The sequence below is a fragment of the Bufo gargarizans genome, chromosome 3 (genome assembly GCF_014858855.1).
Source record: "Bufo gargarizans isolate SCDJY-AF-19 chromosome 3, ASM1485885v1, whole genome shotgun sequence".
Lineage (NCBI taxonomy): Eukaryota > Metazoa > Chordata > Amphibia > Anura > Bufonidae > Bufo > Bufo gargarizans.
Genome location: NC_058082.1, coordinates 81,418,630 through 81,562,808, shown reverse-complemented (window position 1 = coordinate 81,562,808; position 144,179 = coordinate 81,418,630). Strand labels below are relative to the sequence as shown.

At 43.1% G+C, this 144,179-nt stretch overlaps 1 protein-coding gene across 1 annotated transcript; it reads right to left on the bottom strand.

Annotated features, from left to right (window-relative positions):
- Positions 1–44,314: 44,314 nt before the first annotated feature.
- Positions 44,315–119,023, bottom strand: FLT1 (fms related receptor tyrosine kinase 1). The gene is made up of 13 exons (XM_044284641.1): positions 118,689–119,023; positions 95,342–95,438; positions 94,329–94,549; positions 88,343–88,467; positions 78,972–79,137; positions 78,484–78,620; positions 76,519–76,693; positions 75,265–75,382; positions 70,410–70,579; positions 70,157–70,310; positions 59,017–59,134; positions 53,892–54,000; positions 44,315–50,416 (listed from the first exon to the last, which is right to left on the bottom strand). The coding sequence occupies exons 1-13, from the start codon at positions 118,747–118,749 to the stop codon at positions 50,019–50,021; spliced, it is 2,049 nt and encodes a 682-aa protein (XP_044140576.1). The 5' UTR covers positions 118,750–119,023; the 3' UTR covers positions 44,315–50,018.
- Between the last annotated feature and the right edge of the window lie 25,156 nt (positions 119,024–144,179).

Below are 144,179 nucleotides of genomic sequence, written 5' to 3'. Positions count from 1 at the left end.
AAAAAAACTATCTTTTTGTGTTCCCATTTTCTGAATGCCATATTTTTTTTATTTTTCTTCCGATCGTCTTGTGCAGGGACTCGTTTTTTGCAGGAAGAGTTGATGTTTTTATTGGCACTATTTTGGGGTACATATGATTTTTTGATTATTCATTGTTATACTTTATGGGGCAAGGTGGCAAAAAAATTGGTTGTTTTAGCACAGTTTTTTATTTATTTTTACAGCATTGACCTGAGGGGTTAGGTCATGTGACATTTTTATAGAGCAGATTGTTATGGACGTGGCAATATCTAATATGTATACTTTTTCTTATTTATTTAAGTTTTACACAATAATAGCATTTTTGAAACAAAAAAAAATATGTTTTAGTGTCTCCATAGTCTCAGAGCCAGAGCTTTTCTATATTTTGACCTATTGTATTGTTTAGGATCTCATTTTTTGCGTGATGAGATGACAGTTTGATTGGTACTATTTTGGGGGGCATACACCTTTTTGATCGCTTGGTATTGCACTTTATGTGATGTTAGGTGGCAAAAATGGCTTTTTTGGCACAGTTAATTATTTTTTTTTTACAATGTTCACCTAAGGGGTTAGGTCATGTGATATTGGTTTAGAGCAGGTTGTTATGGACGCATAAATACCTAATATGTCTACTTTTTTATTTAAAATAATAGCATTTTTTAAACCCAAAAATGATGTTTTAATGTCTCCATGTTCTGAGAGCTATAGTTTTTTATTTTTTTTACGATTTTCTTATGTTAGGGGCTCATTTTTTGCGGGATGAGGTTACAGATTTATTGGTACTATTTTGTGGGACATATGCCTTTTTGATCACTTGGTGCTACACTGTTTGTGATTTGTGTTTATCGGACAGAGTGGATCATGTGATATATTTATAGAGCCGGCCGTCATGGATGCGGAAATACCAAATATGTCTATTTTTTTTATTTTTCATTTTACACTTTGTGTCCCCTATAAGGCCATACAAAACCTCTGGGGGACATTTAACTAAACTTTTTTTTTTTCACTATTGATTTCTCCTGTAACTGGGGCTGACATAGTAGCCCCAGTTACAGGCAAAGTACACCCCACAGAGAGGCTGTACAGCAGTATACTGCACTGTACAGCCTCAGTGCAGGGCTGATCGAGGTCTGTGGAAGACCCGACAGGTCCTGCACTCTCCCGGCCCCGGCAGTCACATGATCACTGGGCTGGGACATAGTGCTTCCTCATCTGTATACACAGCACTCATCAAGCGCTGTGTTTACAGCGATCTAGAAGGCAGGGACAACTGGGAGCTGTCCCTGCCTTCTCTCTGGGGTGCCCTGCTGTCACTGACAGCAGGCTCCCTCGCTCTGAAGCTGCACGATTAGCGTGCAGCTGTGATCTCTGAACGTTTATAGTCTATGGGCGGTCATGAAGTGGTTAATATCCAAGTCATGTCTCAAGGCCTATTTAAAGGGTCGAACAATGACTTGTAGGATAGCTGCTTGTTAAGAGCTCATTTTTATTCCTTTCTTCAGTTAAGCCAGTACTCTCTGCTCTGCACTGATGAGGGGCAATCATTTAAAAACAGCTGTCTGCAGATGAGGTACTGGCTTATTTAATATCCGAGTAATATCTCAAGGCCTATTTAAAGGGTCAAACATGACTTATAGGATAGCTAACTTACATTTGGTGCCATTAGAGGCATAAGATGCACTTACCCCCCCCCCCCCCACCCCCCATAGTGGGGGGGAAATGTCACTGCGTCTTATGGGGCAAATACTAATGAGTGCTTCCATACTAATGAATGCAGTGCTCCCCGGGCTCTGTACCCACCGCTGGCTGTGCTGTGACTGCGCACAACGTGAGGACGCTCTGTGACCTCCCACTGTGCGTGTCGGTTGACAGCACACCAACGACAGGAATAAGAGAGAGAACTAGATCCTGGGATCCCGTGGCGTCCAGAGCAGGAGAGGTAAGTTGTTTTTTTTTTTATTTGCTTTGAAGCTGGGGGCTGATCTGAGGCATGATGGAGGGGCTGGTCTGAGGTATGGGGATCTCATCTGAGGTATGAATGGGGTTCATTCACATTAGGGTCTGAGCTGAGGTCTGATTGTGGGTCTGTTCTGAAGACTTACTGGGTTCTTATTAACATTGGGGTCTGATCTGAGGTCTGATTGAGGGTCTTATTAACATTGGGGGGTCTGATTGGGGCTGTGAGCCGAGGTCTGATTAATATTGGGGGTCTGATTGGTGGTCTGATCTGAGGTCTAATTAAAAATATTTTTTTCTTATTATCCTCCTGTAAAACTTAGGTGCGTCCTATGGGCAGCTGCGTTTTATAAGGCCAAAAATACTGTATTTTTTCTGAGAGCGAAAAATACATATTTTTGCTGGGTTCTACCATTGTCACTGGTGTTCTTGGTAGATGTTTTGTAATTCCTGGGCAAATAATTAAGATACATCTAGCCAAACTGTCTCAAAGTGTGGAAAGGTGCACCAGCAATGTTCTCTCTCACTGGGGCAAAGTCTGTATCACTTTTAAACATGCAAAATACCTTGCTGACTGATTGCTGTTGGTCCCAGCAGTGTTTAGTACGTTTATTTCCCGTACTTAGGTCCCACATATAGTTCTAAAGTTATGCTTATGCCTCTTTAGATGCGACAGACTTCATGGTCTTTTTCATCAAGTTCTCTAAAATAGAACATGTGCACTTGTGACCTAATTTATGCAGAAGCTCTTATGCTCTTCACATCCTAATGATCACAACCTTTCCTACATGTAGCTGGTCTGTGTTCACCCAATCCTTTTTTAGCCCTTCTCATCCCACCCTTAAGAAAGACACCAAATGACTCAAAATTCTTCCATGCAAACATTTTTCTCCAGAAATTCTGTGGTATTTCATAGGAGTGAACAAAATTAATTCTCCCTAAGGAGTATACATAAAAAAAATTCCTAACTCTTCAAATCATCTTCACTGTGAGCTGGACCCATAATATGCCTCGGCTGAGATGAAAGACAACTGTTTATGTTGGTGAAGACATTGACCACAAATATAAGAGCGGCAACACAATGTAAGGACTGCTCCCAACAACGTAGTCCAAACATTCTTCTATCTATTCAAAGCCCACAGTTCAGTGGGAAGATCAAATAATGATTCCCACAAAGAGGAAGACAACAAGATGAACCCAGATGACATAATGGGAAACACACTCAGGATGAATTGGACATAGCAAGCCTACGAGACGCTGGCCACTGCCAGGGGTCAAGACCAGAGCCTTGTGTGGTCGTTCTATTTAATTGTGAATGTGATCAAACATGAAATTTTAATGAAACCTCCTAGGCAGAGGAATTCAACAGTGACCACATCATATACGACTTTCACTTGCAAAGTGAGGGGAATGTTTATTTTAAAAAAAAATTCACTTTAATACAGAACTCGGAATTCTGGGTTAAAGTTAGAAAAGCATTGCCCCGTAAATATTGTTTTCTCTGCAAAGTTATTTTAGCCCAGCACCCATTCCTTATGCACCATAAAAATAATGCATTGTTTTATCTATGGCATAGTAAAGACAACCCAGAGGGGAAATAGACAAGCAGACAGTTTCCTTCCTGGCTTAATTCTAAATGATTTCTTTTTCAGATCTTATAGGAGAGCTGTGTGATTGCATCATGCACCAGGCTGGCAAGTAGTTGGCAAGGCGCACACACATAAAAGACAACTTCAGAAAAGTTGGGCAATGTATAAACAAGCTAGTTAATAATGGGAGGCATAAAGGATGCTTTCTTATATTTCCATGTAACATATCACACTTAGAAACAATGGTGCAAGAAAGTCATTCATCTACAATTTAAGTCAGTAGAGCCACTAGTTACGATGGGTTTCCTCCATAGAACAAAACTTCAGAGGAATCCTGGATGTATCTGGAGAATGTTGTCCAAGTATAGAATGATATTAGTTTATGCATAGAGTATTGTGGATAAAGGGTTTCTTTATATTTTGGATTGTAAAAAAAATTGATTATTATTTTTCTTCATTACAGTATGTAAAGGGTTTCCTCAATAAGGCTTGAGGAGGTTTCACAGGGTAGCACAATAAAATGGGATTCTCTCTACTGTTGTATGCCCTCAAATAATAGCAAACCTATCAATCCTGTCTGGTGCTAATGTTTAGTTGCCAATCCATATTATCTTAAAGACATTGTTGGACTTTTTGGGCACACCAGAGAAAATAATTCTGAGGAACCTGGTTGAATTTGATGGTGTCTATATTTAACAAGTAACTATGCAACCATGGAAACTTCAATGCACACTTTTAATTGCATTCTTATAATTAAATTATGATTATATCAGTGAATATATAGGTTATTTGTCAATCCTCCCATAAGAAATAGACACTGGTAAATGATATAGACCATGTCCAAGAAATAGGCCATGGCTCCAAAGTCATTTCTAAAGTAGGTTGTCTTCTGCTGGACCTTTGAGAATTAATATTGTATTAGAGCATGGTTCAACTGAACGGTCTTCTGGTGGTTCTGTCCAACTTTGCTCTTATAGAGCTCAGTGCATGTCCCTTTCCCTATCCAGAATCAATAACCTGCTGTGTGAGGAATAGTTTGACTTTGGGTCTGAGGCAACCTCCAGTCAACAGTGTTATGACATGGCTAGCTACTTAAATGGGAGGTACATCTGACGAATTTCACATAAGATACCATTCTTCCCCCAAAAAAAATTCAGGAGGCAGTCCAGGACAATTTGCTAAACCTGTCAACCCCAGTTTTCCTTTTAATATAGATCAGTGATGGCTAAACCTCTGGCATTCCAGCTGTGGTGAAACTACAACTCCCAGCATGCTCCATTCATTTCTACAGGGTTCTGAGAATAGCCAAGCAAGTGTGCATCTTGGGAGTTGTAGTTTTACCACAGCTGGAGTGCCAGAGGTTAGCCATCACAGATATAGAAGATTGCAGATGATTGTGAAATTTTTTACTTTACATAAATGTTTTAAAAAAAAGAAATTCCCTTCTGTTCAAGTAATTTTTACAGACTGAAACCATATAAAAAAATTTAAGTATAAAAGTTTCAATAAAGGATTTAAAAAGGTTTTTATTGAAACCTACCTGAACGGTTAAAATCTACATTATTGTGAAAATTATGTTAAGTTCATATAATTCAAAAGCTGAAGCATTTTTTTATGTTATAGAATTTTTTACCATGTGGTCCCAGTGTTTGAACTCCCACCAATCATCATACTCGACCATCAATACAAAAATGAGCGTTTTGTGTTGTTGAAAAACACGTTAAATAAATGGAAATAAATTGAGTTCCTATTCTGTGCAGTAATCATGGAGAGGGAGTCATATTCGTTCAGCTCCAGAGGAATTCAGCAGAGATAACCCTGATAAAGTAATTGCATTCTATAAGTTATAAAAGCAGTGGTCATGAAAACAAGACTACTGTATATTAGTAATTTTATCACTGAGATATCTGAATTTGCCCCTGGGAGGAAGATGATAATCATAAGGTCAGGACATCAATGCGTATTCCTGGAAAGAGTTAGATTTTTTTTTCATACACAGAAAAACAGACAACCACTATTTACTTAAAGGGGTTGGCTGGCCTAGAACCGAGAACTGGAATGGTTGTAACTTTTGGCCAATTAAGAAAAAGAAAAAAACTCACCTGTTTGCTGTCCCACTTTTCCCATGCAGCTGCCTCAGTGTCGGCCACTTTCGGTCCCCATCGGGCCAGAAGTGGCTTGGTCCTGTGACTGCTGCAGACAGTCACTGGTCTAACTAGTCATAGGCTAAAACAGCATGTCACAAGCAGTCATGTGGCATTCCAGCACATGACTACTGACTGATGTAAGTAGCAGTAATCAATCAAAAAACCCCTTTAAAGAGCAGTGGGAGTCTGTCTTGCTTCATGGTCACCTACTTATTAACTTGGGGCAGTTGTTATACAACTGCCTTGTATCTGAATCTGTGTTTGGTTATCATCTAGCCTAGCCTTGCTGATTGGGATGGAGTCCTTTGGTTGAGCCTGTTTATATCAGTCTATAATGGATCCAGCGGCTACCCGCCAAATATGCCAGGATTCGGACGTACAAAAACCCCTGCACACAATGGTTTTTATCCAGCCGAATCCTGGTATGTTTGCCGAGTAGTGGCCATGTGAGATGGGAAAACAGCTCTCATTGTCTGAACATTGTGTTTGTTTAAATGAAGTTAAATGATCTGGACATTTTGCTGTTTGGCCACAAGATGCTGCTGTTTCCTAGGCACAGCTGACTGACTATATACATATTTCCATATTCATAAGACGTGTGGTTTTCTCAGAGCATGAAGAAGCAGCAGCAATCTTATAATTGAGCTGAGAGCTGAGGAACGGTGTGTGAGCAGAAAAAGTGATGGATCCAGGATAAAGAGGACCCCCTCAGTAAGCACAGCTACAGCTGAGTGAAGCTGATCATTGTACAAGATCCAAATCCTGTCCAGGGAAAGGAGAATTGTTTCAAGGAAGGCTGACAAGAGCTAAGGAACAAGCTGCATACCCTGTGGGACCTCATGTTTGCTGGAGAGACTGGTTGTTCGGTTCAGAGACATAAGTGGATAAAGAGCAGACCCGGGTTGCAAAGATCGTGCACCCATCTCACTGCAGTTTGGCACCTATAGACTTAGACCAGGCCTGTAGTTAGATAGGGTCTCTTCTTTGTGTCAGGCCTAAAGAGTTGCTACTGGTACTACAAGGACTACATTACTAAAAGGGACATTACACATTTGAGAGCTGATAAATACCCCCATGAACTCTATCCAGTTCAGGGTTTTGCGCAGAAGAAATAATCAGGCATGGGCTACCGGACTAGTTATGGGAGGGGGAATAATATAGAGCACGGTAAGATTGTGAACTGCTGTGTTGCACCGCAGGCCAGCCTGTACTAAGCACCCAACCAATTGTTCGTGTTTGTTTCAGGGTAATAATAGGTACGGCAAGGCAGTTTTCATTATGCCTGCCAGGAGGTAAATTACCATTAAATTTTCACTGGCATCCATCATGGGGCGCTGTGCTGTGCAACACAGGGGTCTCAGCCTGGGCTGGGTGTATGTAAACTTATTTTATGTTCTCAGCATTTGTGGTTGTGTTTATTATCACGTTAGTAAAATTCAGTTTTTGCAAAAGCTGTGGTCAGAGTTGCTTTCCTCATTCGTTACTTCGCTGTATCCTGGGGAGCCCACCCCGGTACACGTCTTACAGCCGGGCAATCCAGAGAACACTGTCAGGCTGTTCCCTAACATATCAGTCTGCTGGAGCTAATAACGCTAATTCTCTTTTCATGACCCTCACAGGGTCTTGCTGCCCAGTAAAGAGGACCAGCTAACCAGAGCAGGGATCCCTCTCTCCAATAGTCCCATTGCAGCTTCATGAACTGCCTCTATGCTAAGTATGCCCATGTTTTGTGTGCTGAAAGCATACATTGCGTGTGCACCATCTATGAGGCAAGGTGAAATCTTTGCCTCAAACAGCCCCTTTCCCTTATTGTAGGCAGATGTAATGTCCATTTGTGCTATTTTCCCATCTCCAAGTTGGAAATTATTAGGGATAGGCTATGCCATTCACCCTTAGGCTTAAGGAAACAGAAAGGCCGGAAGCCCTCCATGGTATGTGTGCTCACACAGAGCAGTATCTAGTCCAGTCCAAAATGTAATTGTTTTGTTTTCGACCAAACGTTATATTGTAATGATGTTAACAGCTTGATTTCGGTGCACTAATCTTTATCAGGAAGCAGTTAATAGTTTTCTCTTTGTAAACAGTCATTACTTTACTAACATGAGTAACGGGCAGAGATTAAGGGGACTTGAATCTCTGAAGAACTTTGTGTCAGAGCCAAGTATCTGATGATTAAATGTGCATGTGCCAAATGAATGTATACAGTGCAATTAACACTGATGGTGGGTACGTGTCCTTTGAAATGCATCCCAGACTAGGTGCCAAGTGTACTTGCTATACGTAATAATCATTTATTATTTTAGCTATGCTATTGTATATATGCACAATGCAGTACAGAGTTGTATTTTTTTCTAATGGTCTGATATTAAAAAGAAGACATGTAGAATTTTTTTTTTTTTTTTTTTGCATGCCATATTCCAGATGTATTCTCCTATAGAAACACTGGCATTGCCCTTAAGATGGATGGTTCTCTGTGCATTACATTTTATGCATGTCTTCTACTTAGAGTGCCTAAATAATATGTAGGGTGGGAGTTACTCGAGAGGTTCCCAGTCTCCTCCTGTGTTGACTTAGTTTTGCTCGCTAGAACAGAATCACTACTCAGAGGTTCACTCCAGTGCATCAAGCAGCCCTCTACACAGCCCTCTACAGACCACAATTACATCTTCCTGCCTCCCTCCACCTCCACAGAAATGTAGGCCTTTGTGGACTCTAAGTACGCTCATAATTAGTGAAATAGTCTCAGGCCCAGTTATCACATAGGCCAACAGCATCTCCATAAGCACTGTATGATGCCCATAGACACACTCTATTGGCAGCAAACCCTGACTTTTTGTCTGCACCTCCATACTCTTCACAGCATGATGGCATGGCGCATTAACGTCACAGGGCACATTTTCCCATTAGGACCACGGTCTTCCTCATCCTACTCGCCACAAGTACCTTCATCCCTTGACGATGACAACCAAGAAGCATATCATGGCAGTGCTGTGGGGCATCACACCCAACCATCCGGACCACCTGCAAAACAAGAACATCCAAATAACATATATACATAAATACAGTCACATATACATAAAGGAAATTCAAATAGATAGATAGTTCACTTAAAGAAAGAGGTTGTAAACAATTGTACCCTGTCCAAATAACAATGTCATTGTTTAAATGACAAAAATTCTTTACTATAAATTACAGCTAATATTCACAATATTATTTTTATGGAAATGATATTAATATTAATCCTATGTGAGTAGTTTTACCATTATTTGTAGTGGCAGTCAGGCTATGGAGCCCTCAGCGAATGGAGGGGAGATGGTCAAGTTCCTTAATGGGTTTTGAAGACACTTTGGCATTTACCACAAAATAATTTTGTTTTGTCTTATTATTTTTCTTAATGTGTTGAATCATTGGAAAATTTACTATTTAAAAGCGTTGTCCGGGATTTTGCTATTGATAGCCTATCCTCAGGATAGGCCATCAATACTTAACCAGCATGGGTTTGACACCCCACACCCATATCATCCAGCTGTTTTGGAGTACATCTGGTGCCGGAACTACACGGCTCTGTCCATTGTGCAGTAGACAGAGCTGACAACTGCAAGGCTGCTCCCATTCACTTCAATGGAAGCGGTGCTGCAGAAACCAGCTGTGTCCACTGCACAATATGGGACAGCACGGTGGCTCAGTGCCTTGCAGCACTAAGATCCTAGGTTCAAATCCATCCAAAGGCAACATCCTCAATGGACTTTGTATGGTCTTCATGTGTTTGCGTTGGCTTCCTTCGGGTATTTCAGTTTCCTCCCACACTTCAAAGACATACTGTTAGGGAATTTAGATTGTGAGCTCAACTGGGGACAGCAAGTGATGATAATGTCTGTTGGCAAGTAAAATAAATAAATCACATTTTGAATTTGAAAAATGACACACCAAGGGGAACTCTCTGCATACTATGATAGCGTCTCACTGTAGTGAATAGTGAGAAGTTATCAATTTAGTCCTAAGAAAAAGGCTCCAACATTGTTATCTCATGAGGAATGTAAATATTTACTAAGGCAGACATGACAATGGTATTGGTTAGACCGCTCGGGTCTCACCAACCCCCCACCTTATTAAATAACGATCAGACAATGGTTCGGATTTAATCGGCCACAGCAGCCGTTTTATTAAATAACAAATAAATAGTGATGGACGAACATTGGACGGGACGGTTCGCGACCGCGAATGCGCGTTCACGCTTAAATGTTCACGATTCGTGTGTTCGCAGCGGGCCCCATAGACTTGAATGGCAGGCAAACCTGAAAAACCTTCAGGTCATATTTGCAGTTACCAAATAATTACTAGAAGTGCACAAATAGTCCCACAACATGGACATACCAGATGTATTACTCAAATTTGCGATCTCCATAATTTTTATTTTTTTTTATGCGAAATTTCGGCAATGTAATTTTCACGTATGCGCAAAATAGGCGCGGCCTACTACATCCCAAAAATCCAAACTGATGGATGTGTCATGGGTCAAAGTTCTTCACAATGTAAAAGAATATGGCGGACCGAATATCGCCATATGTTCGCATGTTCACCAAATCGCGAACTCGCAAAGTTTGCCGCGAAACGACCGCCGGGCGAACCGCAAGGCCATCTCTACAAATAAATAACAGTTAAATATCCAACATAAATAACTTAATCCGCCAAAACTTTAGTAAATGACAAGGGAGGTCCTAGAAGTCCCGATAACACCACTACACCCAAATAAACTGCCAACTCCATCTTGCCCCCAGCCGATGAACGTCTGCTCGGAGGCACCAACTGATGGACGCCTAATTCCTCCACTCCAGATAAACCATGAGAGTCCAGCCCCCCCCGTGGGGCCCTCCCATTCTTAACTACCACCATATTCACCAACTTTGAGGACCTCCCCACCGCCAACAACGCGCAACTTGACCCACTTAAGTTTGCGAATCTCTCCACATTCTCAGAGCTGTTTTGATTCCTCCCTGAATCCCTGGGGGCCACAAATCAATCCCTACTGGATTGAGGTGTACCCTGTCCGCTCGCCAAAATTCGCCCTCTCCTGCCTCCAATTCCGAATGCCGAACCGCAACCGCCCCATTTACTGACACAAATGTACCCACCGCCCGATTCACCTTCATCCGAGCTTTATTAAGTCGCTCGACCGACCTGGCCCCTCTCCAGCACCGTCTCGGCACTATATCTGACCACACAATGATCATCTTTGGGAATAGCGCCCATATCCTAAGCAAATCAAATTTAACGTCCCAAATTAACTCCCGGAATGGCCGAGTTCCCAAATCATTACCCTCAACATGTAACACTAAAATCTCTGGGGGACGATCCAACCTCACAAAGCGGTGTACCTCCCGCAACACCCCGCCCATAACATACCTCTGATGCCCAGTCCTACAACACCACCACATCCCGCCTGAAACCCAGTTGTCGCCCGTTCGGTCTTACGTCCGCCCTTATTGCCCCCTAGAACTCAAAGGAATGTCCTAGGATCCAAACCAATGTCACTTGTAAACCTAAAACCAGCAAAAGAAACACAAAACATTAACCATTAAACTGATCGTCGCTCACAATCTACCCAATCTCACATATGACCGAAATCGAATTGATTCCCAACGACCTATTCTTTTTATCATATCCTTACTCAAACCTAAACGCGCCGCTTCCGTCGCTGCCCCAATCCTAAATGAATGCCCCGTATAACCCTTGTCACTAATCCCCAAAATCTTCAAGCAAGAAATTGGAACCTCAACAGAAACGATCCGTCCTCATGTCTAAAAAGAGGAGCATCGCCCTTCCCTATCGCCCCTCTATAACCCTCCAAACAACAGGACAATAAACACAATCTGGGACTTCAAACAAAGTCAATTACCTGCCCTTGCCCTCCTGATCTGTCTTTGACTTCTTTATGCGCACCACCACCCTATCTGCATATACGTCAACGTCTTCAAGCCTCAACCCCCCAGCTCTGTCAATGCTACTACTCACTAACTCTCCCAATCTAAAAGCAACAAAAAACACAAGCGAAAACGCCATCTTAAACAATCCAACCTCCCATGACTATCTACAAATCAGTCCTAACTTTTCACCAATCTCCAATAATAACTTGAAAGAGACTGTCCTTCTCTGATCCTCCACCCCCTTGCCCCTTCGCCAACTTTTTAAAACTTGCCTGACCAGAAAAGTTTTCGTATAATCTGGAAAACTGCGCAACTTAAAACCAAACATCAAACCAGCCACACACCTATTCAACTGAGATACCAGACACCCTTCTTCTCTGAGGTGACCCAACAGTAGCAATAAAGCCATCTCCCAGTCCTCCACCCTCACCCCTAGTTGCACACACCACCGTTTCCAAGTCTCCCATGCTTTACCAGCTAGATAAAATGATGTGGTGCAGCTACGCCTGAAGTAGCAGAGGCCAAACATCTACAAAAAATGCACCCCATCGGCATAATCCTGCAAGCAAAATTGAGTTTACCCAATAAGTACTGTAAATCTCGCAACCTAATCTTTGCCCGTCTCCTTGCCCTACGCACTTCCTGCCGCAAATTCAATAGCTTATCCTCCGGCAACCGACATTCCATTCTGACTGTGTCAATCACAATCCCTAAAAAACACAACTCAGTCACCGGTCCTACCGTCTCTCCGCTGCCAGAGGGACCCCAATCAGTTTAAAAACTGACTGTACCGTATGTAACAAAAATGAGCAAACCCTTGAACCTGCAGGCCCAAGACACAAAAAATCATCTAAATAATGAATAATGGACGAACAACCTGACACGTCGACCATGTGGCAGGCGCAGCACTATAAAGTGACTTTTGTGCTGGGGCATTGGAAAAATTTTGATATCTCTAACTTTTTTAGTCCAACCAGATTGTCTTTTACTCTGTAATTCTTTTAGCTCCGTTCTATGGAAATAGTAGGTTTAAAGAGCACACTAAATGCTTGAAATAACTTCTTTATTAACTTTAACTTTTCTTAATATATAACACTGCCGCCTCCACAGCAGATAGTCCATGTACATAACACGTGTTGAAAAGATATCACAAAATGGCAGTATGCATAAGATGGTGGTTCAACTGTTCAACTTGTGATTAAACATAAAATGGTGGATATATTTCTCTCTTGAGTATCTGTACTCTCACTTGAAGTTATTTAAGCACTTTATGATCTCTCTGAGATGTATATCTGAGGTCTAACTAATAGTTCTACTTGCTGAATTTGTTTGCAATTTGTAGTTCGCAATTTGTTTGCAATATAGAATTTGAATTTGGATTGTGAACTTTGTAGTTTGCAATTGGTGGAACTGTAAGTAAACATACATATAACCAGTTCAGTATACAGTTCTAATCACTATATTAACAGTAGGAACATTATATAACTGTTTTAAATACCTATTTTGGCCACAAAACACCGCTCTTAGTGGAGTGTGTATCTGTTCAGCTCTTCTCTCTGGTGAATAATGATTCCAGCAGCTCCTGCTAGGGGAATTTCCCACACAAGCTGTGTGTGAGGCTGGCTGTAATTGGTCAAACCTCCTGGGCTGTGTGAGGCTGGCTAGGATTGGTCAAGACCCCTGCCCAGCAACAACAGTTTAACTTTATGCTTTCTGCTGTTTCTGCTGTGTCATTGAGCTTACCTCAAATCCATATAATGAATATTAAAGGCATATTATCTTTTCTGCTTCTGTGAACACAATATATAACAGTTATATGACATCCAAACATGAAGTCACTGTAAATAACTCAGCTTTTATCTTTAACACACAAACATAGGAACTGTATTAAGGTTATTGGCAGGTCTAGCTGTATAAACATATAAGCTATATTAGCAACCTAGGACAGTTCTTAGCTGGCCAGCTACACTCCCACCAAAATTACCCATAATTCTATGTTCTCAGTAGTAGGACTTAGACATGAATTTGAGGAATTTTCTATCATGTTGTCAACTTCCATGTGTCTTTTATCACTCTCAAGTAAAACAAACTAACTTTTGTATAGGATGTTCTAACTTGAGAGAAATAGGGAGAAGTTTTCCTTTTTTTGTCAAGTTTTGAGTCTCCTATTTGTAATAACACTCTTCTTACTAGTTTGTCTTCATCCTTTTGAACTTCTAGAACTCTGGCCAATTTCCATTGACTTCTAGGTAAATCTTCTTTCACTAAGGCCTCTTTCACACTTGCGTTGTCCGGATCCGGCGTGTACTCCACTTGCCGGAATTACACGCCAGATCCGGAAAAACGCAAGTGTACTGAAAGCATTTGAAGATGGATCCGTCTTCAAAATGCTTTGAGTGTACTATGGCACCCAGGATGCTATTAAAGTCCTGGTTGCCATAGTAGGAGCGGGGAGCGGGGGAGCGGTATACTTACAGTCCGCGCGGCTCCCGGGGCGCTCCAGAGTGACGTCAGAGCACCCCATGCGCATGGATGACGTGCCATGCGATCACGTGATCCATGCGCATGGGGCGCCCTGACGTCACTCTGGAGCGCCCCGGGAGCCGCACGGACGGTAAGTATACTGCTCCCCTGCTCCCCGCTACACTTTACCATGGCTGCCAGGACTTTAGCGTCCCGGCAGCCATGGTAACCATTGAGAAATAGCTAAACGTTGCATCCGGCAATGCGCCGAAACGACGTTTAGCTTAAGGCCGGATCAGGATCAATGCCTTTCAATGGGCATTAATTCCGGATCCGGCCTTGCGGCAAGTCTTCAGGATTTTTGGCCGGAGCAAAAAGCGCAGCATGCTGCGGTATTTTCTCCGGCCAAAAAACTTTCCGTTCCAGAACTGAAGACATCCTGATGCATCCTGAACGGATTTCACTCCATTCAGAATGCATTAGGATAAAACTGATCAGGATTCTTCCGGCATAGAGCCCCGACGACGGAACTCTATGCCGGAAGAAAAGAACGCAGATGTGAAAGAGCCCTAACACTATGTCACCAACTTGGACATTTCGTCTGTGTGTTTGCCATTTACTTCTTAGCATCAGATTGGCTAAGTACTCTTTTCTCTATCTATTCCAAAACGGTTCTGATAGATATTGAACTCTTCACCATCTCCTTTTAGCATATAAATCCTCTTTGGTGAACTTGCCAGGTGGTGGCTGTATGTAATCAAACTTAAGGTGAAGTAGATGGTTGGAAGTTAAAGGGTCCAAATTTGTTGAAATTTTGATACAGTCGTGATCAAAAGTTTAAGACCACTTGAAAAATGGCAAAAAATTATATTTTACATTGTTGGATCTTAACAAGGTTCCAAGTAGAGCTTCAACATGCAACAAGAAGAAATTGGAGTGAGACAAAACATTTTTTGAGCATTCAATTTAATGAAAACAACGAATAAACTGAAACAGGCTGTTTTTCAGCTGATCAAAAGTTTAGGACCACATGCCTTTAAAAGGCCAAATCTGTGCAAAGATGTGGATTCATTGTCATTTTCTGTCAGGTAGTCACACGTTGAGATGGCAAAGGCAAAAAAACTCTCCCTTTTTGAATGTGATCGGGTTGTTGAACTGCATAAACAGGGTCTCTCACAGAGGTGGGACGCAGTAAGACAGTAATTTGGAATTTCTTAAATGATCCTGAGGGTTATGGAACAAAAAAGTCAAGTGGAAGACCCCAAAAAAATTCACCAGCACTGAGCCAGAGGATCCAATTGGCTGTCCGTCAAGACACTGGACAAACCTCGACCCAAATTAAGGCCCTTACTGGTGCTGACTGCAGCCCCATAACCATTAGACGGCATCTGAGACTGAAGGGCTTCAAAAACATTGTCTCCTTGAATGCCACAGAACTGCACGTTTGGACTTTGCAAGAGAGCACCAAACATGGGACATTCAAAGGTGGAAGAAAGTTTTATTCTCTGATGAGAAAAAATGGAACCTTGATGGTCCTGATGGTTTCCAACATTACTGGCATGACAAGCAGATCCCACCTGAGATGTTTTCTACAGGCCACAGTAGAGGGGGCGCCATAATCGTCTGGGGTGCTTTTTCCTTCAGTGGAACAATGGAGCTTCAGAAAGTGCAGGGGTGTCAAACGGACGCTGGCTATGTCCAGATGTTGCAGAGAGCATTCCTCATGACTGAGGGCCCTCGTCTGTGTGGTAATGACTGGATTTTTCAACAGGACAACGCTACAGTACACAATGCCCACAGGACAAGGGACTTCTTCCAAGAGAATAACATCACTCTTTTAGACCATCCTGTGTGTTCCCCTGATCTAAATCCAATTGAGAACCTTTGGGGATGGATGGCAAGGGAAGTTTACAAAAATGGATAACAGTTACAGACAGTAGATGGCCTTCGTGCGGCCGTCTTCACCACTTGGAGAAATGTTCCCACTCACCTCATGGAATGCTTGCATCAAGCATGCCGAAATGAATTTAGGAAGTGATAAACAATTACGGCGGAGCTACTCATTACTGAGTCTCCTGAAAATACAGTGGGTTCTGGAATGGGAAGTCTAGCTAGGACTGTTCTCTGTGGTCTTGCTGGGACAATAGTTGTAACATTCTCCTGAGCATTGCTGTGGCATCTAGGAATAGAATCATGTGGTTCTATTTTCTCACTTAAATCTGAATTAGGTGAGTCTCTTTCTTCTTCTTTTGTGGTAGAGATAGAGGGTAAATCCACACACCTTTTTCCTAACACTGGTCTAGGCCTCTCTTTGTCTTTCTGAGCAAGGATGGAAGGATAATGACTTATTTCCTTACTAAGTTTATTTCCTTCCATTCTCCTGGAAGTATGTAGAAAGTAGAAGTCTGCTTCTTCACTTAGTACAGATTTGAACCTATGACTACTCTGATTTATAGCCTCTTCATGTACTCTGAGTCTGGCTTCTATGATCTTAACTTCTTTTTGCCTTTCCAGACTTTTCAATTCAGCTTCCGTTCGATGGTGTTGTGCCTCCATTTCAGCTTCTATTTGATAGCGCTGTGCTTCCATTTGACAGAGCTGTGCCTCGATGGCAGCTTCCATTTCAATTTCTGCTCTATTGATAGCAAGTTGTTCAGCTAATTCCTTTCTTTTAGCTGAAGTATTTGAGAACTCTGGGTGGCACTTCTGCTAGCAAAGGAAGACACACTTGAGATTGTGGTTCCCCCTAATGACCTAGCATAGTCTCCCATAAAAAGCTCATTTATTCTACTTCTTGCTTTAACTTCATCACAATTAGCTGCAGAGGAAAGTTCTCTCATGAGCTTTACTAAATCTTTAGTGACTGCAGTAGATGTGTCATTTTCCTTACAGTATCCTGGGAAGGTGTCGTAAACGACCGCAGGTTGACATATGCTGCCATAAGCTCTGATTCAGATTCTTCCACCGTATCACTCAAGTTCAATTTTATACTTTTTTGCTTTAGCTTTTTACGAATGTCTTTAATGTATAATTTCCACTTATCATACATTCTGGTGAACTTTTTCTCTTTTAATGCTGCTTCTTGCCTTAAATTTTCCAGCATCTTTGAGGTCGGTTTTCTGGCACGTGATGAACGTCTTAGTTCATCTGCTTGAGCTATATTTGTTTGAGCCAAGGAGGTGGATGGGAGGATGGGAGTGGTGGCTGAGGTGATGAAGATGATCTGTTTATTCACCAAAATGTGGTACTTTTTACTCAACGGGAGCACTCAGGACTGGTACCCATCAACGCTGGCACCACCACCTAATAGGCTAAAGATATCGACCCGTAAGTGCTTGTACCTATACCTATGTTTAACCTGAGGTGATAAAGATGGTCATCATCCCCATGGTGGCTGATCCTACTCCAACTCTCTCTCAGGCCATGCAGGGAGTGAATGGAGGGGCACAACCCTTTTTGCCCTTGGAGCACACCCTGGACTTTTGAGGTCTCCTGTCTGGTGGTGGCTTGGGTGGCCTTTATGTTGGGATGAGCAGTGGGATGCAAGGCAGGAGAATGGAAGGTGCGTGATAATGATGACTGGGTATAGGGACCACAGACCACGCTGCTTTGATAATGGAAAAATAAAGTCTTTCTTTTATTGAATAGATGATAGGAGTCAGGTTACTTTCACATCTCTGCTTTGAATTCCAGCAGGCTGTTCTGGCAGAGAACAGCCTGCCGGAATTCAACGGATTCGGCGCTCCTGGATGCGTAAGAAATGTCCACCATTAAGTTTACTTGGTTCCGGCGGAGATCTGTATGCATTCCAGCAGACAAGAGGAGAAACGGCCAATCCTCCGACTGTGTGCCGGAACGCCCATGCCGGAGTTTCACATTGGAGCTAAGAAAGTAGCCTCACAGTACAAATACAGACATCAGGCACAGTCTTGAAGCATTTCACAGAGTAGGCTTTTCCCAAAAGGCTGTATATAAAGGTGGCAATAATGGTAGTAGTAACTGCTAGGAACTCTTTACTGCTAGCCAGGGAATATGGGACCAGCACATAGCCCAGCAACTGCAATTAAGGGTGCCAATTCAGTATCATAGCTATAAACATAGCCTTTTTGGAGATCCTGTTTTACAAAATATGGTTGCATTTTTTGCTGTTTTGGAGACCCAGGTGCTGCCTTGTTTGCTACTGCCCATCTTTATGCTTTGAAACAAGGATGAAGGACACTTGCAGAATATTCTACACATGTTACTTTAGATGGTGGGTTACTGCTAGTGACTGAAATCATGCTGCCCTCAGTAGTCAACATCATTTGGGTCTCTCTGATTAAACATGTCATGGACTGGTACAATTTATTTTACTCTATGAGCAGTCTAATTTCTTTGGCCCTTGATACTGGCAGGTGTAATACTGGCAGAAGAAGGTCATAGATAAAGAGGCTACGTCAAGTCATCCTATTAAGATCTCATATCCAAATTGGTCCGTTGAGACTCTTCCAGGCAGAGAAGAATTGGAAGAGAGTCTTAGGTCTTTGTTTGCATCGTGGTAATAAGTGGCACTTTGTCCAGAAATGTACCTCTAAGTAAAAATAAAACTTCAAAGCCAAGAAGATAACGGGGAGGCTCTTCTGAGTGAACTTATTTTGTATCCCAAAAATATCATGCTTCTGCTCTCTAGGACTGAATGGGAGGATATATTTTTGTGAGCACGGGCTTTTGTATGCTGTGGCACCAGATTTGTTTAGATTATGACATGGCCAAGAAATTGGGTATTAAGTATTAGCCTTTGGAGAAAGCCATTTGCATTTGCTCGTTCCTGCCCTGCCGTGCTGTCTTCTGATACGTAAGAAGACACGCACTATTTTGAGTAATTCATCTGAAAAAAATAAATGACTGATGATTTGTATTCTCTGAAATCCAAAGCTTTTGGGAAATTTGTAATGAACTGAGTTAATTTAGAAGCAGTTCACTTCTCTTTAGAGAGTATATCTCTGAAGAAACCAATTGGCATATTTTATCTGGAGAATTGGTACTATTTAGGGATGAGCGAACCCGAACTGTATAGTTCGGGTTCGTACCGAATTTTGGGGTGTCCGTGACACGGACCCGAACCCGGACATTTTCGTAAAAGTCCGGGTTCGGGTTCGGTGTTCGTCGCTTTCTTCGCGCTTTTGTGACGCTTTCTTGGCGCTTTTTGAAAGGCTGCAAAGCAGCCAATCAACAAGCGTCATACTACTTGCCCCAAGAGGCCATCACAGCCATGCCTACTATTGGCATGGCTGTGATTGGCCAGAGCACCATGTGACCCAGCCTCTATTTAAGCTGGAGTCACATAGCGCCGCCCGTCACTCTGCTCTGATTAGCGTAGGGAGAGGTTGCGGCTGCGACAGTAGGGCGAGATTAGGCAGATTAACTCCTCCAAAGGACTTGATTAACTGATCGATCTGCAGCTGTGGATCATTGAGCTGCTGATCCTCAATTGCTCACTGTTTTTAGGCTGCACAGACCGTTTGTCAGTCTCATTTTTCTGGGGTGATCGGCGGCCATTTTGTGTCTTGTGGTGCGCCAGCACAAGCTGCGACCAAGTGCATTTAACCCTCAATGGTGTGGTTGTTTTTTGGCTAAAGCCTACATCAGGGTGAAGCTGTGACACCAAGTGCATTTAACCAGCAATAGTCTGTTCATTTTTTGGCCATATACAAAATCAGGGGCAAGCTGCGCCTGTCACCAAGTGCATTTAACCCTCAATGGTGTGGTTGTTTTTTGGCTAAAGCCTACATCAGGGTGAAGCTGTCACACCAAGTGCATTTAACCAGCAATAGTCTGTTCATTTTTTGGCCATATACAAAATCAGGGGCAAGCTGCGCCTGTCACCAAGTGCATTTAACCCTCAATGGTGTGGTTGTTTTTTGGCTAAAGCCTACATCAGGGTGAAGCTGTCACACCAAGTGCATTTAACCAGCAATAGTCTGTTCATTTTTTGGCCATATACAAAATCAGGGGCAAGCTGCGCCTGTCACCAAGTGCATTTAACCCTCAATGGTGTGGTTGTTTTTTGGCTAAAGCCTACATCAGGGTGAAGCTGTCACACCAAGTGCATTTAACCAGCAATAGTCTGTTCATTTTTTGGCCATATCCCAGTCTAATTCTGTCACTAAATCCATACCGGTCACCCAGCGCCTAAATACTAGGCCTCAAATTTATATCCAGCTAAATCTGTCCCTAGTGCTGTAGCTGGGCGAGTTATTTAGTGTCCGTTCAAGCACATTTCTTGTTCTGGGTTGAAATACAATTCCCAATTTAGCAATTTCATAATTTAGTGGTTCCTGCTATATCAGAGCTCTTTGAAATCTATCCCAAAAAGGGTATATAATATTGAAGGTGCACATAGGGTCATTCAGAGTAACTTCACACACACCCGCTACTGTGTATTTCCAAGTCTAATTCTGTCACTAAATCCATACCGGTGACCCAGCGCCTAAATACTAGGCCTCAAATTTAATTCCCTCTAAATCTCTCGTTACCCACCGCTGTACTGTTGTTGCTGGGCAAGATATTTAGTGTCCGTCAAAGCACATTTTTTGTTCTGGGTTGAAGTACAATTCCCAATTTAGCAATTTCATAATTTAGTGGTTTCTGCTATATCAGAGCTATTTGAAATCTATCCCAAAAAGGGTATATAATATTGAAGGTGCACATAGGGTCATTCAGAATAACTTCACACACACCCGCTACTGTGTATTTCCAAGTCTAATTCTGTCACTAAACCCATACCTGTCACCCAGCGCCTAAATACTAGGCCTCAAATTTAAATCCCTCTAAATCTCTCGTTACCGTTGTCCTGTTGTAGCTGGGAAAGTTATTTAGTGCCCGTCAAAGCACATTTTTTGTTCTGGGTTGAAGTACAATTCCCAATTTAGCAATTTCATAATTTAGTGGTTCCTGCTATATCAGAGCTATTTGAAATCTATCCCAAAAAGGGTATATAATATTGAAGGTGCACATAGGGTCATTCAGAATAACTTCACACACACCCGCTACTGTGTATTTCCAAGTCTAATTCTGTCACTAAATCCATACCGGTGACCCAGCGCCTAAATACTAGGCCTCAAATTTAATTCCCTCTAAATCTCTCGTTACCCACCGCTGTACTGTTGTTGCTGGGCAAGATATTTAGTGTCCGTCAAAGCACATTTTTTGTTCTGGGTTGAAGTACAATTCCCAATTTAGCAATTTCATAATTTAGTGGTTTCTGCTATATCAGAGCTATTTGAAATCTATCCCAAAAAGGGTATATAATATTGAAGGTGCACATAGGGTCATTCAGAATAACTTCACACACACCCGCTACTGTGTATTTCCAAGTCTAATTCTGTCACTAAACCCATACCTGTCACCCAGCGCCTAAATACTAGGCCTCAAATTTAAATCCCTCTAAATCTCTCGTTACCGTTGTCCTGTTGTAGCTGGGAAAGTTATTTAGTGCCCGTCAAAGCACATTTTTTGTTCTGGGTTGAAGTACAATTCCCAATTTAGCAATTTCATAATTTAGTGGTTCCTGCTATATCAGAGCTATTTGAAATCTATCCCAAAAAGGGTATATAATATTGAAGGTGCACATAGGGTCATTCAGAATAACTTCACACACACCCGCTACTGTGTATTTCCAAGTCTAATTCTGTCACTAAATCCATACCGGTGACCCAGCGCCTAAATACTAGGCCTCAAATTTAATTCCCTCTAAATCTCTCGTTACCCACCGCTGTACTGTTGTTGCTGGGCAAGATATTTAGTGTCCGTCAAAGCACATTTTTTGTTCTGGGTTGAAGTACAATTCCCAATTTAGCAATTTCATAATTTAGTGGTTTCTGCTATATCAGAGCTATTTGAAATCTATCCCAAAAAGGGTATATAATATTGAAGGTGCACATAGGGTCATTCAGAATAACTTCACACACACCCGCTACTGTGTATTTCCAAGTCTAATTCTGTCACTAAACCCATACCTGTCACCCAGCGCCTAAATACTAGGCCTCAAATTTAAATCCCTCTAAATCTCTCGTTACCGTTGTCCTGTTGTAGCTGGGAAAGTTATTTAGTGCCCGTCAAAGCACATTTTTTGTTCTGGGTTGAAGTACAATTCCCAATTTAGCAATTTCATAATTTAGTGGTTCCTGCTATATCAGAGCTATTTGAAATCTATCCCAAAAAGGGTATATAATATTGAAGGTGCACATAGGGTCATTCAGAATAACTTCACACACACCCGCTACTGTGTATTTCCAAGTCTAATTCTGTCACTAAATCCATACCGGTGACCCAGCGCCTAAATACTAGGCCTCAAATTTAATTCCCTCTAAATCTCTCGTTACCCACCGCTGTACTGTTGTTGCTGGGCAAGATATTTAGTGTCCGTCAAAGCACATTTTTTGTTCTGGGTTGAAGTACAATTCCCAATTTAGCAATTTCATAATTTAGTGGTTTCTGCTATATCAGAGCTATTTGAAATCTATCCCTAAAAGGGTATATAATATTGAAGGTGCACATAGGGTCATTCAGAATAACTTCACACACACCCGCTACTGTGTATTTCCAAGTCTAATTCTGTCACTAAATCCATACCGGTGACCCAGCGCCTAAATACTAGGCCTCAAATTTAATTCCCTCTAAATCTCTCGTTACCCACCGTTGTACTGTTGTTGCTGGGCAAGATATTTAGTGTCCGTCAAAGCACATTTTTTGTTCTGGGTTGAAGTACAATTCCCAATTTAGCAATTTCATAATTTAGTGGTTTCTGCTATATCAGAGCTATTTGAAATCTATCCCTAAAAGGGTATATAATATTCAAGGTGCACATTGGGTCATTCAGAATAACTTCACACACACACGCTTCTGTGCATTTCCAAGTCTAATTCTGTCACTAAATCCATACCGGTCACCCAGCGCCTAAATACTAGGCCTCAAATTTATATCCCGCTGAATTTGAATACAATACATTGGGCCAAATAATATATTTGTTGTTGTGGTGAACCATAACAATGAGAAAAACATCTAGTAAGGGACGCGGACGTGGACATGGTCGTGGTGGTGTTAGTGGACCCTCTGGTGCTGGGAGAGGACGTGGCCGTTCTGCCACATCCACACGTCCTAGTGTACCAACTACCTCAGGTCCCAGTAGCCGCCAGAATTTACAGCGATATATGGTGGGGCCCAATGCCGTTCTAAGGATGGTAAGGCCTGAGCAGGTACAGGCATTAGTCAATTGGGTGGCCGACAGTGGATCCAGCACGTTCACATTATCTCCCACCCAGTCTTCTGCAGAAAGCGCACAGATGGCGCCTGAAAACCAACCCCATCAGTCTGTCACATCACCCCCATGCATACCAGGGAAACTGTCTCAGCCTCAAGTTATGCAGCAGTCTCTTATGCTGTTTGAAGACTCCGCTGGCAGGGTTTCCCAAGGGCATCCACCTAGCCCTTCCCCAGCGGTGAAAGACATAGAATGCACTGACGCACAACCACTTATGTTTCCTGATGATGAGGACATGGGAATACCACCTCAGCATGTCTCTGATGATGACGAAACACAGGTGCCAACTGCTGCGTCTTTCTGCAGTGTGCAGACTGAACAGGAGGTCAGGGATCAAGACTGGGTGGAAGACGATGCAGGGGACGATGAGGTCCTAGACCCCACATGGAATGAAGGTCGTGCCACTGACTTTCACAGTTCGGAGGAAGAGGCAGTGGTGAGACCGAGCCAACAGCGTAGCAAAAGAGGGAGCAGTGGGCAAAAGCAGAACACCCGCCGCCAAGAGACTCCGCCTGCTACTGACCGCCGCCATCTGGGACCGAGCACCCCAAAGGCAGCTTCAAGGAGTTCCCTGGCATGGCACTTCTTCAAACAATGTGCTGACGACAAGACCCGAGTGGTTTGCACGCTGTGCCATCAGAGCCTGAAGCGAGGCATTAACGTTCTGAACCTGAGCACAACCTGCATGACCAGGCACCTGCATGCAAAGCATGAACTGCAGTGGAGTAAACACCTTAAAACCAAGGAAGTCACTCAGGCTCCCCCTGCTACCTCTTCTGCTGCTGCCGCCTCGGCCTATTCTGCTGCTGCCGCCTCGGCCTCTTCCTCCGCCTCTGGAGGAACGTTGGCACCTGCCGCCCAGCAAACAGGGGATGTACCACCAACACCACCACCACCACCTCCGTCACCAAGCGTCTCAACCATGTCACACGCCAGCGTTCAGCTCTCCATCTCACAAACATTTGATAGAAAGCGTAAATTCCCACCTAGCCACCCTCGATCCCTGGCCCTGAATGCCAGCATTTCTAAACTACTGGCCTATGAAATGCTGTCATTTAGGCTGGTGGACACAGACAGCTTCAAACAGCTCATGTCGCTTGCTGTCCCACAGTATGTTGTTCCCAGCCGGCACTACTTCTCCAAGAGAGCCGTGCCTTCCCTGCACAACCAAGTATCCGATAAAATCAAGTGTGCACTGCGCAACGCCATCTGTAGCAAGGTCCACCTAACCACAGATACGTGGACCAGTAAGCACGGCCAGGGACGCTATATCTCCCTAACTGCACACTGGGTAAATGTAGTGGCAGCTGGGCCCCAGGCGGAGAGCTGTTTGGCGCACGTCCTTCCGCCGCCAAGGATCGCAGGGCAACATTCTTTGCCTCCTGTTGCCACCTCCTCCTTCTCGGCTTCCTCCTCCTCTTCTTCCACCTGCTCATCCAGTCAGCCACACACCTTCACCACCAACTTCAGCACAGCCCGGGGTAAACGTCAGCAGGCCATTCTGAAACTCATATGTTTGGGGGACAGGCCCCACACCGCACAGGAGTTGTGGCGGGGTATAGAACAACAGACCGACGAGTGGTTGCTGCCGGTGAGCCTCAAGCCCGGCCTGGTGGTGTGTGATAATGGGCGAAATCTCGTTGCAGCTCTGGGACTAGCCAATTTGACGCACATCCCTTGCTTGGCGCATGTGCTGAATTTGGTGGTGCAGAAGTTCATTCACAACTACCCCGACATGTCAGAGCTGCTGCATAAAGTGCGGGCCGTCTGTTCGCGCTTCCGGCGTTCACATCCTGCTGCTGCTCGCCTGTCTGCGCTACAGCGTAACTTCGGCCTTCCCGCTCACCGCCTCATATGCGACGTGCCCACCAGGTGGAACTCCACCTTGCACATGCTGGACAGACTGTGCGAGCAGCAGCAGGCCATAGTGGAGTTTCAGCTGCAGCACGCACGGGTCAGTCGCACTACAGAACAGCACCACTTCACCACCAATGACTGGGCCTCCATGCGAGACCTGTGTGCCCTGTTGCGCTGTTTCGAGTACTCCACCAACATGGCCAGTGGCGATGACACCGTTATCAGCGTTACAATACCACTTCTATGTCTCCTTGAGAAAACACTTAGGGCGATGATGGAAGAGGAGGTGGCCCAGGAGGAGGAGGAGGAGGAAGAGGGGTCATTTTTAGCACTTTCAGGCCAGTCTCTTCGAAGTGACTCAGAGGGAGGTTTTTGGCAACAGCAGAGGCCAGGTACAAATGTGGCCAGCCAGGGCCCACTACTGGAGGACGAGGAGGACGAGGATGAGGAGGAGGTGGAGGAGGATGAGGATGAAGCATGGTCACAGCGGGGTGGCACCCAACGCAGCTCGGGTCCATCACTGGTGCGTGGCTGGGGGGAAAGGCAGGACGATGACGATACGCCTCCCACAGAGGACAGCTTGTCCTTATCCCTGGGCAGCCTGGCACACATGAGCGACTACATGCTGCAGTGCCTGCGCAACGACAGCAGAGTTGCCCACATTTTAACCTGTGCGGACTACTGGGTTGCCACCCTGCTGGATCCACGCTACAAAGACAATGTGCCCACCTTACTTCCTGCACTGGAGCGTGATAGGAAGATGCGCGAGTACAAGCGCACGTTGGTAGACACGCTACTGAGAGCATTCCCAAATGTCACAGGGGAACAAGTGGAAGCCCAAGGCCAAGGCAGAGGAGGAGCAAGAGGTCGCCAAGGCAGCTGTGTCACGGCCAGCTCCTCTGAGGGCAGGGTTAGCATGGCAGAGATGTGGAAAACTTTTGTCAACACGCCACAGCTAACTGCACCACCACCTGATACGCAACGTGTTAGCAGGAGGCAACATTTCACTAACATGGTGGAACAGTACGTGTGCACACCCCTCCACGTACTGACTGATGGTTCGGCCCCATTCAACTTCTGGGTCTCTAAATTGTCCACGTGGCCAGAGCTAGCCTTTTATGCCTTGGAGGTGCTGGCCTGCCCGGCAGCCAGCGTTTTGTCTGAACGTGTATTCAGCACGGCAGGGGGCGTCATTACAGACAAACGCAGCCGCCTGTCTACAGCCAATGTGGACAAGCTGACGTTCATAAAAATGAACCAGGCATGGATCCCACAGGACCTGTCCGTCCCTTGTCCAGATTAGACATTAACTACCTCCCCATAACCATATATTATTGGACTCCAGGGCACTTCCTCATTCAATCCTATTTTTATTTTCATTTTACCATTATATTGCGAGGCTACCCAAAGTTGAATGAACCTCTCCTCTGCCTGTGTGCTAGGCCTAAATATATGCCAATGGACTGTTGCAGTGGTGGGTGACGTGAAGCCTGATTCTCTGCTATGATATGAAGACTGATTCTCTGCTGACATGAAGCCAGATTGTCTGTTACGGGACCTTTCTCCTCTGCCTGGGTTCTGGGCCTAAATTTATGAAAATTGACTCTTACAGTGGTGGGTGACGTGAAGCCTGATTCTCTGCTATGATATGAAGACTGATTCTCTGCTGACATGAAGCCAGATTCTCTGTTACGGGACCTCTCTCCTCTGCCTGGGTGCTGGGCCTAAATTTATGACAATGGACTGTTGCAGTGGTGGCTGACGTGAAGCCTGATTCTCTGCTATGACATGCAGACTGATTCTCTGCTGTCATGAAGCCAGATTGTCTGTTACGGGACCTCTCTGCTCTGCCTGTGTGCTAGGCCTAAATATATGCCAATGGACTGTTGCAGTGGTGGCTGACGTGAAGCCTCATTCTCTGCTATGACATGCAGACTGATTCTCTGCTGTCATGAAGCCAGATTGTCTGTTACGGGACCTCTCTGCTCTGCCTGTGTGCTAGGCCTAAATATATGCCAATGGACTGTTGCAGTGGTGGGTGACGTGAAGCCTCATTCTCTGCTATGACATGCAGACTGATTCTCTGCTGACATGAAGCCAGATTGTCTGTTACGGGACCTCTCTGCTCTGCCTGTGTGCTAGGCCTAAATATATGCCAATGGACTGTTGCAGTGGTGGGTGACGTGAAGCCTCATTCTCTGCTATGACATGCAGACTGATTCTCTGCTGACATGAAGCCAGATTGTCTGTTACGGGACCTCTCTGCTCTGCCTGTGTGCTAGGCCTAAATATATGCCAATGGACTGTTGCAGTGGTGGGTGACGTGAAGCCTCATTCTCTGCTATGACATGCAGACTGATTCTCTGCTGACATGAAGCCAGATTGTCTGTTACGGGACCTCTCTGCTCTGCCTGTGTGCTAGGCCTAAATATATGCCAATGGACTGTTGCAGTGGTGGGTGACGTGAAGCCTCATTCTCTGCTATGACATGCAGACTGATTCTCTGCTGACATGAAGCCAGATTGTCTGTTACGGGACCTCTCTGCTCTGCCTGTGTGCTAGGCCTAAATATATGCCAATGGACTGTTGCAGTGGTGGGTGACGTGAAGCCTCATTCTCTGCTATGACATGCAGACTGATTCTCTGCTGACATGAAGCCAGATCCTCTGTTACGGGAGCTCTCTCCTCTGCCTGGGTGCTGGGCCTAAATTTATGACAATTGACTGTTGCAGTGGTGGGTGACGTGAAGCCTGATTCTCTGCTATGATATGAAGACTGATTCTCTGCTGACATGAAGCCAGATTGTCTGTTACGGGACCTTTCTCCTCTGCCTGGGTTCTGGGCCTAAATTTATGAAAATTGACTCTTACAGTGGTGGGTGACGTGAAGCCTGATTCTCTGCTATGATATGAAGACTGATTCTCTGCTGACATGAAGCCAGATTCTCTGTTACGGGACCTCTCTCCTCTGCCTGGGTGCTGGGTAGTGTTGAGCGCGAATATTCGAAAAGCAAATTTTTTTCGCGAATATCGCAACTTCGCGATTTCGCGAATATTTCGAATATAGTGCTATATATTCGTAAAAACGAATATTCGTTTTTTGTTTCCCCCCCCCCCCCACAAAATTACAGTACACATATAATTGATTGTTTCCCAAAGGTCCAACAGCTCAGATCTTACTCACATTGCCTAGAAAGTGATTGAGGCGCGAATCTTCGTAAGGCGATTTTATTAGCGCACATGCGAATATCGGCACGTCCCAGAACAGAGGCAAAGGGCTTTGCATTCATACATTAGTGAATTGAGTTGCGAATCTTCGTAAGGCGATTTTATTAGCGCACATGCGAATATCTACACTTGTCCCAGAACAGAGGCAAAGGGCTTTGCATTCATACATTAGTGATTGAATTGAGCTGCGAATCTTCGTAAGGCGATTTTATTAACGCAAATGCAAATATCTACACTTGTCCCCAGAACAGAGAGGCAAAGGCCTGTGCATTCATATAGTATAGCACCATATTCGCGAATACGTAGAACTTCGTAAAAGTCGATTTACGAATATTCGTATTTTTTATTTTACTTTCCACCTTACAGATTACATTGATCTGTACTCTGTCAACTACTGTCATCACCCCCCACTGTATCTCGATTGATTCCCAAAAGTCTCACATTCCCTAGAAAGTGATTGAGGTGCGAATCTTCGTAAGGCGATTTTATTAGCGCACATGCGAATATCTACACTTGTCCCAGAACAGAGGCAAAGGGCATTGCATTCATACATTAGTGATTGAATTGAGTTGCGAATCTTCGTAAGGCGATTTCATTAGCGCACATGTGAATTTTGCATAGCATATGTATTATGCGATAATTCGAATTATCGCATATGCGAAATAATAACGAATTTGAATAATCGCGAATATTTTACGAATATTCTTTCGAATATTCACAAAATTTCGCGAATTCGAATATGGGACATGCCGCTCAACACTAGTGCTGGGCCTAAATTTATGACAATGGACTGTTGCAGTGGTGGGTGACGTGAAGCCTGATTCTCTGCTATGACATGCAGACTGATTCTCTGCTGACATGAAGCCAGATTGTCTGTTACGGGACCTCTCTCCTCTGCCTGGGTGCTGGGCCTAAATATATGCCAATGGACTGTTGCAGTGGTGGCTGACGTGAAGCCTCATTCTCTGCTATGACATGCAGACTAATTCTCTGCTGACATGAAGACAGATTCTCTGTTACGGGACCTCTCTCCTCTGCCTGGGTGCCGGGGCCTAAATATCTGAGAATGGACTGTTCCAGTGGTGGGTGACGGGAAGCCAGATTCTCTGCTATGGAACCTCTCTCCAATTGATTTTGGTTAATTTTTATTTATTTAATTTTTATTTTAATTCATTTCCCTATCCACATTTGTTTGCAGGGGATTTACCTACATGTTGCTGCCTTTTGCAGCCCTCTAGCTCTTTCCTGGGCTGTTTTACAGCCTTTTTAGTGCCGAAAAGTTCGGGTCCCCATTGACTTCAATGGGGTTCGGGTTCGGGACGAAGTTCGGATCGGGTTCGGATCCCGAACCCGAACATTTCCGGGATGTTCGGCCGAACTTCTCGAACCCGAACATCCAGGTGTTCGCTCAACTCTAGTACTATTCGGTACCCCTAGTCTTCAAGGAAATGTGATAACAAAAATGATGCTTGCTGCTAGTTAAAACCAGATACTGACACATATCCTTTTTTTTCTGACTGCAGATTTTTTTATTCCATTTCCTGAACATGATTATGGGGGCGGCCATCTTGCCTGAGCTGAGTTGTTCTTAATAGCATTAAGAAAACATTAAGAAAATTGCTATATGGCAGCCATGTCAGCTATAGACACAATGGTCAGGAGCTGAACCCATTGACTTCTATAGGAGAGAAGGTCATATGACGCAAGGGGATCCAGTCCTGCCATGGCTAGTCATTGGCTGTGGTGATGTCAAACCGGATGTTCACATCGTGGGAGCCCAGCAGAGCATTGCAATCCTGAAAGAGAAGGAGTGGGGAGCCAGCGCCAGGAAGCAGGTAAGTAATCTTTCCTTTACAGATTCAGCTAAGTGGGCAGGGGAATTTATTCAACTGTAATAAACTATGAAGTGGGTAAAAAATGGGCATTTGAAGAATGGTGGCATCGGTTGGAGTCCTGTACGCAAATGTTTATACAGAATAAAAAATAACCTTTTCTTTATAGTGTCTGCTAAGAGGCTTAACCCCAGGCAGCCCAGATGGACCTTGTTCTTCTTTAGGCTTTATTTTGTCATTATCTTACATTCAGGTTCCATAAAAAGCTGATTGATGGCCTGTTTTTTACAACAGCATATAGAGACTCATGTACCTTGTCCTTTCATTTCCCTGATAAAATGGTGCCGGGATAAATGCACAACACTACTCTTTCAGGCTCAATTTCAAGTGCAGTAACCCAATGGATCACTGCTAAAGATTTAAAGCTTTAATCTAAAGTGGTTCACTGCTAAAAGAGTTAGAGGGGAAAATTTAGCAAGCCCTGCATGCCAGAATTCTGGGGCTTTACGACCTTTTAGGGACTCTTGCGCGAAAATTTGCAACTTTTTGAGCATCACTCCTTCCAGCCTCACCTATAATTTTAGAGTGAAAAAATAGACAGAATTTCATAGTAGATCACTTGTGACACATTTCTAAAGTGCAACATTTTAAAAAGTCACAAAAATTTTATAACTCCACACCAGGCATCCCCCTGGTGTACCTTTACTGAAATAGGCGCAACCACATTGCACTTGTACCAAATGCATCATTACTGTGTGCCATTTTCATAAATTTGGCAGCAGGTGTACATACAGATGTAGTAGGGTTAACACACAAACTCTTAACTCAAATTTTTTAACTCATCGTGTTATCTTGAAACAAAAGCCATTAAAAAGCAATTGAAGGTGTTTGCTTAACGCATTTAGTTTAGATAACACGTCTCATAAATCATGTGTGTTAACTCTACTAAATCCGTAGCAACTCCAGTCTACAACCTAACCTCAAATACACCTACAATGATAAATTCCCCCCTTATTGTATGCTCACGATGCACTTTCAGTGGAACAAATACTGTATTATTCCAAAAGGCTATTTATGGGAAGGAAAAAAGGTAACTGGCAGTCCTTCGTGTTAGTTACTATACAAATGTCTAAATCTGGGTTTGGTTATTGCCTATCTTAGCTTGGTTAATTAGGGTAAAGCTGTTGATTGCTGAGCCCTTATGTGTCCAGGTCTGATTGTATTCTATATGCTGGCAATAGCATATCCTATGTGCATTTCTTTCCAGATTCTCTGTATTTTGCTCTAGTTTAAATGATTATTTGTGAAGTCTGGGATCTGTAGTCTCATGGTCTTTCATTGCTATGCTTGAACGTTTGCCTTATGGTGCGTTGTTGATTTGTCTTGGCTGTCTTGGTGAGTTGTATTCAGAGCAGGTTCTGTTCAGTTTAGCTGTAACCATGTTCTCTGTCATCTATCCGCTATCAGCCTGTATCCCATAACATCTTCCATCCACTCCATTTCCAGACTCCCATCTTCTCCATATGCATCTGTGATCATTTGGTTCCTGTCATCTATCAGTAATTTGTTTCAGTACATTGTTGTCTGCCAGTCATATTTGTTGCACTTGCATCTATCAGGGTTTTTTTTGCATTTCAGCTCTACTGTTAATCCTGGGTATATCTCAGTACCAAGATACACTGTTAGTACTTGGAAAAGGTGACCATTATAGGTGAAGCCAAGTTCTGCAGTCTTTTGAACCACCAGCATCATTACATTTTATTTAGTACAAGTTCTTGCTCAAAATGTGAAGTCACATCAGAAGACGAGTAGTAAAGAGACTTAGGTGTCATTAGGCGCTCCCTACCAGTAAGAATATATTCCATATGATTTACTGAACTTTTTGCAGTTGACAGATAAAGCACTTACTAGACCAGATTCCCACTGACCTCACGCCCGGGGTTCAAGTATGAAACAGACATAGAATTCTCCAGATTTATCACATTTTACATTGAGCAGTCGAAAGGAGACAAAGAATCTTCCACAAATTCAGAGTAGTCAAGAGTCTGTGCTCAGAAGATTCTGGTTCCAATCACTGGGATGGATCTGATCTCTTTTCCCATGGATGAGAGGACCATTTTTGAGAATGTTAAGAGTCCATGTTATGACTTGCAATGGTGTGTTTGCATGAGAGGAAATAAATAACCCCTCACAATGCTTGTAGACATAAAGCAGAGCTGATTGGACGTGACAGCAGAAGGAAATCTCAGAGCAGCTCAGAAAAAGTAGAACCAAAATCACAAAGCTGCTGAAAATAGAACAGTGGCCATTAATATGCTCTAAGTGCAAAATAAATGGGAACAGATGGAAAAGAGGAGCGCCACAAACCTCATGAGGGGCGTATCTATGGGGGATACATCAATAGCAGGAGGACTTGGGCCCTGGTGCCCCAGAGGGATTAAAGGCACCAGAAGATACTAGTTTCTTAAGGCCTCTTTCACATGAGCGTGACGGATTGGCTCTGGATGCGTTCAGGATGCGTTCAGTGAAACTCACACCATTTTGCAAGCAAGTTCAGTCCGTTTTGTCTGCGATTGAGTTCAGTTGTTCAGTTTTTTCCACGCGGGTGCAAGGCGTTTGGATGCGTTTTTCACGAGCATGATAAAAAACTGAAGGTTTACAAACAACATCTTTTAGCAACCATCAGTGAAAAACGCATTGCATCCGCACTTGCTTCCAGATGCAATGCATTTTTTACTGAAGCCCCATTCACCTCTATGGGGCCTGCGTTGTGCAAAAAACGCAGAATATAGAACATGCTGTGTTTTTCATGCAACGTAGAACTGATGCGTGAAAAAAAAATCAATGGGTCCGGATTCAGTGCGGGTGCTATGTGTTCACATCACGCATTGCACCCGTGTGGAAAACTCGCTACAGTGAAAGGGGCCTAAAGGGGAGAAGCTTCAAGTTACATCTACGCACCTCATTGTCACTGCATTGACTGCCACTCCTGTATATCGAGGCTTATGTACTAGCTGTACTTCTGTTGTATGGCGTTATACTAGAACACCCATGGACCTTTATAGGACCCTACTGCATCTTAATATGGTTTAGATTTGATATGGAGGCATCCGGTTTTATTTATTTCTTTTGGCTGTAATATCAATACTCTTACAAGTGCATTAAAGGGGTTATCCAAGACTATTAAATGCCCACCATATGCCCGGGCCCCTCACAATGAATATACTTACCTGGCGCCAGCTCCCTGCTCCACTCCTGGTCCCCGTACGGCCGCTGCTGCTTCTCCCCGTGCGCTGATGAAAACTTCCAGTGTCGGGGGGGGGGGGGGGGGAGCAGCCAATGGCAGGCGGTGGCGGGGACGAGCCTTCCTAACATCATCCGCGATACTAGAGAGGCCCATCCCCGCCTGCCATTGGCTGCTCTGCCCCGACACCGGATGTTTTGTTTTGTTGTGGCTCTGGTTCTTCACGCTGGCTTCTCTGGACCTAGATTCTTGTACTTACTGAGCTGATGCCCTATTTACAAGCTCCCAGTCCTCCATCCACTAAAAGGCTTGGACAGATTCACAGACAGACAGGCAGACAGATTGGGACTCCTCCTTTTCGAAGGCACAGCACGGTTGCACAGAGTGCATACTGCCAGCACAGCACTGACAGAGGCTCTTGTGCTTTTCCAGCCACTAGCGCAATATCCTGCTCTGTGACTGGCTGAGTGCGATGACGTAAGCTGTTCACTCACCGCTGGATTGGCTCAGTGCCACTGTGAGTGAATAGCTTGTGTCATCATGTCACTCTAGCGACTGACTGAGCATTAAACAGCAGCCAGTGCACAAGTATAGAGGTCTGGAGAAAGAGGGGGCAGAATGGTGGTATTTAGAGGGGCAGGGTGGTGGCATTAGCAGAGTGTTGACACATTGGGAGGCAGAGTGGTAGCATTCAAAGGGGCAAAATGGTGACATTCAGACGGGCAGAGTGGTGCCATTTGGGGGAAAAGAAATTGGTGACACATTGGTGGCAGAGAACAACAGTGAAGAGAGGTATCTCAAGTTGTTCACCAAAGCTAAGGAGCCCCTCAAGAATCATTTTCACCTATTGATAACCTAGCTCGCAAACCAGGGAATACATCACCCTTAGCCCACATTGCCCTGATAGTGGTCAAAGCTTGTTTATTTCAAAACTGGCTTGAACCATCACTGCCCACTATGTCCGATTAAAACACAGCAAATGAAATACTGGACAAAGTAAATACAGAAAGGGTAAGAGATTGTGGAGTGGCATGGTTCCTCAAGAAATGGCAGCGGTTCATAAATACTCATCTCTCATTAGATGAAATACAGGAATTCTCATCTCCATTTACACGCCACATAGAGTATATCTCAATCTCTTAGTGCTTTAGAAGGCAATGGTTAGTTACCTGTGGTCGGCCTTGCCCATCTTCATCATCACCAGCTGCTAGTTCTTGAGTAATGGATGCCCTGGCTCACCCCCTTATTGCTGGATCTTTCCCTCTCCTTATAATTGTGGCATAGATGTTATTTGAATGCTGTTTAATCCAATGTATCAGTGTGCATAGTGTCATACTGAAATATGTATGTGTCTTGTTATATGAATATTTAAATAAAGATGTTAAAAAAAATCTTACAATTGTGAATGCCTATATATTCCATTTCATGCAGCAATGCTCACACAGCATGTTTTTCAATGATGAAGAAATAAGAGAAATAATGTAAAAACAGAACTTCATATCTGTGCGAACCTCGCAGAATGGTGTACAAAAATGTACCACAAATGCCTTGCCATTAGCAAACTCTTGGAGGCAGCTAGAAAAGGAGTTGAATATCGCAATCAGGTGCCAAGTTTAGGGAGTAAAAGAATCATTTATGTTATAAATTACTAATTTAGCTGACACTGTTATATAGATTATGCTTTCCATTCTGCGTGTTGTAGTTTCGTGCCCCTCTTTCCTAGGTATGATGTCCTCCTTTTGGGGGTTATGAAAGTGTCCAACCTAACTGAACACACTGGAGCAGTATTTCTTGCTCACATCCTGTCCAGGATGAACCTTTTTCCTTTGCCCTCCTGATCAAGGACCTGGTGCCACAGTCTGTGTAGCTGGAGGAATGGCCTTCAGAATTACATTCTTTAATGGTCCCAAGGGACCTCAATTCGACACTAAGATGTTCATCTACCTTGTCAGACATGGGATATTTTGACCATTTAAAGCATTTATAAGTGATACTTTTAAAAAGAAAACCTGTCTTTGTTGCCCATAGGAACCAATCACAGCACAGCTTTTATTTCTTATAGTGCTCTTAAAAATTTAATCTGTGCTGTGATTGGTTGCTATGGCCAATATGTCCCTATGGGCGAGACTTATCAAAGAGCGCCATTTTATACCAGTCTTATGACGAGGCCCTTTATTCTACACCTACTTAGAGAAGCAAGTAGGTGGTTTACAACAGTTTGTATGTGCTAATAGCATTCATATGTTCATACATGAAGTCTTGTGGACACCGTTCCATCCAAGCTGCAAAAAATGTTCTTCTTTACATTCCTATTAGATTTCTATTAAAATTCTTTAGATGCTTTTACAGAGAAAACATGCTCTCCGGCCAGTTCTCATAGCCGGGGCCATGATGTAAGCTTCTGTGGTTTGATACGTGACCAGATGCAGTTACTTAGAATTTTTCTGCTTCCTAAAAATAGGCGAAGATGTTCACTGAAAGTGTGGAGACTGGAGAGGACTGGGGGGGGGGGGGTTCTAAAAGTCCATTAATTCTCATAAATCTATTCAGATTTTTCTCTCTCAAGAACATTTGTTTATTGCAATGTTTTATTTAGAAACAGTTATTTTTATCAGATAATGGTTTCTGGTGCATGATAGGGAACTTGCTCCAGTCACTGGGCAGATGTAGTTTGTTCACCACAAATTATCTCCTTATAGCTTTATATCTGAATAACAAAAACAACCAAAACACAAGCAATGGAGCAAACTGCAAATCAATTTAAAAAAAAAGCAAGAAGAGAACTATCTATCTATCTATCTATCATATATACACTTTTTCCAAATTATTATGGACTTAGGTGTCATAAAGATGTAATTTTTTGTTTTTAAATTAAACTTATGGATGGTATTGTGTTTCAGGGCTCTTTAGGTCACTGAAATCAATCTCAAACACCTGTGATAATTAGTTTTCCAGGTGAGCCCAACTACTAAAGAAGGACGTTCCACATTAAGCAGGCCATAGTTTCAAGCAATATTGGAAAGAAAAAGGATCTCTCTGCCCCCGAAAAGCGTCTAGTGGTGCAATGTCCTGGACAAGGTATGAAAACATTCGATATTTCATGAAAACCTAAGCGTGATCATCGTACTGTGAAGAGATTTGTGGATGATTCAGAGCACAGTCGGGTTCGTACAGAAAAAGGCATAATGAGGAAGGTTTCTGCCCGGACAAATTCATTGGATTAAGAGAGCAGCTGCTAAAATGCTATTAGAAAGTAGTAAACAGGTATTTGAAGCTGCTGGTGCCTGTGGAGTCCTGTGAACCTCAAGGCGTAAAATCCTCCAGAGGCTTGCAGTTGAACATAAACCTACACATGCAGAAATAGTTGCAGTGGGCCCAGACATAGATGAAGACTTGTTTACTGATGAGTGCCATGCAACCCTGGAGGGTCCAGATGGATGGTTGGTGGATGGCCACCATGTCCCAACAAGGCTGTGACATCGGCAAGGAGGTGGCGGAGTCATGTTTTGGGCCAGAATCATGGGGAGAGAGCTGGTAGGCCCCTTTAGGGTCCCTGAAGGTGTGAAAATGACCTTGGCAAAGTATATAGAGTTTCTGACTGACCACTTTCTCCCATGGTACAAAAAGAAGAACCGTGCCTTCCGTAGCAAATTCATCTTCATGCATGACAATGCACCACCTCATGCTACAAAGAATACCTCTGAGTCATTGGCTGCTATGGGCATAAAAGGAGAGAAACTCATGGTGTGGCCACCATCCTACCCTAATCTCATCCCTATTGAGAACCTTTGGGGTATCCTCAAGCAAAAGATCTATGAGGGTGGGAGACAGTTCACATCAAAACAGAAGCCTGGGAGACTATTCTGACATCCTGCAAAGAAATTCAAGCAGAAACTCTCCAAAAACTCACAAATTAAATGGATGCAAGAATTGTGAAGCTGATATCAAAGAAGGGGTCCTATCTGTTAACAGGTAACTTGGCCTGTTAAGATGTTTTTGATTGAAATAGCCTTTTAATTTCAGTACATGTGACCTCTTAATGCTGCAAATTTAACAAATGACCATTTTCAGTTCTTTACAACCTATAAAAAGCATTTTGAACTGATGGTTGATGACTTGAAAATTACGGTATAATGTCATTTGCATTGACCATTTATGAAAATCAGAGAAAAATTATAATTAGCATAATAATTTGTAACGCAGTGTAGTTGGCAAAGTTATGAAAAACTTGGTTAAGCTGCTTTGCAGAATTTCACAAAGAGATTTGATTTGTGACTAATTACTTTTTATGAAGCGCATTCCTTTGTATGTAGCGGGCGCTGACCCCCGTCATTAAACCCCTCAGATGCCGCATTCATCACTGATTGCGGCATCTGAGATTAAAATTTAGGATTTTCAGGGGCTAATCCAATTTAAAAAATACATACCTTATCCATTTGATCATGAAATCTCGCGGGGTGACATGATGATGTCATCACGCTGGCCAGGCGCTGTGACGTCATCGCGCCCAGCCAGTGCGGTGCGCCGTTTCTGCAATCAAGATGGCCGCGACGGCCTCTTTGTGTGCAAATGAATGAGGTGATATTGGTTTTTTTTTGTGCCATTTTAGGAAAAATAGATTTGTTACCATGAAGCGCGAGGAAATTCAGGATTGTTGCTTTCCTAAACTTCAGACCGAATTCTGCTTCGAATGCTTCGCTCAACACTAATGGTTGCATTGCCATTCCATGGGCATTGCCCGATACAGGGTGGTATCACTGAACACACAGTCACATCTTTCTACTCTTGCTTTTTGTGTTTTCCTGCAAAGGATTTCTGCAATGAAATCCACATGTCCTGTGTCCTAAACAATTACCATCTGACCATCTGAAAAACTATGTGAACTCACAGAAATATGAAAACTATGTGAAGATTTTTCCTGAAATTCGGATTAAAGTCCACTTTGGATACTCCGATTCGCTCAACACTTATAATGGTGCTTGAAAGTTTGTGAACCCTTCAGATTTTCTATATTTCTACATAAATTTGACCTAAAACTACATCAGAATAATAGCAAAGACAGGTGCACTCTGTGGTCTTACTAAACCCTCAAACTGATCTTAAAATTGAGAGATTAGCCGTGAAGGACATGTCTGAGCCTGAGCACCGCGCCAAGGTTTCTCAAGTAGCTCGGTGACCTAACACTCACCTACCTGTGCCATATGGGCAATACCAGGAGCCAGTGGGCAAATTACAGGATCATGAGGCCGACTCACAAACAACTCACCAGTTACCTCCAGCATGTAACCATGCTAGCAATGGAAGGAGTGAGGAGTCTGCGAGTCCCACTCAAGACTGGCTGATAAGACATGTTGGCTAATCTCTCAATTTTAAAATCAGTTTGAGGGTTTGGTAAGACCGCAGAGTGCACCTGTCTTTGCTATCATTTTGTTATATTGCTATATTGAATATCACATCCACATAATTGCACTTTCTGAATTATATGGTAGCCGTCATGGCACATAACAGGTAAAATTTAGTGTTAGGAACCCGTCTAACTAGATATAGCCTTGATGTGTGGCAGACGGGCTCAAATAATTTTGTACAAAACGATTTGCCAAGCATCTCTAACTTATTAGTGTAGCATTTGCAATTATGATGCAATTTTGTACTTTATTTGGTTTGCAGTGAGCTGTTGCATTGCATGTTTTGTTTAACTATATTGATTATCACATCCACATAATTTCTATCTTGTGTAGGATGTCTATTGTGGTACTTGTGGTTCGCTGCGGGCATCCTCCACTGTATGAATTTTTGCTGGGGATCGTCATTAGCAACGGGCCACAAGTGCAGGATTTGCTCCCCTATATATATGCACAACTGCATGTGGGTTTGAGCACTTCCTGCTTGTTTAATACCACGCCATTCTTTTAAAACTACATCAGTCATACAAGTCCTAAAAGTAGATAACGATAACCAAGTCAAACAAATGATTCAAAATTATTAGACTTGGCCAGTTAGTTTTTGAGAAAAATGATATCACATGTTTATGAGTGTGCAAAAGTATGTGAAACTTTAGGATTAGAAGATCTTCAAACTGATCTTCACAACACATGTTTTGTGGGAGTGTATCATGTCACAAACAAAGGACATTTTTGAGGACCTCAGAAGAAGAGTTGTTGATTCTCATCAGGCTGAAAAAGATCACAAAACCATCTCTAAGGAATTTAGACTCCACCAATCCACAGCACACATGTTTTTATACCAAGAAATGGTTAAAGAACATTAAAGTTTCAAAGTCCTGACCTTAATCCAATGGTTATCTATACTTGGTTATCTATACTTATTTTTAGGACTTGTGTGAAAATCTGATGTAGTTTTAGGGCAAATTTATGCAGAAATATAGAAAATTCTGAAGGGTTTACAAACTGTCAAGCACTACTGTAGATATCATGTATCTATCTATGTAGCCATAGGGGTCACAGCTGTCACAATGGCAATCAGGCCCCCAAGCCAGGTGGCGCACATGCTCTCCTGACCTAAGGCAGGCTGGGCTGCTACTTCTTTAATGCTCTACTGCCTGTCACAGCATGGCATGTGACAGATTGTGTAACCTAACTCAGACTACTCATCCTTTCTGGTACCTCATAGTACACCAAAATGCACCAAAAACACACCAAAACTGCAGATATTGTCTGAACAGTCACTTATACTGATTGTAAGGTTTAGGCAGAACCTGACCATAGGTAACTTGGCTGGGATGCTAGGAAACAACACCACAATTGCAGAAGCAGAGTTATGGTTCCCCCAGCCGCTGCTGCATCCGGTTGCCTGGGGAACCAGGACTGCAGGGTGGCCCTCGCTGATGTCGGAGCTTAGGCCAATGAGGAGGTGCGCTGGGGCTCACAAGCATCAGGGCGCGCGGGCGGCAGCTTTGCCCAGCAAACTGACACGCCAGCATGAGCTGCCCTCCTCTGGCACAAAAGGCCGGCACCTGTGTCTATAGGTGCCAGTGAATTTCTTCTCCTCTGGATCCTCTATAGATTCCTTGCATTACTGAAGGCTCACATGGATTTGGATTTCTAGATTTAGCTTTGTGACTGCGGTTTTGGCTTCTGGCGTTTTGGTATCGTATTGATCTCCTGGCTCCGACATTTTGGCATGTTTTGGTGTTTTTGTTTGCCTCTGGCGTAACTTGTCCTGTATTGTCCAACTGGCATTTGATGACTCTCTTGGTGTTTGTTTGTCCTTGTTTGTGTGTCGCCCTTCGTGTATTGCAGTACAGGGACTGGACTGTCATCCAGTTGTGGGTCACTGCCTAGGGTGATGGTGCAAGTAGGTAGAGATAGTAGGTCTGGGCAGTTATAGGACTGCATTATCCATGTTTGAGTGTGACGGTAGTTGTTATCCTGAAAAGCAGTCTGGAATGTCACTAATACTGGAACTGCAGATATCTGGTAAAACTGAACAGGAGACACTAAGAAAGTAAGCGAACGGGGGAGTGGTGGATACAGGAACAAGGCTAGCAGGAACCAAGAGTGTACTGCAGACAAGGAGACAGACTAGGAGAACATAAACATGAACAGAAACTGAACTGTGAGGTCAGGAGCAAACAAGCAGGAAGGGTACACAGCAAGAACACAGAGGGGAACGAACACAGGCTGGACAACGCAGGTAAATCACAAGCACCTTAGAAACACCTTTGCTGGTCACAGGGAACCTTTAAGCTCAGGCACCCTCTGCCTGGAGAGGGTGCCTTAAATATCCAGGTACCCTGAGCCATTGGCAGTGGAAGGATTATAACAAATCCTCCCAATCCCTTCAGTGCCCTCAGTATACATAATGTTCCTCATAATGGCCCCCAGTAGTAATAATGTCCCTTATAGTGGCCCATAATGTCCCCCATAGTGGCCCCAGCAGTAATGTCCCCCATGGTGGCCCATAATCTCCCTCTAGTGGCCCCAGCAGTAATAATGTCCCCCATAGAGTCCCCAGCTGTAATCATTTTGCCTATAGTAACCCCCAATTTTCCCATTGTGATCCTCAGCTGTAATGTTTCTCTTTAGCAAAAAAATCACTCACCTCATCCACTTTCACATGCAGAGGCATTCACTCCTCTCTTGATTGTGATGAACCTGCCAAAGGACGTATGATTGGCGTGATGACATTACCATGTGCCCCCAGCATGATTGCGTGGTGATGTCACCACGCTGAGCCCAGGCCCTTTTCAACAAAAGCACTAAACGTGACTGCCTATGCGGGTGCAAGTGGATAAGGTGAGTGTTTTTTTTAACCCTTAAAAGGCCATACTGCACTAGTGTACCTGTGTATATCGGCCGATGCACAGGTGCACTCCTGTTTAAGCGGCCATTAAAAACTGTCCCATTGATTTCAATGGGGTCTGTCTGGCCGTGAAAACAGGCAAAAAAAACCACAAAACATTCTCATAGACTGCAGTGGCCGTGAAAACAGCCATGTGACGGCCGTCAAAAAAACTGCAGTCACGCAGTCGTATGCATGTAGCCTAACAGAGCAAAGACTGGAGTAATGGAGACTGCAGCTTGCAGAGGACGCTGGGCAGCACGGTAAATAGCATGGCAGTGGCGGACCACTGACCTAATACAATGCTTCTAGGGGAAATACATTCATAATGCATACAATGAAGCATATTTTGTCCTCATGGATTCCACATGAATCTGGGCCAAAAAATAATAATAATAACTCCCCATGCGTTAGTATAAAATCAAAAGCCTCATGAGGTATAGTTGCCCATAGCAGCCTATGTGTGTGGTATTTCAGATCTGTTTTAAATTCTAATTAAATGGTGTGGAAACATTGGTGAATGTTAATATCAAGTGTGACTATTTTCTTGTTTTGTCTTAAGATACAATTCCATAAAGGAAGACGACAAAGCAGGACATATTAGTTGGCACTGCTGAATGTATCATTTGTTGAAATGTGTCACATTATTGATTGTTTCCTAACATATTTATTCTGCTTAAAAGTAGAGTTTTAAGGAAATGCCATTGTTTACTTGTCACACTTACAATGGCTATTCCCACGTGAAAGAAAAGTGCAGTCGTGGGACCCCAGTTTAGGCTCAGGAGGGCGGAAACTGCCTTACAGGTTCCCAACCAGAAGTTGTTGGTATCATATTGTTGTCTGTCCGTTCCTGCTGTTCTGTGCTAAAAACCGACCGTGGGTGCCGATCACTCACATTGTAGCAGACTGACCCCATTGTAGCACAGACAGGTCGCCTATTGTGTACAGAATAATGGAGATTTAATACAAAAGTAAAAACAGGAAAACATAATTTTTAATAACAATCCTCCAAAATTAATCTTTTTATTAAGAAATCCAGGTTACAAAAAAAAAAAATCCAATCCACAGACATGTGCAAAAATAGGAATATTTTTTATATTTTTAGAAATTGTTAATACAATTTTCAATATTAATTAAAATGCTATCTTGAAATATGAAAATATATACAATATACATTGAATATGTTACCACTGAAAAACAAGATCGTGTATTGCAATAAAAAGACCCTGAAATAAGTACATTGGACATAGAACAATGTTAAGGTATATATCTTAAGACGGTTATCGCTCTATAAATAAGTCATCTCTGACATTAAATAAGTTATATATTGACCTATGAGTTTATATGGAATGAATATACACAACTGTATTATTTAATGGAAAGTTTCCTTCCAGTTCACAGTGTAAGCTTCATGGGTCATTAATGTTGCCTTTGAAATTTCATTGTATATGAAAAATAAATGGTCCCGACTCCCGTTTAATACCACTAGTGATTGAACTCACTTCAGAAAAAGATACTTAGTTTCAAGTAAATAAAAGACAAAAAGCCAATATTTGGAAGTAGACGTAATAAGAAGTCATCTCAGGGGTTGTCTAGAATTACAAAAAAGGCATTATTTTAAATGTTTTTTTCAGAAACAGTGCCATGTCTGTCCATTGGCTTTATTTGGTATTGCACTCAGCTCCATTCCAGGGGATAAGTTGTAAAACCAAATATAGCCCCAGGACAAGAGTGGCGCGTTTTAACCCTGACATCTGCATTGGGTTTCCTTTGCTTTATTTAGCTATTTTTTTCTGTGAAAAATAGAAACTTGATGGACCCCATTGTAAGTCATTGGGATCAATCAGGATCTATTCCATTAGACTAATGTGAACAGAGCTTTAGGCTGAGTTCACATCAGACTTCAGCCTTTCCGTTTTCCTGCTCCGTTATAGGAGCAGGGAAACAGAAAGGACGGTTTGGGCACATAACTGAGCCAAACGGAGCCTAAGGACCCCTAGACTATAATGGGGGTCCATTAGGTTTCCACTCAGAGGAAAATTTTTGTAGCAGAGACAATAGTCCTGTGTACACAACTTTTGTCTCTGCTTCAAAAATCTTCCTCTGAACTGAAACCTAACGGACCACATTATAGTCTATGGGATTCGTAGGCTCTGTTCAGCTCAGTTATGTGCCAAATCCATCCTCTGTTCTCCTGCTCCTATAACGAAGCAGGAAAACGGAAAGGCTGAATGCTGATGTAAACTCAGCCTTAGGCTACATGCACAAGATCATATGTGTTTTGCGGTCCGCAATTTGCGTATCCGCAAAAATAAACGGATGACATCTGTATGCCATCCGTTTTTTTTTTGCGGATCCATTGTAACAATGCCTAAAACAGACAAGAATAGGACATGTTCTATTTTTTTTTTGCGGGGCTACGGAACGGACATACTGATGCGGACAGCACACGGAGTGCTGTCCGCATTTTTTGCGGACCCATTGAAATGAATAGATCCGCATCCTATCCGCAAAAAAACCCGAACGGACAAGGAAACAAACAACGCTCGTGTGCATGCAGCCTAACACTACGGCTAACTTAATACTTTGGTTTTTCAAAATTAAGCTCGTGGCCACATTAATCATCGATATATCCAGAACTCTTGTACCACTAATGGTGCTTTTCAGCTCTGTCTTGTGTATCAAACTTGTGGCCTGATTACCAATATCAAGCTTTCCAAGGATGCTATAATCAATACAAACTCAAGCCACTATATGTTTAAAGCACATTCCTAAAATGTCACATATTGTATTCCTTCAAACTGTCCAAGGCTTGTGTCTTCAAAGACCACCAAACAAGATAAAGTATGACTTGATAAAACAAATTATTTATTACTAGTAAACCATTAACGCCACCAAAAGTTTCCTTGATCCATTTCAAACAAGTCTAAGGTCTAAGGGTCTTTGGTTCAAAACTTGTTGAATGTTGCCTATAATGGTTTTGCAATAAAAAGTGGTACTTTTATGAAAGTGCTGGATGTATTTCATCCCACCCGTCCATAGCATTAAGGTGGCCAAACACCTATCATAGCTCTTGATGGAACACTCGTTCAGTCAACAGCTTGTCTTCACAGCTCATTATCTATAGGGAGAGGGCAGTATATTATAATCAGACACCTTTGGCGGCATATCTCCCATGAAAACAAATATTTGGTCCGAAATTCAACATGACCAATCCTTCTCTCGCTGGAAAGCTGGGCAGTCCCACTGAAACTGGTGGGTTCTTTTGACTTTGCTTTTATGGGAACCTTTAGTGGTTATCCTGTCTCAACATACACCTACTACAATTAGTAAAATTAATATAACTGACTGTTATTTTCTAGTTTTGTCTGGTTTACAAAGCCCACATTCAAAATGACCTATTAGGGAATTCTGAGTTAAAAGGGAAGGACTCCCCCATTTAGGTTTCTCATCTGTTAGCTACAGCCAACAACAGTGTCAAAGAGCATCTCTATCTCTGGAGGACCCAACACATGTAAACATCCCATTGATTTAAATAAGAACTGTGTAATGCTTCATTTGCCCTCTGGGGGTGCTGCAGGGAAATCAAACATTGGCTGCCATGTTTTCCCCACAGATTAAGGCCTCATGCACACGGCCGTTGTGCGGCCGTTCTGTGCATTGGGGACCACAACTTGAATGGGTCCGTGATCCGTCCGCACAGCAAAAAAAAATAGAACATGTTCTTTTTTTTTTGCGGTGCGGAGGCACGGACAGAAACACTCCGTAGCACTCCGTAGTGCTTCCGTGGGGTTCCGTGCCATCATTCCGCACCGCAGCTCCGGATTGGAGGCCGGTGCCCTCATATTGTGGACCTGCTGTTTGCGGGCCGCAATAGGGCCGCGGCCGGGCAACGGCCATGTATATGAGGCCTAAAGGTGATTGTAGCAGGCCCTGTGTTAAGCTTCTCCTCAAAGGACCCTTTCAACAGCAATGGATTGTCCAAAGTTGACAAGCCCTTTAACTGTGGTAGTTATCTTTGAGATGCCTACGGCCTTCTGTGGACTCACGCTATAGTTCTGTTTATTGTGTTTATCTTACTTTATTAGGAATTCTAACATTCTATAGCACCCATTTCTCTATAGTCACCATGCTGACATTGTATGTGATCAGCAATATGTAAAATATGTACAGTACTTCCATCCTAAAATGCTACAAAAAATTACATAATCTCTCGATGTTTAACACGTTGTCTGTAATCTCACCTCCATATAGAACAATATTACTAGGCGGAAAGTGGAGCTCTCATTTCAGAAAACGTCTGACATGTCATAGGTTCCGTTTCTGGTGATCTGGACACTGAGACCCCACTGACTGCTGAAATGAAGGATAGAAGCATTCCTAGAAAGTCTGTGAGTCTGCACACCACTAACCTTATTTTTCAAAGGAGTTCCAGAGGCAACCAGAGGGGCACAGCACTCAGCTGAGCTCTCCTACCCCTTTGTATCAACGATCGGCGGTGGTCCAGGCACCCAGATCACCACCAATCAAAACATCTGATATGTCACTCACTATGATATGTCAGAAGTTGAACTTTTTAGTATTACGCTGAGAATTCCATGAACCCTGGAGGTCTCCCCTCTCGTTTGATACACCAGACCTGGAACGTTAGTGGTACAAGCTTTATGAAACTGTGAGCTGATCAACTACAGTACAGGGTCTTTCACTTACAATACATACGTGCAACATGTTCATATTTTCAGCAGTTTTTTTGCACGTTTTTTTGTTAGAGCTGGATGACAAAGTCGTTTATTTTATTAAACTGGGAAAACATTAAGTCATGCCCCAAGTCTGCAGATTTCTGAAGAATTCCATCTTATGTGTCTACACTGTTTCTGTTCTCTGTCAATCCCATTCTTCCTGTCCCCTTTCCACAAATCTTCTATTTAAGGACTTGTTTATTTTGGATTAGTGCCTTAACGAAATCAATCCGAAAACAAGCTACGCTCAAGATATATATAGACTCCCCACCGGTCAGACAGCTTGGATGTCTATGCACAATTAAAGGAGATATGTGACTTTGAAAATAGCTGTGATATCGGTACAGTGATGTCATCAATAAAACAATAGAGAGGAATACAGATAGAACTAGGGCTGCATGCTAACTGGCTACACTGAGTAGTGAGGGAATGATACTGGCTCCTACGTCTACTTTTTCCAGAAAAAGCACCACTCTTGTCTATTAGACTATTCAGTCTAAAGGAGCTGAGCTGCAACACCAGACACATCCCATGCACAAGAGTGGAGCTATTTCTAGGGAAAAAAAAGCCCTTTTTGCTCATTTTAATACCATTTGAACCCCTTTAAAGGGAATCTGTCACCAGGAAATGCACAATGCCTTGTAGAGCTAGCTCAGCTGAATATAATGTTACCTTTCACTTAGTGATCCATCTCTTCATTCTGGAGAGAAAGTAATTTAAATCCATATGTAAATGATTGCTCATTTATATATGTATTTAAGTACTTTCTTAAGTGCACCAAGGGCTGTCCCAAGCCATTCTGTGCACCCTTACTCCTCCTGCTTCCTTTGTCAGCCCCTGCCTCTCCTTCTTGATCGACAGGGTCAGGTTCCTGCATAGTCACCCTGACTGGCCCTCGCAATCAGGAAGAAGAGGGAGGCTCTGGTGAGGAGGTGGGAGGAACAAGGATGCATAGAGTAGCTTGGGCCCACCCTCTGGTGGTTTATCAGTGGATTTCCTGCTGACAAACTCCCCTTAAAAGGGTTGTCCAGCCTTTTTTAACTGATGGTTTATCCTTAGGATAGGCCATCACTAGCTCATCTGCAGGCGTCCATCACCAATGTTGTCGTTACTCTGTAGCTACACAGAACAGCTGATTGATGGGGGTATCGGACCTGAGGATAGGCCATCGCTTAATAAAGGCTGGACAAGCCCTTTAAACCATTACCTATACCCACATAGCATATGCACAGTGTATGGCCTACAGCCATTCTGATATACAGTATAAGCTTGCTGAGTCTAGCTTAAAATATGGACCTAAAGTGACAAATCCCATTGAAAAATAAACCAATTATGCTACAAATTTAGCATTTTACATCTCAGAATACCATAATTAAAAGTTTTTATTTTGTTAAGGGGGGTTCTATCTTGGCGCCACCGTCTCAGGCATTAATAGCCACCAGAATACAGAGGCTCATAAAGAGGCTAAATGCTAACCCTTGATTTTGTCCTATCATACAACAGTAAGCAGTGTAAGTCACACCTTTTCTTCAGTATATTTCTCAGTGCATTCCCATCCAAATATTTACTTATATACTTAAATTTTATATTAAAATATTAAAGGAATTATGTACAATCATCCAAAAACATACAAAAGTATAGGTTATTTTTAAATATTTGCTGGCTTTTTACAATACAATAATTTTGAGATATGGCTGCACAGAATGCATATATGTACATTATAGACAAACATTTGAATCCAGAGATAACTATTGCCACTGAGGGTTATTAAATAAAAAAATAACAAAATTCCACTGCGTGGAATATTGGATATTAAAAGTATTTTCAAAAATTGTATTGGTTACCTCCCTAGCTAACCCAACATATCCATCTTGACACTTTAAGAAGAGTTTTTATCAAGAACTTCCTTCTGTATATGAAGGCATGATGCAGTACAGATATATACAGTATACATGTATGATATATGGTGTTACTATTTGGTGCTCATTGTTGATCAGTGTTTTATCTGACCTAAACTAGGAGATGAGTAGAATAAGTTAATATACCATATTATAAATCACATGTGTAGTTGCCTTCCAAGGCTGGATGTAGGGTTTTCCTACAACATATTGGCTATATGTTATTTCCAGTATGAAAGAACTAGGTCTTGATGGTTTCTTATATGTAATAGTTATTGGACAAGCACCATTAGCACCTCAACACCACACCAAAAACCAGCAGTCTCCTAGAGAAAAGTCCACTCTAAACATTACCATGAAGCAAGCAACAAAAACAGTTGGTGGACTTCTGATGACCTGTAGCTACACGTGGCAATCACAAAGGTCACCTATGACCTCCTGTTAAATAATCTTAAGAGTTGTCTTATTTGGTGCTCTTCCAAGTGATTGATCATGTGCCCATAACACTATCTCTATAGGGTCACAATGACAATGAGGTTCTAAACAGCATGGTTAACCAACTGTAGATCAACCCAGAAGATATCTGGTGCTTCCCAGTAGAAGTTAGAAAGCCATACAAATAGATATTGTGCTGATAATACCGAATTATCATATCCTACATGTGTTAATAAAGAATCCATCATGAAATCCCTTTATAAAAATACCTTTTACCGCCCCATACAATATAGATAAGGTCATCAATCAACCGATCAATCCACATCTTCTGGAGATGTGTCAGACATTTCTAACCAGACGCATTGCAGTAGGGTCTGATACAAGCTATGCTGCCTTGGTGTTCCGTGTCTGATATATGCTGCCATACATTTTAAAGCATTAAATAATTTAATAAAATAAAATAGCTATAATTGCATAAAACACTGTATTATAGCAGCTCAATCGTTAAGGTGCATTATAGCTACCTGGAAAAAGGAATGAATGTCAAATCATATGGAAACCAAGTGGTTGGAATTTCAAATGTGATGTTTCATATAAATTCTCTATTCATCATGTTCCATATTTTCATCACATGGATTAAAACCATTATAAATCACCTAATTTTTCAAACCTGAGATTTGAATTAAAAGCAAGTTCTCTGTATATTTTTGGTAGGTGATGTCTATATTCAGACAAAATAATGTAAAAGTAACCCCTAACCCTTACAATATGTGCTACAGATCTGGCCTAATCTGGATAGAAAGACTATGTTCCATCTCAGTACTGTACTCATTCTAGGCTTGGGTTAACACTGGAGCAAATCTGCAGAATAATCTTTGAATGTCATCTCTTCCATCTTTGGACTGGTTTATTTCTGGAAAATAAATGGCTTCCGATACAGTAGAGAATGATAAGAATGCGGTCTGCACTGGCGTGTAGCCACTGCTCCATACATCTGCAGCCATTTCTCCAGTCCTTGCAGGAAGTATAATAAGTACCTTTGATTTTCAATCACTATCTCTGAGAACGATGGCTCGAGTCATTCTTATTGGGTTACGCTACTTTCTGTAGTACAATTTTTTCTTCTTTGTTTAGAGGTCCGTGAAAAGTGAATTTTCCTACTGCAAGGTTCTCCCTTGATGACAATGTCTTTGCTCTGAGACATGACGTCTCCAGTGAAGGTGTTGGTCGCCCTACACTCGTAGGTTCCTGAATCGGCTTGTGTCGCGTTTTGGATAACGGCGGTTAGAATGGTAGAATACTCTGTTGCGATTGCACTTCTTTGCTTACTGATGCTGTGGTTTATTGTTCGATTCCCGACTCTCCTGCGTAAAATCCAACTAATGTTTTTGTAAAGGTACTTGTTGACGGAACATGTTAAGGTCATGTTTTCACCTTCTTTAGCCACCCTGTCTATGCTTATGTGGAATCCACTGGGTACATCTGAAAGATTTAAAAGATACAGTATATACATAAAATGTATCATATCAAATTATTTATTAGTACAAGCAGAATGTAATACCAATAGGAGCGGGAGTAAGGGCGCTTTCACATTCTTGCTATTCATTTCCGTTCTTCTGCTCCGTCATAGAATAACAGAAGTGCCGGAACTGATAGGAACAGAGACGAACAGATCCCATTGACTATAATTGGATCTATTAGGTTTCCGTTTGGGAAAAGGTTTTTTTTATCAGAGAAGAAAGACTTTTCTTTCTGCTATTTTTGACAAACTTTTTGACAGAGCCTCAGATGTAGATGTGAATGAAGCTGAAAGATGGGCCATTCTCGAGTCTGGTAATTTGTACTGGATTGGGTTCTTTTGCCATAGGTTTAACCAACAAAAAAAATGATCTGTGTGGTAGGTTGGAGAGCGTGGGTGCTATGGGTGGGTGTTGTGTTTAACCCCTTCTGTGCTTGCTGTGTTTAACCCCATTGGGTTATTTAAAAGCTGATGCCTGCTTACAAACCCAGACAGCACCATAGCCGCCGGGTGTCTGCTGTTTAAAATAGCAGACACCAGGGTCTAATGTAAATGTGATCACAGCATCTGTGAGCTTAAAAAAAAAAAACAGGAGCTCCCGGGCCTGCAAAGGATTCCTCTAGTGCATTGGAGTCTACGAGAGAAGCCATCTAATGATTGCATGTTCAAGTTCCCTATGGGAACTTTAAAAAGTGTAAAAAAAAAAAGTTTTTTAAATTAGTTAATTATTTTTTTTTAAGTACAAATTCAAATCACCCTCCTTTCCTCAAAATCAAAATAAACGTTCGAAAAATGTACTATTGAAATATTAAATATTAAAATATTTATTCCATATAAAGACTTAGGCCTCTTTCACACGAGCGTGACGGATTATGTCCGGATGCGTTCAGTGAAACTCGCACCATTTTGCAAGCAAATTTAGTCAGTTTTGTCTGTGATGTCGGTCAGTTTTTTTTCTGCGTGGGTGCGATGCGTTTTAATGCGTTTTTCACGAGTGTGATAAAAAACTAAAGGTTTACATACAAAATCTCTTAGCAACCATCAGTGAAAAACACATTGCATCCGAACCTGCTTCCGGATGCAATGCGTTTTTGACTGAAGCCCCATTCACTTCTATGGGGCCAGGGCTGCGTGAAAAACACAGGATATAGAACATGCTGCGTTTTTCACGCAACGCAGAACTGATGCGTGAAAAAAATAAATGCTCACGTACACAGACCCATTGAAATGAATGGGTCAGGATTCAGTGCAAGTGCTATGCGTTCACGTCACGCATTGCCCCTGCGCAGAAAACTCGCTCGCGTGAAAGGGGCCTAACGGCATTTTTTGGTCACTTTAGCTCCCCCAAATTTTTTTTATGAAAAGTGATCAAAAAGTCACACACACCAAAATGGCACCAATGAAAAGTAGAAATCACCCTGCAAAAAAAATAAACCTTCATATGGCTCAATGAACAGAAAAATCTGTAAAAACAGGGAGTGAAAAACCAAAACGCCAAAATAAAAAAATCCTCCACAGTTGAAGGAGTTAATATTTCCCCTAGGATTCCATGGAACAATCAAGAGCTGGTGTTTTGCTGCAAAAAACCCCACCAGAAAAAAAACGTGTGACACAAGCACATTTTGGATTTAGGGTTGGATTTTCTGGACTCAGCCTAAAGAATGACTAAAAAGTCGGTGTGCTGCACCTCCAGCCAGAGATCAATGTGACGCGGAGCCGCACGGCCGCCGCAGTGATATATAATGGTTGTATTTACTTAAGTGATTTGAAACTTCCTGTGGAAATCGCTCCCAGGTTTCCTGATGGAAGATGCTGTTTATCTTTGCCAAGCACCACCAGGAATCTCAAAATAAAATGCAGCTTAGTGACATTGGGAATGCGAGAAGATAAGACTGTTCTGTTCCTGTTTCTCCCTAGGTAATTGCAAACACACCCACAGCCCCGCTGCGTGCCAGAAAACGGACAAGGAAAGGCCGTCTCGCAGGTTACTTCAGTTTGATGTACTTGGACTGCAGCGACTACTTCAGAGGGTGAACCTTTCGGGAATGTTTTAAATCCCCGTCCTATTGTGAGCCTTGACTTATACAACTGTCAGACAGACGGTGACATGACCACCTACGAAGGCACGTCCTGTAGCACATGCTGAGGTAGAGTAGTGCAGTCAAAACATCAATATCCAGCGGAAAACAGCAATTTCAGGCAAAAGGAAAACCTTTAACCATTGGTGCTGAGTGGGAAAGAATAGCAATGTGAGAGACGTGAGGCAGGAGGGTAACTCCAGAATGTCCAAAATCAGGCGGATTATTCCAGAGGAAATGTTTGAGATTATACAGATTAGTCTTTTTTGACTAATCGTGGTGTCATTTTGTTATAGAAAATGTTTTTTGTTTTTAAGGGCATCTGTCAGCAGTTTTGCACCTATGACACTGTCTGACCTGTTACATGTGCACTTGGCAGCTGAAGGCATCTGTGTTGGTCCCATCTTCATATGTGTCCACATTGCTGGAAAAAAGAAAGTTTTAATATATGCAAATGAGCCTCTAGGAGCAATGGAGGCGTCGCTGTTACACCCAGAGGCTCTGCTCTCTCTGCAACTGCTGCGACCTCTGGACAAAGATTGACAGGGCCAGGCAGTGAAAACATCATCTCACCTGGTTGTGTCAATCAAAGTGCAGAGGGCGCGGCAGTTGCAGAGAGCAGAACCTCTAAGTGTAACGCCAACGCCCCCGTTGCTCCTAGAGGCTCATTTTCATATATTAAAACTTTAATTTCTCACAGCAATGTGGACACATATGAACATGGGACCAACACAGATGTCTTCAGCTGCCAAGCGCACATGTAACCGGTTAGACAGTTTCATATAATTTGTAGAAAATAACAAAAAAATAGATATTATGACCGTGTTTAGAGATGAGCGAATTGTTGAAAAGTTCGATTTGGCTGATTCGCTGAATTTTACAAAAATATTAGCTTTTTTTGCACATTTTTTTGTGGGTGCAATGACAGGGAACTGTGATAGTGCCCCCCCCCCCCCATTGTACCCCTCAGATGCTGCGTTCATTCACCATCGCGGCATCTGAGTGTAAAAACTGTGTGAAATTAACATTTCAAACAAATGCAATCAAACTCCATTTGCTCGCGACGGGCCGGTCACCGCCATCTTGCTTGAAGATCTGGCGCAAAATCTCGCGCAGCGCACGGGATTTCAGCCAAGATCTTCAATCAAGATGGCGGTGACCGGCCCTTTCACGAGCAAATGGAGGGGGTAAGTATGATTTTTTATTTTTTTTTACACTATTTCAGGTTAAATCAATTTGCTAACAAGAAGCACGAGGAAATTCGGCTCCGAGGAGAATCGAATTTATCCTGAAATTTGGATCGAGTTCCACTGTGGTATTCGATTCGCTCATCTCTAACAGCGTTAGTACACGCTCTTACCTGTGACATAGAAATGTATATCTCTTCTTTCCATTCCTAATTTATTGGTGGCGGTGCAGGTATACATGCCAGAGACCTGAGAATCATCCACCACAAGTAACCCTGCAGTCTGCAAAAGAGATTAAAAAGTCTAGTTGGTCAGATTGTCCATTATTAACAATCAAACCATTTTTTTTTTGCATTTAAAGGGGTATTCCAGTTTTCTCTTATCCACACAATAGCCGATGCCTATTAGATAGGTGGTGATCATTCCACTGGGACCCCTGCCGATCTCCAGAATGAGGACTTCATAACCCTCAGGGCCCCCTGAAATTAACGGAGTACCAGGTCGGGCTGCGCACTGCAGCTTCATTCATCTCTAAGGGAGTTTAGAAGACAAGCCTAGTATAGCGCTTGTCTATGTCCTGTGGTTAGGGGATAACCTCTGACACCTGGAATACCTGTGCTGGTTAGTGTAGTGGCCTTGCTGGGTTACTGCAGCTCAGCTCCCATTGAAGTAAATGCAAGCTAAGCTGCAGTAACCCAGTACGGCCACTACACTTTGAATGGAGCTGTCTGCTTCCTGTTCCATTCAGAGGTTGCAGGGACCATCTGATTGCTGGTGGCGCCGGGTGTCAGACCCTCACCCATCAATATCAGGAGCCTGGAAAACCCCTTGAATTCTGTAGAACGACTTGGTGATATCCTTTTGGAAATGTGGCTGGCTAAATTGGATTTATTGATATTTAATTGCCTGCTTCTTAGCGGGAGTCTACTTTAAACCCATAATCTGAAATAACAGATTTATAATATTACTCTGTAACCCGCATTGGGGTTAAAAGTAGTACTATGAGCCTTCTGTAAAACTGTTGCAGGAAAACTGAAGTGGCTGTTACAGGTTCATCACAATTTCAATAATTTTTAAACTTTTTTTTTTATTCTATTGGCAATTATTTAAACCTTTATTATGTAGTATGGTTCAGAAAAGACAGAAATCCATCAAGTTTAAACAGCGCTGGGAAGTAGTAGCATAGAGTAAGGGCAATTAGTCAGACTATGAATTAGATAAATGGTGAAGAAAATAAAACAATAAAAAAATCTATATGCATATATTTATAAATATGACTAAATATAAATAAATATTTTTATATATGACTATTGAATTTTGTACACATCACTGTGGAAGGCACTTTACCATAGACCACTTGAGTTTTATTCCTACTATTACTACTACAGTAATAGTAATAATAATGATATAATCCTGGAGTTTGCATGTACAGTTCTAGTCTAATAGCATTTCTACCGTGCTGCATGTTCATGGTTAGATTCACATTATGACCCTCAGACCCCTGGATTGAACAGATGTGGGAAGTACAAGTGCACACAATACACTTCTCGTCACGTATACACTGGACACTAAAATTAGCTGAAGCTTAAAGTGAAAAGACTGATCTGGATTGGAGACGTGAGAATATAAGTGTTTACGGTGTGGGAACTGAGTCATTAAAGAAAAGTGGAAGTTGATATATTACAAGTACGTACTCCACTTGTGTAATTGACTGTTTTAATGGTACACGCCATCCCCGCAATATGTGCCCAGAAAGTAGTCAGAGGAAATCTCAGTAGAACGCGATTGCAGTCATTCCTGTGTGCCTTAATGAGTTAGTCATAATAGGACATATTTCCTGTCCTTCACCTGCACCGGTCCAAATTTTATTTTGGCACAGTGTACACCAAGCGGGTCAGAAATTCAGAGTGCAAATGAACACATTACATACTGTTAGTAGCTGTTCCTATTATCCAAAGAGGTAACAACGTGGAAGGCCTTACACTTAAAGGGGTTGTCCAATTTATATGAAAGCCTTCCCAAAGCCCGAATAATAAATAACTCACCACTTATCCCCCCGCTGTTTCCAGCACTAACGCTCAGGTCCTCACCTCCAGCCGTGACATAGTTGAATAAGGCATGTGACTGCTGCTGCAAATTACTGGTCTCAGAGGTCAGCAGTGGAATTGCAGTGCTGGAAGCAGCAGCGTTGCAATGCTGGAAGCAGCGGAGTTGCAGTGCTGGCAGCAGCAGAGTTTCAGTGCTGGAAGCAGCAGAGTTGCAGTGCTGGCAGAAGCAGAGTTGCAGTGCTGGCAGCAGCAGAGTTTCAGTGCTGGAAGCAGCAGAGTTGCAGTGCTGGCAGCAGCAGAGTTGCAGTGCTGGCAGCAGCAGAGTTGCAATGCTGGCAGCAGCAGAGTTGCAGTGCTGGCAGCAGCAGAGTTGCAGTGCTGGCAGCAGCAGAGTTGCAGTGCTGGCAGCAGCAGAGTTGCAGTGCTGGCAGCAGCAGAGTTGCAGTGCTGGCAGCAGCAGAGCTGCAGTGCTGGAAGCAGCGGAGTTGCAGTGCTGGAAGCAGCGGAGTTGCAGTGCTGGCAGCAGCGGAGTTGCAGTGCTGGCAGCAGCGGAGTTGCAGTGCTGGCAGCAGCGGAGTTGCAGTGCTGGAAACGGCGGGGGATTTAGTGGTGAGCAATTTTATTTATTTATTAGGGCCTTTGGAGAAAGTGTAATGTCAGAAAACCCTCTTAATGGGATGACAACTCTCCTGACTCGTATGCCAGTAAACAAAGTTCAAATAATACTAAGAACTGTGAATTGCGCAATTCCTCTATCACTCCCCCTGGAAATGACAAATAAATTGACAACTGTCTGTTATCCTGTCTCTTGTTAAAGGGGCATGCTCTTACACGTTGTGACACTATCCAATCAGTGCTGCCAGCGTGTAGCAACTAGTTGTTAATTTATTCATCATTATCTTTGCAATGGAGAGGGTGAAATCCAAAGCCACTTACGCATCAAAAAGACACATGCAATTCATGCAGGTTTTATCATGGTCTTTGTGTCATTTTTTTGCCGGAGACCAACAGCAAAATCCACAGTGGACTTCTCCACTGTGCTTTACTTCCCATGTGAACAATAAAGTGGGTCCGGCAGCACTACTATATCCAAAGAAAAAGCCAATTTGGAAAGTCCATATATTGTACCTTATATCCCGGTAATGTTGGTGCCAGCAGATCGGGATCCTGGCCGATGATCCACAGTCAAAATAGTAATATATAAAAAGAAATCCGCAGCACTCTTCAGGTGATGGTGAATAAAGTGGATTTATTCCATACAACAGCAAGGAATTGCGACGTTTCGACCGCTCCCGGTCTTACTTCCCATGTGGATATATGATAAGGCTAAGGCCACAGGGGGTGGACATTCTGCTGCAGATTTGCACAGTAAAGTCCGACCAGAGTCCATGGTAAAATCCACATGCATTACATACGAATTTGTTACAGATTTGCCCCAGATTTCACCCTCTCCATTGCAAAGGGTGAAATCTGCTGTGGAAATTCACAGCATAAACTGACATGCTGCAGATTTAAAATCCACAACCCCAGGTCAATATATGCTGTAGAGATTTTTCGCAGCCTGTGGATGAGATTCCTTAAAATCTTAACCACTTTGCTGGTACTGCAAGAGTACATTCACCCATGGCGGATTTTCGTTCGGAAGCCTAGCAGGCCTGTACAGTTCTGGCAAAGTGGATGAGATTTTAAGAAATCTCATCCACAGGCTGCGCAAAAAATCTGCAGTTTAAATTATGCCTCATGTCAATTTATTGTGAAGATCTTCCCCGTGGATTTCGCCATAAAGAGAGTGAAATACACAGCCATTTTCATAGTAAAAACCTAGGGGTTCATTTATTAAGACTGGCATTTAATAATCCTTATACCTGGTGGTGGATCCGCCAAAGTTATAAAGAGGTGTCGGCCTCTACATAACTTCCGCGTATCCAGCGCCAGTCTAAATGTAAGCCAGCTTCCTTGCTGTTTTACATTTAGACCATTTTCTGTGCCTAAAACAGGCGTAGAAAATGATCAATGAGACGCCCAAATTACCTTTGTGCTGTAATCTGCGCCAAAATATTTCTGGATAATAGATGACTCCCCTAGTTTTTGTTGCAGTCTTTTTTTGCTGTGGATCTGTAGCAAATACAGCAGAAAAGTCTGCTCTGAATATGCAACAAAAACTGCATGAATTACATGTGATTTTTGCTGCAGAAAAGGCTGTGGAAGTATGAAATTCGCAGTGGAGATCCACAGCATAACATTTCAAATCCACAATTTATGTTGCAGATATTTTACGCAGTGTGTGGATGAGACTTCTTAGGCCTCATGCACACAAACGTATTTTCATTCCGTTTTTTTTTTTTTCATTTCAATGGGTCCGCAAAAAAAACGGAAGGTACTCTGTGTGCATTCTGTTTCCGTATGTCTGCATTTCCGTTTCGCAAAAAAATAAAATAAACATGTCCTAGTATTGTCCGCATTTGGGGCCAGCATATTAGGGGCCAGCTGTTCCGTTCCACAAAATATGGAATGTACACGGATGTCATCCATATTTTTTCCGGATCCGTTTTTTTGCAGACCTCAAAATACATACGGCCGTGTGTAGGGTGGCCAGACGTCCAGTTTTAGGCCAGACAGTCCGGTTTTCAGGCTCCCTGTCCTCCGTCCGGCGCAGGGCCTGGATGGATGCAGGGACGTCCACCCTTTCAGTAGCTCACACTCAGACAGCAGCACTGCGCTGTCTGAGCGTGAGCTGCAGCAACTGCCTGAGGCTTCTCTCACCCCCAGTCAGTCACTAGAGCCGCAGACTTGGCTCCCTGTGACTGACTGAGGGGGAGAGAACCACCTGCCCCCAGCTTACCTTCCCCTTCTTCCGTTTTTTACCCAGTGGCGATGTATTGGAGCATGGTTTCATGGAGACGGGGCGTGGCTTACCAGGGGCGTGGTTTACCGCTTTGGGGGCGTGGTCGGTTAGGTTCGGCTTTCTTGGGTGAAGCCAGTGGCCACCCTAGTCGTGTGCATGAGGCCTTAAAGTCATATCCACTTTGCTGGACCTGTGCAATACTGCGGATTTGTCACACAAAAATCCACAGAGGCAAATCTGCCATGTGTGAGCATATGTTTACAGTTGAAATCCACAGAAGCAAGGGTACATGTTTCCTTCCAGAACTACTTTCTATCCAGGAGGGGTTGCACATTTAATGAAATACAAAGGGCTGAACAGTTATATTCATTTTAATGTCTCTAACATAACATTTTACTTCATTACCTTGTTCTTCCCCTCGATCAGACGTGTTCGCTCTGTGATACTGTAGATCTTGTTTCCCATGCTACTGCTGTTTTTCCCAACAATTAGAGGAACTGAACTGTCAGAGTGGAAATCGCACCTGTGAAGAGAGAAGGAAGAATAGATGAGAATAGACCGAATAGATCATTGAGCACGCACAGACAAGAAGGATCATATGGTCACCACCAAGGCTCCTTTATGAGAAGTGGATTTTACTATGTGGTTGAACATACAATGGGGCAGATTTTCTAATCCTGTCTAATATTTACACCACAGTGTAAACCTAGGCTGCATTTACACGCAGAGATCGAGCACACAATTGTCTAGAAGGAAGCGTTCCTTCCTGATAATTGCCTGCTTGTTAGTGGAGGTGAAATACTGAGTGGTCACCTCCACAGTATGAGGGCAAGTGATGGCTGCTGCTATCGCTCATCCTGATACAGCTGCCGAGAAACGATCATTTAGGTCTCCGCATGAATGACTGTCTCAACCGATGAACAAGCCTGTCACTCGTTCATCTGCTGCACCTTTAAACATGCAGATTATCAGGAATGAGCATTCATAGGAAAGTTCCTCCCCAGTAGTCTCCCCGATAATCGTGCTGTATAAACCCGACTGTAGATTAGACAGTCCAAAGATTATCCAAAATTATCACAGGGGCTCAAGCTACTGTAAATGATATGTCTGTGAAGGTTCTCACTTCCAATACTGTTCTAACACCTCTCCCGAGGCAGTTTAACCACAGCTAATAGCTTCAGTATCTCACCTCTATGACTGAAGCATGAGTCACCAGTATTTAATGTGGGAGAATTCTCATACAAGCCATTCTAATTGAGAAAGCCAGTCGGATGACTATGAAAACATCATCAAGAAAAAAAACATACAAGTCCAATTGTTCTGACTTATTTTATACTGGTACACTGTACGTGAAAACTTTATACCACCTATTGATTGGGTTACCTTGCTGCAAAATGGTGGTAATACTTTTATGTCATCATAACCCTTCCTGCTAAGCCATGCCCCTTTCATCTAATCTATGGACCTTGTCTAATGAGGCTCAAAACACACGATAAGTATGTAAAGCATGTACACCAGTGTTTTTGGCACAAACTGAGGTCTTGCAGAAATCCAAGTGCTTAGTGCCAACGCAACCCCATGTAGATGAATGGAACTGTACTTTGAACCACAAAAATTTCTGCAACAAATCTGCTGCTCATGAATATACCCTTATGGAGTTAAAGTGACCTTCCAGTTCAAGGGGAAAAAAAATCACAGCTGGAGAATGAACAAAACACTTAGGCTACTTTCACACTGGCGTTTTGGCTTTCCGTTTGTGAGATCCATTCAAGGATCTCACAAGCGGTCCAAAATGGATCAGTTTTGCCCTAATGCATTCTGAATTGAAAAGGATCCGCTCAGAATGCATCAGTTTGTCATCGATCAGTCTCCATTCCGTTCTGGAGGCGGACACCAAAACGCTGCCTGCAGCATTTTGCTGTCCGCTTGACGAAACTGAGCCAAACGGATCCGTCCTGGCACACAATGTAAGTCAATGGGAGCGTATCTGTTTTCTCTGACACAATCTGGCACAATAGAAAACGAATCCGTCTCCCATTGACTTTCAATGGAGTTCATGACGTCTTGGCTATGTTGCAAACAAATCCGTTTTTGCAGATCCATGACGGATCCGCCCAAAATGCAAGTGTGAAACCTGGTGCCCTTTATAGCTGCAGATCCATCAGTTCCTGGGGTCTTCTTCTGCCACCCAAGATGGCCACACCACTTCTCAGCCCAAGGCGACTACTGCTGCCCTTGGATTTGCCAGCACTCCTCATGTGAACAGTGCTTGCCAATCCAACATCAGGGCTGGCTAAGTAGGAAGTGTCTTGGGCAGTGTGTGAGAAGTTATGCAGCCATCTTCGAAGGGAGATGAGCCTTGGAATTCGTGGATCTGCCCTAAAAAGATGAAAAGGAGGGCACCATGTAAATGTTCTGTTTGTTCCCTAGTTAATGTGAATATTTTTCCTGAAACAGAGGGTCATTTTTATATTATGCTCACTGAATCATTGCATTTTATATCCACTGCATATGTCATGTCAACTACATAAAGAGGTGCCATGTAAAGAAGTTTATTTCCTGGACATCACAGACCACAAGGATTCAATAGCTCCTCAGCAGCTAAATGTACAAATTCAGAAGTAAGAAGAAATGGAATTAGTGGAAGTATAAGCGATATGGAAATTTACCCAGGGATTCCCTCCCCCCGGGAGTTAGGATGAAGCCAAGTGAAGTTACCAGGAAGGGTTGGTCTGAGACTGGCTTCACATATGAATGGAACAAGCTGTTCTTTCCAACACTGCCACATCAACCCATTAGTCAGCAGCAATCAACCACAGTCTATTAAAGAAAGCCCTGGCAACTACCAGGTCTCATCAATCAAGAGAATCCAGTAACCAGGATTATTTACAGGATGAGGTCTGAAAACCGGCAAACTCCTCCACGGCTTCTGATCATCACAATTAGAGATGAGCAAGGTTTTGAAAAATTTTATTCAGCAACTTCGCCGAAGTTCACCAAGAAATTAGATTTTTTACAAATTAATTTGCCACAAATCACAAAAAAAACAGGTATACCCAGGCCACCCCTCCTTAGGGTATGTCCACGCGCAGCGGCCATGCTACGGGTGGGTTGTGGCCATGCTACAGTGAAGAACCGTGTGGCCAATTAGCCCGCAGCTGTCTTTCATTTAATCCTTATAGATGCTTTGCATTCCCGGGCTTGTCTCCTCCACACTTAGTTTCACGTTGTTACATGTGCAGCCTCTATTTTAGGAAAACCTGATTCATTACCACGAAGCGCGAGAACATTTAGATTCATTGCAAATCAAAGTTTTACTAAACTTTGGACCGAATTCCACTTTGAATACTTTTCTTTGCTCAACACTAATCACATTGTCCTGATACCATGTAGCCCTATTCTGAAAAATACTCTACAGAGCTCATGGCCTCCTACAGGGTCATCAACACCTCCCCACATTTTGGGTATTCCTACACGGCACATAAATTGCTGCTGCGGATTTGGCTGCGTGTTTGTTGCATATTTCACCCTCTGCATTGCAAATGGTGAAATTCATGGTGGAAATGCGCTGCAGATTTAAAATGCGTAGTCATGTCAATTTCATCGTGTATTCTTGCCGTGTAATGCTGAGAGTCAAAAACACCAAAACAGCTGTCTGCAGATGGGTCAGTTTTGGAGAAGGCTCTTGGTTGGTATCCCTAATGTGGCAATGTCTGTTATAGGATGGACTATGAGTATTTGTACAGTAGTTATTTCCACTGAATGGCACTACAGTTTTTTTTTGTTTTGGAAGAGAATTAATCAGAGTTTCCTTTTTTTCCCCAGGGATCATTTCCTGATCTATAAGACTCCCCTACACCAGCTCTGGTGTTCTCCACAAGGAGAAACAGTACCCCCTCTAGTAATTATACACATACTTATGTAGAACAGCTTCACAAATGTCTGATTGGTGAGGATTCCCAACAACCTTAATAACAGGAATGGCCAGTCCCCTGTTCCCAGTGCAGTCCCGCTCCATGAAAGAGGATCTGAGATGTAAAAGCAGCAAAGCAATAGTCCCCAATGAACTGACATTTATGGTACATCAAATTAGATAAATATCTATAATGAGTAATACCTTTTAAATGCTACAAGATTTGCACCACAAATAGATGCAGATGTTGGAGCATCTAGGAAACCTACTGTACATTGCAGATCACTGTACTCGGCAATCTCCATCAGTCTTATGGACTTTAAATGGAGTGGCAATGCTCATGCCTGACCACAGCTTCATTCAAATGGGATGAGACAAGATTCCCATTTTTGTGTCCATGTTGGAAATCCAATATAACCTGAAGAATATGGCTTTTTCTACAGTTTTTATGTGTATTTAACAATGGCATGAGCCTTACCACCAGAAGCTGCTGCATCTAGTGAAATAGGAGGGATATCAGCAATGTCTTCTATTGCTCTTTAACAGGATCCCCATTCGTGTGATCATTGGGACTCCCAACAATACATATTATGGATAAGTCCTAAGTGTTGATCTTTAGAATACCCCTTTAATAAAATCATGACTCTTCCGTGCTGGGCAGGTCTTGAAGCTAAAAACGGACTATTTGGATATGTCTATAGGGGATTTCTCCCCACTTCTGTCTCATAGGAGTGTATGAAAAAGTTGAAGAGCCAATATTTTATCGCAATATCGGGGCAAGTTCATAGAATGTGTACAGAAGAGCAAAGTGGTCATCTCCATGCATACTTTTAAAGGACTATCACAGCTACAGGTAAATAACCGCCATACATTACTATGCTGCAACTACTCATTATCTTACAAATTGTGTAAATTATCTCAAGTGCATCTCTATATTTTCAAAAATTTGGGGAATACTATATCTCCTTATGGAGAGACAGTGATTTGCAGTGATGAGGGGCAATCACCCTGAAACAGCCGTCTGCAGATGAGATGCTGACTGTTTATAAGGTTGAACATTGACTTATGGAATAGCTACCTTACATCTGGTGGCATTAGAGGTATTTGCATCCTTTTCTTTCCAGAATTTCAGAGGAGCATGTATGGCCTATAAGTCTATAAAGAAGAGATAGTACCCCCCAAATCCTGAATTAGGCCTCTCACCCAGTCAAGCCAGTACTCTCTGCTCTGCACTGATGAGGAGCAATCACCCTAAAACAGCTGTCTGCAGATGAAATGCAGGCTTATCTATTATCCAAGTCATGTCTCAAGGCCAATTTAAAGGGTCAAATATTGACTTATAGGAGAGCTGCCTTAAATCTGGTGGCATCAGAGGCAGAGCTTGCCAAGAGATCATTTGTATACCCTATTCCCGTTTTCCCAATAGTTACGATATATAGGGGCCATGTGTTGATAGTTGGAGGTAACCGCAGGTACTGCATTGACCCCCACAGATTCTTCCTTGCGTGGAGTATTTTATTAACATGATTTTTATTTTCACATCCTTAACCAGGGAAATACAATAATACTTTCATGAGTTATTGTCCTTCCAGATCCGTTATTGCTTTCCATCCAGAAGAGGTCAAGAAAGTCATAGACCTCATTATACTCACAAGGATACCCAAGCCACTGAATTCCTTCCTTGCTGCAAAGTCTTTCTAGGTTAAGAGTACTTTGAAGGGGAGGCAAGTGGCTTGGGATTTGGATTATTTATTCTTGACTTTCCGACGGCCCCGTCCTTGACCACGGTCTTGTGTTTTTCTTTCTGTTTGCCATGAATGAGGAGGGATAGACTTTAACAGAAGTCATCATTTCTATTTTAATATTTTTAAACCAAAAAGGAGGTGAGGGGGAGGAAGACGGCCATAAATCTGGCAGTACACAGTAGCAGGAAGCCGAGAGCCCCTGCAATTATTTTTTCAAAGTTCTTAGAGCAATTCCACACTTCCACCAGGAATTCACGTGTTAACCCTTTGATGATAAGGACATTGCGAATCTTCAATTCTTTCACCCTTTACCTTGAATAGTCCATGACAAGGGGTTCAGTAGCATTGGACTGTGTTGTTGGACTGCCTTGAGCGCTCATTAAGGTGAGGCGTCTGACTAAGACTTATTGTGCTTGGGGCACCTCTTCATCGCTACAGGGGTTAATGCAAGATTGGGGGATATAATGCGACCCTTAAGAATACATAAAGCTTTTAAGGAAGTAAATTGTGCCATGTTTGAAGATGCAAAGATAAGAGCATTGCTGGGAACGGTCTTGTATTGGGGAGGAAGCCAAACAAGAAGAGGAAAGCAGCGTACGCTCCTGATTTCGCACAGGAAGCTCAGAACACCTCCTGCCAAAGGCAGATAAGACGGCTCCCATGGCCTATTCTGGACCGGGCCACTGTTATCAACCTTTAGCTGTAACACTGTCCTCGAGATACTTCACTCAGTTCACTCCCTGTGTTCTCAACCATTTTTAATAGCTACTGCTGCCATTACTAGACATCATGCCAAAGACAATAGAATGATATAATTATAACTGCTGAATGAAAAGCGTTTCCGGGGCAAGCGTGTACTACAGGACATTTGTATACAGTACTCGTGCGCTGTAATAAATGAGCCTTGTGATCGAACTGCGGTGGACTGTAAAGAGCCGCACAATAGTGAACATGCTCAGTGTGATTCCTTCACCATAGGGATGCTGGATGTACTGCACAGTCCAATACCAGCAACCACCTGTGGTTCCTGTACCCAATGCAAAATCTGTAATAGCCCCCGCCCAACTATTACATGACATTTATAGTACTGGTCCCCTCATATACAGCAAAGAGACCGTTATGGCTTCTTCACCTCCAAGACCAGGTGCGACCCCAACATCTGTACCTTCTAATGTTAGACCCCTGCCAAATAATTTTAAGAATATCATGTACTAAAAAAAAACCAAAGATATTCAGGTAAATTAAACAATCCTGTCCTAAAGTATATAAAGGAGTATACACAACAGTATAGCTTGGGGGCAGTTCAAAGTTATGTGTCTCATGTGCTGGTTGCCGGCAGGGATGTGGGTATCTAGCTACCCTGCCGAGCCAAGGTTATCCGGATACAAGCCACAGTTTTTTACCTTGGCATATGTATTTATTATCACTATGACTTGAGACCTTATATAGTATTAATTAACAATATGTAGATATATGAAAGGATATAGGTCGATGCAGATTAATATCTAAAAGGTTATTTAAAGGGGTTGTCCAGGTTCAGAGCTGAACCCGGACATACCCTTATTTTCCCCCCGGCAGCCCCCCTGAGCCTAGCATCGGAGCATCTCATGCTCCGATGCGCTCCAGTGCCCTGCGCTAAATCGCGCAGGGCACGGGCTCTTGTGTTTTCAATAACACACTGCCGGGCGGTAATTTCCGCCCAGCAGTGTGTTCGGTGACGTCACCGGCTCTGAGGAGCGGGCTTTAGCTCTGCCCTAGCCGTTTTACTGGCTAGGGCAGAGCCAAATCCCGCCCATCAGTGCCGGTGACGTCACCGGGGTTCCTGTCAGCCCCATAGAGAGCCCCGGTACGTCACCGGAACTCAGAAAAATGCCTTTGCCCTGCGCGATTTAGCGCAGGGCAAAGGAGAGCATCGGAGCATGAACTGCTCCGATGCTCATGTCAGGGGGGCTGCCGGGGTGAAAATGGAGGGCTGTCCAGGTTCAGCTCTGAACCTGGACAACCCCTTTAATGATTGAGTATAGAATATAAAATGTACACCTTAAGTGGTGAATAAAACCACAGGTGGGTCCTGATATATTCAAGTACGTAGTACTGACATAGCAATTACCACAAAGTAATGTGGTATTTAGATAGGATAAAATATGTACTCAAGTAAAATATATCACTGAATAATATAGGTTGCCTACTCATACAGGTCATCAGTCTGTATAGTAGGTCTTAAAATGTACATAGATCAATGTGCACAGTATACAGTTAATAATGACGTCTCAAATATCCAGTTTTAGAAGGAGATAAAAGCTGTGGGTAAGATATATCCAATAGCTGTTCTTATTATGGATATTGGTATCCCTCTTTTGTGTTCTGGATACAGTTATGGCAGCCATATCGATTCTGGAACGGTCTTACCCCATTAGAAGTAGGTCCCAAGTGGCGGCTGTCAATGTTCTGTGCTGGCGGTCCCTTGGTGAGTAGGGGCGATGGTCCGATCCTAAGAAGCGTTGGTGCGCACGTGTCCCGGTGTTTCTTCTGCGTCCTTCTCCGCTGCAGCGTCTCTGGGCTCCGGCGTCTCTGGTTACGTCCCACGTGGTATGGAGGATGGCGTCCCACGTGACCGGAGAGATGTCTGCTTAACTGCTCAGTTGACCGCAGTGACACAGATATCTCTCCGGCCACGTGGGACGCCATCCTCTATACCACGTGGGACGTAACCAGAGACACCGGAGCCCAAAGGCGCCGCAGCGGAGAAGGACGCCGAGGAAACACTGGGACACGTGTGCACCAACGCTTCTTAGGATCGGACCATCGCCCCTACTCACCAAGGGACCGCCAGCACAGAACATTGACAGCCGCCACTTGGGACCTACTTCTAATGGGGTAAGACCGTTCCAGAATCTATATGGCTGCCATAACTGTATCCAGAACACAAAAGAGGGATACCAATATCCATAATAAGAACAGCTATTGGATATATCTTACCCACAGCTTTTATCTCCTTCTAAAACTGGATATTTGAGACGTCATTATTAACTGTATACTGTGCACATTGATCTATGTACATTTTAAGACCTACTATACAGACTGATCACCTGTATGAGTAGGCAACCTATATTATACAGTGATATATTTTACTTGAGTACATATTTTATCCTATCTAAATACCACATTACTTTGTGGTAATTTCTATGTCAGTACTACGTACTTGAATATATCAGGACCCACCTGTGGTTTTATTCACCACTTAAGGTGTACATTTTATATCCTATACTCAATCATTAAATAACCTGTTATATATTAATCTGCATCGACCTATATCCTTTCATATATCTATATACCCAGTCATCTGAGTGCCCTCCACCCCACCAATTCTCAATACTCAATCCATTATTTTGGCAGTAGGTGCTGCCATTTGAGAGAGCACCTATCCGTGAATTGCTGACAGTAGAGCCTCTGTATTATTTTATTAATTAACAATATAATTATTATTACTGTGATTACAATATGGATAGAGGTAAAAATCCTGTTTCACAAATTTAAATGTATTAAAATGACTCACTTATTTCCTAGATTAGAAGAAAAATTTTTCTGGAAATATAATTTCACCTTTAAGTACATGAATACCAATTTCCTAATTTAGCATATATAGTCAATTCATGACAGTGGATGTCCATCCTTTGAGTACCAGTAAATTGGTCCACGATACTACCAAACCCTTTGCATAGAAATCAAATTAAATGACAACATATATGTTGCCCACAGCCACCACTAGGCGGAGAATACTACATACTTACCACAAACATTGAGCCTAATAATAAAGTTATGCAGTAACTGTTTAAGCTCCCTCTAGTGGTGGCTACAGGCAATGATAATTGTATCATTTAAAGGGAGATTGCACTTTTGACTGTGCAAACTGCAGATAGCACTAGGTATAGGCTGCTAAGAGCAGTACAGACATATCTGTTGTGGAGCTTTACTCATCAGAAGTACTGTAAATATGAAGTTTTATTTAGCCAGATTCTGTTCTTGCAAGTGCCCAGGAGGCGGAGCTTCACTGTGAAGTGCTCTCTGCATTGAGCTGCTATGCAAGCCCTCCCTCTACGCTGAGTGACAGCTGTAGCTTCCAACTAGGAGACCACTACAGCTGTTACTCAGAGAAAAAAATGGGGAGGAGCTGTGAAGGCGCTCAATGCAGAGAGCACTTCACAGTGAAGCTCCACCTCCTGGACACTTGCAAGACAGAATAAAACTTCATATTCAGGCTACTGAAAATCCAACAATAGATATGTTTGTTGTGCTCTTCCCAGCCCCTGCCTAGTGCTATCAGCATTTTAGCTTGGTTGAAACTGCTGACAGACTCTCTTTAAAAACAGTTTGAACTCTGTATTAGACCACTTTATGGAAAATATTAATGAAATATTTCAATGAATTAATACAGAATTTTGGAAACAAAATGATGAAGTGTTAAAGAGAAGAGATTCACTTTACATTAATGTTAAAATTAAGTCAAAGTCAAACTCCTTATGGCTTCTCTGCTCTTGAATCTGTCCTAGACTATATTTAGATGTGTCCTTTCAAAGACTACATTCGGCCATAAACAGCAGCTAACAGACTCTTTGGTCTAAGGCTTGGAATTTCTTCTAACCCTACATTTGTATTTCTGGAATGCGTACCCCAGTTAAAAGCAGCAAATACAAAATTACTGTACTCGAGAACTACTACTTAGATAATGCCCTAATAGCTTTATTTAGGTTCACCCATTGCTCCAGCTCCCTGAGAGGCCTGTAGAAAATTAAATATCGTTTCCTGTTATTGGAATTTTTCATTTTGTTTATAAAATATGAACAATTATATAATGACAGGAGTTTTAAGTAAAATTTAAAAATATATATATTTTCTCAGCCGTACACATTAAAACCAGATGGTGAATCGTGCAAGGATGTTTTTTTGTTTTTTACTTCATCAAATTCCAGTCTGGACTTAAGGGCTTAATATTCCATTATAAGGCTTTGTCTGTGAAATGAAAAAACAAACCACAGCAAGACTCCATCTCAGCCATTGGCAGCATGGAACTTCACAAATATTTATTCGACATTTGGATTTAATCAATATGTTTGTATGGTAGCTAACCCTTACCCCACTAATTCTTGGAGCTTGTGAAGTGGTCATGTCATCGAAATCATTTATCTCCGATAAAGATGGTGACCAATTATGAAGTGAGGCATCTCCTCAAAAGGGGAGACATTCCAAGGCACAAGCCATAAAAAGTGGCGGGCCAAGGGCAGGTTACCTATACTGTTATATGGAGAACTACAAATGGAAGATAGATCTGCATGCTACCAATTCTGGATCAAACAACACAAACCAAAGAAAAATGACTTTAGTTAAATGCTTAACTTTGAGCTTCGTGTCACACAAGGTCATCAATGTAATGCTGAGATTGAACGTTGCAGGTCAGTTTTACCATTACAACACTAGACCCTTCATATGTCTCATAGATACTTGGTTTATCAATATAAGGCTACTGACCCATATTGCACATCCAATTTTATATGGAAGCACAGAGGTACACATGAAGCATAACATGATCCATGTCATTTAATGGAGATATTCTGCCCTGGAAGCAAAAATATGGTGCCATACAAAGGCATCATAAGACACCATCACGACTTAGAGACTCAATATACCACATGACTTTGCTGTCTTAATCCAATGTTAGGTGTCTCACAGCAATGTGGTACAGTGAGATAAAATAATATGTTCTCAAAATGGACTAAACACATGAATGATACAGAAAAATTGCTGGAACGGTAAAGCAAAGAAGCCAACTGAGTTGCTGTGGGTATCTTCACAGGTTCTTACAAATATGTCGTACCCAGTAGAAACCTACCTTGAGCCAAAGTGTCGCTTGCATGGATGCCAAGTCCAGGTTATTCTGGGTGGTGGAACTCCATATACTGTACATGACAGGGTTTGCCTGCTGCCTAGCATATAAGACTGCGGTTCTTGGATTGACATCGATTTCTCATAAATCTGGGGCTTGACTATTGAACAGAGGAAAAATTTAGATATTACTTATAATCAGATCAGGAGCACATTGACCAGTACCATGAGTGACAGAACATAAGGAGCCACCATCATACCATTAACTGTGAGGGTCATGGTTAAATTTTTGATAAGGTTCCACTGTTTCAGTTTCAGGGACACCATGTATTCTCCAGCATCCTCTTCAGCCACATCTTTAATAGTCAGTACATTGTTGTTTATTATGTACCGTGCACATTTGTCCGCTGCCAATAAATTATTTTTCCACCTGTGAAAGAAAGTGAACATGTTAGGTAAGCTGACGATTTCTCGTATTAGTGGGTCTTCATAGCATAGTAGGGCTGCAGAGCACCATCTATGACCCTCCACAGGAGCCGCTGCCCCTGTGTGTCTATGCGTGCCTCCACGGTCCCGGCCATCAGAGAGGCAGGAGCTTTTTCCTATAGTGTGCAAGCATGACCACCGCTGCTGGATTGCAGGGTGATCGTAACCCCTGGATACTAATGTGATGGAAAAATGAATCCAGCCAGAAAATGAGGCAATATGAACAATCACAATACATTAGTAAGTGCCTTGTATTAACTTTCTCTACATGATAAATGCCATTTGGTGAAGTGAGACAACCCCTTTAAGCACGTTTTTTTTCCCCTCTAAGCACGTTGCACACGACTGTTATAAATTATCTTATTTGTTTCGCACAACATTCTGTTTCCCTGCTCTACTACGAGAAATGCTTTATTTATAACAGAGTTCAACAATTAAAGTGACCCTAACTTTGCTCGTGGAACTTACAAAGTACATAAAAATAACTCATGATATTTTTAGAACATGGAATTTGGAACATTTGCGGAAAATAAATTTCTTATTTTCACACAAATCCCTTTCCTAACCCCTAATATTATAACCTCCGCATTCATTGCATGGGAAATAACTTGTGGGGATGATTATACAAGAGTTTAGATGTCTATTTTTTGTGGGATCTATATATAACTATATTTAACAAATTTTGTTCCTGGACATATGAAAATATCTTAAGGAATAGCTAAAGTAAAAAATCTATTTTTCCTTGGTGGATTGTAAAAGATTTTACTACCAGGGTCACAAACCTAAGGTAGGTAGCTAGCTATATTTTCTAAAGTGAATGTATCCACTACATTTTTTTTTTTTTTTTTTTTTTTTTTTTTTACTAATTAAAACCAGGTAGTGATACATGTTATTTTTCAATCTACTTTTATTTTCTGGTTGTAGATTTTTTTTTAATCCATTTTTAAACATCTTTCCTAGCTGCTGTTAACAGCATTTAAAGATATGCTTTACAGCAACCACATGGACCTTTTGGCACAATAGACAGGAGATGTTCATTGATGTCTATGAGAGAGTTTTCCAGGCATGCTGTGTGACCTGGGCAGAGGTCATTGGCCACCTATCAATCAGTTATGATCTACACAGGAACCTAGCCTTAAGTGTGCATTTTCTCTGCAGCACCACTACAGGTGTAAAAGAGAATTACACCATTCTAATTGAAATCAATATGCTGCATGGTCATCTTGGGTCATCTAGACATTTTAAAATGGTCTTAATACATGTAAATATCGATTACTATAATCATAGGGGAAAGAACATCATGGTGCCCAAGCATTATTTTTTATATAGACCAGTGCTTGAGGGAACCGGGAAGTGCAATTTTCCCTTTGCCCTCCTTAAAATCTGACCCTACAAATGATGCTTGGAAGTTGGGACTATTGATAGAACTATCTAAGTATTCTCTGCTTTAGTTGAGATTTTTTTTTATGTTGGATGGATTCTTATATTGTAAGGGAAACTGTATTTCCCAAAGGAGCTGCGTATAGGAAGTCAACCATGGTGAAGGAAGTAGACAGGTAAGTATCTATGAACAATAAGGTCATTTTACTAGATACTGATCCCTATAGACATCACACTGGACACAAGAGAGAACTTGATATAAAGCCATCAAAAGCACTTGAATTTCAATTATGAAAAGGGACAGGAAAAACATCATTAATTGTTCAGAGCTCATAGAATGATGTGAACTGGAATACCTTCACTGCCGCAGAACCTTATGGGAAATGTGAGTCCATGACCTTAGGGCATGATTAGCAATTGATTGTCTTCCCTTGCTATTTCAGGAACTGAAAGTATGGAGGCTATTCCCCTTCGCTTTATTTGTTTTCCTAATTGGATCCGTCACACAAACCTTTGTTTCAGGTTTAATACATTAGGCCAGTGGCAGGGCTACGAAGCTCCAGATCTGCCCCATAGATAGCATTGTTTATTAAAGGTGTTTTTGCATCTTATTTTTTAATTTTAGAATATTCTGCGTTACTGCCAAGAAACGACTACAATAGTTAATTTAGGTAAACCACCAAAATAATGGGTGCACAATACTAATGACGAAGTTTGAAGCGCTAGAAATAGTAATCCCGATCAGCTCTTTATTAATTTAAGGAGAAAAATGGCGAATTTGTGACAATATCGGAATTTTTGCAATATTCATTTGCAATCTCTTCTCCCATAGGTAAAATTTGAAGATGCCACTGTGGTTTTAGCATAATTCGCTTTTGATTTCAGGAAGTTAAAGAGGTCTTCTGGTTATATAAAGTTATAACTATTAGATCAGTGGGGATCTTACCGCTGGTGACCCCAGACTACAGTGCTCGACTATCTCAGGAGCTCTGCTCCGTTCATTTTGGGAAGGGGGGAGTAGTGGGCCATTAGGTCACCATTCTAGTCATTGGTGTGATCCCAGCGGTAGGACCTCCACTGATCTAAGAGTTACTCCGTATCCTGTAGATATGGGATAACTTCATATAATAGGAATACTTCTTTAAATTCACGGAATCCCTCCACATTCATCTTTATTCTTGTGTGGAAGATGAAAAGAGACAATTTGGGTGCCATGAGGTGCCCGCCATTCTCGTACATTGCCACTAAGATATTTGTATCACCCTCCCTTAAAGGGAACCTGTCACCGGGATTTGGGGTATAGAGCTGAGGACGTGGGTTGCTAGATGGCCACTAGCACATCCGCAATACCCAGTCCCCATAGCTCTATGTGCTTTTATTGTGTATAAAAACAGATTTGATACATATGCAAATTAACCGGAGATGAGTCGGAGCTTGAAAATATGACTCTTCTCTGATCACACAAGTAAGATATGACTCTTTTATGTTAATTTGCATATGTATCAAATTGTTTTTTTTACACAATAAAAGCACACAGAGCTATGGGGACTGGATATTGCGGATGTGCTAGCGGCCATCTAGCAGCCCATGTCCTCAGTTCTATACCCAAAATCCTGGTGACAGGTTCCCTTTAAGCCTCCAAGTTTTTGTTTTGTGAGGGCAGAAGAAGTTGTTGGGAAATGGTTACTGCTTTGGGTTCTGATCTCAACACCATCAACTCTGTCTAGGATTACATGAAGAGACAGAAGGGTTTGAGCAAACCTACACCACAGAAGATCTATGGTTAGTTCTCTAAGATGTTTGGAACAACTTCCCTGCTGAGTTCCTTCAAAAGCTGTGTGTAAGGGTGCCTAGAAGAACCGATTCTGTTTTGAAGGCAAAGGGTGGTCACACCAAATATTGAGTGGCTGTAGATTTCTCTATTGTACATTCACTCTGCATTTTGTTAATTTCTTTTTTTGAAAGCATTCTTACTTTGCAACATTTTCTTCCACACCTGCCTAAAACTTTTGCAGGGTACTATATATACATATCTTTACCAGTGGTAGTGCAAAGAAACATACTAAGCACTTGGAAAGCTCAACAAGGTGTACTAACATGTGATGTGTAATGTCCAAAGTCCATACATGGCAGTAAGTCGGAAAGGGGAACTCCACTACCTTACAGTACAGGAGTGCCTACAAGAAACCCCCCAAAAAATCACAGAGAGAACATATAAGCTCCATGCAGATATTATCCCTGGTCAGATGAAACCCAGGACCCCAGTGCTGTAAAGAAACTGAGCTAACCATTGACCTACAGTAGTGTCCAGTAAACATGTCTATCACAATTATTTTTTATCACTTTTAGCAAATGTTCAATTTGTTACCCTAGCTTATATGTACAGTAAATACCCTGCCCAAGTCAGTGTGGTTCACTGTTATCTGCCTGGCATCCAGCACTGTTCAACCCATCCCGAGCTACTCCCTGCTATCAGGACTCTTCCCCCTTCATACAAAGCTTTTGTTTTCATAACTGTAAACAGATTAATGCACAGGTCACTGTCTGTTACATAATCAGTAAAATCTCCTGCTGTGAGAAGCTCCGTGATACGATTGGCTGCTGTGTGTTTTATCCCCTCCTACTTTAAAGGAGGGGCACATGGATCACAGTGTAATTTCCTATAATTCTTGAGGCCGCTTCATCACAAGGCACGAAAGCAGCATTACAAAATAAAATAAAAAAATATTTTGGATCCGTAAAGATGTTTGGAATAACTTGGTACTCTGTGTTTTGTAGTTAGAAACAGTTACTTGGCAAAGCAACACTAGGAATAATAGTTGAATCAGCATGTCCTACGGCGGAAAAAAAAGCCCGAAGTGTAAATATAGTCTGCAGTCTGGCAATCGCCGCTAAAGGACATGACTCATTGGAAGGAAAGCCCAGTGTGGTATCTATTTGTAAGCTATAAAGACCAAATTGCTTAATATTATAGGGAAATGAGGGTTAACCACAGTTTATTGAAAAACCACTTCTGAGGGGCCAGGCATATGGCAGAGCAGACCCTACATGGCAGCAGAAGTCCCATATGGAGCTGGAAGCAATGCATATAGCGCTGCATGGCACCTCTGTATGGTACTGTACCATGGAGCCATATGGAGGCACAGACGTACAGTATGGCCCCATAGACGTCTATGGAACTTGTTCCATAATCACTAAAAGTTCTCAGATTGGTAAGACCAATTTTAAAGAAGGCAAACTCTCCCTTACCATGTAATTTCTGGAGGAGGAAATGCTCTCACTTTCACTGCAATGTGATAAAATTTCTGGCCCACTTCAGCTTCTAATACACCTGTCTTCCGAGGTTTAACATTAATGTAAGGAGCAGCTGCAAAATAAAGGATATATAACAATAAAGTTCTCATTTATTCAATGGGAAATGCCTACAAGTGTCATAACATACATTAGAAAAGTGATATGACTGACAGGCAGCATTTTAATCTTCTTTTACCACATGTGCGATGTATTTAAAACATGGGGTTGTGGCCAATTAACTCATGTTGGTTCTGCCAAAGTCATAATTGGCTTGCCCTATTTACTGAAATATGCAACCCCTTGTTATATACTGTATTTTACTCATAGACAGGGATCCTTCTATGAACCTCTCTCTATTAGTTATAGTTCTTGAAACTGGAGAACCACCAGTCACCTATTGAAAGCAGTAGGAATGGGGTTAGAAAAAAGGTTCTGCTGTTTTTCAGAAATTGTGCCGCCCTTGCCCACGCTTTTGTCTGTTATTGCTGCTCTGCCCAAGTCAAGTTGGAGATGAGATGCAATGCCAGAGACAGTCCATGGACAAGAGTGGTGCGGTTTCTGGAAAAAAGCTGACTTTGTGGTTTCCTACTTCACAAGATCAGCTTTTATTAAAGGAGTCTTTCAGAAACCTCTTGGGGGTATTGAGAAAGCTCAGCTTTTGTTTGAGAGGGTGTTCAGAGGCCCCCAGGGATCAGGTGTTTTCACCATGGACCATTCCTTTGTGTGTAACAAGGTATTACATTCATTAGTCGACCCTGTAATACATGGACTGATTGGATCCACCAGACCAAGAGCTGCTCTTTGTGAGCTGCTCCCTGTATTGACTAATAGAGGACATGGGGCTCATTTACTAAAGACTGACATTCTACAACCCAATCCCCACCGAAAGTTATTAAGAGGTGCACTGCTCTGAGTCTTAATACATTTCTCTCATCTTCCACTGTCCTTGTGCCAGAACTGAAATCTACTCCAGACAGGATGGAATAGATTTCTGGTGTGATAGAAGTTTTCTGTCACACATGTTGTTAAATGAGTCACTTGTCTCCTTCGGCCCTCACTACTCTACTTTTTGGAAAAGTGGAGAGGATGTCGAAAAAAGCCAAAAAGTCACAAACTATGTCTAAAAATGTCAATTGCAACTTTTCTACATCAGAAAACTGCTGTGGTAAATGACTCTTGTAGTCATTTTATTTTTTTAGTAAATCTTACCGTGAACACGAAGTGTTGTATTGACGGTTTTGTTTGATGGACCGTTCTTCGCGGTGCAGATATACGAGCCTTGGTCGATGCTCCTTACTTTGTGAATAAATAGCATGCTGTACACCACTGCTTCCGAGTCTGATAAAACTATCCTCTTGATTATGGAGGCCAGCCTGCCAAATTGCTAAAAAAAAAAAAAAAAAAAAAAAAAAAAAAAAAGATATTGGAGTTAGAAACTGGTGCTCTTTGTGGTCATCTGGTCATCACATTACTCCATGATTGTTACTTTGTTACCATGCTTTTACAAACATGTTTCTCGTGTATGGTTACTTTCTATTATTATTAGTATTTCTTTTCTATTATATATCATTTTTTAAGGTGTCGATTTCCTTTTTATATGAGCAGCAGATACCCCTTTGTAGCTTTTGTTTTACACATGGCAAAATATTAGCACAGCCCTTTTACTTTGGAAAGGAAACAATGTGAACAGTCCGTCCGGTGCACACTAGTTTGGGTCGCGTCACCTGTGAAATACTGACTCACACGACCGTATGGCTTTTCAGTGTTTTGCAGTCAATTTTTTTCACGGATCTGTTGTTCCTTTTTTTGTTTCCATTGCGTTTCAGTTTCTGTTCCGTTTTTCCGTGTGGCATATACAGTATACAGTAATTACATAGAAAAAATTGGGCTGGGCATAAAACTTTCAGTAGATGGTTCCGCAAAAAAAACTAAAAGGATATGGAAGACATATGGATGCATTTCCGTATGTGTTCCGTTTTTTTGCGGACACATTGACTTGAATGGAGCCACGGAACGTGATTTGCGGGCAATAATAGGACATGCTCTATCTTTCAATGGAACGGAAAAAAACGGAAATACGGAAACGGAATGCATACAGAGTACATTCAGTTTTTTTTTTTGCGGAACCATTGAAAGTAAACGGACCGTATACGGAACGCAAAAAAAGGAACGGAAACGGAAAAAAAAAAGGTAGTGTGAAAGAGGCCTCAGAGGATTATGCGACAGCTCTACGTGCATGGGTGTGGGTGCCGTACTGTCTGGTAGTGATTGTGCTGAGAGAGATTATATGTTCTCTACCTATGGATGCTATATGCTATTATCACAAAATTTAAAGGGGTATTATGATTTCAGCCAATTAAGATGAATAATTGTAAAAAGAAAAGCGACAACATTTCATCAGATACTTTCTGCCTCAATTCCTCATGTTTTTTTTAGGATCCCTGCTTGCCATGATTCAGTAGGAACCTTCATAGTTTTCCTCCTGGCCATGAAGATGGATACACAGATTATTGCTTGTTACATTTACAGTTCAGATGTCAGAGCCGCCTGTGTGTCCATCAGGTGATGAGGAAAAATTTTTATTTAGTGGAATTAAAGGGGTTTTCCGGGCTTTTCATATTGATGACCTATCCTCAGGATAGGTCATCAATATCGGGTCAGCGGGGGTCCGCTGTATGAGGAGATGGCGCGTGACGTGCGCGTGTGCTGTCTCCTGTCTCTCTTCCTGTTAGCCGCTGCTTTGCCATAGAAATACAGCAGTGAGCAGGAAGAGAGAAGGGAGGCGGCACGTGTGCACTGCGCGCGCCGTCTCCTCATACAGCTGATCGGCGGGGGTGCTGAATGTCGGACCCCCCGCTGATCTGATATTGATGACCTATCCTGAGGATAGGTCATCAATAGAAAAAGCCTGGACAATCCCTTTAAAAGGTAAAGACTCTCATTGAGCAACTGGAATCAGCGATCTTGAAAACCGTGAGGAATTGGTACAGGAAGTACCAGTATACTGCAAACTGAATAACTTATTTTTATACCCAATTGCTGAAACTAATAATATGCCTTCCTTTCTATTTTATAGCTGTGTTGCCATAATGCACCCAGTCCTACACGGTAGCAAATGACAGACGTGGATGGATATGTGGAGTGTAGAGAGATATAGTAATGGTCCTTTCTTACCATTCCAGGATATGTCCACTGTATTTCGGCTCTTGAATTCAGATCGGTAGTGACAGTACAATTAATTGCCAGGTTGGCATTACGCAGCAGCCTGATGGAATCTGGCACGTCAAGCCACACTTTACGGATTTCAGTAGCTGCAAAAACAAACAATCAAAAAAAATAATTGTAAAAAACATGTGTAAAATATAACGGAAGGAAGCAGAAGCATCATAGCAAAGAGACACCTCTGGTGACAAAAGGATGGGACAAGTTGAAATCAAACATGCCTGACCCCTCTATCCATCAAAATCTGCTGCTGGGGTATAATCAGATAATCGATAGAAGACTGGTTCAACTAAAAACAAGGTTTGGCCGACATTTATCTAATGTGTATGGCCCCCTTTACCTCCCCATGGCACCAAGCAACCAAATGGTTTGTTTCTATAGGCAGATATACTCTTAAAAATGAAGAAAAAGAGCAAAATGTAACTGTACATGTTACTTACACTCTCTGTGGGTGAAGTAGGTTGAAGTGTGTGTGACTCCATTAACTTTGGCTTCACAGATTAACAGGCCGAAAAACGGTTGTGTTGGTTTTCGAATAATGAAGCCTTTTTTATTATCCCAGACAATGTTCTTGTCACCAGGGACAGACAATACACGTCCATGGATCTAATGGGGAACCAAGAGAAACATGTTAATGTACAGTAAAATATCACATCATTACTTGTGCAGTGAAGATCTAAAAGAAGCTTGTCAAGAGATGATCCTTCTATAGATCACAGGTGTGCCAGCCCATGAACATCCAGTTTAGTATGCCAAGCTCATGACTAGCGAATCGAAGTGGAATTCGATCCGAACTCGATCGCGCTTCGTGGTAACGAATCACATTTTTTCCTAAAATGGCTGCTTCACGTGTTAGGACATGAAGCAAGGAACTCTGGGAACGAGGGATCAACCGTAATGCCATGCATGCAGCCAATCAGCAGCCAGCCAGCCCTGTGATGTCACAGCCCTAAAAAATAGCCTCAGCCAGGGGAGTTGCTAGATTAAAACATTCGGGTCCTGGGCCCCTGATGTTTTGTCCCAGGCCCAGAATGTACTGCCTGCCTGCTAGATACAACTGTATTGCCATCCTCAGGACGGCAATACAATTGAATCTAATGCCCTGCAAGAGCTGAAGGACCTGTGATGACTATCACAGGTCATGTGATCAGTGCTTAAATGCAGTAGCTGAAAAGGACCTGCGATGATGTCACCGTCATGTGACCAGTGCAAGAGAGGATGGCTCCGCAGTGAAGAGAAGTCCTGGGAAGAAGCTGTGGTGAGGTCTGGTACATGAGGAGAGGTAAGTGAATAGGTAGATTACTCAGTGTGAGGGGCAGAGGAATTTTGGGAGTTGTAGTTATTTAACTGTGACTGTATGTTAGGGCTGAAGGGAGGGAAGTTATTTACATGGGACAGTGGGGTAGAGTAATGTTATTTACATGGGACTGAAAGTTGAGGGAGTGAGGTTATTTACATAGGAATGCATGCTAGGAGGTGGCTGGGGCATGGTGATATTATTTACATGGGACTATATGTTGAAGGCGGCTGTGGGAGGGAGTGATATTATTTACATGGGAGTGAATGTTGAGGGGTAATGGGATTTACATGGGACTGCATGTTGGAGGTGGCTGGGGAGGGGGAGATTTTATTTACATCAGACTGTATGTCTAAAGTGACTGGGGGAGGAAGTGATGTTATTTACATGGGACTGAATATTGAGGAGGTGATGTTTTTTACATGGGACTGTATGTTGAAGGCGGCTGGTGAAGGGGTTATGTTCTTTACATGAGACTGTATGTTGAAGGCGGCTGGGGAGGGGGTAATGTTATTTACGTGGGACTGTATATTGAGGGGTGCAGGAGAGATGGTGTGATGTTATTTACACGGGACTGTATTTTAGAGGGGGCTGTAGATAAAAAGGGATGTTATTTACATGGGACTGTATATTGGAGGGGCTGGAGAGATGGTGTGATAGTATTTACATGGAACTCTATGGCAGAGAATGGAAATAATGTTAATTACATGGGACTGTATGGTGGAGGGGCTGAGAAAATATAATTTTGGAGGACAGTAAACAGAGGAATATAACTACAGGGGACACTGCAGGGGGCATTATAAATACTGGGAGTGCTTCAGGGCAAGCATTATAACAGTAGGGGGCGATATAAATACTGGGGCACTTCAGGGTGAGCCTTATAACAGTAGGGGGCATTATAAATACTGGGGGCACTGTGGGGGTATTTTAAATCCAGGAGACATTAGGGTTCTTATTACTATTGGGGGCTCTATAGGAGGGACTTAAAGATCCGCATTATTTCTACTAAGAGCACTGTGGGGGTCTTATTACCACTGGGGGAACAATAGGGGGGCCTTATTTCTACTGGTGGGGGGCTCTGAAAGGGCATTATTAATACTGGAGGGCTCTTCAACTGATAGGGGCACTCTTGGGGAGCATTATCACAGTTGAGGGCACTGTAGGGGGCAGTATTACTAATGAGGGCACTCTAGAAGGGAATTACTATTGGTGGGACTATGAGGAGCACTATCACTATGGGGGGAACTCATTTTTCTTCAGGATAGTATTTGGGGGTACAGAAAAATGAGGAAGATAAGATGTTTGTGGGTCACACTCTGCCGAGATGAGGCGGCTGAGAAAAGTTGTCCAGACGGAATGGAGAAGATGATGACAGAGAAGATCTACATCAGAGGAGACGTCACCTGGGAGGAACTGGATGTGAGAGGTACGTGCTGCTGTATAGCTATAGCGGGCTTAGGGGTCGGTTGGTCGACTTAGAGAATTGGGCGATATGCATTCGGGCTTGGGCCCCAGATCTTTTGAGACCCTAGCAAGGCCCCTGGCCTCAGCTATCTTGGATTCAGCCATTTTCCAGTGTACTTAAGTGCAGGGAGAGGAAGTCAGCAAGCGCTAGGGACAGTGCTAGGAAAGACTTGAAAACTTTTATTTTGCTGTATAGAAGTTCAGGGAAAGGATAGGGAGGAATCATTCCACAGTATTGAAGCAGAACAGGGTTCAGTAGGGGAGTTTACAGCCTGGGTAATAGGAACAATTATATTACACCTTGCTGCACTGACTGGGGATCCAAATTGCCATTATACAGCTCTGTAATTCCAGCAAACCGTTCTTGTTATTGGGGAGCAAGTGCTGTTTGATACAGTCATTAAAGGGGTTTACTGCAAGGAAATATTTCTATGTCTTATTTGCCCTTGTGCGGTGCAGTTATATGTTCTAAAGCATTTTGTGGCTTGTATTAGTGGGGGAAAAAGGGCTTATTAGCCGTTATGTGGGGAAGTGAGAAAATTACAGCCCTTTTTGGCGTGTATAAGTGGCAAAAAAAAAAATATTATTTGCCGTTCAGCAGTGCAGTTATATGTTCTAAGCCCTTTTTTGCTTGTATTAGTGGCACAAAAAAGTATTTGCCGTTGTGTGGTAAAATAAGAAAATTACAGCCCTTTGTGGAGTGTATTAGTGGAAAAATATATATATTTGCCGTTCAGCAGTGCAGTGATATGTTCTAAAGTCCTTTTTGGTGTGTATTAGTGGCAAAAAAAGGGCTTTTTAGCCATTGTGTGGTGAAGTGAGAAAACTACAGACTTTTTTGGGGTGTTTTCATTTTCTTTTTATTTATTTGATCTAACAGTATGTTAGACAGAGAAGTGCCAGGCCCTGCACAGGGGAGTGGCAGAGGCCTAAATGTTTCTGGCGCAGGCACAGGTCGCAGCAGAGTAAGGGGGCGTGGCAGCAGGAGTCGCAGCGAGAGGCATGACCTCCCGGTGTCATCTAGCGGTCGTGTCTTGACCAGCAACCCTGATGCTGCTGCTGCCACCTCCACACTGTCATTGTGCCACTCTGTGGCCTCCTGATGCTGCTGTTGCCACCTCCACACTGTCATTATGCCACTCTGTGGCCTCCTGATGCTGCTGTTGCCACCTCCACACTGTCATTGTGCCACTCTGTGGCCTCCTTCTGATGCTGCTGCTGCCACCTCCACACTCTGTCATTGTGCCACTCTGTGGCCTCCTGATGCTGCTGCCACATCCACACTGTCATTTTGCCACTCTGTGTCCTCCTCTTGATGCTGCTGCCACCTACATACTCTGTCATTGGGCCACTCTGTGGACTTCTCATGCTGTTACCACCCTCCCCACTTCATGAATGGGCCACTATTTTGCCTTTCGGCCTGGCTGACATCATCATTTATTTGACCCTTCTTCTTCTGATCTGTCACAAGGAAGGAAAAATGAGACGCACAATGGATCCTGTCTATGTAACAGCTGTAAGGCCTGCATGCCATGGTCCCTATTTTGCATCAGAATTGGCTTATGATTTGGTAGCCAAAAGCAGGAGTGGGTACAAAACTCAGAAGACATGCAAATATTACCTTCACGTGTTATCTCTGTTTTGGATCCACTCCTGTTTTTTTTTTGGCTTCAGCAATACTGATGGATTACTGACCAAATGCTGACCGAGTGAAGGCGGATGCTCCACAGACAGGATCAGTTTTTTGGGGGTTATTGTTCTGATGGATCAGAGGAAGAGCAAAATAATCTGTGACATCAACATAAACTTACTGCTGACACCCTCTTCACTCTGTCGGGGGGCTCTACTTGTATAAGCGTTTAATAGAACAGGTTCTGTAGACGTCTATGTGGAATCAGCTGCCGACGGTGTAAAAGGAGTGCGCTTCTTCTTGACGCTAACATGGACCTGTAAGGCTGAGTTCACATTTGGTCAGTTTTGGCCCTGTGACATGCCCAAATAAGTGAAGTGTGCAGTAATTCTAAGAGCGACGCCTGTCATCTGCATGTCATACTGACTCACAGTATTATTTCACTACCACAGCAGACTCCCTATGCGTGTTACTGCAAGGCACAGTGTTCTACACCACTATAAAGACTCTCTGCAGCCAGGAAATAGACTTTTTTTAACGCGATTCACCACAAATAAATTTGGATCGAACCAAAAAAAATTTTAAAGTTCGGCGAACTAGCTGAATTGAACTTTTGAAAAATTCGCTCATCTCTACTCATGACTAATCATGGGAATCCAAACAGAACTTCAACCCTTCAAGAATGTATTGTTGGCAACTACAATAAACTTTGTGAAGCATTAAAGGGCTAATATATAGAAAAAACATGTCTGCTTTCTTTAAGAAACAGGGCTACACCTGTCCATGGGTTACATCTGGTATACAGCTCAGCTCCAATGAAGTGAATGGAGCTGCATACCCACACATAACCTGTGAAGGGGAGTGACACTATTTTTTAAGAAAGCAGATGCGTTTTTCTAATTCTGGGATGTATGGATTGTATTTTTCTATATGGCAATTATCCTACAGAGCATAAAACATGACTGTGTCCTAAATTGAATATCTCAAGCTAAAGTGATTCATTTTTTTAAACATATTTTTATAAACATAGAGTTAAATGGTTCATTTTTGGGTGCCTCTAGCCACCACTAGAGGGAGCTCAAGAGCAAACTGCATACTGTTTGCCTATTGAATTCAATGCATGCTACCATGTGGCGCCTCCATACAGCTCCATATAAATTGGCAGTGCAGTTGGATAGAAGACCCTCTGTAAGGCCAAGTTCTCACATATTTGGTCTGTTATTTCCGTCAGTGATTGTCAGCCTAAACCAGGTGCAGGTCAAAAACACAGAACGGGTGCAGATATTTCTATTATACTTTATTCCTAGTGTAGATTTCACTACTCGTTTTGGCTGACAATAACTGCGCTTGTGGTCTGTTGCTCCCCCGAGCATAAATGCACAACTGCATTTGGAGTTGAGCATTTCCTGCCTTTTAAGACCACGTATTTTTGTCATTTAAATCGTATATTTATATGTGGAGGTGTATAAACTCCAGTCTAAATGCGCCTTGATTACCATCCATAGGCAGCATTTAGGTGCACCTGTGAGGCCTGCAACATATCAGCCAGCCATGGGTGGGACTCTAAGCCTCCTCCCATTGTATGTGTGTTTAGTCACACTGGAGGGAACTGGGAGCTGTTTGCTGTGAGTCGGACCTTACGCTGCTGTAATTTGCCCACTGGCTCCTGGTAGTACCTATATGGTACAGGTAGGTTTAGTGTTGGTCCCGTGCCACTTGAGAAACCTTGGCGTGGTGCGCGGGCTCAGCTATGTCCTTAATATAAGGATACTGGCTAAAGTCTCATTTTTAACATCAGTGTGAGGGTTTGGTCAGATGTTACTGTTTGCATCCACCACAGTAGTGCACCTATTCTTGTAACTATTTATTCACAATAACTGATGTAAATAACTGAAGTGTGAACTCAGCCTTAGCTGTATGAAATTAGAGGCATATAGATCTAAGGCAGAGCCCCATAGAAGTCAAAGGGCAACATATTATGGCTCTGTCCAACTGGACTTCCATCTTTAATCTAAGATCACAAGGAGATTCCAGAATACAACAGACTTTGAAACTGAAGGTTCTATATAAAACAGAAAGGTCAGGGTACTTTTGAGGTGCATGTGAACCACTGGCACCCAGTCTGACCCACTATAAATAGGAAGCCGTGAAGAGTGACAAGCTTTTATTCTCAACTTAAGACAGTTTCCCGTGTAGTACGTTGGTGTAGTAGACAGAGCTAAACTAAAGAGATTTCTTTAAATTCAGAAAATTTTGGAAGTCCCAGACTTCCTAATCCTAAAAATATACATATAACGTATATGGGAACCAAATTTGGTCTCAGGGTCTAATCTCCACAATCATTGTGTTTTCCATGCAAACAAATGCTTGTATACTTTCAAAGAACTAACGCATACTATTCTTAGAGCTTTTATCTGGTTATATATAGAGTCCTGGCTGTTTTTAGCTGCAGAGCACAGGATATGACATCAGGTGCATCATATAGACTCTGCATGCGAGACAAATGGCTGCTCTCTAATCAGTGGATTTACTGTGCCCTCTGTTTGTACAAAATCCATTTTAATTTTTGAGCCATTACATTTCACAGCTTACAGGTGTCATTGTGCTTGTATGAGAAATAGCACCACTCTAGTCCATTGGCTATGTCTGGTATTGCAGTCTAGGGTCAGCTTTAATAGTAGACAGTGCCAAAGGAAAAGATTAAAGGACATGCATTAGGTGCCTGGTGGGGTACTGACGTGCAGTCAAACACCCATCAATCAGACACTTGATATATTCAATCATCATGTAAGGGAAAGCTTCTTAAAGGCCTATAAACACCTTTGCATTTTTTGTTATTATAATGCAAATTATGCAACTTTCTAAATAGTCTTTGTTAAAAACAATCATTTTCCTTTTGCAGAGTGTGTGTAAGTCCTTCACCTAGCTGATGGTGCTGTTGATTCTGACATAAATCTGACAACTCTCTATCTTCTCTCTCCCTCTCTACTCTCAGTGTTAGAGAAAAGAAGGGTGAGGAGGCTGCATTTGCCTAAGGATAGTGTGAAGGGGGAAAGCACCCTAGAAGGGCTTCTCATACCTGCTGTGGATAGTGAGAAAAGCAAACAGAAGGCAGTTTGCAGGGGCAAGTACATTTGCAGACTAACAGGCTTTCGGCAGATGGGCATTCTCCATCCCTTTACTGCTCATGTGCCAAACGCACTCCTGCAAGACTTCAGGGTCAGGCGTTAATATGTTTTCATGGCCTGGCCAGTCTGTCACAGCTCTGGGGGTGTGGCACAGGAGACGGGGAGCTTCTGGGTGCAACTAGGTTCAACTGCACCACCCTCATTGCACCTGGGGGTCATTTGCATATTCTAAAAAGCTTTTTTTTTTAATACAGATTGCCAGCACATAAGGAGATAGCAGAGATATAATCAGATTCTGCAGACAGGCATCTACAGAGGCCGACTGTTTCACCCTACTGGTAAGTGAAGGCAGATGCCTTTTAATAAATGAATCAGCACAAACTGTTAGAGTGAAATGCATTTCTGTGCACTCCATAATTACATAAGCAAGGGAAAAACTGAAGGTATGTACTGTGTTCTTTGAACTAAGGAGGTGACTTGACAAGTGTGTGAAAAATGAAAATGTTCTGAATTGCTATCAGCACAAGATCTAACAGTGCAGACAGATTTGCCGGCGGTGAATAACATTTCCATCTCATTTCAAAACCTCGAGAACAATGACAATCGTCCTTGAAGTTAAACCTGGAGAACATGCCTTGCACTCTCCTAGTTTTTTACTGCTAGCAAAAGAGATTTTATATGTCTATTGAGATGCAAAATTCCATCATTTGAGACAATGTTTAAATAAAAGATGTTCTAAACACTTCATCTAAGCACGATACATATATAAAAGGTCATAGCAATTTAGGAGTCTGAAATGACCATCAGACCTAATGTCCTTCCATTAAGACAGTGGTCTGCATACTGTAGCGGCTCTGAAACTACAACTCCCTGCATGCACTGAAACCACTGGCCCAACACAAGATCCTCCAGGGGGTTACAGGCTCTGAAACAGCGAGTCCCAAAGGTCCATAGAAGACAACCATATTTGGGGCTCACTTTGCCACTAGGGTCTATGTCCCATCAGAGACATTTAGGGCCAGTTCACACAGAGCATGCTCTATCTTGGGGTGGAATCCAAGCTGAATCTCCCTTTGAAATAAATGGGAAGCATAAAAATATAAATCACTCTGCACATAGGCAGGCATTTTTTGTGCTGGCTTTGGCATGGATCCGCACCAAAAACCATGAGCTCAAAATGCAGTTTTGTATTGAAGTAAACACCCATTGGTTAAAAAAGTGTGATAAAAACTGCATCAGAAAACACGTCAAGAACCGCACAAAAAATATGCTGAATAAATATGTGGATTCCGTGCTGAATATTGTTGACAGATTTTCAAAATGGTGTGAACATACAGTATGTCATATCGCTAGGATATCCCATAAATGTCAGATAGGTGCACGTCCCACCTCTGAGATCTGCTCCTATCTCCAGAACTGGAAGTGAGTGGGGAGTACACATAGCACATGCGCAGCGACCTCTCCTTTCACTGCTATAGGAATTCATGAAAATAGCAGAGTACGCTTGATCGACTATTTTTGGAATTCCTTTAGCAGTGGAAGGAGAGTAAGCAGTGCAAGATGGCCACCCTTCCATTCACTACTGTAGGACTTCTGAATATAGCTGAGACAGCACTCAGCTACTTTTGGAACTGCTCATAGTGATTAATAGAGGATGCATGCGGCTTGTTCTCCCTTAACTTCTGAGTCCCGTTCTGGAGATAGGAGCAGGTCCCAGAGGTGGTACCCTCACCTATGTGACATTTATCTCATATCATAGTGGTATACAACACTAACTTCTTTTAGTATGCACCTGGTTCAAATGGCTTTGAATTATCCTTAGTGAGGATGACATAAATGTCCCACATGGAAACACCCCTTTATTGACATGTCCTATGTGCACGACACAATTAAGAGTGGAAGTGAACATGTTCTGTACAGACTGAGGGTGAACCCGCAGGGTCAGTTCCTGGGGAACCCCATTTTGACACTAGATATGGGAAGCATTTTGTTCATTAGGATAGCCATATCTATTTCTAATTCTCAGCAGGTGTACCATTACATTAGTTCCTGATGCTGTAATGAAAGCCAGTGGGTGAGATTTATAAAAAAAAAACTGGTGTGAAGAAAAACTGGCTTAGTTGCCCATAGCAAACAATCAGCTTTCACCTTTCATTTTCTAAAGGAGCTCTGAAAAATAAAAGGTGCAATCTGATTCTTGCTCTCACCAGCTTGTTGCATGAATGGTCAAGGACAGTATTCAGTTTTTATAGATTTGTATGAAATATGATGTGTCTCGGGATTGCACCTTACCTCTCTTAATGTGACCATGATATTTGGTGATGTCACACGGCAGGGGATGACCAGCCTCTCTCCTTTGGTTATGGAGATTATTTTAGGTTCTCTGTTGTGCATGTCTATGAATGCACTGTGCCCATCTGTAAAGTAGTAATCATAACCATGATGAGTGCAATACATGATACAATAATCATCTATTTATCATACTCACTTATGTAGCGCTACTATATTCCCCAGCGCTTTACAGACATTAGCATCAAGCTGTCCCCAGCGGGGCTCTTAGTATGTCTTTGAAGTTTGGGAGGAAACCAGATAACCCGAAAGAAACCCACACAAACACGGGAAGAACATACAAACGCCATGCAGATGTTGTCCTTGGTCAGATTCAAACCCAGGACCCCAGCGCCCCATGGCCACCATGCTGCCCAATGGCCGCTGACCCATCATTGTTCTATATGGATGTGAAAGTGTTCATCCAAGATCAGCTAAATGTTACCATTAAGTAATAAAAGACCCATACACCGTTCCAGTGGTTTGTGGCCAGTGAACACCGGAGTGGCGGTGCTGGAATGGTGGTTGTTTATCAGGTGAGTAATGGGAATTGTATTATTATTTGGCCAAATTTTTGATGTAGTAGCAGTTCCACATGGTGTTTCAAGGGGTTGAACAGGATTACAAAAACAGGGCTGCTTTATTCCAAAAACAGCACTACACCTGTCCATACGTTGTGGGTCAGGGTATTGCAACTCAGCCCTATTCACCTCAATGGAGCTCAGATGCTATACTAGACACAAACTTGTGGACAGGAGTGGCTGGAAGAAAGCAGAAAGTTTTTCTAATCCTGAACAACGGGGGCCTTTTAGGGCAGCCAGTTCTCCCTCATGAGAAGACTACTAGTAAATGGCACTTGGTCAATGGGACCCTTTTGTAGATTGTGGACCCAAAAGGCCTCAAATTATGCCTTTGGCTCCTACTATGAACTGTATCGCCATCTACTTTTTTGAGGATTTTTTTAATGGCCTATCCCTAAGATATCTCATCAAGGTCCGACTCCCGCCAATCTGCTGTTCGAAGAGGTCATGGCTCTCTGTAAATGCTTAGGCCTCTTCCTAAGGCAATGTGATGTCACATTCATTGGTCACATGGCCTAGACTGCAGCTCAGTCCCATTCAAGCCACTATCAAATGGATGGTGCCATCAAATGGACTGTGCTTACTAAGCTGTGAGCAGGCCGCGGCGCTCAGCGAAGGGCCATTGAATGCCGCAGGTTCCTCAAACAGCTGATCGATGGGGGATCCTGGGAGTTGGACCACCTTTGATCTGATATTGATGACGTATCCTGAGGATATATTTCATGTAAAATCCCTTTAACACATTAGGAGAGATGTGTGAATACTGTCTTTGTTGCCCATAGCAACCAATCACAGCTCAGCTTTCATTTCTAACAATGCACTTGAAAAATGAAAGCAGTGCTTTGATTGGTTGCTATAGGCAACAGAGAGAGCATTTCTCGTAGGCGGTTTTATAAATATGTACCCTATATAAAATGCACATCTCATGATAAAAAATGGGGCTACAGAAAAATGTTCATGAACCTAACGTAGAGATGACTTCTCAAGTGTGAGAACAGTCATCATATTCAGGCCTATACTTCTGAGAATAGCAGAAGGCAGCCGTCCTCTCATTGGTGAATAGGTGAGGGCGATGAGTGCACACCCTCCCAAAAGCTATGCTGATTGGTGGCTGACATCAGCTCATCCAAACCTTGAGACAAAGAGAGGAAATTGCCCTGTAACACCAGAGAGGAAGTTCAGACTTCAGCTATTCTATTTTAATTACTTGAAAAAACAGCGATTCTACTCATTACAAAACCTTGACTGTTCCTTTAAAAATAGCTTTTCATGGGAGTCAATTTGACTGGGCGTGTCCTTTAATTCTGATAATGCAGGGCCAGTATGAATGATCAGATCCAACTGGAGTCCAAATACATAAAACCTCTGCTAATAGTTAGGGTAAATGCACATGGGATGGATTGGCTGCAGAAAATCTCAGCACCAAATACTCAAAAATCCACAGTAGAATCCAAAACTGGGGTTGGATCTCTGACCGTGGATTTTCCTGAAGAAACAAAAAAAGTCAACGCGTTTCAAAGCCACCATAAAGTATTTTGCTGCTGATCTTATTGTGGATTTCGACTTCCTCATTGAAGTCGATGCGGGGAAAATCCACAACAAATCTAACACAAATTGACATGCTGTTATTCGGGGGCCGCACATACTAGGTCCAGCATATCTGGCCAGAATCAACAGTGGCAAAATCTGCGGATTTTGATGAAAATCAGCCACAAATTTTCCCCTTTGCATTGCAAAGAGTGAAATCCACAGCAGAAATCCTCAAGATAAATTGACATGCTGTGGGTTTAAAATCCACACCACAAGTCAAGCTGATTTTCTAGTAGTAAATGCATTTGTGATAATCTGCCTACTAGTATAAAAGTGGTGTTTATGCTTTGTGTGGCCGTACCCTTAAAGGGGTTGTTCACCTTTGTGGACCTTTTCTACAGACCCCACAGCATGGCTGGACCCGCGCCGGTAATCATACTTACCTGATACCCACCACTGGGTACCATCCCTGTCCCACCCACTCTGCAGGTCTCGAGTGTCCACGTCAACATCCAGTTTGAGGCGGAGTCAAGTGCCACCCATTAATCACATGACCCAGTGAAGAAATGCATGGGTGACAAGTCACTGCTGCAGCCAGTCATAGTCATGTGACCTGGTATCAAACCAGATGTTGATGTGGAGACCCAGGACCTTGCCAGGATGTGGAGACCCAGGACCTTGCTTTTAGGCCAGCAATGAAGCAGGGTCTGGCCACATGGTAGGGTCTTTAGAGAAGGTCCACAACCCCTTTATTGTAAACATTCTCACAATGTGTACATGAGATTAAATTTGTTTGGTGCAAATGGTTAAACTTATGACAAAGGTGGTGCAAAAGTTCAACCTTGTCCTAATGCCGGTACCTGTTAAAACCTCAACTTTACTGCTACAGCTGTTCCTCTGTGGATTTTTGATGAACAATTCCACATAGACAATCAGTAGCAAATAGTAGTCATAGTGTAAGTGGATTATCCCTGAAACATAAAGCACAGTAACCAGGGAATCCACATTTTCGTGACCTATGCAACATAAGCCTGTGCCAGCAATGATTTCCTCCTATTTTAAGGATGCTGAAGGACTTGTGCGAGGCTATTGAAAAACAACCTTGTTTTCCAGGGTTGGTAGATGTGTGAAGAGGTCAATAGTTCCACACTGTAAAAATGATTACTACCGTTCCCCGAGGGACAGAGCCATTCATGTCATGAAATTAATATAACAATTCCAAACTGTGCAAGTGTAATAGAGCAATTTCCTGTATTCTACCACAGATAACACAAAAAGGTGGACAAATAGCGGCCCTGTAGACATAATGTCACCACTCACTGCCGCCAGATCTTTTATAGGCTCGTTAGTGTTTAAGTTCCAAACCTTAAGCTTTGTTTAAGGCCTGGTCTTAAAATTGCTCTGTCCCTCCATACAGGCTATGGCCTGATTCTGGCAAGGCCTCTCCTCCCCTGCCCATCTGGTTCTTAAAAGGGCCAACACTTGCGCTCAAATCTTCACCGGCCAATGGCTGGCAATCCTGAGGCACTTAAGTCACCTTTCACTGTGGGAGGTTGCCTGGGAAATAGATTTTCAAGCATGCCAGTATCCCGCAAATGTGCCTGTTCTGTTGTCTGTCTGTGTACTGACTTTCTACCAGTTCACTGGATTCTGGCCCTCCATTGCCTTATCTGACCTTTGCCTGACCTCTATTTTGACCCTTTGCTGTTTTCCCTGACCTCAGACCGTTTACTGTATAGTATAAACTCTACCATCCCTGACCTTTTCCTGTCCCTGACTACAATTTTGCCTAACCCCCTCGGTGCCCTACACTGGTGACTCTGATCCCACAGGTCAGCTGTCAACCATACAGAGACTACTCCAAGTAGTGGCCTGGTGGTTCCCCTACAGCATGAGTCCTCATTTACAGGAAAGGTTGTCCAGATGGGACAACCCTTTATCTATCCTCTGTATAATCAGCAACTATACCATTATGACAATTTTTATAATTCAGGGATGACGAGGCATTTCCCAAAATTTTTCTGGCCTTACTGCAGATCAGACAGCAAACGATACTCTGACTTACAATAGTCTGCACTACGCACGCTGTTTAAAGTCCATGGCAGCAGAGTGGAAGGAGCCAACATCACAAACAGTTATATTTCATACCCTGTGTCTCCTTATTGACAAATGTATAATTTCCTTCAGATACAGACACGGCCAGAAGACCTTGAGATACATTATTATTGCAGGAACTGTTGGCGCCATCAAACATGAAGAGGTAAAGAATCTGCATCCTTCCACTCCAACAGCCAAATCATAGAAGCCAATATTGTTTTCCAGGAATGTATTTTTATCCAATTTTGCCCTCGGTCCATCACAAATTGGACTTGTATTTACTTAATATAAGCCATTTGGATAACATCTGACATACTTATCCTCCCCAGTTTGTTACTTCCTGGTCCAAAGAGACTGTCAAAGAGGTTGTCTGGCCCACAGGAAGTTGGGAGTTCCAGAGGATGAGACAGGGGTATAAAAGTTCAGCCAAAGACTGTAATTTAGATATCGGCAGGCAAACAAGGAAACAATAGTTCTGAAAGGGGACGATTGCCATTTTCAGTGTAAAAAAATATGAAAAGAATGGAATGTGAAAATTTTCCATAAATTCCTAATGGCATCATGTACTGCAGCATTAAGTGGCCTTTAATCAGCTATTGGCTTTTTTAGACGCTCAACAAGTTTAGGTCCACCACAACTAAAGGTGACTAAGACATTAATGGTTTATCCTTAGTGGGGTCCAATCCCCAAGTCCCTTCCGATCATCAGAACAAAGGAGTTGTGGCATTCCAGCTCTATTGCCACAACTTGTTCAACATTTATCCAGAAGTTCCTTGCTACTTGTGGCTGTGCCTGGTACTGCAGCTTCAGTCAAGTGCCAAGGCTCCTTTTTTCCTAATGATCTGCATGGCTCAGACCCTCATTGGTCAAATATTGATGACCTATTACATCTTTAAGTGTTGGATTGGGTTCCTTGAACCAAACACCATGAGTTTATGTTCTGGGTGGTAAAACCCAGCAATGTAATGTTAGGTCCATTCAGATTTTTGTTACGATGATCCCCTTTATTATATTTTATGCCATTTCTAGCCTTCTACAAAACAGAGATATCTTAGAAACATAGTGGAAATAGAAATAAAAATCATTGAGTTTTCTGGGACTCAGCTGGACTAATTTACCCTTCCTAATTAATGATATCTTACCTACGTAAGAAAGTTTTCAATATACCATTACTTATCATCTTGACATTTTGTGGATGGGCCACTCTGGAACTTAGTCACTAGTCTTTTCTCTTCGGAAATCCTATATCATCCACCAAAGTCACGTCCGTTAAGTAGTTTCCAGTCTCATCACTTCTGGCCACAGTACCCTCTCCCATATTGGGCTGCAGAACTGTTCCTCTCACTGATGCATGCACAGAGTTGCCTTCTGAGAATCTGCACATGTGCCAAGGAAACGGGTAGTTCTGGCCCTGTCCTGAGTGGCAGGCTGACATCCCTGTCCATAGACCAGAAGAAAAACCTGGTAAAGGAAGTGACAATGATTGACGTAGGATTTTCCAAAGAGGAGCATCGCGTAACCAGGTTCCAGAGTGGCCGATCCATGCAACTTTGAGAAGGTAAGTATATTGTAAACTTTCTTCTGCAGGGAAGTTATGATTAATTAGGATGGGTTGCTGAGTCCCATAAACCCTTTTAAAGGCCCATATACACAAGTTTAAAAAAAATCCCAATTTTTAAGAAAATTTACTAGGTATATAAATTAAACCAGTTGATAAAAAAACATCAACAGCTCAGATTTACCTGTAATAAATATATAGATACCAGATGGGTTCCTGGATGAGGTAAAGTATTCGTACTGGCAACTGTAGAATCCAGTGTCATTTAGCTGAGCTTTGTGCAATGTGAGATTTCTATAGCAAGCCGTCTTGGGGCTTCCCTGGCATAAATTATCGCTTATATGGAACCTTTCACTTTCTGTCCTGGAGGCAGCTGGAAGTTTCCATAAAACTGTTTGATCGCCCCTGTAAAATGTAAGAGATAAGACTGAAAAATTAAGAAGGAGAACAAGGATCTTCAAGGATTCTCTGTGAGTTACAAACAAGCATTTGGTTTCAGAAAAACGTCAACCTGATTTAGACACAGAGTCGGCCATGAAAGGGAAAGGAAAGGTCATCAACACTAACATCATTTATAGTCGGGGGTACATCGCCTATTTTTTAAGAGGAGGGGGAAGATTCATGTCATTCACTGACATTAGAAGATAGAAGATGTGCTTCTTCATCTTCTTTAAAATATACAACCACAGCAGTGGAGGTATGTATTATAGACCAAGCGCCTGTGCAGTGCCCCCGTGCAGTGCCAGTCCACGGTGTGCCCCAATGCCACCCCCACTGTGCCAGGCAGTGTACTTGTCAATAGCACCAGTCAGTGTTCCCCTATACCAGTGGTGGCGAACCTATGGCATGAGTGCCAGAGGGGGCACTCAGAGCACGCGGATCTGTGTGGACTGTGCGTCGGGTTGCCACCTGTGCTCTATTACTAATGAGCGCTTCCATTGTGGAGAACATGTGCGCGGCCTGTTCTGCAGCTCATGTGTCTCTTCTTGTGCCAGAGACCAGGAGATATGGAGGAACACAAGAGAGATGAGCGGCATCTATAGACCGCTGCTCATCTCTATATGACAGTGCTATCTGAGCAATGGAAAAATCCATTGATCTTCTTAGTCCAGTTCAGAACAACCGCAGGGGAGGAAATTGCACATGTTGCAGCCAAATGACAGAGAGCGTGATGGGACAACGGTAAGCATACATTACCTGCATGTGAGGTGTATTGGCTGGCCGGCTCGTATTACTAACTCCTTCCCCTTTATGTTTAATACAGGTGCTTTTAACTTGGAGCCCGAACTATGACCTGCAAGACAAAGGGAATAATACTGAGCAACGCATTCGTCATGAGAAATGAGCATAGAATCCACCATTGCAGCAGGATCCGACTCGCAACTTACTGAAAGAGCAAAGATAAAGGCCCAGATTTACTAATGTGTCTAGAAAGCCGGCAAAGTGGAGCAACTAGGGTTTCTACAACTTGTTTGAAAGGGGTGGGGCCTCGTGGGAAGGGGTGTGGCTTTGTGGGAAAAGGGGAGAGGTCTAATATGCAACATTTGCACCACAATTCTGGCATAAAATTCTGTCTTAAAGCGGTTGTCCCATCTTGGACATTGGGGGAATATTGCTAGTATATGCCCCCCAATGTCTGATAGACCCGCACCTATGCTTAGAACGGAGTCCGCAAAGTGCAGGAGAGTGCTATTTCCGTAAGCACCGCAGAAGTGAATGGGGCGGTAACAGCGCTTACACAGTGCACCTCCCATTTATTTCAATGGGACTTCTGAAAATAGCTGAGTGCGCTGTTTGGCTATTTTTGACAGTCCCATAGAAATGAATGGAGGGCGGCCTTGCATCTGTCCCTGCACCACCTTTATCCTCCAGCCTGAGCCCATGTGATAAATCTGCTGCAGGTCTAGACGGCCGGTCTGAGGTTACACCATCTACAGGATCAGTACATCTGCCCCTTACTCTGATCTTGTCTGATTGCTTCAGTATTGCAGACTGAGGCTGACAGTGATTTCTATGGCTGCAAATACAGTCTTCTAGGTTTACTACAAATCCATCTGTATTCCTTAAAGACATCCATCTAAGGCTGAGTTCAGACCTGAGCGTTTTACAGCGCGTTCCTACGCGCTGTAAAACGCTCAACAGGCAAGAACCAATGCTTCCCTATGGGAATGGTTCTCACCTGAGCGTTTTACAGCGCGTATGATCGCGCTGTAAAACGCCCGACGCCCCAAGAAGTACATAAGCTTCTTTGGGGCGTCTTGTCGCGCGTTCCCGTACATAGACTTCCGGGATTGCGCGACAATGGGCGTTCGCATACTACCGGAGCCGCGTATGTGAGACGCCCGGAGAATTGCGCATACACAGCGTAACACTTCATACCGACACTACTACCATCATTATGCACACGCTTCATACTGACACTACTACCATCATTATGCACACACTTCATACCGACACTACTACCATCATTATGCACACACTTCATACCGACACTACTACCATCATTATGCACACGCTTCATACTGACACTACTACCATCATTATGCACACGCTTCATACTGACACTACTACCATCATTATGCGCACACTTCATACCGACACTACTACCATCATTATGCGCACACTTCATACCGACACTACTACCATCATTATGCACACGCTTCATACCGACACTACTACCCACATTATGCACACACTTCATATCGACACTACTACCATCATTATGCACACACTTCATACCAACACTACTACCATCATTATGCACACGCTTCATACCGACACTACTACCATCATTATGTGCACACTTCATACCGACACTACTACCATCATTATGCGCACACTTCATACTGACACTACTACCATCATTATGCACATGCTTCATACCGACACTACTACCATCATTATGCACATGCTTCATACCGACACTACTACCATCATTATGCGCACACTTCATACCGACACTACTACCATCATTATGCACATGCTTCATACCGACACTACTACCATCATTATGCGCACACTTCATACCAACACTACTACCATCATTATGCGCACGCTTCATACCGACACTACTACCATCATTATGCACACGCTTCATACCGACACTACTACCATCATTATGCACACGCTTCATACCGACACTACCACCATCATTATGCACACGCTTCATACCGACACTACCACCATCATTATGCGCACACTTCATACCGACACTACCACCATCATTATGCGCACACTTCATACCGACACTACCACCATCATTATGCACACACTTCATACCGACACTACTACCATCATTATGCGCACACTTCATACCGACACTACTACCATCATTATGCGCACACTTCATACCGACACTACCACCATCATTATGCGCACACTTCATACCGACACTACTACCATCATTATGCGCACACTTCATACCGACACTACTACCATCATTATGCACACGCTTCATACCGACACTACTACCATCATTATGTACACACTTCATACCGACACTACAACTATCATTATGTACACACTTCATACCGACACTACTACCATCATGATGCACATGCTTCATACCGACACTACTACCATCATTATGTGCACACTTCATACCGACACTACTACCATCATTATGCGCACACTTCATACCGACACTACTACCATCATTATGCACACTCTTCATACCGACACTACAACTATCATTATGTACACACTTCATACCGACACTACTACCATCATGATGCACATGCTTCATACCGACACTACTACCATCATTATGCGCACACTTCATACCGACACTACTACCATCATTATGCACACTCTTCATACCGACACTACAACTATCATTATGTACACACTTCATACCGACACTACTACCATCATGATGCACATGCTTCATACCGACACTACTACCATCATTATGTGCACACTTCATACCGACACTACTACCATCATTATGCGCACACTTCATACCGACACTACTACCATCATTATGTGCACACTTCATACCGACACTACTACCATCATTATGCATACACTTCATACCGACACTACCACCATCATTATGCGCACACTTCATACCGACACTACCACCATCATTATGCGCACACTTCATACCGACACTACTACCATCATTATGCGCATACTTCATACCGACACTACTACCATCATTATGCACACGCTTCATACCGACACTACTACCATCATTATGTACACACTTCATACCGACACTACTACCATCATTATGCACATGCTTCATACCGACACTACTACCATCATTATGTACACACTTCATACCGACACTACTACCATCATTATGTGCACACTTCATACCGACACTACTACCATCATTATGCGCACACTTCATACCGACACTACTACCATCATTATGCGCACACTTCATACCGACACTACTACCATCATGATGCACATGCTTCATACCGACACTACTACCATCATTATGTGCACACTTCATACCGACACTACTACCATCATTATGCGCACACTTCATACCGACACTACTACCATCATTATGTGCACACTTCATACCGACACTACCACCATCATTATGCACACACTTCATACCGACACTACAACTATCATTATGTACACACTTCATACCGACACTACTACCATCATTATGCACACGCTTCATACTGACACTACTACCATCATTATGCACACGCTTCATACTTCATCCAGTTTACATCTATATACTATATACATAAAGGTAGGTGTTCACTGCGCAAATATTGCTTTATTAATCTAGTCCCTATCCAGAATAATACAGGCAATAGAGCTTATTGTGCTCCAGAGCTGCACTCACATTTCTAAAAGCTGCTTGCCCTGCTTGTTCAGTGTCTGTATAGTGCTTGACTGTAATTTGCCTACCTCCTAAGATATACAAACTAGGGTAAGGTTTTGGTAGGGTGCCTGCTGACAATGCTTGCTGACTGTTTCCAACAGCCACAAGAGAACTGTGAATCAGAATACTGCCGGTAACACACAATCAGAACAAGATGGTTAACGTTAAAGAGGTTTTCCTGCGACTGTAATACTGATGACTAGTGATGAGCGACAGGGGCAATATTCGAATTCGCGATATTTCGTGAATATTTTGTAGAATATTCGTCATATATTCGTGAATTTGCGAATTCGAGATTACATTCTACATTGCAAAAATCGGCAATGTATTATTCGCGTAATGCGCGCGAAATACCGGCGTGGGGTAGGCAACTTTTCTATTGGTTGCTAGGGATGTTGCTAAGCTGTGACAAAGCCTTCTCATTGGCCCACAAGCTAGAAGGGAGGGATGATCACCTGATGTGTACTGCGTTAAAAAAAAAAAAACATTCGTCATTACGAATATATAACACTATATTCAAAATATTCGCGAATTCTCGAAGTGCCGAAAAATTCTCTTTCCGAATATTTGCGCTCAACACTACTGATGACACATCCTTAGGGCAGCTCATTCATATCAGGTTGCTGGGGGCTCCCACTCCCGTCATCCCCACTGATCAGCTGTTTGAACAGGGTCCATTCACACATCCGTAAGTGTTTTGCAGACAGCAGATTTCATATCCGCAAAACACGGATACCACAGGGTGTCGTGTCCACATCTTTTGCGGCCCCATTGAAATGAATTCTGCAAAACTGCGGAATGGATGCAGAGCCATAAATACGGATGTGTGAATGGACCCTAAGTGAATGTACTGCAGAACTGCGGCAGTTGCAAAGAGCGCGGAGCCTCTAGGTGTAATGGTAACGCCCCCGTTGCTCCTAGAGGCTCATTTGCATATATTAAAGCATCATTTTACTCAGCAATGCGGGCACATATGAACATGGGACCAACACAGATGTCTTCAGCAGCCAAGCGCACATGTAACAGGTCGGCCAGTGTCATAGGTGCAAAACTGCTGACAGATGCCCTTTAAAGAAATGCTCCTAAATCAGCTTTTCTGCACTATTTCTTCTGTCCAACTTGATCTCACTTAACATGATCCTATTTCATAAACCTAGCAAATTTGAATGGAGGATTTTGTCATGACCTGTGGTCTGTGGACATGATCTGGTTCATGCAGTAACCCGACTGAATACGTTATCAGGCCTGTAGAGTGTATCAGGCCTTAGCTGCGCACTAGACTTGGCTGACCTCATGCCTGTAAGACTGAGGTGAAGCTGATAAAAGATAGAACATGTTGAAAACCAACTGCCTGACCCTTCTCTTTCTTGACATCTGCTCTCGGGGTACAGTTGAGACACCCCCCAAACACATTAAATGACTGACTGTTCCTGCGAAAATCGGGAGGATCGGTTGAAATTCATTGAATGTGTATGGACACCCTAAGAATAGGCAAGACTCTCCATCTGCTGTGGACCTTTATGTACAAGAAATTCCTTGTAATTTGGAAGATCAGAAATTTTCAGCAAAGAAAAAACATGAGGGGGTCATTTATCAAACATAATTATGCCTATATTAGGCGTATTCCTGGCGCAGATTGCACGCCACAGGTCCTTTACGCCGCAATCTGTGACTTTTCCCTGCTCAGGTCTAAAGAAGTGCCATCAAAAATGGTCTATATGTAAGACATAAGCTCGGAAGCTGTCTTACATTTAGAAGCAGGGGTGAGGCCTGCGTCTCTACATAACACCTGGCGAATCCACCGCCAGCTATAGGGTCTAAAACACCGGTCTTAATAAATGACCCCCATAGTACTATTAGACTTCTTGCACACAGCCATGTCAGCAAAATACGGATCCGCAAAATCAGATTACCTTCTGTGTGCATTCTTCATTTTTCTCACTCCAATCAATAGAATGGGCTATTCTTCCCCAAAATACGGCCACGGTTCTATAATTTGCAGAACGGCCACACAGATCCACAAAAAATACGGATGTGTGCGTGACCCCATAGAAATGAAATAAAAATGCAGACAGCAGGCGGGTGAAAATTACGGTCATGTGCACGAGACCTTACAGAGATAGACCACCAATAACATTTTGAAGTAAACTCTGATAGCCAAGGAAGACATTTTTAGAACAGTGGCAGCAGAGGTGGAAAACCTCAACAGACCAAGGACTTGCTACAATCTATCCCGGCTAGACAATCCTTCGTAACATCTGATGTATCAGAAATTCTTTAGGTTCCAAAGGATTGCCTAGCCGGGATAGATTGTAGCAAGTCCTTCTCTGTGAAAAGTATTAGGTCTGTAGAGATTTCCCAGCTCTGCATGAACACAAGAGAGTTTCCATTCACTGACAGAAAGCAAAAGGTGCCAAAAATGGGGAGAAATTGCAACATTAATTCTTTTGAACGTTATATAAGCTTTTAGTGGAGAATGAGTGTATAAAAAAGATTTGAAGAGGTTTTATGAGTTCTTTGGGTTTGTATGAATTGATGCATGTATCTTCTATTCAACCCCTGAAAGCCAAACCAAAGGATCCGTCCTACCAGGACACTGCTAGGATGAGAACTGTACTCTGAAGCTATGGCGGTGCACAAGTAGCAGTTGCTAACAGGCTCTGGGGCCTAAGGAGAACAAAGTACCCTATGTCACAGAGGAAGAGACCAGTACTATGTATGGCAGATGGTAAATGGGGGGGGGGGGGGGCGCCATTACAGATTTTGTATTGGGGCCCAGAAGCATGAATTTAGGTCTCTTCTCTAGCTGCAGAACACCTTTAAGAAAAAAATGATTTCAGCATGACATAATATTACATAATCCAGATGATGCAAACCGTGCTGTCAACGGAACGGGGACTCATTGCAAAATCAGGAATGTGACCCAGAACATTCAAATAAACAGAGATCTAACACCGCCCAGTATAGCGGAGCCATGCCATTTCTATAAGGTCTGTGGACTGGAGCTTGACATCACATATACCAGAAGACAGAGGAGAATGGTTCCTGCAGAGCCTCCATCAGTGGTGCATGCTACAACCGTACATAATTGCCCATTAGGAAAGAGATTAGTTGGGAATGTGTTCTGCCTGTTCTGCCGCCTCGTCAAGATCAAAGCCGACAAAAATCCTAATACTTACTAAACAGAAATATCATCAGTGGATTTTTTTTTTGCTGAGTTTTGCTCACATGAATGAAATGTTCACATCTGGAAGCCTGGACTGCAGCATGCTGAAAACACCGGGGACGCACCACCAGTCACAAGGTGCCTGACGGAAATGTTACTGTGGCTTCTACAACGTACCCCGCTGTGTCAGCAATATCCGGGACACGGCATGAGGTGCTGTTATACAAGGGGGCGACGTACTGACCCTACAGAAAAACAAGTGCACCACCGTCCTAGGGGCTCAATACCGGAAAAGAACTGATACGTTTTATCCCCATGCATTCTGAATGGAGATAAATCCGATCAGGATGACTTCAGTTCAGTCTTTTTGACTTTTCAGGACGGAGATAATAGCGCCGCATGCTGCACTTTTATCTCCGTCCAAAATTCCGGAACATTAACCGGAATGCCGGATCCTGCATTTATTTACATTCAAATGTATTAGTGCTGGATCCGGCATTAAAAATACCGCATTGTCCGGATCCGTCCTTCCGGTCTGCACATGTACAGACCTTAAAAAATACATTTGTGAGACGGATCCGCATCCAGATCAGTCTACAAATGCTGTCCGTTTGCAAGCAGATTGCCGGATCCGGAAGACAGTTCCGGCGATGTAACTGCTTGCCGGATCACTCTGCCGCAAGTGTGAAAGTACCTTAAACCAAGACAATATATTAATGTGTTCTTATTTATTTATTGGTATTTTATGTTTTAATTAAATATTTTCTTTTTTACAATCTGTGATTCTTCTCTTCGATACTTTCTAATGACCACCCAATAGCATAATACAGTCTGGTGTATAAGATCCCTGCTTGCTGTACACAGTGACAGACTGGGCTTAATTGGGTTCTCCAGAGGAAACTGTCCACTTTTGAATGCATCATAATCTTTGGTGACAGAGGTCATTTGACCTATAACTCCTCAGCCGGTAGTTTACAGTTAAAGGGTTTTCTGGTATCAAACCACAGAATGGGGGATAACTATCAGATCGCTGGGATCCTACCTGTGCGACCCCCGTGATCACGAGAAAGGGTACCCCGTTCTTCTCTGAGCACCTGGAAATGCAAGGAGCGGCAGGTCAAGCACACACACTGCTGCTCTATCCATCTCTATGGGATTTCAGGAGATTGCAGCGTACAGCACGTGGCTATCTCTGGAACTCCCATAGAGATGACGGGAGCGACAGTTTGCATGCCCAAATTGCCACTCCATTCATTTTAGGGTGCTCCAAGGAGTACAGGGTCCCAGCAGTAGGACCCCCCACTGATCTAATAGTTATCTCCTATCCTGTGGACACGAGAATACCCCTTTAATCTATCTTTTAGTAGCATAGCCGGACAACGTTTGTGTCTATAGCACAACATGCAAAATTTTCGGCAAACAAGCTACCTTTCTCATGCGTGTCTCCAGGAGACATTACGGGATGGTTTCTGTCAGAGGGAGGCATCAGAGTTCTCTATGTGATATATGAACAAAGATTGTCCGGATATGTACACAACCGTATCCGTTATGCAGTTTGCAAATCACAGATCCGCCAAATACGCCCCCATTGTGGCATCATTTGTGGCACGGCGGTACGGATGCGGACAGCACACAGATGACATCCATGTGCACCCGTCTGCATTTTTGTGCTGCCCTATAGAAATGAATGAGTCCGCGTGTGAGCCACAAAAATGGGGATTGGATTCGGACTCAATTTCTGCTGTGGATTTGTTGTGAACTTCATTTAGTGGATTTCATTGCAAAGGGTGAAACCTGTGGTGGAAATTCACAGCATGTCAAATTCTGCTGCAGATTTCCACCCCGGATTCCACCCTTTGATTGATTTAAAATCTGACTTACAGGTCAGTTTTTAGGCTGCATATTCCTTTTAGGCCTCATGCACACAACCGTTGTGTGTTTTACGGTCCGCAAATTGCGGATCCGCAAAACACGGATGGCGTTGGTCACAGAAGTTCAGGTTTGGGTTCAAGGTTGTGTAGATTGTATTATTTTCCCTTAGAACATGGTTATAAGGGAAAATAATAGCATTCTGAATACAGAATGCATAGTACAATAGGGCTGGAGGGGTTAAAAAAATTAATAAAAAATTTAACTCACCTTAATCCACTTGTTTACGCAGCCGGCATCTCTTCTGTCTTCTTTTGTGAGGAAAAGGACCTTTGATGACGTCATGGTTCATCACATGATCTTTTACCATGGTGATGGATCATGTGATGGACCATGTGATGAACGCAGTGATGTCATCAAAGGTCCTATTGCTCACAGAACAAGACAGAAGAGATGCCGGCTGCGCGAACAAGTGGATTAAGGTGAGTTCAATTATTTTTTATTTTTTTGAACCCCTCCAGCCTTATTGTACTATGCATTCTGTATCCAGAATGCTATTATTTTGCCTTATAACCATGTTATAAGGGAAAATAATAATGATCGGATCCCCATCCCGATCGTCACCTAGAAACCGTGCGTGAAAATCGCACCGCATCCGCACTTGCTTGCGGATGCTTGCGATTTTCACGCAAACCCCCTTCATTTCTATAGGGGCCTGCACAAAGAGGAGCATGCTGCTATTTTCACGCAACGCACAAGTGATGCGTGAAAATCACGGCTTATGTGCACACCTCCATAGAAATGAATGGGTCCGGATTCAGTGCGGGTACAATGCGTTCACCTCATGCATTGCACCCGCACGGAAATCTCGCCCGTGTGAAAAGGGGCCTAAAAGTAGTCAAAAAGGGGCAAAACATGGAAAATAATTTCAGCAACGCAAATCTCCAAACTGTTGCAATGTCTCGTAAACAACATGCAGTAGCCTACGGCCTGTAACAAGAGCATGAGCAAGCTCTCAGGAATCTGTTTATTGCTGATAAAGTCATATTATCATTAATTACAAGCGCCGCTGACACTGAGATTTCACAAATAGCAGAGGATGTTTAATTACAACAATAGCAAAGAATTAGCTCATCCCCAAACCATGAAACGAGGGGGGTGTCAATGGGCAACACTTAACTAACACGGGTGAAAGGTGAAGAGCTCCACTAAAACAGGCCTAGTCAATTAGAGATCTCCCTATCAGAGGGCAAAAGAAAAGCTCTAATTGCTTATTTACACATGAATGGGGTCGTTATTTAAGGGGTTCTCTGCTGTGAACAATTTCTTTTTCTTAGAAGGTTGTGCAGGCAATAAGGCCATCACAGGGCTTCCCATTGCTGGGATCTCCAATGATCAGTTATAATTGGTGGAGGAACCTAGCAACAAGTGTTCAACTTTCCTGCAGCGCCACCACTGGGGAAATTAAGCATTACATGAAAGCAATACGTTGTCCATGTAAAGCATGGAGGTTTTGGTCCTCCAGAACAAAAGATGCTCTATTCTTAAGCACCTGAATAGGTAACCCAAATCTTTTGAGTCAAAATTACTCTTTGAAAATGGGCTTTATAGACCATATGACTTTAATATCTGATCGTATCACTGTGTATCACTATCACTATTATGATAGCATGAGAATTGCATCAACTATCTGAAGTCCTGGAGATACTGGCATCGACATATAGGTTAGACTGCCATTGCATTTGGACCCCTACTTTAGGGGGCAAATAGTGAACATTATATGTGAGAGGTGTAGAGGTTCAGTGATACTGAGGATTCTAGTCACAGCTCCCTCATAGCACAAAACATTGCTTTATTTACTCCTATACACCGTAATGTCATCACGGGGGTCAGAAACCGGCGGACGATTTAAGACAAAGGCTCAAGAGTATTAATCTGCTCAAATAGATATTAAAAGAGGTATTCCCATCTTGTACATTGGGGGCATATCGCTAGGATATGCCCCCAGTGTCTGATAGGTCCCCACCTCTGGGACCCACACCTATCCTTAGAATGGAGCCCACAAAGTGACAGAGGCACACCGCATATGCACGTCCGCCCTCCATTTATTTCTGTAAAACTACCGAAAATAGCTGAGTGCTTGCTCAGCTATTTCCGTAAGCCCCATAAAAGTAAATGTAGCGGTGGCCGAGTACAAGGGCCAATGATTTCAAAAGAATGTTCGTTCACCGTCACCAGTACTACAAAGATAAAGTCACCAGCGGGGTACCACAAGGAAAAAGTCATCAGCAGGGTACCACAAGGATAAAGTCAGCAGCGGGGTACCACAAGGAAAAAGTCAGAAGCGGGGTACCACAATCATAAAGTCAGAAGCGGGGTACCACAAGGATAAAGTCAGCAGCAGGGTACCACAAGGATAAAGTCAGCAGCGGGGTACCACAAGGAAAAAGTCAGCAGCAGGGTACCACAAGGAAAAAGTCAGCAGCAGGGTACCACAAGGAAAAAGTCAGCAGCAGGGTACCACAAGGAAAAAGTCAGCAGCGGGGTACTACAAGTATAAAGTCAGAAGCAGGGTACCACAAGGAAAAAGTCAGCAGCAAGGTACCACAAGGATGAAGTCAGCAGTGGGATACCACAAGGATACAGTCAGCAGGGGGATACCACAAGGAGAAAGTCAGCAGCGGGGTACCACAAGGAGAAAATCAGCAGCGGGGTACCACAAGGAGAAAATCAGCAGCAGGGTACCACAAGGATAAAGTCAGCAGCGGGGACCACAAGGAGAGGCCTCATGCACACGACCGTTGTGTGCATCCGTGGCCGTTGTGCCGTTTTCCGTTTTTTTTCACGGACCCATTGACTTTCAATGGGTCCGTGGAAAAATCGGAAAATGCACCGTTTGGCAGCCGCATCCGTGAGCCGTGTTTCCTGGCCGTGAAAAAAATATGACCTGTCCTATTTTTTTCACGGCCAACGGTTCACGGACCCATTCAAGTCAATGGGTCCGTGAAAGAACACGGATGCACACAAGATTGGCATCCGTGTCCGTGATCCGTGGCCGTAGGTTAGTTTCATACAGACGGATCCGAAGATCCGTCTGCATAAAAGCTTTTTCAGAGCTGAGTTTTCACTTCGTGAAAACTCAGATCCGACAGTATATTCTAACACAGAGGCGTTCCCATGGTGATGGGACGCTTCTAGTTAGAATACACTACAAACTGTGTACAAGACTGCCCCCTGCTGCCTGGCAGCACCCGATCTCTTACAGGGGGATATGATAGTACAATTAACCCCATCATATCCCCCTGTAAGAGATCAGGGCTGCCAGGCAGCAGGGGGCAGACCCCCCCCCCCCCTCCCCAGTTTGAATATCATTGTGCGGCCCCCCCCTCCCCTGTTGTTAACTGTTGGTGGCACAGTGTGCGCACCCCCCTCCCTCCCTCCCTCTATTGTTTTAATACATTGGGGCCAGTGTGCGCGCGCCCCCCAACCCCCCCTCCCTCCCTCTATTGTTTTAATACATTGGGGCCAGTGTGCGCACCCCCCCCAACCCCCCCCCCCCCTCCCTCCCTCTATTGTAATCATCATCGGTGGCAGCGGAGTAGAAGATTTTCATACTTACCTGGCTGCTGGCTGCTGCGATGTCTGCGTCCGGCCGGGAGCTCCTCCTACTGGTAAGTGACAGGTCTGTGCGGCGCATTGCTGTCACTTACCAGTAGGAGGAGCTCCCGGCCGGACGCAGACATCGCAGCAGCCAGCAGCCAGGTAAGTATGAAAATCTTCTACTCCGCTGCCACCGATGATGATTACAATGGGGGGAGGGAGGGGGGTGGGGGGGTGCGCACACTGGCCCCAATGTATTAAAACAATAGAGGGAGGGAGGGGGGGTTGGGGGGGGCGCGCGCACACTGGCCCCAATGTATTAAAACAATAGAGGGAGGGAGGGGGGTTGGGGGGGCGCGCGCACACTGGCCCCAATGTATTAAAACAAGAGAGGGAGGGAGGGGGGGTTGGGGGGCGCGCGCACACTGGCCCCAATGTATTAAAACAATAGAGGGAGGGAGGGAGGGGGGTGCGCACACTGGCCACCAACGAGTTAACAACAGGGGAGGGGGGGCCCACTGGCCACCAATGAGTTAAAAACAGGGGGGGGGGGTCTGCCCCCTGCTGCCTGGCAGCACCTGCCAGGCAGCAGGGGGCAGTCATGTACACAGTTTTTTTGTATATTCTAACCTGAAGCGTCTCCATCACCATGGGAACGCCTCTGTGTTAGAATATACTGTCGGAAATGAGTTTCACGATGTAGCTCATATCCGACAGTATATTCTAACATAGAGGCGTTCCCATGGTGATGGGGACGCTACAAGTTAAAATATACCATCGGATTGGAGAAAACTCCAATCCGATGGTATAACAGAACTCCAGACTTTACATTGAAAGTCAATGGGGACGGATCCGTTTGAAATGGCACCATATTGTGTCAACATCAAACGGATCCGTCCCCATTGACTTGCATTGTAATTCAGGACGGATCCGTTTGGCTCCGCACGGCCAGGCGGACACCAAAATGACTTTTTTTTTCATGTCCGTGGATCCTCCAAAAATCAAGGAAGACCCACGGACGGAAAAACGGTCACGGATCACGGACCAACGGAACCCCGTTTTGCGGACCGTGAAAAAAAACGTCCGTGTGCATGAGGCCAGAAAGTCAGCAGCGGGGTACTACAAGGAGAAAGTCAGAAGCGGGGTACCACAAGGATAAAGTCAGAAGCGGGGTACTACAAGGATAAAGTCAGCAGCGGGGTACCACAAGGATAAAGTCAGCAGCAAGGTACCACAAGGATACAGTCAGCAGGGGGATACCACAAGGAGAAAGTCAGCAGCGGGGTACCACAAGGAGAAAATCAGCAGCGGGGTACCACAAGGAGAAAATCAGCAGCGGGGTACCACAAGGAGAAAGTCAGCAGCGGGGTACTACAAGGAGAAAGTCAGCAGCGGGGTACTGCAAGGATAAAGTCAGCAGCGGGGACCACAAGGAGAAAGTCAGCAGCGGGGTACTACAAGGAGAAAGTCAGCAGCGGGGTACTACAAGGAGAAAGTCAGAAGCGCGGTACTACAAGGATAAAGTCAGAAGCGGGGTACCACAAGGATAAAGTCAGAAGCGGGGTACTACAAGGATAAAGTCAGAAGCGGGGTACCACAATCATAAAGTCAGAAGCGGGGTACCACAAGAATAAAGTCAGAAGCGGGGTACCACAAGGATAAAGTCAGCAGTGGGGTACCACAAGAATAAAGTCAGAAGCAGGGTACCACAAGGATAAAGTCAGAAGCGGGGTACCACAAGGATAAAGTCAGAAGCGGGGTACCACAATCATAAAGTCAGAAGCGGGGTACCACAAGGATAAAGTCAGAAGCAGGGTACCACAAGGATAAAGTCAGAAGCGGGGTACCACAAGGATAAAGTCAGAAGCAGGGTACCACAAGGATAAAGTCAGAAGCAGGGTACCACAAGGATAAAGTCAGTAGCGGGGTACTACAAGGATAAAGTCAGAAGCGGGGTACCACAAGAATAAAGTCAGAAGCGGGGTACCACAAGGATAAAGTCAGAAGCGGGGTACCACAAGAATAAAGTCAGAAGCAGGGTACCACAAGGATAAAGTCAGAAGCGGGGTACCACAAGGATAAAGTCAGAAGCGGGGTACCACAATCATAAAGTCAGAAGCGGGGTACCACAAGGATAAAGTCAGAAGCAGGGTACCACAAGGATAAAGTCAGAAGCGGGGTACCACAAGGATAAAGTCAGAAGCAGGGTACCACAAGGATAAAGTCAGAAGCAGGGTACCACAAGGATAAAGTCAGTAGCGGGGTACTACAAGGATAAAGTCAGAAGCGGGGTACTACAAGGATAAAGTCAGAAGCGGGGTACCACAAGGATAAAGTCAGAAGCGGGGTACCACAATCATAAAGTCAGATGCGGGGTACCACAAGGATAAAGTCAGCAGTGAGGTGCCACAAAGATAAAGTCAGCAGCGGGGTACCTCAAGGATCTGTTATCTCTTTATCAGTGATCTTGTGGACGGGATGGTGAAGTGATGACACATAACCTAGCTCGAGTCACTTCCAAATGGGGTGGTCTTCTGCTGGACCTTTGGGTTCTAGCTCCATTCCAGTCACATCCTTGCATGAACCTTTAGTTGTCATTACAGGAACTAACACAGGAGGACATGTTGAGTTTTGCTTAGGAGATATTGCAATAAACCACCACATATGAATAGCCCTGCTAAATAGACGCAGACAGTTGTGATGTAATGCTGGATACCTACATCCCCCATACTATACACCTATGTCGCTGCACATTTCTCTTACACATACTACGTGACATAGCTGTACATGTATAATGATCTATTGGACTAAGGATACATATCATTCAAGTCATGTTATTATGACCTGCAGTAATGGGATCAAGTTTTACTGTATACATGGCATGATCTCAGACCATTACAGTGTGCCTCCACCTTTAAAGAGGTTTTCTGGGAGTAGAATATGGATGACCTATCCTCAGGATAGGTCATCAGTATCAGATCATTGGGGGTCCGACTCCTGACACTCTCACTGATCAGCTGTTTGAATAAGCTCTGGTGAGCCTTGCAGCCTCTCTCTAGGCCAGTGACTTCATGTTCATTGGTCACGTGGTATTTTTGCAGATCAGTCCCATTCTTGGTGCTTGGTACTCTGCTAGGAGGCCCCAGCACTCATCTGAGCACTTTGGTCCTTTTAAAGAACTGATCGGCCGGGATGACAGGTGTTGAACCCTCAGCGATCTGATTTTGATGACCTGTCTCGAAGATAGGTCATCAATATTGTACTCCTAGAAAACCCCTTTAAGTTACTGGGACATCACTGTCATGGTACTGCAAATGGAAGCAATCCAGAAAAAGGAAAACAACAGGAAAATCCAAATTTTCTAAAGCTTTCAACACAAGATGACGATGAACTGTTTTATTGATGTGTCAGCAGCATCTCATAGACAACTTTTTGTATATAGACCATTGGGTGAAGCACAAGATATGTGATTTCCTTGGGTCCCCTTTGTCTTAGTTCAGATCAGCAATATGGTTAATTTCCACTCAACTAATACAAACATTGCCTGGAAAATTATTAGGCACATCAACTTTAAGGAGGTTGTCCAGGTTTTTGCTTTTTAAACCAACCAAAGGGACCTGTGGAAAAATGAAGCTCCCAGACTTTCATTGGACTTAAGGTTCCCGTTTGTCAACTTCATGCATGATGTCACGTGTGCTGCTACAGACAATGACTGGCCTTGGCGGTAATGCGTCACCAAGCGTTATGTGACCCAGAACTGATTTGCCACTTGTGAACACATTGCCGCTGAGGCCAGTCTTTGCTTGGAGTGGCATACATGACCACCTCTTCGTTGAAATTGACAGATAGGTACCGAAAGCCGAGTGAAAAGAGCCCAGAAGTCAGAACGGAATGGCAAGGAGTTTGTGAATATGGACTGGGGGCAGATCTTTTTAAAAAAAAACCTGGGCAACCCCTTTAAAGTTCTGGTGTTTTTGTAAATTTTTCAATGTACTGATAAAAGTAATAGGTGGACTCATTTATGAAAGTAATGACTCATGTCTTTGCGGTTTTATCACAAACATGTTGTTCTGCTTTTGGCTTTCCAATTAACCCATATTTCTTGGTATTGCCGTGTCACACACCGCACTAGAATCACTCCTACACTTTCTTGCCGGATTTATAGCAATGTGCTGAAATCATCTTCAACGCCCCCAAGTTTCAAAGTTCTGTAACTGAGGGGGAAATTAGAAGATAACATCAACCACACTTGGAGCTACTGAAATATAGAGTACCACATTCAGATCCAGATAATAATGCAGATACTGTACTGTAAATTAAGCTTTGGTAGGTCCAATGTTGACTCCATATTGTGTCCAGTCATGAGTGGAAAAACCTTTTTCACTTGAGCGGACAGACAGTCACAAGTTCTGTGGACCACCAAGCTTTGTAATATCGCATTCATGGTAGCGTGGATTAAAAGAAAGATAATGGTGATCTGTCATGTTAAGCATCTGGTACCAAAGAAACAACTAGGACATCTGGATAGGGACTATGACTATGGAGAGGAAGGGTGCTCCAGTTGAGATTCCCCTATCACCTTTTGCATGGATTGTTTAAACCTGTACAGGGATGAATAGTTAGCAAGAAGGCATAGAAATAATGGGGACCAACCCATGCTGGGAAAGGTGGCCCAACTTTGATTGAGCCCAGGTTCTTATCATGTGAAACCAGAGTAGTAGATGAGAGCATGAACATTAGATAAAGACTCCACAACACCCCATCCCCCTCCATTCTGTTACAGGCAATGGATTTAGAAAGTGATCATGGTATTTCAAACAGGATGCTCCAGAATAACAAATTGCTGACCACTATCAGGATCATCCATTAAGATGGACAGTGGAGGCAAAATTGAATCCTGAAAACACAACTACCTTACATCCATGGTTCTAAGTGCAATACATTCATGGGATAAAGAGACATGATGAACTTTCAAGGTACCCAAATACCAAATTAATAGCCAACATTACAAGAAAAAAACGGACACAATTTAAAACCATGAGATGGGCCAGAAAATGTTATGTAATCCTGATTAAATATGACAGTCTCTCCTTTATCTTACTACTCAAGCAAGGACACTACAAGTACAGCTCCATTGACCTAAAATGACATGACTCCACATAGAATGTATTTCAATGCAGTATTAAAATTACACCCATAGCGGTTTTCTCCCTTCTCCCCATTAAATACATGTACATGTTCTGCCAAGCCGAATGAGTATGAGTTGTAATGGGATTTGGAAAAATAGCTGTCAGTCAAATGATCATTCGGTCAACAGCTATTGAATGTGTATGGCCACCTTAAGGCTAGCCATACACTTCAGATAGCTGTCAGCTCTCCCTCCCCATACATATGAATCTGCATATCTTTTAAATTGGGGGAGGGGAGAAAGCCAACCTCTTATCTCAGAGAATAAATATGATCAGGCACGTTGAAACCCAACACCTCGATCCTTCTTTTTCCCAACATTTGCCATAGATGATTGGCCATTCCCGCCAAAATCGGTGGGTTTAGCCAACACTAACCTACTGTATGTTTCCACCTTAAAGGGGTTTTCCAGAATTTGACTATTGATGGCCATCAATATCTGATTGGCCGGATTTAAACAACAGTGTAGCACCACCATTCAGCTGTTTCAGAGTAGCTCCGGTGATGGAAGTATGTAATAGACGGAGCTGGTTCCTGCACCACTTCTCCCACTGAACTGAATGGGAGCAGAGCTGCAGTAACAGCTCCATCCACTACACAATGGATGAAGCAGTGTAGTTCCAGTTTTAACTTTCGGCACTGGAATAGCTGATCAATGGGGATGCAGGATGTTGAATACCCGCTGATTAGATGTTAATAACCTATCCTGAGGATGGACCATCAATAATAGAATCCATGAATATCCCTTTAAGTTATACATTGCATTACCAGAGCAAATGTAAGAAAAACAATTGCACCATATTATGGCGGTATCTCTACTGGCATTACTTCTGTGGGGGAATACGATGCCTCATGGAGACTCAGAGAGCATACAGCTTTGCCCTGTGCAAGGATCCTAAAGCAAACTTCTCAACTTGGTCACCTGAATTCCAGAACAAGGTGTTGACCCAATGACAAGGTTAGTAGTTGCAACAAAGAACATGATAAAAGTTCAACACAAAGGACAAACATCAAGTTTTGTGGTCCAGAAATGTAGTTTCCACAACGCGATAAGAGTAACGTAGGTGGAAATTTTCACTTCCTGATTTTCCAATCCCAAGGAAGGTGAGTTCCACATATTACATAAAAGAAGACAGATCTGAGTATCATGGAGTGTTAGAGGAAATCAAAGTGGAAACATACAGGGGACAAAGAGCAATGCACTCAGGTAAGAGGAAGGAGATGAGCTATTTATAGGTAGGGGACTTGGAAGAACACAGCCAAGGATATGGGAAAGTCATTTCCTTTTGATATCAGGAAAAAGCCTATTTAAGGTAATTAGGAAAAACAGGGATGTCCACTTGCGTAGAAGAGACAGGAACAGAGGAGAAGTCGGGACAGACTGTGACACAGGAGAGCATGGGGGGTCTAATGACAGGAATCAGAGGTGTGGTTGGAGTAAGAGGCTTCCCATGACTCACCGATGAAAGCCTACACAAAATCGTTCGGTTGCAAAATTATTAGGATATATTGTGCTTTTGCCAAGTCCATTTTTTTGGGGGTGGATATGTTCTCTAGAAGACTTTATACAACTTAGCATTTTTTCCTACTTTTTAAACATGTTTTCCACACACACTAACCACAATTTTCAGCAAATACAGGGACCTAGTGTATAAAGCTGGAGTAGCATGTGCTGGATGTGGGGGTGGCTAGGGGTAGCATGCGGGATGTGCCTAAACTGTGCCTAAATGTGTATCACATTTTACCCATAACAATTGTGCAATGTTTCCTAAATATATTCTTGCCTTAAAACACTGATGCTACAATAGGATAGAGTGCCTTAAGGAGGCACCATATGGAGTGTTTAAGAGTCCATGCATGTTGCTTGAGCATGTAGACCCAAAAGGATATATTTGCTTGCAACTTTACTCCAGTCAAAACCTAAAAATTATCTGTCAATCCACAGTACCCCAATGTGCCTTGTCCCCCATCCTGAGTTACTCTTATTAAACTTATGGGACCTGATTTAGCAGATTCCCATACTGGAGCGATGAGTTTCTACAGGGTCAAAAAGTATTTATTTTCTTTAACTCTTCAGCAGGGACATAAGTTATCAGTCAGGCAAATCCCCATTGATCCTAAGCGCTGTCCATAAATCGATAGCCTTCTGGACTTGGGAAAGTATCATCTTCAGTGTGGTATGGGAGATGAGTCAACTCAACCTCATTTTTGTAGGTATGAGTGGAATAACCCTTTTAAAAGTATTTTCTTCTCTATTTCAACCTCTGTCCACCTTGTATTTGAGCCTTAAGTCTGCCTTACACTCCTGAAAAGCTCCTGGAAGATGTATGCTACTACATAACTATTCAGTGGCATATGTCTAAGCCTTCCATTCAAAGAATATGTTGTGCAATACTGGCAATATACTGTATTATTGGACAGAAGGCTCTGATGTGGACCAATGACTGGTGTGGTAGACCTGTAAAACCATAATACAGGTGTTCTAAGGCGAGCTCGGGAGGACAGAAACCTCCCATGGACCATGGTCTCCAACTTGTGGCTCTCCAGCTATCATGGCATGCTGGGAGTTATAGTTTGGCAACTGCTTGAGAGTTACAAATCAAAAACCATTGCAATGTCTGCATGGCAACTAATATATTCTAAATGTAGCCTTCTTTAAATTTTGGAAATTGAACAAGCGTCTGAAAGTGCACGATAGTCTGTATTTACTTGGCACCTGTACTATTTCAGTGTAGCAAATAACTCAGCACAGGGAGATGATCTAATAGACCAGGCAAAAAGGCATGCTACAGCTCACTGAACTCTATGAACTAATGCAGAGGAATGAACCACAATGTTCCCTGTGACTGAGCAAACAGTAACACATCCAACGCCGGGTGACTACAGCGAGCATCTCTGATAGAAAACATGATCTGTTAGCTGTATGCACTGTATGGAACCAGAAAAACTTTTTTTCTCCAAATTCTGAAATTAGCACATAGGTCAAATGTGCCAGAAGCGCTAATCAGATGTTAACTATCGGGAAGATCGCCCTGTGATCGAATTATAACTAGAAACATCCCCTCAGCTTTGTGTCTGGCATTGTGCTGTGTGTGCATGAAGAGCGATCGGGAAATTGTAACGTATGATTCTGACTAAACAAATCCAGAACTGGACCTTTCCAGGCCACAAAAAAAGATTGCTTCCAGATAGTTCTAATACTTTGGATATCATATTCCAGCACATTAAGTCTATGTCCTCAATGGAAATGCAAACTGACTAATCTACACTGATACACTGGGCTTCCTCTAAATCAAAGCTTCTTATCTGCTCAAGCAGACAATGACTTTTACACGGATGTAATAAGGAATTCTCGAGTTATGCTACTAGAACTCAACTGCATTGTTCAATAGCAAACTGCACTCCTGGAAAAAGGAAGATTTCACATCTAATTACCCTAGCCAAGGCAAAATGGCTTGTTGGCACCCAGAACCTAGGGGGCACACACAATGCCAGCCTATCTGGCAATGTACCTGTCTCAGCTAATGCAGCAGCTAGCATATAGATAGATAAGGTTATGGCATAGAAATGTCACGATATATCAGAAAATCTGAAAAGTGCTTTCCAGAGAGTGTTCATTATCACCCCTTGTAACAATGGTCTCCAACCTGAGGCTCCATAGATGTTGTGAAACTGGAAGTCCCAGCATCATGGTAGCAGTAGTATTACAGCAGATACAGAGTTTATGGACTTTCAGTAAGATGGGACATTACACATTTTGGAGCTATTTAAGATATAGAGCAAGATCTAAGAGTATCAGATTTGTAAGACACCAAAGAATAATAAGTGACCATCAAAACCAATAGTAATATGATCAGCACAACCATCATCTTCATCATAATGTTTACAGTTTGGAGATCTTCAAATTCAGTGACAATCACTACCAAGAGGTAATGATACAATAAACCTATAGCCAGCCATATATGGAGATGTCCATATCATGAAGAGGACCACCAGGGCCTGATCAAGTGTGCCAGATAATGGTGTAAACATCTTTGTCACCAGAAAAAGAACAAACAAACAAAAACCCTCTAAAGATTATCTAATATGTGGCATTTTGTAAAACAAGCAATCATTAAACTATCAAACTTCTTGTCTTCAAGTTTACATTGGTTCTGGAAAGCGGATCACACATGATCCTTCAATATCTGCCTCCTAGGATATATCAAATGTAAGTGAGAATTTACCAATGTCTTCAAGTATTTTAAGATGAGGATCAATTACAAACAACAAGACAACACACAATAACATTTGTCATTTGTGGTTCTACTCTGCCCCTATCATGGCAATATGAAAGTTGGTCTCCATAAAATTACTAATCTCTTCCACAAAATCTGCCACTTCATTCTAGGCTCAGCTGTGCTGCATGAGATCTTCTGTATGATGTCTACTACCCAAGTCCTCCAATCAAGAATCTCTAGGACAACACTGCTCCTATGCATTGTACTGGCTTAGATTGGTCCCTGCTTCTGTGTTGAAGGCACCATAGTTACAGAAGATTGTGAATTTTTGTTAATCCACCATTATGTCATAAAACAACTAGAAGTCATTTTTGAAGGACCTCTTAAATGTTCAGAAAAGATGTCTGGTCTGAAGGTCCTTTTGCCCTTGTTATAGATATTAAATAACAGTCATGATAATACTGATGATGTCAGTCATTTAGAATATTTTATTTCAAGGTGTTGCATTTGACGGAGACTATATGGCATACAGAAGGTTATAATGGTGTCTGGTGGTCTTAGAACTGTGACATAGGAGCAAATCATCTGCTAATGATTCACCATTCTTCTGAGGGAGTCCTGTCTTCTGAATGTGGATAGGGCTAAACTGACATGATGTCTTATATTATGTCCTCTTCTAGATAGACATGGATGGACAGACCTGAGATAAATAGATACACAGATTCCAGATAGATTGATAGATAGGCATAGACTTGAGATATATATATAGACCGATAGGAAATAGATTTCAAACACTAGTAATTTGACAAGTTTAAATATTTAAACTTTCTAACACAATTCAACAATGAAAATAATCTTACTATAACCAATAGTGATAAACTTCTCCAAGTCATAGGACTATGATAGAAATCTTGAAATAAAAAGATAATCCTCAATCTCCAGCAACATGGTGAGGTAGCTTTTAAAGTAACCTCATGCTATCTGACAAAGAACTTTAGACAATTTCACACATTTATTCTAGATACAGATTTTAGCAGAGACTATACAGACAGAGGCTGAAGTGACCCCATCCCTGGTACCTCATGAGGCACAAGCAAAGACTGTTAACTGAGCTGAAGCTTAGGATCCACTTAACTCATGACAGAACCATGCTTTACTGTCCTTACAAGTTAAAAGCCACCACAGAACCATATCATACCATGTGAAATATCCGGAATCATGCATGTTATATATCCAGAATTATACCATGTCATATAAACCGGAACCATACAATGTAATATATGGAAAGAGTGTATCCAAATTCCAAACTGTTTCCTAGCAACACATCAGTCATCAATACAAGTTTGGATAACACTTAACTAGTTTCATTTTCTGGAACTACAAAGCCCAAAATAGGCATCGCTAACCACAGGACCACACCTGGCACAAACTCTTGCAGCCTGGCATGATGTGACTAGTGGTTCCACATCTGTTGAATAGCCAGGTTATGCACAGCAGCCTTAATGCAAGAATAATGGTTCAAATATTGACAAAATATGAGGAAAGTGATTATATGCATTCATTAAAACATAGTTATCTAAATGTCCTGACAGCTACTCAGTGGTGGAGCTGTCAGCACATTGCCCAAATGTGGAGGAATGCACCTACCTGTCAGAATCAGGCATCCAAACAGCAAGCACAGCATTGCCACAGTAACACAGCTTAACATCTCTATTTGAGCAGTAATATCTCTGCCCTAGATCCCACAATGATGAGCTTCTGTAGTGCAAAGAGGTAATGATCAATGAAAGGATGAGCCTCCAGCAAGAAGTGTCCTCCCTGGTCCCCAGTGCTGAAAGTTTATCCTGCACCAGTGAGCTATCCAGCAAGACCTAGAGCTCCAGTCCTCTCTCCTCACCAGCTTCCTGCAAAATGACTTGTGCACAGCAGTGTGGCCTTAACTGCAGAGTGGGAAGGAATATCCTGAAGGACAAAGTGCTGGAACCCCAGGGAGATATCCATTCATTATGTGCAGCCAAATTCTCACACCCCTGATATAACCTCTTCTGACTGATGGCATCTGCAACCACTCCCTGCCCATGACATCACCAAGTCCCTGGTATAAAGGCAGCTGGTCCTACCACATGCAGACACTAACCGGTCACAGCTGCAGGGGCCACATCTCCCAGACAGTTCTACATCCCAGCAGTCATGATTGAGCAGTAACAGCATTGTTTCATTTACACTTGGTTAGGGTCACACGAACTAAACAGACTTTACGCACAAAGTTTGTAGTGAGTGCCCTGCAGGCACCGAGAGCTTACACAATGTCCCTCTACCTCAAGCTCTGCTGCTATTAGAGGGTCTGGTCACCACGCGAGAGGGTTGAGAGATCATTTATTTTCTAATACATATTACTTAATGAGGAAAATAAACTACAATGTTTGTACAGTCGTTAACACACAAACCAATCTGTTCCCATGTCTTTGTACGGTATATAGAAGGGACATTTACTTTCACATCTGTGGCATGGAGATCCAGCCACCTGATCTGGTTAAAATGTCGAGAATCGGCCAGACACAACCCACTGAATGCAGAAATTTGTGTCCGGCCAACTCAGTATTTTTGCTGGAATGCGGACAGATCCGGACCCCATTATACTTAATGGGACTGGCGGGCATTGCGGTTGCATCTGGCAGTGCCAGATCCTAGGAATCGCTGCCTCAGATTATAAAGTAGCCTTACAGTCCGTGTCAGACTGGGGTGTCTACGGCCCACCAGTAAAATTAAAGGTTTTTTTCTATATTGATGGTCTATCCCCAGGATCGATCATCAATATGAAATTGGAGAGGTCCCCCTGTCGATCAGTCATATGAAGAGGCCGCAGCTCTCTGTGAGTGCTTAGGTTCACCGCCCTGGGCCCAGCTCAGTCCTGTTCAAGTGAGGGGACTGAGCTGTGATACCAAGCAATGTACGGCGCAGTGCTTGGTAAGTTGCTTTGGTGAAGGCCACTCCTTCCTCAAACAGCTGATCGTCGGGGGTGCCAGGAGTTGGACCCCACCTATCTCATATCGATGACCTATCCTAAGGATATGAACCCTGGAAAACCCATTTAATTCTGGGGGTCTACTAAAAAGCTACATTCAAATATTACCTGACCCAATTTGCAACTGCTTAACACCGAACCGAACCCATTTACTTTCAGTAGTAGCCTGCTGCCTAAGACCGTTCTGTCCTGGAGACCCTGTCTCTGCGCTTAAAGGGGTTCTCAGAGTTGTAAAAAAAAACTCGGGCAACCCCTGTAAATGGTCTAACATAGCAAAAGAATAGATTCCCACTAGTGATGAGCGAATCGGTTTGTCCTGCTTTGGACGAACCCGATTCATTCATCCGCATAACTCATACTCGTTATTATCCTCATCTTCCTATGAACATTAAAATGTATTGCCTCCGATGAGGCTCTTTCAAGATGGCTGTGGTAATGCGAGACTTCCTTAATCTTGCGCAGGTGATGCTACTGTGAGTAGCGGTGCATGCATAACGAATAGAGGTGCATGCATAACAAATTCAAACCCAGCATGCATCACGATCATTAACGGATCCGGGTTCGTATTTATTATGTAATACATTTATGCACGCACCGTTACTCACAGTAACATCGCATGCGAAAGACTAATGAAGTCTTGCATTAACTGTGGCCATCTTAGAAGAGCATCATCAGAGGCAATACATCTTAATGCTCATAGGGAGATACGGATAATAACAAATATGAGTTATGTGGATGAATGAACCGATTTGCTCATCGCCAATAGTCACCTGTTTTCTCCTCTGCTGCCCTCTAGTCTATTCTGTGCATACAGGTCACTGCTGCAGCCAATCACTGGCCTCAGCAGAGACGTCCTGTGCACTGCCAAGGCCAGTGATTGGCTGCAGGGTGACCTATGTGCATGGAACATGCAGCCAGGAAGATGACATCAGCAGGAAGAGGACTGGAACTCGATGCAGGAAGAAGCAGGGGAGAAAACACGTGAGTATCCATTATTTAGGCCATTTACAGCGATTGACCAAGTTTTCATTTAACCCTTTTAAACAGCATCTCAGCCATGCATCTATGGACAGTTTTTTAAATAATCTACCCAGTTTTTCATATGATCACACAGGCTGGTTGATATGCAAAACATGTGTATATAGTGCAGTCAGTGTGCTTGTTCCAGGGGATGGAGGGACTAGGGGGACCACCAGGCTCAAGGACCCAGCAATAGATTAATCTGCTCCCCTCCGGGCCAGTCCAAGCCTGATTACAGCTAGATAGAACAATCATATCGAATGAAAGGTATCCATTTAAGTGGAGAAATTGAATATTGGGCTGGCTGCATGATGATATTCACTGTATCAGGTCATTCTTATTGTGCACCACAAAAAAATTCATAATGAAGGTTTTTGGCCGGTAATGGGAAGCTTACTTATCTGCTTCCTGGCTCTGGCTCCCCACTCCTTCTCCTCCCACCCTGGGCTCCCCTGTAAACATCTGGTATGATGTCATGTCACCTGCAGCCAATCACTGGTCGAGGTGACTGGATCTCCTTGTGTCATCTGACCATCACAGGCTGGGAGGAGAAGGAGCGAGGAGCCAGTGCTGGGAGGCAGGTAAGTAAGCTTTCCTTTAAAGGTAAGTTTACCAAAAACCTCACCACTCTTGTACAACCTCTTTAAATGTCTGCTATGGTGGGCACTCTTTCTTTTCAGTGGCTTATCTAGTTCATAGAAGGAGGTCCCCGGCGGTGGAGCTCACAACCTTGTGATGTCCATAAGTCCTAATAGGGTATATGGAGATGGCTTGTCAAAGACAGAGACAACATGAAACATAGGTACTAGAAATACTACCAAGAAGTCGTGCTTGGTGAAGTGTATAAATAAATAAAAAGTTTAATGGAGAATCTTAATAACTTTTGAATGGTTACATGGCAAAACATATATGAAGCTTTGTATTTATTAAAGGGGTAGTCTAATGTCAGTAAACGGCATTTATCATGTAGAGAAAGTTAATACAAGGCACTTACTAATGTATTGTGATCGTCCATATTACCTTCTTTGCTGGCTTGATTCATTTTTCTCTCTGGTGGCTGGGACCATGGGAGTGCACATAGTCCAGCGCTTTTTTCTATAGTATAGAAACACGACCACCACTGCTGGATTGCAGGGTGGTCATAACCCGTGGAAACAAGCAATGTATAATTTGATGGAAAAATGAATCCAGACATCAAAGGAAGCAATATGGACAATCACAATACATTAGTAAGTGCCTCATATTAACTTCCTCTATATGATAAATTCCATTTGCTGAAGTGAAGACAACCCCTTTAAGCTCCGCACATGGGGTTCTACATCGTGAGTGTTTGGAGGACGCCATGACCCCTACAATATATCTGTGATAATGTCAAAAGATGATTCATACATTTGCTACACCTTGAACATGCTCTGTACACATTAAAGGGGTTGTCCCCAATTTTTTTTGTAAGAACCAGGCAACTGTTTGAAAGAAATGCTGCTCCATTCCAGTACCAAGGCTGCTGTACCAATTCCTACCTGTCTTCAGCAGACCAGAAGTGATGACATTCCATCCATTTTGGAGGGTTTGGATAACCCTTTTAAGGTCTCCTTTACACATTTTTTTTTCTTTTTTTTAACATTTTTGCTTTTCCAGAGTTTTTGCAGTTTTCAAAGTGAATCTCACTGAGGGCAGCATAAAATAGTGACAGACATGCTGATTTCAGTGGTCTGAAGCTAAAAGTAAGTGGTTGCTGAGAACCAGCATCATAATGATTTCAGTCCAGACCTTGAAAAGAGTCCAATCTACCTGAGAAGAGTCCTGGTTATTCATAATCTCCTGCTCTCTCACCCATCTGCTGATAATTGGCAGTTCTCTCCTAGAGAGAAAGGGAGAAAACTAGGTAGAAGACTGTCAGTCATCAGCAGGAGAGCAGGAGAGCAGGAAGTCAGGAATAACCAGGACTCTTCTCAGGTGGCCGTGACTCTTTTCTAGGCCCAGTCTGCAATGATTGTGATGTTGGTTCTCGGCAACCACTTACTTTGAACTTTTTAATGACAGACCGCTGAAATCAACTCACCTGTCTCTACTTTAGTCTGCCGTTAGTATGGGCAGCATAAAGTTGATGACAGGTTCCCTTTAAGCATTTTTTTTTTATTGAATAGTTATCATAGTCTTTTTTATTCCCAACTACCTCAACCCACCCACCAGAAGATAACAAAAGTAAGATTGACATAAAACAAATACAATGGCTAAAACCCTGAGAGAAAAATCAAAAACATTTTCTGGCACTGGAGGAGCAAAATTGTCTTGCCTGAGTGAGTCACACAATAGCTTCAATAGATATAAAGTTTAGTTAAGATAATTGGTATATAAACAGGGCAATAGAGAAGCAATGAGGCATGAGTGACCTGGAAGACCTTTAGATTTTGCTTAGTCCCTCGTAGACTCATGCGTCTTGCAATGCGTTTAGCAGGATAGAGGTTAATTACATAGGAACTAAGTGTCAGCTTCCAATTTCCATCCATTTCATTGTGCCCATAGTTGCAGGACAATAGCTAATAAATGGACATATATAGCCTGTAAGCCGCCCCACCTAACTATCTGCAGGTCTTTATTTTTAGCGTTTGCTACCCAAAGTCACTTCTGAAGGCCTTTAAGTCTCGGTTTCCCGGTGTGGATTAGTAATAAAACGGGAAGAGCACGATCCAAGTTAATTTCTAGCCCAGAAAGGAAACGCTGTTTCCTGTATTGTATTTGCTGGTGCCAACAAGACGGACACAGAGCTCTATTGTCCTCCTAACAATCCCATGGTGGGGAGAGATCCTTGAGAAAATCCACCTTCCTTCAGAACAAGCTTTTGATGTCCATGGAAAGGGTGACATGTGTGATACCTTCTGTGTGACATGAAATGCAGGGACACTGGGCATGAGGAGGAAATACCCCTGTGGCTAAGATTATCCTTATCGGCTTAGCTGTGATCGGGTATTGACAATCATGGCAGGGGGTCAGCGGATAACCCTTTGTGTGCTGGGCTTATTCAATTAACTTGCACCCTCTATAGCCCATGGCACGTTCATTGAGAAATAAAGCTTAATGAGTATACTATGCACAATGGAACGTGGATTCCAAGAATAAAGCCAAGGTCGGTGATGTCATCTTGGAAGTAATAGGCAATAAATAAGGCAATTTAGGACAGAGAGCTTTATCTTATAGTATGTTGTCTGCAACACTGATGATGATCATGAGAAGATAGTCAGATTATTTCACCTCCAAAATATACAAGGCAAGACTTGCCCCTAAAGGGACAGAGGATCCTTTAGTCGACCACCATTGTCCAGCAGAGGACAACCGCATTTGGAGATGATCTTGGAGCCAATCAGTTGTCACTATGGTCTATTTTATATGGGTTAGTTCACAAATAATTGTCCTTTTTGATGATAAGTCCTGTGTGTGCACACGTTCTATATATCATCTGACCTAGGAATTCTCCAGGAATTTTTACCCGTTTTTAATTTTGGCATTACTATGTCATTAAAAACTACAGTATTTTTTGCCCTATAGGACGCACCGGCCCATAAGAGGCATCTAGATTTTAGAGAAGGACAATAAGAAAAAAATATCTTTCATTACACCTCAGGTCAGACTCCCAATGTTAATCAGACTTCAGCTGACAGCCCCAATCAGACCCCCAATGTTAATAAGACCCTCAATCAGACCTCAGATCAGCCCCCCAGCCTCATGTATGCAGCCTTTAGCCTCATGCATGCAGCCTTCAGCCTCATATATGCAGCCCCCAGCCCCAGCATATGCAGCCCCAGCTTATGGCAGCCCCAGCTTATGCAGCCCCAGTTTATGGAGACCCAGCTTATGCAATCCCAGTTTATGGAACCCCAGCTTATGCAGTCCCAGTTTATGGAGCCCCAGCTTATACAGCCTCAGATCTGATAAAATAAAATAAAAAACACATACCTCTCCTGCTCCTGGACGCCGCCAGCTCCTCACCGCCCGCGATCTTCTTCCTCCTGCTGTCAGCTGTGCTGTGAACCGGCGCGCACAGCGTGATGTCACAGAGCGCCTCACGCTGTGCGCAGCCTGAACAGCTGAGGAGCAGGAAGCTGGTGAGTACAGAGTCTTGATCGCTTCCCGGGCTCAGTTCCATAATGGAAGCGCTCATTAGTATTCACCCCATAAGACGCAGAGACATTTTTTCCCCACTGGCGGGGGAATGCGTCTTATGGGGCAAAAAATATGATAAATACTAAACATTATCCTCCTGTAGCAGTCAGCACAAAAGATAAGATTTCTTATATATATTAGAATCCAATGCAATCCTGCAATGAGGGGAACGTTGTTTTATTATCATGAAGGGTAATCCTCATGATAATAGTATGTGTAGAATTGGGGTGACAGTATGACAGCTTGATTGTTCTCTTGATAGGCCAAGATAAAGATGCCCAAAGAAGAGCATTGCGTTGATCAGTATAATGTGTCTAATGGAGTAACTAGTCACAGCGATTGTCTGGATGAGAGAGATAGGAAAGACTGTTTGCTGAGCTAAAAGTCCAAACAAAAAGGAAGTTAAAGAGCCAGGACAGGAAGTAGACTACATGGAGTGACTTAAAAAAATTACTTATATATAGAAAACCACCCATCTGTTTTTTATTTAAAAAAAAAATACATAGACTATTCGCATAGAAGTTGTTAATATGTGACAACACAAGTGAAAACATATGGCACAAGTATCTTTTCTGATGTAATGATTTCAGTTATTTTAACTTCTGCAAAAATAGCCTTCTGAGGACATCACTTTACAAAACTGTGACACCAGGAAGATGATATGACTGTTCTTATAAGCATAAGATGCATGAAGATGAAGGGAAATTTTTACTCTTTCATCAATGAGCGTAGTTGTTGATGAGCAATCATACCATGTAGGCTCTGGCATACTGGCAGGCTAAAAATAAGTCATGAATGAAGTGACCATAATCGTCATAGTGGAGCCACCAGAGCTGTAACTTTTACCTTCTGAACCCTGATGGAAGACCTTTAACACCTACTACGTGCCAGTTATAATACTGGTTTCTTCGTATGTAGAAAATGGTTCTTTAGGCCCTCTCAGACACCAGGAACTGGATGTGAATTCTACCTCTACAACCCTATAGCCATACCCCTGGGAGCTGCAAGAATTGTTTTTTTAATGGCAAAGTGAAAATAGGGTCTCTCCCGCAGATGATTCCTCTTCTCGAGAACATCACATAATTTATAAATTATGGGGGTCATTGATCATGCTAAACTATGCCTAAATTAGGCATTTTTCAGGCGCGGATTGTGGCGCAACGGTTAGTTGAACGGTTAGTTGTACCGCAATCTGCAACTTCTCCCCGCTCATGCCAGGTGTAAAAAAGTGTGCGTGGCCTGGGAGGGGACGGGCCGGGAGGACTGTCTTATTTACCATTTTCTACGCCTGTTTTGCTAGGAAGCTGTCTTACATTTAGAACTGGTGCAGGATCCGCCGAAGTTATGAAGAGGCCGGCGCCTCTTCATAACTCCGGCGGATCCACCTCTAGCTTAGGGGTTTATTAAGACCAGCATCTAAAACGTCAGTCTTAATAAATGTGCCTCTATATTGCTATTATTTATGGTATTATTCTTTGCAGAAAATGATCACATTAGGGAATAAGTTAAGTCACCTCAAGCGCATCAAAAAAATCCAGGCCTATATCCAAGTCTAAGCTGTTATAAAAAAGCAAGAAAATGAAGATAATACAAAAAATTGATCTCACCTTTTGTTTTATCACTTGTAATTTTCTAGTAATTTGTATATTACTTGATTACATATAACTTTTTCTTAAGAATCTCTCTTAATTGCTCACTCCTGACTACATAGTGTGCAGGTATAGTCATCAACACGGATTCCAGACCACATGCTTGCAAACTTCTTGCTCAATAATTCCAATAATATATGCTACACTCATACATTTGGACTAAAGACATCCTTTCCTGAGGGTGCCAGAAGCGAGACCCAAAGCAAACCACTGATCGCCTATGACAGACAGGTGATATGGACAATGGTTGGGGAAACACTGTGCCAAATAACTGGTTTGGCGTTGAGCTAGAACTGAGGGCCTTATCCTGGCAGTCCCCTAATATTCACCCTTTAACCCCTGTACAGGGATCTGGACTTTGCTGCAGGGGAGCCACCAAGTGCCAACTCTTGGAATAGCCCTGGGGTAATTGATTACCCAAGAAGGTCAGAGACACTAGTGCAAAGCACCAGAGGCACAGACAAGGCACTAATTCAGAATGTGGCAAAATACAGGGCAGATGAATCCAGGGCAAACACAGATACAGGCATAAGACAAAACACGAAACACTGGCAGACAAAATGACCAGGAACCCAGTCAAACAGACTACATGAACCAGACATATGGACTACAGGTATTCATATAGACATAGCGGATACTGGACAACAGTAGTCAAGATGTCTAGGAGGAAGGAAGCATCAGATGCTCACACTGTCACTAAGACATAGTTCAGACACTACAGGTAATGGCAAACAAAGCTTCAAGACAGGACACAATCAGAATCTAAGCAGATGCAAGCACAACCAGGGCAGGTCACAGAACTCAAGAAACATATGTCAGACTGACAAAGAACTCAGGAAATATATAGCAGAGTTAAAAAACGTATTGGTCCAATAGATGCAGACACAAGACCAGGAAGCATTAACCCTTGCAATACAGGACTGAATGGAGATACAAGCACATATGCACAATTTACGCCACCAGTAACTGACACCAGGATACACAGAGCAGTGGCAACAGGAACTGCCATTGAATAAAATGGCCCCAATTCATACACACAAGTGAAGCATCATAGTAACATCTCCGTGGTGGTCACATTTTGGAATACCACAGATAACACAAATGTAATACCATAAATAATTAATTCATAGGTTTCTGTAGCAATAAAAAAAGGCCCAAAAAAAAAAAAAAGGACAATAAAGGAAGTCAGCAGGACAATCATATATTTTGCAGAAATTTTATAATCAGGACTGGTATGAATATTAAGTTTTATTCTGTCAGGTTCTGCCCCTGCAAATGCCCTGGAGATTGTGATTAACTCTGAAGTGCTCTCTGCATTAAGCTACTTCACAGCCCCTCACCTCTGCTCTGACTGACAGCTGAATGCAGAGAACAGAGAGCACTTTACAGTGAAGCTCTGCCTCCTGGGCACTTGCAGGAGCAGAATCTGGCAGAATAAAACCTTATATTCACACTACTCTTGATAAAGAAAAACTCCACAAAAGCTATGTTTGTCCTGGCTTCCCCGGTACCTGTTACTAGTTGGCAGTAGTTTTGCAAGGCCAAAACTGCCGAAAGACTCCCATTAATGTAAACTAAAAAATTATTGTACATTATTGCCCCTTTGTCATTTCTTTGATAATACAATTGTTACATCCCTTATATGTTTTACCTCTAATCTATTGTATTGTTTTTCTACCTTAGAATTGTTTGTACATTTACCTAATTTGATACATGATATATGCAGTTTAAATTGTATTCTGCACCATACAATAGATCATTTTACATTTGTAGAAAACTATAGCCCCTTCCTTTTTCCTTTTGTATAAGGACCCCCACTACAATAGATATTTAGATTGTGGCTTTGCATAATTGCCTTACACCAGTAACATCTTGGCCAGGAGCAACATCCTCCCCCTCCATATTTATGTGGATTCCCCTGTATACTCTGGTGCCCTTCTATCCTCCAAAAGTGTACTGATTGGCCTGTACTAATCTACCTGAAGTGTATGTGTGTGCAAAATTACATTGAGAATCCAACAAGGACCAGGACGCTATGTATGGGGCCACAATCGGGACCTATGGTGATGAACACTGACATCTATAAATTATATATTTAAGGCTACATTCACACGTCAGTATTTTTCTATATCCCGAATTTCGGTCCGTTTTTTGCGGATCCATTGTTCCTGAAAATGTTTCCGTATGTCATCCGTTTTTTGCAGATCCGCAAAAAACGGAAACATGTATCCGCAAAAAACGGAAACATGTATAAATTTCACAAAGCAAATAAAGTTGTTTGGATTTCTTTGAAAAAAAAACAAAAGTGAATAAGTGATTTCTGTGAACAGGATTTAATTTCCAGGAATGGATTCCGCATAAAATGGATGACATAAGTAATGACATACGAATGTCATCCGTTTTTTGTGGAACCATTGACTTTGTATTGTACCAGGATCCGATTTTTGCGGAAAAGAATAGGACAAGTTTTATATTTAATCGGACATGCGGAACGGAACAACGGAAACGGACAGCACACATTGTGTTGTCCGATTTTTTCCAGGACCCATTGAAAATGAATGGGTCCAGAACTGGTCCTGATCTGTTCCGCAAAAAACGGAACAGATCAGGAAAGAAAAAACGGACGTCTGAATGGACCCTAAGGCTCATCCCGAATATTATCACCACACTTACATACATAGTAGAATTCATTTAATTATTTTATTGCCATAGCACCAACATATTCTGCAGCACTTACATTGCACAGAGATTATCATCACTCACTATCCTCAGTGGAGCTCACAATCGAAACTCCCTATCAGTATGTCTTTGGAGTGTGGGAGGTAACCGGAGTACCCGGAGGAAACATTGGGAGAACATACAAACTCCAGATGTTGTCCTTGGTCAAATTTGAATCTAGGACACCAGCGCTGCAATGCACAAGTGCTAACCACTGCACCGTGCTTTATTTTACAATATACCCTATTTTTCTGGGCTAGAAGAAAAAAACTGATTTTTGGAATTTTTTTGTTTTTAGTGCAAAATGTATCTTGGATGGGATTAGAGCCATGACTTAAGGACTCCAAAACAGTACTAAACACTGGTCACCAGGTCACCTAATTATCTCCAAAAATAGAAGTCCAAAAACTTAGTTCTACATGACTTCCCACTAAAAGTATTAGCAGGTGGTAGGAACATTAGACTGCAGGATCACTAGAAATCAGCTTTCCATCAGGATGAATTATAGGTTGGATTCATATTTTGTAATTATATTTGCACGTAAGGGAACACATTGTACATTCTATTTGCACCATATAAACTTTCCCCACCCACGGCAGTTTCAAAATATATTATGCTATTCTTTCCAGAAAATGTTATTTATAATATGATATACTGTATATAAGCATATGCTCAGTGATTCAGCTACCAGTTTAAAGGGGTTGTCCGGGGTTAAAATCATGAGTCTGTCCTTCAGATAGGCTAGACCAGTGATGGCTAACCTCCGGCCCTCCAGCTGTAGTGAAACTATGATTCCTAGCATGCTCCATTCATTTCTATGGAGTTCTGAGAACAGCTAAGCAAGTGTGCATCTTGGGAGTTGTAGTTTTACCACAGCTGGAGTGGCGGAGGTTATCCATCACAGGGCGAGATCATCCTTTTACCAATTGTTAGCCAATTTTTAGATATATTCATTTATTTTCTCCAGCGATAGCCTTAGGTACATAAATGATGGGCTATTTCAGTGTCACAACATTTGCAGTTCTTTTCTTACATAACTATGTGTGGATGTCCTACTTCCCCTCCCCTCACTCTCTGATTTCCCTCTTCCCTTCATCCTTCCCTTTCCCATAAACTTCTTAAAATATAAAAACAAACATGTACAAACAGTGGACTTCAAAGTATTGTTACCATTTTCATACACAGTTCTCAGATGCCTTCAGTGATCTAGAAAAAATGTCTAAAGCTCACATTGGAAGCATACCAGTAATAATTATGGAGTATATTCATAAACCCCCAAGCAGTATTCCGATTGTAGCCACAGGAAGCAGGGTTACAAATGTTTACAATCTGAAATAGTAATTTTCTGTGCAAAAGCTACACCAGACAGATCCAGTCTTAAATTCTAGAAGGTCTAGTCTTAAATAAGTGAACAGCAAGTAATATTGTACTCTGAAAACTTGTCAGCAAAATGACACTTTTTATAAATGGGACCCATTGTATCACAGGAACATCCTGTTTTTAACTGCCCCATCGTACAAGCACTTACAGAATAACACAATGGGGAGGAGAAGGGGACTTGAGGTTTGACAACTCAAAAACACTGTCACAGAGACATTCACAAGAAACGGCAAATAAACAAAAAAAAGTTCATCCTGTTTAAGTTTTAATATTTTTGTTACTTCAGATTTTTACACAAAGTGTAACTGTCATTCAAGTAAATTATCAGAATAAGCCACCCACGTGAGGAATAACACTATTTTTGGCCATTATAGGACTTGTACCTGGCAGTTTTTAGTTTCTGCAATCTGTCTGGGTCCACGGATAACACACTCCCCCCTTACTGACACGCTGGGAGGTGCTTTATGCCAGCCTGAGTACCTCCAGCTGGTCTCACCTGTGGTGGAATAGGGGTGTGGATCACACTATCCACCCTTTTCTTGCCTCTAACCTGTGTGAGATCTGTCACTGTCTCACCCCCCTCTTTGTTCAAGCCCGCCAGGGTGAACACATGCATAATCACGGGAGGCTGGTGAGAGGGCATCCACCTGGCCTATAACCTTCCCTTTGTTCTGCCAGACTCACGCCAGCAGAGCTTGGTTTATCACTAAAACTGACGTCTTGCCCAATGGAAACTGCCTAAAGGCCTCATGTGCCCATTTCATGGCCAGATACTCTTTTTCTACTCTTTCCCGGGTGATGATGATGCGCTCTCGCACTCTTTGATCTCTCTATCTTTTTAGATCCTCTGGCTCCCTCACATGCGCCTCATGTCCTTTTTTGGACTGCTGCAGCTCTTGACTGAACTGTTCCCAGTGATGGTCATGTCCAGACACTTTCTCCTTTGCTTTGCGGGGCTCCTTCAGCAGAGCATGCCTGCCCCTGCTCGCTTCTTTTACGTGCATCTGGTTCACTTCTTCCTTCTTTCCAGCAGTAGTTTCCCCAGCTACGGTGGCAGTGTCAGAGACCTCTGCTTCTTTAGTGGCTTTTTCCACTTCGGCTGCAGCTCCCTTTGTCTTAACTTTGGTCTCTGCCGCACCTGGGGACTTCAGGTCAACCAACACATTGGCCTTAACTTCTTCAGCCATTGTCTTCTTGGAGTCTCCAGTCTCTTTGACAGCCTTCGCATCCTTCTCGGACATGGCACCTTACAATTGCCCTCTTAACTCCTCCCCCTCTTTCTCATCAAGGCAGAAGGCACCGGGGACACCAGGGTCTTCAGCAGACTCCTCGTCTTCTGGCATTTTCTCCAGAGGCTGCTGGCTATTTAGAAGGCCTTGTAGGCAGAGGGGACGTCTTCTAGACCCGGGCTACACTCTACCACGGGTCTGTGGTCTTCGGCATCCACATCAGCCCCATTAACTGGTTCAGCAAAAGAATCTTCCATCTTCTCTGCCTCAGCCGGCACCGCAGTGCCACCATCTCCAGACCCATTCTTAAAAGGCTCTAACTTACACTTCTCCAACTCATAGACGTTCTTCCCAACGTCATCCTTTGAGCTCTAGAGATCATCTATCTCTGCTCTGAGTTGCTTGTTCAGCCTCTTAAATTCAGCATGCTCCTCAAGCGCTTCTTCAAAGGCTCTAGCCTAAGAGAGGGCCTTGGTCTCCTTCTCCCAAGCATCAGTCTCCGCTCAGTCACGTTTTTCGTCCTATCGAGCCGAGATGTATTTCTTTTTAGCCAGGAGCCGGTCAAACTTCTATTTCTTTTCTAGGGTAGACATAATTTTCTTCTGGTAGTCCAGATCCACCATCAGATCATCCAATTCTCGCTGAAGTTTGTTCTTGGTTTTCTCCAACTTTTCATATGTCAGACCCTTTTTCTCCAGGCGCTGAACCATCAACTCCCTGTTTTTCAACAGTTTATTTTCAGCTTTTCGCACAAGCTTGTGGGAAATGCCCCGCTTTTGGGCCTCCGGTTCAAGCTGCTCCTCGCTCGGGTCTGCTGCAGCAGATGTAGGAGTATCACCATTCTCTTTCTGGCTCTCCTCCTTTGACCCTTCTGAAGCCTTTTTCAGTTGCTCTGTGAAGACAGCTAGTCCCTTCTCTAACGTTTCTAGGGAGCGTGAGGAGAGAGAGAGATCATCCTCCTGTTTGCAGCTGTACTGTCATGTCAGGTCATCTACAACTGTCTGGATATGGGCTCCAGACACTAGGCTGACGTCACCCAACTTAATTCTCATCTCGTCAGATATAACTGTCTGGTCACTACTAGTAACCACCTTAGTTTCGCAGGACCTTGACATGGTAGCTTCACTCTCTGAGTTGCTACCGGTCACAGCACATACGTCACATATACCGCTCGTGTCATTATTAATTCTGACCTCTAGGGGCACCGATGAGCTAATCCCCACCTGGGACACTTCCTTAGTAACCAAAAAACACTGTGGAGACTGCATAACCACCTCTGGTACGTGCGGTACACCCTCTAGTCCTACCACATTTTCCTGCACATTCAAACACTGAGTTAAAGCTGTGCTTTGCTCCACACTACTTATATGCACTTCTTCAAAAAATGTTATGAAGTCATATAGATCTTCATAAAAAAAATAGCATTTTTACCACCAGGGGGCGCTTCTCCCCTGACCACAACCTGCAACGGAAAAGGCATGTTATCAAAATCAGATATTTCACATGACATCCCCTTTTCATTATGCATTTCCGCCAACTTGGCACAATCACCTTGCACCTTATCTGCACCATTGATTTTAATGGTCACTTCACTTAAAGGATTAGGTACCAGTTCTGCAGGAGTTTCGTCACTGACTGCAGAAGTGTTTCCACTTCCCCACAAGTCACGGAACAACGGGAAATCACGGCCCAACATTCCCTCATGTATGAGCGTATTTAAAACATCAAGTTCACAAGTCCCAGATCTCACTGGAGTCTCACACTGAGTGAGAACCACTGGATAGTCCTTATTATCTGCATGACTGTCCCGCACATCTATCATTTGTGTCCAGTCTCCAGTCCTGGTGTCTCAACACCTACCGACTTAGCAGATAGCAACTGCTGCCGATTCACACCAGAGTTCACAGCTTCTGAAGCCCCAGGGCACTGGTCAGCAACCTGCCCAGTCTCCAGAACCGTGCTCACTGTCACTTTGTCTTTTACACAAGAAAAACCCGGAACAGTCTTACCCACAGACGTCACTGGTTCGGCAGTCTCAGACGATGAGGGTGTGCCAGGAACATCTTCCCCGAGGTCACCGTCCTTCTCCTGGACATTAGGAACCTCCCACCTTTGATTCCTGATTACCTGACTTCTGACCATAGGACAATTAGGTTCACACTTTGTGACTTGACAGCATCTCCAGCAGCGCTCTCTTTGTTGCAGGACAGCTGCCTGCCGTGGTGGTTGGTTGCACCTAGCACCCGCATCGCGGCTCCTCCGGACATCCTCTCTAGGACTCTGTACACCCGAGCCGTAAACACTTGAACTCTTGAGAGCCGCACCGCTCTCCGCCTCCTTTTCTTCCCGACGGTTGCCCTTGGTAATGACACACATTTTTGGGTTTTCCAGCCGCATCAACAACACTTTGGACTTTTACAAATTGTTCACTCAGCTTTGCAGGTTTTTTCTCCAGGGCCCACTGCAATTGCGCCCTCAAAGCATCAGCACAGCTGTTACCCTTGGAAACGCTTTGGGTTAGGAGTTTTCTTTGTCTTTTATACTCCTCCATGAGTTTTTCATGCTCCTGCTGCCACTTCAGGTGCCTTTGGTTAGCCTTCAGAATGGCCTGCCTCAGCTGCTCGGTGAGATACTCCATCCACCCCATAGCAGCAGACAGCCCAGGCACCAGAAAAGTTTTCAGCAACAAGTCCACTTTAAAACAGAGACCCGGCCTCCAGGTGTCTCACTCTCTAGAGACAATTTCAGCATTCACAGTCTCTTTTGCATCGCAGACATCACAGTTTTTTTCCCAGGGCTGCTGGCCCTTTAAATCCACACAGCAATTTCCTTTGCAACACAGCAGAATTCAGCAGCACCTGCTCTTGCCGTTGCCACTAGCAACCAGGTGTCTCCTTTCAGCAGGGACGATTGCCCGCATCCTCCACCAATTGTGGAAGGGGTTAGCTCTTATTCGGGGGACACACGTCTTCACGGACACCAATTTTTACGGTCCAAACATTGCTTTTATTTGGCACCTCAGGAAAAACAAAACATAATACAAAACAAACACCTGCCCGGCTGGGCTCTAACTAAACATATAATAACCTGACTCACCTAAAGTATACCTCACAGTTCACACAGTCTTTGAGGTACGGCTTTCTTAGCCAGTAGTCCAGCTCACTTCCAGGCTATAGCAAAGTTAGTCCAGGCTATCTCCTAGCCTCGTGGTCCCTCAGCCTTGCCCAGCTGAGACCACATTCACAGAGCCTCCAGGCCTCTGTCCACGGGTAACACACTCCCCCCTTACTGACACCCTGGGAGGTGCTTTATGCCAGCCTGAGTGCCTCCAGCTGGTCTCATCTGTGGTGGAATAGGGGTGTGGACCGAACTATCCACCCCTTCCTTGCCTCTACCCTGTGTGAGATCTGTCACTGTCTCACGGTATATACAGGCTTAAAAGCTGGGTAAAACTTTAGATTTATGACTGTATTTAAATTATTCTTTGTGCATGAATGTCCATGGATGGTCAGCACTGGCCCATTCTTTGGATTGGACGGGTCATAATAAATAACTCCTATAGACAACATCATTAAGGATAGTGTAGACCCAGAACACATGTATAGGACTATTAAAAAAACACAAATGAAGGACTGCTTTACATAAACTTGACATAGTAATTGCAAAGATCTGAGGTTGTGGGTTGTATTAATCACCTAGGCAGGATAATGATGCAACTGTCTTTATTCTTTTATCCCCAGTTATACAGCAAATGGAGTTAGATGGCCCAGACAAGCTGCACCGAGATCCAGTCCACGATATCCCAAGCTGGGACCTGTAGTTCCACTGCCCCGTACCAGGCTTTACCCACTGTCTCCCAACGTTTAGGTTTGCCCACAGCATAAGTATTACATGCCGGTATATTTTGCAGTTACAGCCGATGCTTATCCAGATGACGGACACCATGACCGAAGCGCATGGATCTAACTTCAACCAGCAACCCCCCTCATCCCCTAGTCAGGCTACTAAGTACCCCAACGCCATCTCCAGGTCTGAGCACCTCCCCATGGTAACACCCCACCCAATGCTAACTGTAAGGCCGAGCCCCTCACCTGAGACTACATGCGAGACCCCCTGTGGGAACGACACCACTGGGTCTACCAATCACCATCCACATAATGGGAGTAGTGGCTGGGAGAACAATGGCTTAATCGAGGGCCCCAAGACACTAACGAGGCTAATGGAATGATTGCTTTACCCTAATTACCAATGTCATGCCTGGACTTATGTGGACTTAAAGTCCAGCCAGCACGTCTTACCTCATGGCTCAGGGGTCTGGATGAGCATGGCGTTTGTATGCATGGACTGTGGCTCCCACGGTGCCCCTCCCGACCCACTAACAAAGTTTATTTTATCACCCTAACACACCAGAAAAGGAATATATCTGATCAAACACAACATTAAAAATCAATGTGACTGGCGCTTCGTGTTGGAAAAAGTCCATTGGTCCAGTAATTTTTAGTCCCCAACCAGCTCTTCACAGTAACACTATGGCCATCGCATTTTGTACACCAGATTTCGTAATCAGGAGTGATTTATTGAGAGGAGGACACCTCTGATCAATTTTGGCGAATCTCCAAACCTAAACTGCACCTGACTCTGAATTCTACACCAGTTCACAGCAATTTACTGGTATATGTTACAGTAAACAGCCGGGGCACCATGGCCCAGCCCACTCCCGATCCCATAATGCTAATTTTTATGCACAGCATAAAAAGGGCAAAAGTTGCAGCTTTTGCAACTTTTGGCTCCCAGAAGTTGCAAAAACCGGATATGTGCCCCTTTTTTTAACACAAAAATGGGTTAACAGCCCATGACACATTTTCTATATCTTTTTTAGACAATGCTTGAGCAAATGTTAACATGCATTTGGAAATGTTATGGATCATTACTATGTCCTGGAAATATGTGCAGCCCCCTCCCTGGTGCCTGGCGCTCTCCTCCTGACCGCTCTTCCTCTGCATTGTACCGCTCTGGGTCATGTATATACACAAAACTCTGCTCCTTAAAGGGCCAGTAGAATTAATAGCTGCTGACATATACCATACTGTTTTATAAGAGTCCCTCCCAATCTCTTTAGGTCTAAGCAATAAGGTCCATAAGGTTCCTATAATCTGCTAAAATGTGTTATCCTAATCTGTTACTGATCCAGCTTGCATTTTTTATACAAAATATATAACGAGGCAGTATCGTAATTTACCTGGACCTGTAGTCCATTTTATATAACTAGAAAAAAAATTAATGTCCAGGAGCTCAAAGTTACAGAGCCATAACATATCCGAGCACTCGTTGTTGTGGAGCAGCCCGGATGTTGAACAGTTTCTTCAGTTTCTGCAGTATAGCAGGTACTGTAGCATACGTTCCTAGTACATCGTGCAGGTGGTCATCCTTCTTCTGTATCCCTACATTGGAATAAAATGGGAATTGTTTGGCAAGCACTAGCAGTACTACACAACTTATTCTTCCTCTGCTCTTGCAAACTCTCCAGCTTCAACACAGTCTTTGGTTCCACCTGAATCTGCACTGGCACATTCCAACCATTGCTAAAGGAGACTGCTCCATGTTCTGGGGAAGCGAACTGGAGGTTCCCTATGGGGAAAGTCCATACCCCTATCATGAGGTTCACGTCTCTGAAAGGCCTTGTTACAACAATAATAGAAAAGGCTACAATTCCCAAAAAGCTACTTACCTACACCTTGTAAAAGTACGTTTGATGGTCACCAGTCTATCCCTCTCCACATTTCCTCCATTACATTCTGATTTTCTGGTCTTCCAATGGTTTCGTACCTCACACATACGTAAAATATACAGTGAGGAACAGAAGTATTTGAACACCCTGGGATTTTGCAAGTTCTCCCACTTAGAAATCATGGAGGGGTCTGAAATTCACATTGTAGGTGCATTCCCATTCTGAGAGACAAATTTCAGTAAATCACATTGTATGATTTTTAAATAATTTATTTGTCTTGCACTGGTGAATATAAGTATTTGAACACCTGAGAAAATCCGTGTTAATATTTGGTACAGAAGCCTTTGTTTGCAATTACAGAGGTCAAACATTTCCTGTAGTTCTTGACCAGGTTTGCACACACTGCAGCAGGGATTTTGGCCCACTCCTCCACACAGATCTCCTCTAGATCTGTCAGGTTTCGAGGCTGTTGCTGAGCAACACAGAGTTTCAGCTCCCTCCAAAGATGTTCTATTGGATTTAGGTCTGGAGACTGGCTAGGCCACTCCAGAACCTTGATATGCTTCTTACGGAGCCATCCCTTGGTTATCCTGGCTGTGTGCTTCGGGTCGTTGTCATGTTGGAAGACCCAGCCACGACCCATTTTCAATGCTCTGACTGAGGGAAGGAGGTTGTTGCTCAAAATCTCACAATAAATCGCCCCATTCATCCTCTCCTTAATACAGTGCAGTCGTCATGTCCCCTTCGCAGAAAAGCACCCCCAAAGCATGAAGTTACCACCCCCATGCTTCACAGTAGGGATGGTGTTCTTGGGATGCAATTCATCCTTCTTTTTCCTCCAAACACGACGAGTGAAGTTTAGACAAAAAAGTTCTACTTTGGTCTCATCTGACCACATGACTTTCTCCCATGCCTCCTCTGGATCATCCAGATGGTCACTGTCAAACTTCAGACGGCCTGGACATGTGATGACTTGAGCAGGGGAACCTTCCGTGCAATGCATGATTTGAAACCATGACGGCGTAGTGTTCTACCAACAGTGACCTTTGAAACTGTGGTCCCAGCTCTCTTCATGTCATTGACCAGCTCCTCCCTTGCAGTTCTGGGCTGATTCCTCACCTTTCTTATCATCAGTGATACCACACGAGCCCGTTCGAGGGAGACTGACAGTCGTCTTTAGCCTCTTCCATTTTCTAACAATTGCTCCAACAGTTGATCTATTTTCACCAAGCTGCTTGGCAATTGACATGTAGCCCTTTCCAGCCTTGTGGAGGTCCACAATTTTGTCTCTGGTGTCTTTTGACAGCTCTTTGGTCTTGCCCATGGTAGTAGTTGGTGTCTGACTGTGGGGTGGACAGGTGTCTATAAAGAGCTCAGACAGGTTCTACTAAGTTAGATTAATGAGTGGAGTAGAGGTGGACCTTTTAAAGGGACAGTAACAGGTCTTTGAGAGCCAGAATTCTTGCTGTTTCTCAGGTGTTCAAATACTTATGTTTAGCAGTGCAAGACAAATAAATTCTTTAAAAATCATACAATGTGATTTCCTGATTTAAAAAAAGAAATCTGTCTCTCAGAGTGCGAATGCACCTACAATGTGAATTTCAGACCCCTCTATGATTTCAAAGTGGGAGAACTTGCAAAATTGCAGGGTGTTCAAATGCTTCTGTTCCTCACCCTATGTCCACCTCAGAAACATTTTCTAATTGGTTACAAACTCAAAGGAATGTATAGCCTGATCCTGAACTTATGATCCTTTCCATCTGTCCACTAATTTCTGCATTTGAGAAACCAAGTTCTACGATTTACCCCCCCCCCCCACCATCTTTCTCAGCCATCTTTATACCTATGTAGGACTCATACAGTTTGATATCACCCAGCAGAAAACTCTATCTTGTGTTGTACAACTTACCAAGAAGGAGCTTAGTGCTCTGCTTTGCTAATAGGGCTGTAGGCAATATTGGTCTCCCTGAGAAATGAATGGAGGAAGGAACAAAGACAAGGCAGGAGTGGATTTTATGTGTGAATAAGTCATCGGCACAGAAATAGTAAAATGGTAAGAAGCATGAAGGACAATCACAAATCTGTTGACAGGGTTCAAACCATGTTTTTGGTCTGTGTTGAGTGTCTGTGTAAAAATCTGAAGTATTCTGTTATATACCTTACAGTATTCATAGACTATTATGGGGCAGAAGCATGCCTATCGGGTAGACAACCATTTCTTCTGATAACCCCCCATACAAATACATGCTCAGCTTGGCTACATTCATATTTAATAGAAAGAAGAGAATAAGCCGTTGCTAGACATCTATGGTGGTGGCTTATGTGTATCTCACTTGGGAACACAAGGATTAGGCATGTTGAAATCCAGCAGCCCATTCCTTCTTTCATCTAAAACAGGGGTGGGGAACCTCTGGCCTGTGGGATTATTTTGTGTGGACTCTGGCTCCCTGTACCCCTGCCAGTGCATGTAGTCTGAATGATAATGACTGTTTTTATTATGGAAGCGGTCATTAGTATGTGGGAGGCACAGGAAGGTGAGAATAGCTCTTCACTGGCTGTACTCACCTTCTCTGGTCTTCTTCCGGGCCCCACTCATAGTGCACATAGGCACGCACTATTACCTCACGCTGTGCGCTGTTAGGTCCCAGTACTGCATGGCGGTACGAAGACCAGGGAGGGTGAGTGAATCTGCAGAGTGGCATCGCCGTCCGAATCTGGAGACGTAAGTTTTTTTATTTTTTTATTTTAAACATCTGATCTGAGGTCTGGTTGGGGGTCTGATCTGAAAATAATGCAGGCTGGGGTATGATCTGAGGCTGAAGGAAGCTGGAGGGGTCTGATGGAGGCTGATCTGATGGAGGCTACGGGGGGTCTGATGGGAGCTGGGGGGTCTGATGGGGGCTGATCTGAGGTTAATGGAGGCTGGGGAGGATCTGATGGGGGTCTGATCTGTGGCTAGGGAGGGTCTGATGGGGGTTTGATCTCAGGCTGGGGGGTCTGATCTGAGGCTGATGTAGGCTGGAGGGTCTGATAGGAATCTGATCTGAGGCTGATGGAAGTGGGGGCTGATCTGAGGCTGAGAAATGGACAAAGGCAGGGACAGTTGCGAAGGCAGAGGAAGGTAGAGCGGAAGCTGGGATGAGCTTGGCTGCCATTATTTCCAAATAAAGATATAGGGACACATTACGCTGGTCTTAATAAAGCCCTGCACTGACGGTGGATCTGCCGCAGTTATGTAGAGGCGTCGGCCTCTACATAACTTCAGCAGATCTACCACCACTTCTAAATGTAAGACAGTTTCCTTGCTGTCCTACATTTAGACCAATTTCTACGGCTGCCGGCCCGTCCCCTTCCCCGCCACACCCACTTTTTCAGACCAGACGTGAGTGGAGAAAATTCACAGATTGCGGCACAAAGGACCTTTGCATTGCAATCAGCACCAGAAATACACCTAATATAGGCGCATTTCTGATTAATAAATGACCCCCATAAAGAACTAAATATATAATATTATCAACTTAAAAATTACCTATATTTGATCAAAATGGTGCCTGCATTATATATAATATATAGTGCAGGTGCCATTTAGTGCTGCAGGAATACAATGCTCTGGATTTTTTTTCATTGATATTGAAGCTTAATTTCTGTAACTTACCCCTAATTACATGTTTGACCAAACATAGCAGTCAAATTTTTAGGTTGAGAATTTTGTATGGCCGTCAACGATGTTACAAATATCCAAATGGCCCTCGGCAGCAAAAAAGTTTTCCCACCCCTGTTCTAACATTTGATCTTGGGGGAGAGTCACCAAGCCATTAGTCAGTCGACCAGTGCCAATGAAATCAGTGAGTTCAACCGTTATCTTATATATGGTCACCTAAACTTTCATTTTACTCACTGTGACTTCTGCTTCCTCCTTAGCTGATGAGTCGGTGAGTTCCGTCCTCGCCTCTCTTTATTCGATTACAACATTTGGAGGTCACCAGAATATTTGTCATTGTGCCCTGGAATCTTAAACATCTTTAACCAGAAGCAATGACTTCTTCTACCAAGCCAACTACCACCCACATTTACCTACCTGACCCAACATGGAAGCCGTAATCATTAGTATAAAGCTTTAACGTATCTTGTTTGTTCACCACAGATAATGGTGGCCATGGGCTCGGCTGTAATCACAGGACATTTAACACATAATTCTCCTACGAGTTGATATAGAGCATCTCTTATCAAGATCCTCACATGTATGTCCACTAAAGTTCACTACTTTAAACATTGGTCTATAATGGAGTTCTTAACACAAAATTTGGTGTATGAGGGCTAAATTGGTTCTGAACCACATAAAACTGTTCTACTAGACTAGAAAACATGGTTCACTGGCCAGGGCACCATTGTATATGAACTGAGATGTAATTTGTGGCCCAGAACATAATAAAGCTCAGCACATTAATTCTTAATTCTACCTGCTGACTTTTATGACATCATTTAACATAACTTTCGTAAAAGCCAATGGACCAGTTGTGGATCTCATGGGTTACTAGAGAGTTTGGCTTATGTTAAACCTGATGACCTAATAGATTATCGTATCTAATGGAGTATCAATAAATTCTCCAAATAAGACACGTAGCCATGAAGTCTCTAGGGTCAGGACAGAAAGAGTACAGAAGCAAAATCAGGAATCAAATGCAGTCTTATTTGAGAACCATAGCACAGAATCACACTACCCAGATACATACTATGAGCTCTGGAAGAGCCTAAAATGTAGAACGCTCTGGGAAGAGCTGCTGCACCTTCATGGTTTCACCAAAGGTTTAATTCCCCTTTAATAACGCAATGTGGTGACTAGTCACATGTCTCCACTATCAAATCTGAACAGCAGGCAATCCCTAAAGTCACAGGAATGGACAAGCTACTTCTCTCAGCTGTGTCAGAAAATATAAGGAACCTGTAGGATAAAAGGTGGTGGCAATAGGAAGAGACTTTCAGTGGCAATAGGAAGAGACCTTGACTAAACGTCCTAAGACGAGAGGAAGTTGAAGTGAAAAAACATCTCTCTAAGGAATGAGAAAGAAAGGGGTAGGAAATGAGAGGAAGGTGACAGTGGACAGAGGGAAGGATGGAGATAAGGAAGCAAGAAACGTGGGAAAGGATGGCACATTGGTGACTGAACGTGCATTCTTACACTTCGCCATCGCTTATCCATTTACATGCACATTAGTTATGGATAACGTCAGGAAAGTTAACGCTGCCTCATCATTTATAAATTAGCCAGGAACTGACCAGATATAGGATGCAATAAATCTTTTAAATTATTTCTTAGCAAAAGTATGCAAGACCACCGGGACAGGGTCAGAACCTGTGCTTAGGAGAACTTAGTTTATGGGGCAGCATCAAAATAAGACTGCAGCCTCGCCCCTCTAGCATTGGTTGGGAGGTTGCAGTCATATCAGGGCCCAAGAATGCCCTAAATCCTATGCCCCTGTGGAGAAGCCTTTTTCCTGAGGTCTTGACTGAAATGAACTTCGCAATCTAAAGATGCCTTGAATTACAGGGCTAGGTATCTTCATTGTGCTCCAGCCTGGCCCTGTACTACCGCACATGCACCATAGATTCTGCAATTGGCACATGTACAGCAGATCTTCTTTGGTTTTTCCCACTGCTGAGACTCCTCAAGGTGATCTGAAGCCCTATTATAAATCATATCTGGTGAAAGAACTGCCAATAAAATGTAACTCTTAATAAGTCTATAAAATTGCAACAAACAGTTATATGTGGCAGGTATCAAGGACAGAGTAGCCACCTGGTAGGGCAATACAGGGATATATTAGGACATCCCTATTGAAATCCAGCTCTGTCCTTTTCCCAGGCTCTAGGGGCTACATCCGGATGAAAGCACAAGACATCCTACAGCATCTCCAGAGGAGATAAGAGAACAAACAGTTTTGCGTGGCCAGTGATGACATCATCACGCCGGCCAGCATACGTTTCCTTACACAGCATTTTGAGCAAGATCTTCAAGCAAGATGGCAGCGGATCAGGTGAGTATTTATTTTTATTTTTTTACACTATTTCAGGTTAAATCGATTCGCTACCACGAAGCATGAGGAAATTCGGCTTCACGCCAAATCGACCACCCTGTAATCCAGCAGTGGTGGCCGTGCTTGCATACTATAATAAAAAAGCACCAGCCTACTTGAGCTCCCATGGTCCTGGCCACCAGAGCGGCTGGCA

Bases quoted from the DNA above. Each gene is read 5' to 3' on its own strand.
- FLT1 (XM_044284641.1), bottom strand. From the start codon at position 118,749: ATGTTAAGCTGTGTTACTGTGGCAATGCTGTGCTTGCTGTTTGGATGC. The intron at 94,550-95,341 runs GTAATGTATGCT...TACATTTTACAG, and splicing joins CCAATACACCTCACATGCAG to GGGCGATCAAACAGTTTTAT. The intron at 70,580-75,264 runs GTAAGGGAGAGT...TTTCTTTCACAG, and splicing joins CCTCCTCCAGAAATTACATG to GTGGAAAAATAATTTATTGG.